The sequence below is a fragment of the Rattus norvegicus genome, chromosome 5 (genome assembly GCF_021556685.1).
Source record: "Rattus norvegicus strain SHRSP/BbbUtx chromosome 5, alternate assembly SHRSP_T2T, whole genome shotgun sequence".
NCBI lineage: Eukaryota > Metazoa > Chordata > Mammalia > Rodentia > Muridae > Rattus > Rattus norvegicus.
This window is the reverse complement of record NC_141538.1, coordinates 63,634,833-63,779,011: the sequence shown is the minus strand read 5'-3', so window position 1 is coordinate 63,779,011 and position 144,179 is coordinate 63,634,833. Positions and strand designations below refer to the sequence as shown.

At 42.9% G+C, this 144,179-nt stretch overlaps 1 protein-coding gene and 1 long non-coding RNA gene across 31 annotated transcripts; one reads left to right on the top strand and one right to left on the bottom strand.

Annotated features, from left to right (window-relative positions):
• Positions 1–33,286: 33,286 nt before the first annotated feature.
• On the top strand, positions 33,287–142,014 carry Rnf38 (ring finger protein 38). Of its 30 annotated transcripts, none has more exon segments than NM_134467.2 (13): positions 33,287–33,665; positions 80,449–80,519; positions 108,300–108,449; positions 114,138–114,331; positions 116,177–116,390; positions 122,347–122,514; positions 123,516–123,686; positions 125,485–125,646; positions 126,762–126,868; positions 129,146–129,230; positions 132,358–132,479; positions 136,518–136,617; positions 138,576–142,014. In NM_134467.2, coding segments are annotated over 13 exon segments (1,872 nt in total). In that variant the 5' UTR covers positions 33,287–33,400; the 3' UTR covers positions 138,639–142,014.
• On the bottom strand, positions 132,892–135,230 carry LOC148005768 (uncharacterized). The gene is made up of 2 exons (XR_015620853.1): positions 135,035–135,230; positions 132,892–133,555 (listed from the first exon to the last, which is right to left on the bottom strand). It is a non-coding gene; the product is annotated as an uncharacterized LOC148005768 (long non-coding RNA).
• Positions 142,015–144,179: the final 2,165 nt, after the last annotated feature.

Below are 144,179 nucleotides of genomic sequence, written 5' to 3'. Positions count from 1 at the left end.
CTTCCCAGTTAGCTGCTTTCGTTGTAGTGAACGTGATTTTGAGGCTTTCCCGTTTTTTTGTGGTCAGAGAACGACAGCCTTATATGGTTTGCCAGCTCCCGCACGTTCGGATCCACAGAGTGAGAAAGGAGGAGTTTCTTCGGTTTTGTTTGTTTTTTGCTTCTGGGTTTAGAAAACAAGATCAAGCAAGCTTTCTAACATAAAGTACATGAGGGTAAGAAGGCAAAGTCGTGGGCCTGAGAGCGCTGAAGAAAGCTGTTCCTGATCACGGTAGTTCTAGGGTCATGACCTTTCCTTTCTGACTGGAGCACAGGAAGGAAAGTATCAGGAAAGAAATAACACTTAAAACGAACTTGCTGCCTGGCTGAGTGTGGAGAGGTTGGAATGTTGCAGGTCCGGAGCCCACTTAAAATTTATTTAAGGGTACCTCTAAATTCTCTCCCATCCTGAGACAGGGTCCCTATGTAGCTCTGGCCATTTTGGAATTTACTTTGTAAACAAAGCTGGTCTCAGACCTACAGACGTCTCTGCCTGTCACTATCTCCCAGGGCTGGGAGTAAAGGTGTCACCACACTCGGCTCTAGCCCAGTTAATTGGCATTCCTTGCCCACCTCTGGCTGATCTAACATCTTTGTGACTAGCAGGTGAAACATTTTGGAATGTATTGACTCAACAGACCAGGAGCTGCCAATAATCAAAATGCTAAAAAATGTCGTTAGATAGACTCCTAGCCCTTAGCAGAGACCCCCTGGCCTTGCTGTAACCCCTTGCAGCTGTCCCCAACAGTGTACTGAAAAATGCCTTTGGGACTTTCTCTGCTCTGTTGCTATAAAATGTCACAGACCTGTTAGCATGCTGAAACATGAAATTTGGGGTAACCTGAATCGGTGTGCTCAGGCCGTGGTCGATATTGGCTCTAAAATAAAGTCTTTTGCATCCCCTTTGAGGTGAGACTTGAGTTTTTTGCCTCAATAAGAATAAATTCTGTGAAAGCCAAGTCTGAAACTTTCATGGTCTATAGACACGGAGAATCCCCACAAGGACCTGGGGATGGGGGGTGGGGGAAAGAAGGGACAGGAGGAAGATAGATTGGAAACCCCTCCCCCCACTTTGCTCCTCAGCAAATGACTTTTGGTTTATGTAAGGGGGTTTACCTCACTGTTTTTGTTCCCTGTCTTAATTGAGAACTAAAATGCATTTCGTAGGGCTATACAGCAGCCTCCTGTAATCCCAGGACTGAGGTCAGAAGAATGAGGATGGTCCCAAGCTGGAAGCCAGCCTGCTCTATGCAAGGAACAATTTCTCATTCGTGGACATTGTGTGTAGACCTTTTTTCTAACCTTTTCACTACAGCTAAGACCACTTTACAATTTCCCTCAGGTACCTTTGCCCTGTAATGTATAAACGTAGCTCTTTAAATTATTCAAATATGATGCTAATGATTGCACATTTCCATCAATTGAGATGCACTGGTTCAAAAATACTTCTGCACCCCTACTATGTGTTAGGAACCATACTAGGTGATGCTGGGGGTTCACTGATGAGTAAGGTAAGCCTTCCGACTTCCAAAGACACACAGGCTCTTCTGGGAGACAGACAGGTGAGTAGGAGCAGACCCCTGACTTCTCTTAATCACAGCTCATTGTCCCAGCTGCATCCACAAGCAGCCTCCAAGATCCATGTTGTGAATTTAATTGTAACGAAAACAATTACAGTGATGTTGCGGGCTGCTTGGAGGATTAACTGAGATAATGCATTTCTAAGCACCCAGCATGAATTTGAAACAAGATCTAGGTAAGAATCTTTTGCAGGAGGGAACCACTGGCTTGCAGAATCAAATGGAGGGGAGTTATGAGAAAAACACTCCCCCCTCCAAATTTCAGAGAGAGAGTGGGAAGAACTTCTTGTACCCAGTACAGATGTGGAAATAATTTTTAAATATGTGAAGTTACCTGAATGAACTCTAAAACAGAAGTCACTGTACAAATGCTTCAATGGAACAATTTTTTTTTTTTTTTTTTTTTTGGAGCTGAGGATCGAAACCAGGGCCTTGCGCTTGCTAGGCAAGCGCTCTACCACTGAGCTAAATCCCCTACACTTAAATTTTTTAATTAATTTTTATTTACATGAGTGCACTGTCGCTGTCTTCAGACACACCAGAAGGGAGCATTGGACCCCATTACAGATAGTTGTGATTCACCATGTGGTTGCTGGGAATTGAACTCGGGACCTCTGGAAGAGCAGTGCTCTTAACCACTGAGTTATCTGTCCAGCCCCCAGGAACAATTTTTTACATTACTTTGTGTGTGTGTGTGTGTGTGTGTGTGTGTGTGTGTATGCTACTGGTAAATGAAACCAGTGTTTGCGCATGCTAGGCAGATCCCACACGACTGAACTACAACCCTGGCTCCTGAAGCACTTGTTTAATTAATTATTTAATTTGGACTAAAATCAAGCGTTTGTGTGTATTTTTTATTGGTTGAGATAAGGTCTTGTGTATTCCTGGCTGATTGTCAGTGTGCTATGTAGTCAATGAGGACCTTGAACTTCTGCTCATCTTGCCTCAATTTCCAGTGTGCTGGGATCACAGGCACGTGCCACACACAATTTAACGTAGTACAACATAACAATTTAACAGGGCTCTGTGCTTGCTGGGTAAGCACCTCCCTCCCAAGCTGCACTGTAGCTCCAGTCCCCCCATACACTTGTTTTAAAACTCATCAAATGCAATCAAGATTGAAAAGCAAACACTTGAACGCTGGCATGAGTGAGAACGAGTCTCCTTCCATCCACAGGACAAGTTGCTTCTCTGTCTGCACAAACATAGCTTCTCACACCAATACATGCACAGCTTTGTGTGCCTTAGAACACAAGCTTACGACACATCTTTTAAGTAGCTGTTGGCACAAAACACAGCTCTCACCTCCAAAGAAAATAGGAGATAGCTTATTCTGGAACCTAATGTGAGTTTGCATGACCTGAGGAACGTAGATTCAGGTTGCCTCAAATCACATGTGCCAACACGGAAAGAATCGTATGTGTTTATACCTAGAGAACAAGAGACATAAATTTTATGTCAAGGCATTTTTAAAACACAACGGCAGAGGGCTAATGAGATGGTTCAGTGGGCAAAGGCATTTGCTTGCCAACCCTGACAACCTGAGTTTCATTCCCCAGGTCCTCTGACCTCCATATAGATAGCCACATACATAAACACATGTGCAGATAAAATAAATAAGTACAACACAATAAAAACACACTGGTGAAAAGATCAGGTTGTCAGGTAACAGCTAAGAGGGGAATCTCTGTAGGAGGATTCAGATACTGTCTGACGACATTTTTGCTCTTCCGTTGGTAGAAACTGGTGGTCTGTAACCATTTTTGGACATTCGGTCACTTGGCCTCTTGATCTCCTAGGTTGCTCCTGACCTCTCACACCCCCTTCTATTACTCTCCCCGTTCCCCATCATGGTCTCGTTCAGTCTGCTGGCCATGTTCAGTCTGCACCCTTCCAGATGCCTCTGGCTAAATTCCCCCTCATATCTACAGTAAACCTTCTCAGTCATACTGAGGACCATGTCAGTCCCATCAAGCACACCGAGGGTCATGACCTCGCTTTTTCATGAATTCAGAGTCACAAAGTTCCAATCGGTCAGCCTAGTAAAATCTCTAACCCAGTCGTTGCTTTCTTCTGAGAACTCGACTTCACATATTTACTTTTATTATTTAGTTTTTGTTGCTATACACAATTATTTGCTTCAATGTAAATATTTCAGGGGTTGGGGGATTTAGCTCAGTGGTAGAGCACTTGCCTAGCAAGCACAAGGCCCTGGGTTCGGTCCTCAGCTCCAAAAATAAATAAATAAATAAATAAATAAATAAATATTTCATATTTCTCCTTCTTCCCAAATAGACTCCTGTCTTTTTGATGCTCTCTCTCTCTCTCTCTCTCTCTCTCTCTCTCTCTCTCTCTCTCTCTGTTTATCTGTGTGTGTGCTTGTGTGTCTGTGTGTACTAAGGAGGTTATTAGGGTTACCTACAGGAACCGGTACAACTTGACAGCTACGTCACTGAAGAAAATATCTTTCCCTCACCTAAAACCATCTTCTGCCTGAAGAACATCAAGGGGGTGTGGGGCTTTGTGAACCAACTTCTCCTCCCCCTTTCTCTTCTTCCTCCTCCCTCTCCTCCCCCTCCTCCTCTTCCTTCTCTTCCTCCTCTTCCTCCTCTTTCCCTTCTCCCTTTTTCTTTTTTCTTTTTTTCTTTTTTTGGAGCTGGGGACCGAACCCAGGGCCTTGCGCTTGCTAGGCAAGTGCTCTACCGCTGAGCTAAATCCCCAACCCCCCTTCTCCCTCTTTCTACTCCTCTCTCCCTTCCTTCCTTCCTCCTCTCCTTCCTCCCCCTTTTTATTTAAAGACTTATTTATTTATTTATTTATTTATTTATTTATTTATGTATAGGAGTATGCTGTAGCTGTCTTTAGACACACCAGAAGAGAGCATCAGATCTCATTACAGATGGTTGTGAGCCACCATGTGGTTGTTGGGAATTGAACTCAGGACCTCTGGAAGAGCAGTCTGTTCTCTTAATCACTGAGCCATCTCTCCAGCACCCCACCCCCATCCCCCCGGTTTTTTGGGGTTTTTTTTTGTTCTTTTTTTTTTCGGAGCTGGGGAGCAAGCGCCCCCCCCCCCCGGTTTTTTAAAACACAGTTCCCTATAGGCCAATCTGGCCTCAAATTCACAATGTAGCTAAGGATGACTTTGAATTTGCAAACCCCTCCTTCCATCTCCCAAATGCTGGAATTACAGACATAGCTGTCCATCTTCCTTCTTCCTTGACTCTGATACCATTCTTGGAAAAACATTTTTCATTTGTTGTTTTGCTTCTCTGGCTCTCTCTCTCTCTCTCTCTCTCTCTCTCTCTCTCTCTCTCTCTCTCTCTCTGATCCCGCATTTTTTTTCCACGTTTACCTTTCCCTTGCCTGCTCAGAATTCCTTAGTGAGGTTAGTCAAGTGTAATTGGTGTCTCTGTGAAAAGAAAACATCTATGTCACGGAACGCATTGAAAGTTCAGGACCGCGGACAGCAACGGGGCCGCCCTCCTCTTTCAACGCTCTCTTGGCCCATGCTGCAAATAGTGCCCTGGAATTGTAAACGTGGGTGGGAGACCTGGCACAAACTTAGTGTGATACACGTTATCCTAGAAGAATAAACTGCTATGGGAGAACCAAAGAACTCCAGAGAGACTGGGTCCTCCTAACAGTCTGGGGGAAGTTGCCATGCAGAAGATGACATCACCCAGGAGATAACCAGATACTCTCCAGGTATTTGCAACAAAAATACCAAATCTCATTTTACATCATTAATTTTTTTCTTAATAACAAACAATATTTCTCTTAGTGTAGCATATTTGGATTGGTTGCAAAAAATTAAATAAATAACAAAAATAAAGTTGAATATTTTTTTCATGTTTAAGAAAAAGGTCTAGGGGCTGGAGAGATGGCTCAGAGGTTAAGAGCACCCGACTACTCTTCCAGAGGTCCTGAGTTCAATTCCCAGCAACCACATGGTGGCTCACAGCCATCTGTAAGGAGATCCGATGCCCTCTTCTGGTGTATCTGAAGACAGCTATAGTGTTCTTATATATAATAAATGAATAAATCTTTAAAAAAAAAAAAGAAAGAAAAAGGTCTAGAGGTGACTTCGAGTGTGGTTCAGTGATAGAGCACTTGCCTAGCACAGAGAAAGCCTTGGTTTGATTCCAAGAACCACACAAAAAGTGAGAGAGTCCCTGGGAGGTGGAGACGCACAACTTTAATCCCAGCACTCAGGAGGCACAGGCAGGCAGCAGCAGATCTCTGTGAGTTAGAGAGTGAGGGTAGTGTGGGTCAGATATAGTAATCCAGGAGCCGATGTAATGATGTGGGGCCACCAGAGTTAATAGAAACCCAAGGCCCTCGGGTCAATCATGGCCTTCATTTCGAAAGGAATTTCATTGTTCAAACTGGTAACTAAAACTTCAGCCATTGTGGGTGGGGAGATAGCTCAGTAGGTCATAGAGCTTGCTACGTAAGCCTGAGAACTTGACCTCTAATCCCCTGCACCTGCATTTAAAAAGCCATACATGAAGCTGGAAAAGTGGTTCAGGGCTAAGTGTGCACTTCTGGTTCAGAGGACCCAGACTCAGTTCCAAGAACCCACATTCAATAGCTCACAACTACCTGTAATTCCAACTCCAGGGGACCCAGGGGATCCAATATCTTCTTGTAGTCTCTGAGAACAACTGCACACATATGTCAGTCAGTCAGTCAGTCAGTAACACATACAGAGAGAGAGAGAGAGAGAGAGAGAGAGAGAGAGAGAGACTGTTTAAATGTTCAGCCAATGCTTTTCTGAGTAGTGATATTAACACTTTGGTAACTGGGACCTGTCCAGGGAATTAGTAATAACTGGATGCACAAGTCCTGATGTGCTAGGAAAGCCATAAGGTCTCTGATGCTTTGGGAAAGATTTTCTTCATGTGCTAGTTCCCCAAATTTCAAATTTCCACTCAGCCACCATTGTCCCACCTGGAGTCCCATCTTGAGCAATTTAGGAATTTTTCAGTACATGCCAAGCAAGTCCCCTACTACCAATCTACAACCCAGGCCTGAGTCTGCCTTTTCCTCAAAATCCCAGCTGGGTAGAGACTCCTCTCACCCTCTGTTCTCGGCCATAGATGTTTGCTTCTTCAGGAAAATGGCCTCCTATCTTTTCAACCATTCCTTGTCAGAGATGAACTCATGAGCGTCTCCGTTTATTGATTTTGCTCACTTACATATTAAGTCATGGTCTGACGATCATAGCCCAGGTTGACCTCACACTCACAGACTCACAGCAGTCCTCTTGCTTTGCCATGCAAAGCTCTGGGATTACAGGCATATGCAGCACAAGGCCTGCCATTCTGTCTTCCTTCCTTCCTTCCTTCCTTCTTTCCTTCCTTCTTCCTTCCTTCCTTTCTTTCTTTTTCTGAGACAGGGTCTTGTGTAGTCCACATTGTCCTCAAATTAACTACATAATCAGTCATGAAATTGAACTTTTGACTCTCCTGCCACCACCTCTAAGTGCTGTGAGTATGTGTTTGCTCTGTGCTTAAATTTTTGGTGCCAGGAGATCAAACCCAGGGTGGGGTACACGTTATATAAAGCACTCTATAAACAGAGCTCTATCCCAGTCTGTTCCGGTCTGTTATTCGGTCTTAGGAAAGTTGTTTTTGGGGCTGGAGAAACAGTTCAGTGGTTAAGAATACTTGATGCTCTAACAGAAGACTCGAGTTCAGTTCTTGGTACTTACAACAAATGTTTGGCAAACGTTAGTAACGCCTGCTCCTGGGGATCTTCTGGACTCCAGAGGCACTGCACTCTTGTATGCACAAGTCCACACGCAGACACACAGATAATCAAAATAAAATATAAAAGTAAATCTTTTATAAAAGTTGTTTTTGTCTAGCATGAACATTCCAACAAGAGCAAGACTCAATCCTAGGTGTGTTTTGGGCTGCAAACTGATGAAAACAAGATGCCTCACGCTGTTTTCTTCAGTCGCTCTGCCTATTCTTGAGGTAGGGTCTTGCTACGCTGCACTGACTGACCCAAAACTTCCTATCCTCCTGCTTTGACTTAGTGTTGAGATTCCCAGCATGGATCACTGTGCATGATTTCCTGCACCTAAACTTTATACTGGGGCCAGGTAGATGGCTCAGTGGATAGAATGCTTACTGCACAAGTATGAGGATTAGAGTTCAAACCCCCCAGATCCACATCAAACTGCGCAGGCAGGGGACTACCTCCAATGACAGCACTTAGGCAGTAGAGACCAGGGATTCCTAGTGCTAGTTTGCTGTCTTGCTTACTTTCCTGTTGCCGCACCAAACCACCAGAGCCAAGGCAACTTATAAAAGAAAGGATTTATTTGGCTTAGGGTCCCAAAAGAATAAGAGCCCACAATGGCAGAACAGAGGCAGCAAACTGAAACAGCAGTTGGGTGTTCAAGTCTCAAAATGCAGGCAAGAAGCAGAGAAAGCCCACCGGAAACAGTTTGAAATCTCAAAGCCCACCCTCTGTGGCTTGCTTCCACTGGAAGGCCAAGCCTCTTAAACCTACCCAAACAGCACCACCAGCTGTGGACCAAGTATTCAGATGCATGAGAATATGGGGGCATCTCATTCAACCACCATATTGGCTGTGCAGACTAACAGGAATAGGCTCTCACTCTATTCTGCAGGCCAGTATGAGCTTTCCATAAAAGTATGGTCTGGGGGCTGGGGATTTAGCTCAGTGGTAGAGCGCTTACCTAGGAAGCCCAAGGCCCTGGGTTCGGTCCCCAGCTCCGGAAAAAAGAACCAAAAAAAAAAAAAAAAAGTATGGTCTGTAGTTCAAGACCTCAACTAAAAACCTTAACTGTCTTCATTGTGTGTATAGACTGCCAGCATGAGGTTGCCTTTAGATAGCTTTTAAAATATATATATCCTTCTATGTAACCATAGGTCAAAATATAGACTTTTTTTGTTCCCCGCCTTTTTTTTTTTCTTTTCTTTTCTTTTTTTTTTTGGATAGGGTCACTAGCTCAGGCTGGCCTCAAACTTACTACATAGCCAAGGAGGAGACTTCAACTTGAGATCTTTCCTTGCCGTTGTCGTCGTCGTCTTCTTCTTCTTCTTCTTCTTCTTCTTCTTCTTCTTCTTCTTCTTCTTCTTCTTCTTCTTCTTCTCCTCCTCCTCCTCATCCTCCTTCTCTTCCTCCTCCTCCTCTTTGTGTTCTTGTTTCTTTTTGTTTTTTTGAGTCAGGGTCTGTCTATATAACCCTGGAACTCCCTATGTAAACCAGGTTGGCCTCAAATTCACAAAGGTCCTCCTCCCTCTAGCTCCCAAGTGCTAAGGTTAAAGGTGGGTACCACCATGCCAGGCCAAACTTCTGCTCCTCCAGAATCTACTTCCAGAGTGCTAGGACTATGCCTCATGCCACCATACCCATTTTGTGTGGTGCAAGGAATCTTTAAATCCAGCTCTTTATACATAGAAGCCAAGTGCCCTACCATCTAAGGTGTGTCCTCAACCTAACATGTGGAAGATTTATAGCCAATACCCTTCTTCTTTTCTGCCAATACCATTCAGGATAGCCACTATTTGGGTCAGTTTTGATTGTGCTCGAACCTTGGATAAGTGGAATTATCCAGTGTGTATTCTTTTGTGTCTGGCTTCTCTCCTTCACTACTATCTGAGAGACTCGTGTATGTTGTACGTAGTAGTCATTCTGTTTCATTGCTGTGTCACAAATGATTTAATATCATTTCAATGTGAGACCAATATAGGGCCAGCATGGAGAAGCATGGCTCTAGGGTTAGACGCAAAGGGTTGGATCCCATCCTCAAAACCACTTGACCAGAATTGCCACTGGATGTCTGTTGTTGTAAAAATATAAAAAATAAAAGGCTGTCTTTTTCCCCACTCTAAGTCCAGCACCTCAGTGCCCCAAGATATCTGCTGGATATCTTAATTCTCAGTCAGCAAAGCCTCTCACCCGCTCTGCTCCATCCCGTATCACACTGCCGAAGGCCTTTCTCTGAGCCTGGCAGCAGTCTCCCTACCTATCTAGTTCCCAAGGCAGGTTTCCATGCCAGAAACACACATCCCAACTCTGTGGCAGCCCAGACCAGTCGCCGCACACTTTCTTACACTTAAATCGCTACATGAAAGAACACACAACACAATAACCTTTGATCCAGTTGATAAGATATAATTGCCCACCTAAACATACAAAGCCCAATACACATCCATCCCTTAAAAACATTTGTAACGGGGTTGGGGATTTAGCTCAGTGGTAGAGTGCTTGCCTAGGAAGCGCAAGGCCCTGGGTTCGGTCCCCAGCTCCGAAAAAAAGAACCAAAAAAAAAACAAAAAAACAAAAAAACATTTGTAACAACCTGTAAAGGCACAGCGTGGAATCTTAACATCACCCGCCATATTGTCCTGCCACGGCTTCTCTCCCTCTCCCTCCTGTCTCTTCCTCCTTTCCTTTCCAGTCTCCTCTTCTTCCTTCAAACTTTTCCCCTGCCCATCCTTCTTCCTCCTCCAATGACAGGCCTCCTCCTATCTTGTACCTGCCTCACTTCTGACATCATCCAACAGATGTCCACTATCAGCTTGTCTTTAAATTTGACTAGACATTCAACCCCACTCAAATATCCTCAGCCTTGGTTGACATCATATTAATTCAGAAAGGAGAATCACTGTACTGAGGAGCCATCGCCTGGAGGTTGGGCTTTGAGACACTCTTGTAGCGACCCAGTAACAAGGCTTCTTCTTTTTTTTTCCAGAGCTGGGGACTGAACCCAGGGCCTTGCACTTGCTAGGCAAGCGCTCTACCACTGAACTAAATCCCCAACCCGGTAACTAGGCTTCTTGAAGCTCCCAATCGACCATGAATAGGTTAGGAGGTATGATCTGCAGGTGTGGAAGTAATGTTAATTTGGAGATTCCCAAACAGGAATTTAAATCTTGTGTCTTGTGGTGGTCATACCTTTCAGGAGGCTCAGAGCAGATCAACTGTGTTCTGCGAATCACTTTAGAGGTAGGGATGTGGCTCAGAGGCAGAACACCCTGTGTTACTCAGGGTTCTTAGAGCTGACAGAATGGACTATATACTAAAAGGGGATTTACTAGAGAGGCCACAGGCTGTGGTCCAGCTAGTCCAAAATGCCTGTCATCTTTCTAAGGAAAAGCCAAGAATCTGGTAGTTGTTCAACCCTCAAGGCCAAATGTCTCATCCAGTCTTCAATCTACGTTGGAATTGCAAAGAAGTTAAGTTATAATTCCATCGGTAGGACATATGAACATAGTGGAGACTGAGAGCAAGCTCAGAAGAAAAGGGCAACAGAATCCTTGCTTCAAGTCCTTTGATGAGCTGCCGCCAGAAGCAGCGACCCAGATATGGAGTGGGTCTTCCCACCCCAGATGACCCAATCAAGAAAATCCCTCACATGCCTACCCAGACAACTCCAGACAACCAAGATTAGCCTTCACAGTTGCTTAGCAACCTCAAAGCCCTGGGTTCAACATCCAGTATCATAAACCAAAGAAGGAACAAGTAAGAGTCGTTGCAGTTAGGGAAGCCTAAAGCCACACCTATACCCCGTCCTGGGGCGCCTGAGCAGTCAGGAGTTATCTTTAGCATGAGTAACATGGTTATAGGAATCTGAAGCACAACCCCACGGGCTCATGTTTTGAACCCTTATTCTTCACCTGGTGCACTGTTACAGGAGGCGGGGCTTTGCTGGCAGAAGTCGGTCATTAGGGGAAGACTTTTGAAAATGGTCTTTCTGGTCCTCTGTGGGATGAGCAGCATCAGTCACAGACACCTGAGCCGTCCCACCAGGTTCTCCTAGTCGTGATGGACTGAAGCACTCTGAACTTGTGAGCCAAAGTCAGTCTCTCTTCTCTTCATTGATTCTGCCAGGTCAGGTATTATGATTTCAGTGAGACAAAAAGCTACCGTGCCTCCATCTAGGTTTGTACTTGACACCGCTAGGCTGCCAGGAGAGAGCTAGGATGTTAACCCAGGTTTGTCCTAAGACAAGAAGAGAGGGCAGGACTGGCTAGATGGCTCAGTGGTTGGAGGTAACTGCTGCTGTGCCTGGTGGCTTAGGTTTGACCATAGTGGAGAGAGAGAACCAACTTCCGAAACTTGTCCTCTGACCTCCACACGCATGTCTTTTTTTTTAATATTTAATTATTTATTATGTATACATCATACAGCTTTCTGTCTGCATGTGTGCCTGCAGGCCAGAAGATGACCCCAGATCTCATTATAGATGATTGTGAGCCACCATGTGGTTGCTGGGAATTGAACTCAGGACCTCTGGAAGAGCAGTCAGTGCTCTTAAACCGCTGAGCCATCTCCCGCAGCCTCCACACGCATGTCTTAACACTCCAGTGCCCACCTCACCCCCAAATAAATATAATTAAAAACAGAGAGAGAGAGAGAGAGAGAGAGAGAGAGTATTTGGTACCTAAAGACAGACATAAACATGCAAAACAAATGGTAATATGCAAATCAGTGACGAACAACAACATGAAAAGGTTATATTCAAATTAAAACCAAACTAAACAAACAGAGCGTTGTTTGCCCTTCCATAGGTCATGAGTTCAAATCCTAGCAACCACATGGTGGCTCACAATGATCTGATGCTCTCTTCTGATGTGTCAGTGACGGGATGCTCATAAACATTTAATAAATAAATCTTTTTTAAAGAAAAGACAGAGTCTTACTATGTAGCACTGACTAGTCTGATCTGGAACTTCCTACGTAGTCCAGGCTGGCCTTGAACTCACAGAGATCCACCTGCCACTGCCTCTGCCTCAGGAGGACTGGATTTAAAGGCATGCACCGCCATGCCTGGCACCTTTGACGAAGTCTAATCTCTCTAAATCTCTGCCAGCTGTTCTGTAAATTTGGGATAATAGGGGGCTGGAGAGATGGTTCAGCGGTTAAGAGCACCGACTGCTCTTCCAGAGGTCCTGAGTTCAATTCCCAGCAACCACATGGTGGCTCACAACCATCTGTAAAGAGATCCGATGCCCTCTTCTGGTGTGTCTGAAGTCAGCTACAGTGTACTCATATATAATAAATGAATAAATCTTTAAAAAAAATGGGATAATAAAAGCTCCCGGCTCATTGGAATCGTTAAAAAGATTAAATAAGATACTGTCCGTAAAAAGACCCGGTCATATAGTGCACTGTATGGCTATCCCTAAAGACCTGGAGGAGATGTAGAGACAAAAGGGCATTTGTACAGGCCACAGCCAGTGGCAGAACTGTCCTGGTCTCCTGGCCTTTCCATGGTGACATGACCTCCTCCTGCAAGTTGTCTCACCCAGTTAATGTTTAGGAATTTGGAAATCTCAGTCTTACACTAACTAACCTGGACTGTTGTTCCAGAGAGAGAGAGAGAGAGAGAGAGAGAGAGAGAGAGAGAGAGAGAGAGAGAGAGGAATTTCTTCATTTCTGTGAAGGCTTGTTTGTCCCCAGAGTTCTCTCAGCCAACCATCAGAAGACAGGGTACTTACTGGTCACTCCTCCCAGTGTTAAAGAGGAAAGCACATTTTTCTCAAGGACAAGCAGCAGAGCGAAGATGACATTCTCAGCTTGCTGCTGATTAGGCGACAGGGCAAACCACCCAACTCGTTCTTCCTCTTCCCAGACTCTGAATCCCCCAGGGGGAGGGGATGGTGCTGATGGGGGTGGGGGTGGGGATGGTGGGGGTGTAAACACTACTATGATCAGAATTTAATGAAGGAACAAATCTCACCAGGAGTCAAATGCCATTGTTTAAAAAAATTAAAAAAAAAAAAAAAGACACGGACAAAGGCTCCCCAATCAGAGGCTTCCCTCTGTGTTCTCTAAATCCATTTTTCAAACTGTTAGAAACACCGTTAAAATAAACCTGCCGTCTTGTGAGGACGGGGAGGAAGGTTACTTTCCTTCTTCCACCATCTGCAGGACTAGCTCAGCTCGAGGCTTTCTTAAGATGCACACCCCCACTCCCACCCCCAGCCTGTTCCTCAATACACATCAGAGTGGGGTTGATCATAGTTTCTTTCTCTAACTTAGGAAGATTTGGTGGTCGCTATGAGCATCTGAAGTACATCAAGGAGACACTTTTTAGAAGACCTCATGGTGCATTTTATTGCAATTTTACATTTCCTAATAATTTTGGACAGTGTGCTTGGTCCTTTTGTGTCTTCTGTACGGAGTTCAGATTAGGTCAGTTCAGATTAGGTCAACTTAAATCACCATCTAAGAGAGGGGAGTTCAGTCTTGCGGGAATCGATGGCTGGAATTGGGGGCGGGGTCACCCTGTAGCTGTGATTAAGACTCAGTGTGTGGTGGGCTAAGAGGATAGTCAGTGATTCACATCAGGGCGTAGTCTCTGCTGGAAACAGGTCTCTCTCAGCCTGAGGCAGACTCTGAATTTGTTTGTGTTGCATTCTGGGATTTGTTTGGTCAGGGGTTGGGGTCAGGGAAGGATAGGTCCCAGAAAGGAAAGTGCAGAAAGAGTGGCTGGGCATTCAGATGCACTGTGGTGTGTGTGTGTGTGTGTGTGTGTGTGTGTGTGTGTGTGTGTGTGTGTGTGTTTTGTCAGGGCATATGGAGGGGGGAGTGCTTTCAGAACAGAAGACTGAGCAGATGGGGACCACAGAACCAAGGGGTCACAGCGGATCCACGAGCCCCAGAGGGTTTGTGGCTGGGAAACAAGTGGACCTTTCTTAGCAGTGGACAGCTGCCTGACAGGATAAATATATGTATACCCTGTGACTCAGCACTTCCAGTCTGGTAAAGACCAAACAACTGCTACACCCCACAACATGGGTTGGCTAGGGAAACAGACTGTGGAGGGACACTGTGTGTCTCACTTGTATGTTACCCCAAAGAGGTGACCCCGTCTGTATCTGGTGATAGGAATTGGCTTCAGAGAGTAGTAAGGGCTAGAGAGGCTTGGGAAGAACTATATCCAGAGAGATGGCACAGATATATTTTGATCTGGGTGTCTGTTACACAAGTAGGACTTATATAAAAATTCACTGGAGTGAGAGCTGGCAGTGGTGGCTCACACCTATAATCTTAGCACTTGAAGGGCTGAGACAGGAGGATTGCTTTAAGTTTGAGGTCAGCCTGAGATACATTTGGGTTCCAGGCAAATCTGGGCTGTACAAAGTGACCCCTTGCCTCAAAATAACAGTAACAAGGGGCACCGAGATAGTTGGATGTCAAAGCTCACAACCTGAGTTCAGTCCCTTGGGTCCACATGGCAGAGTTCATAACCAATCCCCGAAGGTTGTCTCCTGATCTCCATACAAGTGCTGTGTCACATGCTTATACGTACGTACACACACACACACACACACACACACACACACACACACACACACACACACAGATTCACCAAGCAAATACATGTAAAAATAAAAACAATAATAACACAATTCATTGAGCCAAATTTCATTACTGTGCACTTTTTTCTGAGTCGAGGTTATGCTCATTTTTTTCTTTAAGAAAGTTATATTCCAAGGAAAAAAACAGCAGAGTATGGTAAAAAAAAAAATGCAGAACGTGTGCTAACTAGATACAGGGATAGAACATTATCATAAAAAGTAAATTTTTGACCTTTTTTTTTTTTCGGTTCAGTTAAAGATAGGTTGGTAAGTTCATTCCAGTCTTGTTGATCCTGGAGCTGGGTCTAGGGGACAGAGGGTTTGGGAAGGTGTGTCCCTTGGAGTAACACATTGGGGACACAATATAATAAGCCACAGACTCAGAGAAGCCCTGAGCTTGAATGTAAGCACTCTGTGTTAGTAGCCAATCCAGTAGGAATAACTGGTGTGTAATATCAGTCAGAAGGTGGGGTCCAAATTATTCACTGGTAATTATAAACCACTGAAGCTTTTAATAATATTCTTTCAACTTATTTGAATTTATAATGCATGCACTTGGCTGAAAACAAATTAAATCTTATAAAGGAGGATACAGCAAGATGTCCATTTTCTCCCTCATCCTTCCCTGGGACAAACAACAGTCCCCCAGACTTCCTCTCTAGAGGCGAACACTGCCATCAGCTTCTTAAATATCTTTCCAGAGGTAGTCTATACATATTCATGAATGATTTCCTTGAAGAAAATCAGAGCAGACTCAAGGTCTGCCTATAATGTTGCTTGAATACCAAATGCTTTCATGATAAAAATAATACACACTCTTTGGGGGAAAAAAATGGTATAATAGCGCTTGTCGGCCACCATCCACCCTCGATTTCAGAGTTTACCACTGTGAATGGTTTCATAGGCAGCCTCTCCTGACAACTGCATGCACACGTAAATATACATGTGCTAAACAAACATAGTAATACAGGATTACTATGAATAGTAAATTTGCAATTGGAATTTTTTTCCGCCCACAATATATCAGAGCTATTTTCCCCCCATCAATTATACATAGCTTCTCTTACCCTCCTTAACAGCTACATAGCATTCATTAACTGCTTCCAGCGGGAGGGATTGGATAAAGACCTGTCAGGGCTGCACTTGGGAGTGTTCCACCCGAAAGCATCATCAGTCCTGTGTCCCAGAAGGAAAGTTGGGAGCCGCTGATGGAACCCACCTGGGTCTCAGTTTCTTCTCTGCAAAATGGAGACAATGACAGCCCTCCCTGTCTCATGAGATTGTCATGACGATGGCATTGAGACAGGGGACCGGATGAGTACTTGGAAACCTGGCAACTGCTATGCCAGTGTGAGCAATTGCTGTTCCGGGAGGAAGGGGTGGGAGTCCCAGGGTTTGCAGTCTGACAGGCTGCTCTGGTGAGGGCTTCTCCTGCTCTCCTTTGCCCAGTGAGCCATTCGCTTTGCGTAATGATTGCAACCCTTTACTGAGGCGTTGGCCAGGCATTTGTGTTTCATTTCTGTTTTGTTTGTTTGTGTGGAACTTCGGTTTTACCTCTTAGACAGCCCAGGTTGGCCTGGAACTCTTGATTCTCCTGTCTCTGATTTCTGAGTGCTTGCACTCCAATTTCTTTGTTTAATCTCTCTCTGTCTGTCTCTCTCCTCCCCCTCCCTCTCCATGCATGTATGTACGCATGAACACAAGCGTGCGCATGCACACACACAAACACACACATGAATACACACATATACACAAATACACACACAAACACACACACAAATACACACACAAACACACATAAATACACACACAAACACACACACAAATACACACATACACACAAATACACACACACAAACACACACACACAAATACACACACACACACACACACACACACACACTCCTCTGACAACTCTACAAAAAAAGACACTCATGGTAACCTTATTCAATCGAGGAGGTTGACATAGTTGATTAAGTCTCACTTTTGGATCATCCCAAAATCTGTGCCAGGGTTGTTCGTTTGTTTGCCATGATTCATTATGTGACTGTGCTCCGACTTAGAGGGACAGCCGAGGAGTACGCACTGGAGAAAGAGTGCTCACTCCACCAGCACTAAGCCCTACAAAGCATCGGATGACAAACTGAGCCATGTCATCTGACACACTGCTGTCTGTGCTCTCCAGTCCTAAATAAGGCCATAGGGGTGATGGTGCAGGCCTGAAATCCCAGCACTTGGGAGGAAGAGGTCGGAAAACCACAAACTCAGGGCTAGCCTGGGTTATACAACACATATTTCAATAAGTAAGTAAGTAAGTAAATGATCATCGAAATCCTCATCCTTATGCTCACCCAGGAGATTTCTATGCAATTTATTTTTATTTTATGTTCATTGGTGTTCTGCCCGCCTGTATGCCCGTGTGAGGTGGTCAGAAGCTGCGTGTGGGTGTTGGGAATCGAATTTCAGTCTTCTGGAAGACTCTCTCTCCATTTCCTCATGCAAAAGTTTCTTATGGGTTATAGCATGCCCCCACTCAAAGCCCGGCATCTCAGGATGTGACCTTGTTTAAAGTCCCAGTCACTGAGGTTGTGACCAGCCACGGTGAAGTCAGAGGTGGGCATTCAACTCAGTTGGTACAGTTGCTTGCTGTGGTTTGGGACCTTGGATTCAATTCACAGTAGAAAAACAAGAAAGGAGAAAGAAAAGAAGAAACAGATGGGGGTGGAGGGGAAGAGTGAAGAAAAACAAGTGATACTAAGAGGCTGAGCTTGGTAGCACTTGCCTATAAACCCAGCAATCAGGAGGTGGGGTCAAAAAGATCAGGAGCTCAAAAAAAAAAAAAAAAAAAAAAAGTCCTCCCCCAAAGAAAATAAACAAATAGTACCATCTTACTGGAGCAAGGTAGGCTGGACCTGAATAGCGTCCTTAGCAGGAAGCCTTGTGGAATCAAACGGAGAATGCCACAGATTTCCAGAGTAGTAACTACAGTTCCGTAGCCATAAGCAAAGGAATGCAGAAGCTGCCAGCATACCACGGGAACTGGTAAAAAAGCCAAGGAGAATCCCAGTATAGGTTTCAGAGATTTCGGACTTCTGGACCTTGGGACTTAGGCAATACATTTCTGTTGTTTTAAGCACCCAGTCTGTGGTATTTGTTGTAACAGCCCTAGAAACGAACACTAAGGCTTAACCATTAAACCCAGGCCTATAGATCTTAGCCCAAGATGCACAAGAGGTCTTTTTCCTTTGTCCCGTCTCTATTTCTTTAATAGGTTGCTGGTATCCTTGGCCATTTGCTTGTTCAACACACAATCACACCCATGACATTCCCCCCACCCCCCTCATGGCAGGCAGCACACCGACAGTCTGTTTATTTCCCAACATGCTCTGCTCAGGGCCAGTCAGGTCCCCTGCCCCCTGCCTCTTCCTGGCTCTGGGCCAGCCCAGCTCCTCTAGGGAGACAGTAGATTGAAGCCCCCTTCTGGGTTGCCAAGGCGACAGTGCCGACTGAGTGCCCTCGAGCCAAGCAGCTGTGGCTGCAGGGAAGCAAGGGGCCAGGGGAAGCTAAGTTCAGGGAGGAGGATGGGGAGGACCCTAGAAGAACCCCCGAAAGTGTCCAAGTGTCGCTGATAGAAGCCCAAAAGGCTAAGGCTCAGACTCACGAGTGCTAATAAACAATGAGCAGAGGCCGACCAAGTACTGCCTTGGGAGATGCTTTAAGGAACACAGCTCTCAGGGTCTTTGCATCCAAACCCTGGTGGAGCCTATGCTTTGATGCACAAAAAGATCAAAAGATGACAAGAATCAGGCAAATGAAGACTGATGTCCTGCGCTCAGTGAAAGTCTTTCCCATAAAATTCGCTGAGGTGCACAGTAGCCAGAGAGAAAAATGCAAATTTCTCGTTTATTCTAAGCCTGAGCGATGCCTGCTCTGCCCAGGAAAATATGCAGGGACTGGGTTACGGAGAGAAGGGGACCGAGAAGAACCTCGGTAGAATTGCCCCCAGGCAGCAGATGGCTCTGCCTTCCCCATCAACCATTACCTCAGGAGTGGACTTCCATTGGAGGCAGCAATGCCTCAAGGGAATTCTTTTCAGTCCACTAGGTTAGGCAGGGCCTCAGGGAGGGATGGAACTCATTCCTAAATCAATCAGTTTGTCCCTGTTGTCCTGGCTGCAGGGCAGCACAAGGGTGGTATACACTCAATGTTAGTCAACAGAGAGTAGTGCTAGACTACTCGGGTCACTAGGAAGGATTCACGTCCTCTCTCCTGGGCCAGCAGCCGCAGCCACAGTCTTGTCATAATATGGAGTCTAACGTGATGTGAACATACGGTAGAGGAAGACTAGAAATGGACAGCATTCACCCCTCAACTAGTCAATTGTACTAGCCAATAAGCTCTGGGTTTCAAGAAGTGGTTTATGCTACTTCTCACCAAGAGGTCAATAAAAGACACAACAGACAGCTGGCAAGATGGCTCAGAGGGTAAAGGTCATTGCTGCCGTGGCTTACCATTGAAGTTAGACCCTTTGAAATTATGTGGTGGAGAGAACAGATTCTGACAAGTTGCCCTGTGTGTACACACACACACATACAGCATGCCTGTACACACACACACACACACACACACACACACACACGCACCGGCACACAGGCACACACAGGCACACAAATACACACAGGCATACACACAGGCACACAGACACATACACACAGGCACACGGACACACATACACAGGCACACATACACACACACACAGGCACACATACACATACACAGGCACACAGACACATACATGCAGGCACAGAGACACACAGGCACACAGACACACAGACACACAAACAAATACACACACATACATGCTCATTGATTTAAAAAAATTTTAATATTTATTTATTTATTTATTTATTTATTTATTTATTTATTTATTTTTTGGAGCTGAGGACCGAACCCAGGGCCTTGCGCTTGCTAGGTAAGCGCTCTACCACTGAGCTAAATCCCCAACCCCTTAAAATATTTATTATGTATACATCATACAGCTTTCTGTCTGCATGTGTGCCTGCAGGCCAGAAGATGACCCCAGATCTTATTACAGATGGTTGTGAGCCACCATGTGGTTGCTGGGAATTGAACTCAGGACCTTTGGAAGAGCAGTCAGTGATCTTAACCACTGAGCCATCTCTCCAGCCCTAAAAAATGTTTTTAGGAGCTATAGAGATGGCTCAGTGACCTATGGCTACTTCCTAGCAACCATGTTGGGCAGCTCCAAACTGTCTTAATACTAGCTGGAGATATTCTGCCCTCTTTTCTGACCTTCTCTCATACATGTATCATCTGCTCACACACACACACACACACACACACACACACACACACACACACACACACACGTGTGTGTGTACACACACATGTATACACAGGTACACACACACATGCAGAAACAGTATTTTTAAGGCTACTAAGAAACCTAAAGGAAAAAGCAATAGAAAATCTATATCCCAGAATTTCAAACTCAAGACAAGCTTGGACTGTAGAAGAAGATCCTATCTCAAAATATCAAAAAAAAAAAAAAAAAAAAGACATAGAACCTTCTAACTGTGCAACTCTCTACTGAGATTAACCAATTCTCCATGCTTTTTTAAAATGTGCTAAGCATACCCATATATACATTCATACACACTAGACTGACTAGTACTTACTGATCCTATCAGTTGAGAGAAAATTTTAGTCGCAAACTTGCTTATAATGATCATATTTACTACTGAAATTCTGTGATTTAAATAAATATTAATTAAACTTCAAAATTACGAACACAAGAAGAACCAATTTCTGGGCCTATGAAAACTAAACTGGTTTTTGAAAAGCTTAGTAAAAATCTTCACATTTTCTTTCGCATTAGATATGGTTAACTACATTATTGGAAATTACACAGGAATCACTGTTTAAACAGCAAAAACTGAAACAAAAAGTTGGCCTGGTAATGCAGGAGTGTAATTTCAACTTCTTGGGAAGCTGAAGTGAGGTGATTTAAAGTCCAAGGGCAGCCTGGGCTACAGAGTGAGTTCAAAGCCAGTCCAGGAAATTTAGTGAAACCTGTTATCAAAACAGAAAGAAGACTGGAAAAGCAGCTATGAGGTAGAGTTCTTGTATGTGTGAGGCCCTGGATTTAATCCCCAGGACAAAGAAAGAAAGAGCTAGCTAGATAGACGGACAGACAGCTGGATACATAGATAAGAGATGGGGGAAGGAAGAAAGAGAAAGGAAGAAAAAGAAAGAGAATCAAAGTGAAACAAGAAAACCAAGTCATGGGCCTGTCTGTAGTCCCTGCCACTCTAGATGCTGAGGCAGGAGGATCAGTTGAGAGTAGGTGTTGAAGACCAGTCTGGTCAACATAGTGAGATCCTGCCTGAAAACATGGCTGGGTTTTATATTTAGTGTTGGGAGTTTAGAGTCCTCTATCTTCTAAAGGAACCAACGTTGGTCAGGAACAGTGGTATATGGCTGTCATCCCAGCATTGGGGAAGTAGAGATAGGAAGGTCAGGAGTTCAAGGGCAGCCTTGTCACTGGGTGAGTTTGGGATCTGCCTGGAGTATATAAGAACCTGTCTCAAAACAAACAAACAAAAACATATAAAACAAGAAACAAAGCACAAGAACGCTGGAACTAACTAGTCAATGATGCACATTTGTATACTGAGTGAGAGACAAGATGAATAACATAGCATCGGTTGTCTCATAAGAAGACAGAGTTTGCTCAGTGGTTAGGAGCGCTTGCTGCTCTTTCAGAGGACCTACGTTCAATCCCAGTGCTCACATGGCAGGCAGCTCATAACGATCTGTAATGCCAGTCCCAGGGGATCTGACCTTCTTCTGACCTCTGTGGTCACTAGGTATGCGTGTGGTGCACACACATACATCTAGGTAAATATTAACACACATAAAATAAGAAGTCTACTTACCCCGGATTCACATTGCTGTAAGATAGAATCCAACCATAAGGGTGATACATTGCTAATTCCCAGCTGTTTCAGCCATTCTAGGGAAGAACGCTTGGAAGAAAAAAATTTTTTTCCAGGGCTGGAGAGATGGCTCAGTGGTTAAGAGCACTGACTGCCCTTCCAGAGGTCCTGAGTTCAAATCCCAGCAACCAATTGGTGGCTCACAACTATCTCTAACAGGGACCTGATGCCCTCTTCTGGTGTGTCTGAAGACAGCTACAGTGTACTCACATACATAAAATAATAAATAAAATCTTTAAAGAAAAAAATTTTTTTTTCTGAGAGACAGTCTCATAGACCAGGCTGGCCTGGGACTCACGGTGAGCTGCCCACCTCATGCTGGGATGTGCCACCATGCCCAGGTTGAAGCGGCCATCTTGAGCCCACCCAAGCTTTCAGATAAAGTCAGCCCCAGCTACTCTTCAGGGTTTTGTCCACAGCGAGAGTCCTGAGAAATGAAAATTTGTTTAAGCCTCTAAATGTTAGAGGGGTTTGCTATGCAACTGGTAACCCATCTTTTCTGCATGAAAGAAGGCAGTTACCAGAGAAGGAAGTGCCCTCTCCTGTCAAAGAATATAAAGAGATCATGGGAGATGAGACCAGAGAAAGGACCATTGTACTTAGCAATTGAGAAATCATCACCGTGGTTCACTAGGGCAGAGAAGAAACTGGAAATGTTTGTAGAGAAAGCAAATGGTGGCAAATTCATACAAAACGCGATTGGTCATTTTTTCTCTCTTTTGAAACAGATTAACATTTCCAGATGATCCTTCCGTGAGTCAATTATCTTGCTGGAGATGGCAAAAGGGTGATTTTTCTAATTCTATCAATCCTACCACACAAGTTAGCTGACGTTCTTTTGTAAAGAAGGATTTCCCCTCATCCACAGGGAAGAATCTAATTAATTCCTCAATGGTAGGTTAAATGCTTCATTCTTTCTCTTTAATGACCCAGTTCCTGACAAAGGAGTTGATATCAGAGTATTTTATTTAAAAAAAAAGTTTTAAGACACTCTCATTATGTAACCTTGGTTATCCTAGAACTTGCTATTTAGACCAGGCTAGCCTCATACAGATAGCCACTTCTCTCTGTCTCCTGAGTGCTGGGATTAAAGACTAAGATGTCACGTTCAATGGTATCATAGTATTTTTTGGTTCTGGTAAAAAACAAATTTTTTCCTTTCTAAGTCTCTGTCTTTCTCTCTGAGTCTCCTTTTTATTTTATTTATTTTATTTTATTTTGAAGAATTATTTTATTTTTTATGTGAGTACACTGCCACTGTCTTCATACACACCAGAAGAGGGCATCAGATCTCATTACAGATGTTGTGAGCCACCAATTGGTTGCTGGGAATTGAGCTCAGGACCTCTGGAAGAGCAGTCAGTGCCCCTAACCACTGAGCCACCTCTCCAGCCCTCTCTATGAGTCTCATGATGATTCATGTAGCAAGCACATCTAATCAATGTATTACAATCAATTTTAGACCAAACTGCTCTTTAAAAGAAGCAAGGAGGATAGGATTAAGGATGTGATAAAAACAAATTCCTAGAAGAAGGCGGTGGTTAAGGAGACACCCATCCACGGCTGGGGCTTCGGCTCGGTTGGAAGGGGCTCATCCAGTACGTCTGCAGTCCCGCGTTTGATCTCCAACTCTTGGGAGGTAGAGGAAGAGGAGTTTGAGGTTATCTTTGCTTACATATTGATAGTCTGAGTCCAGGTTGAGCTATCTGCGACCCTTTCTTCAAACAAACAAACAAACAAACAAACAAACAAACAAACAAACAGACTAAATGAAAACACAAGCCCACACCTACCAGAAGGGAGGAAATAAAAGTTAAACCCCTACGGTGACTCCTACCTGTAACCCTGGGGTCGGGGGAAGGAGGACATAGTCCCCTACTGTATTCATGATCCAAAGAACTCTCATCACAGCTCCTGTGATAGGGTGTGAAGACAGTCATGACAATGCTTTGGGGATCTCTTGCTCTCTCTCTCTCTCTCTCTTTCATTTTTTTTTTTTTTTCGGAGCTGGGGACCGAACCCAGGGCCTTGCGCTTGCTAGGCAAGCGCTCTACCACTGAGCTAAATCCCCAGCCCCTCTCTCTCTCTCTCTCTTGACGGGGTTTTGCTATGTATCCCTGGCCTGTATGAGACTCACTATGTAGAGCAAGCTGGTCTTGAACTTGGGGTGATCTTCCTGCTTCTGAGTACTGGAATTATGGGCCTGTGTTATTCTGTCTCTTTTGCAGCCCTGCTTTGGGTTGTGGAGAGTGGGAGGCAGTGTGGGCCTGCATTATGGAATAAGTCAGAGTGTTCCACAGTGACTGCTAGCAGCACAACAGAGCTTACTTATTTGTCTATTCTTTCCATAAGGTCTCCTAGAACGCTAGTTGACCTTGAAGCATCTTCTGCAGCAAAGGCTGGCCTTGAACTCCTGATCTTCCTGCCTTTACCTCTCAAGGATTAGAATTATAGATGTGTGCCACCTTGACTGGCTAACCAAGCACAACTTAAAAACATGTTACTACCTGTGTGCCACAGTAACTCTTCCTCCCTTCACATGTGGAGGGCTGGAGAGCTGACTCAGCAGTTAAGAGCGCTGGCTGCTCTGTCAGAGGTCCTAATCAGGTTCAATCTCCAGCACCTACAGGGTGACTCATAAGTGTCTATCATTGTAGGATCCAATGCCCTCCTCTGATGTGCAGATGCGCATGTAGATAAAACATTTATATACATAGAATAAAATTTAAAAAGAAAGAGAAAACATGTGGGGCCATCCAGATAGCTCATTGTACAAGCGTGCTTGACACCAAGCCGGAGGACCCGAGTTCATTTTTGGGGACTGATACGGTGGAAGGAGCCAGCTGACTCTCACAAAGCGTCCTCTGGTCCTCAGGCACATACCACAGCACGGGAAGCACGCATGCACACACACACTAAGATAGATAGATAGATAGATAGATAGATAGATAGATAGATAGATAGATAGATAGCGTACTTTAGTGAGGAAGAAGAAAGAAGAAGGAAAATGGTATGATTCTGTTGAGGTTTGGTCTTTTGCTGTGTATTGTGATGCCCCACAAGGCTTGGTTGCCCCAGGAACAAAAGGATCCACACATACAATATGACATTGTTCCTTAATTTAAAATATTAAATAAAGATGCTAACAGCTAACAGCTGGCCAGAAGAGACATAGGTAGAGTTTAGGGTTTCTGGACTTGGGGTCTGAGGAGAACCAGGAGGAGGGGAGAGAGAAGATGGAGAGAACAGAAGATGCCATGAGTTAAAAATTTTCAGAACATGGCCACGAGGGCTGGCCAACTGGAGTTAAGAACAGCCCAGATGGAACATAGCAAATTATAACTCAGGGTTATCAATAGGAAAGAAGACATAATAGCATAGAGGGTAGATACCTGCCCAACTCTAGTGCTGATTAAGGCTTATTTTAATAATCAAGGTTGCGTGTCTTTTATCTGGGATTGAATGATCACAGTCATGGTAGAAGCCCTAGATTGAGATTAAATAATTTCTACAGCACAATTCCATGTATCTAAGTAGAAGATACATGTACCTACAACAACAATATATAATATTATATAAACTTCTACAAGCCAGAATACACTGGAATGTTGGCCATCAGGGAAGAAAAGGAGCAAGACTGGAGAAGGCCTGTGTGTGCGTGCGTGTGTGTGTGTGTGTGTGCACGTGTGTGCGTGCGTGTGGTGGTGAGACTGAGACTGGAGACACCAGGTGTGGTGTGCATGACAGTAATCGTAGCACATGGAGGTGCAGGCAGGAAGACCATGGTTTTCTTTAGCTACTTAATAAGTTTGAGCTTGACGTCAGTCTGGACTACAGGAGACCATCAAGAAAAAAAAAAGGCACCATGCTAAGTGACAAGGAAAAGAGAACAGCAACAAACAAACAAGCCAAGGAGAAATAGGAGAAGTAAGTATCCTGTATTTAAATAACAATAAGTAAATAACTAGATAAATATATGGCCACAGTCTTTCCGGAAAGTAAAACCATTAACTGAGGCAAGCCAGGTGTGGTAGTTCCCATCATTAACCCATCACTAGGGAAGTGGAGGTAGGGGAACCATGAGTTTGACAGGCATGGACTGGACTACATGACTCCTTGTTGTAAAAAAATCAAAACAAAGCAAAAAAATTAGGGGTAGCAGTCATAGTTAAGGAGAGAGTCTAATCTAAGGAAATCAGACTGGAGATATGGCTCAGTGGGAAAACACTCGTCTAATATCAAAAAGGCTGGGATTTCACCTCAGATACCATTCAGAAAGGGAAAGAATATAAAACAAGAGGCTCCCATGCATCAGTTTCACAATGGTAAGAAAAATGGTCACCATCTCCAGTCACTCAGAGAAGTCTCTGTTGAGTCCCGCATGTGTTTGTGATGTGTGGATGACCAAGAGTGGCCAAGCAGTATTGATGGTCAAACTTTGTCATCTCCTTTTGGGACATGGTGGCATATTGTATCTGTAATTCTCAAACTTGGAGGTAGAGGCAGAAGCATCAAGCATTCAAGGCCAGTCTGGTATAAGAGACCCCTGCTTTAAAGGAAACAAAAACAAAACAAAACAACCAACTAGTGAAAATCCTAAGCCTCTACATTAAAACCACAACCACCAACTACAACTACAACAACAACAGCAACAACTACAACAACTATAACAACTACAACAACAGTACTAACTACAACTACAACAACTACAACAACAGTACTAACTACAACTACAATAGTACTAACTACAACTACAACAATAACAGCAACAACTACAACAACTATAACAACTACAACAACAGTACTAACTACAACTACAACAACAGCAACAACTACAACAACTATAACAACTACAACAACAGTACTAACTACAACTACAACAACAGCAACAACTACAACAACTATAACAACTACAACAACAGTACTAACTACAACTACAACAACTACAACAACAGTACTAACTACAACTACAACAACTACAACAGTACTACTACAGCAACAACAACAACAACTATAACAACTACAACAACAGTACTAACTACAACTACAACAACAGCAACAACTACAACAACTATAACAACTACAACAACAGTACTAACTACAACTACAACAACTACAACAACAGTACTAACTACAACTACAACAACTACAACAGTACTACTACAGCAACAACAACAACTATAACAACTACAACAACAGTACTAACTACAACTACAACAACTACAACAACAGTACTAACTACAACTACAACAACTACAACAGTACTACTACAGCAACAACAACAACTATAACAACTACAACAACAGTACTAACTACAACTACAACTACACAACAACAGTACTAACTACAACTACAGCAACAACAACAACAACAACAACAACAACAACAACAACAGCAGCAGCAATGACTACAAGAGCAGCAACAATAAACTCCATCTTCTGCTTCAGCCTCTCCATTCTATTCATTAGGCTTGGCTGTTTACCGCGTTGCCAGGTACACTGATAATTTCCATTGAGCTCCGTTTATCCTGAGTTCTTCTTTAGTTAGTAATGATAAAAAGTGCCGTCCTGTGATACTTGTGTGACTATTTTGCCCCCTTTTCTTAACTTTACATATGCCTACAGGTCTGTTGTTCTATAGTTTTACCTGAAATAGTTCCTTCAGGTTTTGGGGTAAGCACATAGTGGAACCTTCTGTGAGCATAATGGGCTTTCCCTCTGGAACCTCAAGCCAAAGTAAACCCTTTCTCCTATAAGTTGCCTTTGCTAATGGTTTAGCACAGAAACAGAAAAGTAACTAATACACCCTGTCTCAGAAAAGAAAAAGAGGGGGCTGGAGGGATGGCTCAGTGGCTAAAAGCACTAGATGTTCTTTCCAGAGGACCTGGGTTCAATTCCCAGCACTGACCTGGCAGCTCACAATTGTCTGTAACTCCTGTTCCAGAGGATCCGACACCCTCACACAGACATACATGCAGTCAAAACACCAATGTACATAAAAGAAAAATAAGTCAATTTTAAAAAGAAAAAAAAAACAGAAATTCTATATTTCCAAGTGATGCAATTCCATTCCCTGCATATTCAGAATAATTGAAAGGAGGGATTCAAACAAGCACTCAAAAGGTGGAAGCAGCCTAAGTGTCCATGGACAGATGACTAAATGACCAAATGACCAAATGTGGTGAGTACATATAAGAGAATATGATTCAGCTTTAAAAAGGAAAAAGATTCCGATGTGTGCTACCTCTCGGATGAACCTTGAAAACATGCACTTAAATAAAATGATCTAGACCAAAAAAAAAAAAAAAAAAAAAAAGACAAATATTTGGGATTCAGCTTGTATTGCTTAGCACAAGCCCGATCCTAGGTTCTATTTCTAAGACCACATTAAAAGAAAGTAGCAAAGCAGTATGATCTCACAGAGACAGAGACAGATCGGTCAAGGCTGGGAGAAGTACTTATCTGGCTTCTTAGTGAGTCGACAGCTTTTATTTGGGATGAAGGAGTTGGGAGGGATCACAGCAAAGGTTGCATACCTCACTTAGCTAGTTGGTGCCACTTGAAATTATCTCTGGTTCCCAATCTAAGAACAGTAGCAGATTTTTTGTTTTTTTAAAGATTTATTTAGTATATATGAGTACACTGTCGCTGTCTTCAGACACACCAGTAGAGGGCATCAGATCCCATTACAGATGGTTGTGAGCCACCATGTGGTTGCTGGGACTTGAACTCAGGACCTCTGGAAGAGCAGTTAGTGCTCTTAACCGCTGAGCCATCTCTCCAGCCCCACTAGCAGTTTTATAGTCGTAACTCTAAGCCAACCACCCTAGTCCTTGTGCCTTAGGGGGTATCAGATAAACGAACTGACTTAAATAGAGTCACCATTCACTGCTCCTCCTTCTTTCTGCACTGCATGCCCCAACTATTGGGATGCTCTGACCATCACTTTGTTGATCAAGTCAAAAATATTTATTATTTTCACCCAGGCAGTGATGGTACACATTTTAATCCCAGCGCTGTAGAGGCAGAGGCAGAGGCAGAGGCAGAGGCAGACAGAGCCTTGACAGTTTGAGGGCAGCCTGGTCTGCAAAGTAAGTTCTGGAACAGCCGGAGCTTCACAGTGAGACCCTGTCTCAAAGGTGAACAAACAAAAAAATATTCATTATTCTTGACTTTCTTCTACTTACTTCAACATTATGCTCTGTTTTTTAAAAAAATATTTTTAGTTTACTTTATCCCTATGGGTGTTTGCCTGCATGTATGTCCGTGTGACACACATGTGCCTGGTGCCTGTGCAGGTGACTGGGGCTAAAGTTGATGTTGGCTGTGAGCTGCCATGTAAGTGTTGCAATTTGAACTCAGATCTTCTGAGCAGACAGTGCCAAGTGAGATGGCTTAGCAGATAAAGACACCTGCCACCAACCATAACCACTTGAGACTCCACATGATAGGAGAAAAATGACCTCAGCTAGTCATCCCCTGGCCTACACAAGCATGTGCACGCGCACACACACACACGCACACATACGCACACACACACCACTTATACACCACTCACACTCACACACACATACACACACACTCATACCACTTGCATACAAACACATGCACACACACATGCACAAGCTTGTGTACACACACAGAGGAAGGAAAGAGAAAAAGGAAGGAAGGAAGGAAGGAAGGAAAGAAGGAAGGAAGGCAGGAAGAAAGGGGGGAAGGAAGGAAGGAGGGAAGGAAGAAAGGAAGGGAGGAAGAAAAGACAGTGCTGGCAACCTCGGTGCCACCTCTCTGGCCCCAACTGCCATCGACTCTACTCCTTCATGCCTCTCCATTCCTATCACTGTGCCTTGGTTTGGATCTTTCTCATGCTTTGCTTAAGACCTTTTAGCCTGTTTTCTTGAGTTATGCTTTCTTCTGACCCACCTTCTACGTAGCAGCCAGAGTGTTTCCAAAGTCTGTATGTCCTCAGTGACTCCAACAAGCCCCTTCACTTACTTCATAAGGAGCTCCAATGCCCCCTCAACATGGCATTCAAGACTGTATAATCTAGCCTTATCTTTTAAACACATACTGATTACGCATATTAATCAGGTTCAGTATGATACTGATACATATGTATACAATTTGGCACCAGTAAAACCCAACCACCTATTTCCCACCCTTCCCAATGTCCAGTAATTACTATTATATTTCCTTGTTCATTTTTTAACATAAATTTATATTTATAGATTTACAAACTTTAATTTCTCTATTTGTGCATGAAGTACAGGTTCACATCTGCACTCTCCTTGCCTCTGCGTTCCAGTGCTGGGATTATAGGCATGTGTGACCGTGTGTAGTTCTTGTCTTTTAATTAAAAAATTATCACAATCACATTTATGTGTTTGTGTGTGTGGGTGCTTGCACACCATGAAGGTTGTGTGGAAGTCAGAGGATAACTTGCAGGAGTCAATTCTCTTCTTCCCTGAGGGTTCTCAGGATGGAATTTTGGTTGTGGCCTTGGCCACAAGTGCCTTTACCTGCTGAACCACATCCATGGCCCATTGGGTCCATGTTGTGAGACTTCGAATGAGAGAGGAACATACAGTACTTGTCTCAAGTGCTTTTTTTTTTTTAGATTTATTTATTATATATAAGTAATATACTTATATATTATATTTTATTTATATATTATATTTATTATATATAAGTACACTGTAGCTGTCTTCAGACACCAGAAGAGGGCATCAGATCCCATTACAGATGGTTGTGAATCACCATGTGGTTGCTAGGATTTGAACTCAGGACCTCTGGAAGAGCAGTCAGTGCTCTTTTTTTTTTTTAAATATATTATTTATTTATTATATATATGAGTACACTGTAGCTATCTTCAGATGCACCAGAAGAGGGCGTCAGATCTCTTTACAGATGGTTGTGAGCCACCATGTGGTTGCTGGGATTTGAACTCAGGACCTCGGGAAGAGCAGTCGGTGCTCTTAACCTCTGAGCCATCTCTCCAGCCCGCAGTCAGTGCTCTTAACCACTGAGCCATCTCTCCAGTCCCAACAGGATGCCTTTCAGTTGCACTTATTTAGCTGCAGATGATGAGCTTTCCTTGTTCTGTACAGATGAGTATGCTGCACTGTGTACATACTGGGCATTTCAGCTCCCCAGTGTGATCTCTTCACAATCTTTTCTTCCTGCCTCACTTCCATAACGATCCACTCTATTACACCTGGGGCTTCCCTACACCCACAGGTTTAGTCTCTCTCACTAATCACCAATGAAGAATGGAAAGATGTGAGTGGTGAGGGCCACTGCAGACAGGACTTGGCCCATGCTTTCATTGTGTCTTAGGGGACGTGGTGATGACTCAGGGCTTGGATAGCCCTCCCTTATTTCTTCCGGGTCTCAAGGCATCCTTTGATGGGTTCTTTGGACTGACTAGACTAAACTGCTAGTCTGTTCTTTCTTTCTCTTAAGGGTTGTCTCTTGAGGCATTTGCTCTAATTTGAAGTTGTAAGAGATGAATCTGGGTTGTTGACTGTGGGGATAAAAAGACTAAACTGGCTGGGCGGTGGTGACACATGCCCTTAAGCCACAGCACTCAGGATACAGTGGCAAGCAGATCTCTGAGTTTGAACCAGCTTGAGGCCAGCTTGATCTGCAGCCTGAGTTCCAGGACAGCCAGGGCTATATAGAGAAAACCTGACTTGAAAACAACAAAACAACACAAAGAGACTAAACTATGCTCAAGATTGCTGGGATTCATGAAAGGAAAGATGCCTCTGAACAGTGGTTTACAGATGATCTTCAGTGGGCCTTACGATGGAGGCCCCAGCCTGAAAATAATTAACTGACTCTCCGTGACAAGAAACTCAGGGATTGAAATGCAGGGAAATCTAGGCTCTCTGGTCAGTGTGTTGCAATACAACGTCCCTTCTTGGTGAAATACTCATCAAGATCTTTAAGAGTTTTGTTTTCTTTTTTTTGAGACAGGTTCTGTGAAGCTTAGACATTTGGCTACAAATATCTTAAGTGACCAAGAATGACCTCCTCTGATGCAGCTATCATCCACAACTTCTAAGACTCTCTGACCTCTAAGGAGATTGCAAGCTCTTTGGAGGCCTGGACAATATCTTTATTATCATGGTCTCTCCATTTCTGAGCACCGCTAATGACCGGAAAGACAATGCATCATCTGGTGTCGACTGCGGATTTGGAAATGTCCGTCGCCAAAGGTCGCCTGCTTTACCCTCCCATCTTTTCTTAGCGTGGTGCAGGGAAAGGCTGAAGCGAATTTTTAGGAAAACAACCTAGCCAGCAGCTTAGCTGCACCCTTACCCACATGCCTGTACTTAGATACTCAGCACATGGTTGAGTTTATTTTGCTCTTCCATGGATAACGAGAGCCAGAGAAAGATGGGAAGATAATGGGTTCAGCCGCCAGCATCACATTTGAGAAAAAGAGGGCAGGCGGGGGAAGGGAGGGAGTCTTGAATCCTCAGAAATCTTCCCCAAATAATAGGAAAGCCTTCAGTACAGCCCCAAGTGTTTCCTCACTTCACAGCCTCTTCCTCTTCTGAGATTAGGCCCAGTTGCCTGGACGGCTTCCTGTCAGGGTTTTACCAACAAGGGTATTTAAAGTGAGAAAGAGGAAGAGAAAGTCGGAGACCGGGGGCGAGGACCAGGGCTGAGTCTTTCTGGCTTCTGCTGGGAATTCAAGATGGGTCTCCAGGATCCAGAAAAGGGCTCTCATCTTCAACTCCTCCGTCTCCGCCTCTGCGGTTCTTTAGGGCTCCGCGGAGACTGATCTATCACCAATCAGCCTCAGAAGCGAAGGGAGAGTTTCTTTCCAAAGTGTCTCAAAGGCACAAACTTTAAGAAGACAGCCGGGAGGGAGGACCAACGTGCAGGGGGCAGCAGCAGGAAGCAGGCAGGCGCAGCGAACGTCGTGGAACGCCCGGAAGGCTGAGGCTAACCCGGGCGGACCCGGGCTCACTCCCCGGCGCAGACACCGCCTGAGGCAGCGGAGCGGCAGGGCCTGCGCAGCGGTCTGCCTGGCCCCTGAGGCCCGCGGCCGCGCCCCGGGGGCGGGCCGGGGGCGGGGCAGCACGGGTTGGGGGCGCGGATGCGGAGAGGTTTGGCTCAGGCCTCCCCGCCTGGGCGGGCCGCGGCTGCCGAGGATCCCCTAGACGCCGCCCGGGAGCCACGGCCCGGAGCCCGGCGCTCATTGGCGGCGCGGCGCGGCCTCCCCGCCCCCCGGCGTCCCCGCCCCCTCCGCCGCCGCCGCCGCGGCTCGGCTCCGCCTCCTGGCCCGCCGGGAGCCGCCTCCGTCGCCGCCACAGCCTCCTTCGCCGCCGGTCCGGGCCCAGGCAGCGCCCGCCGCGCCGGAGTCGAGTCGCAGTCCGAGCCACTGCCCGCGGCCCCGCCATGAGCGGAAGCGCCGCCGCCGCGGTCGCGGTCGCCGCCGCCACCTCAGCCGCCGCCGCCGCCGCCGCGCACTTCCAGCCTCGGCCGTCGTCTCCCAGGCCGGGGCCCGCCGAGATCGGGCCCCCGCGCCGCCCGCGCCCCCCGCCGCCGCCGCCGCCGCCCCGGCCCGAGCCCATCACCGCCGGCCGCCTTAGCCCTCCGGGCCACGGGTCTCTTCGGAGCGGGGCGCAGGGTGTCGGTGCCTGCGGCAGAGCGCCCGGAGCAGGTACGGGGTCCTCCGGCGAGGCGGGGCGGGGCGGGCTGTGCGGGGAGGGGTGAGGGTCAGTCCGGGGCAAGGGGTCCCGCGGAGAGGGAGGAGCCTTGCCCGCCACAGCTTTGTCCAGCCCGGGAGACCCGGGAGCCCTGCTCCTCCGCCGGGCAGAGCGCCTCACAAAGCGTTTTCGCACCCGCTGGGCAGCCCCTTCCTGCGGGGTGGGCAGGGCAGGACCTCGTGAGGAATCGACTCAGCCGGGGAGGAAACTGAGGCTTACCGGGGGAAGTGACTTGCCCAAGGTCACAAAGCCAGCTAGAGTCGTGTCTTGGCTGAGAACCAGGGCCACCCTGGAGCTGGTGCGGGCCGCCAGCCGAGGGGGCTGGGAGGAGGTAGAGTTCCTAGTCCCTTAATCTGGAGTGGTAGGAAGAAGGGGGCTGGGGCCTGCGTCCTGGCACACCCACCAGGGTAGCTAACCTATTCTGGGCTGACCCGGACAGGTAGGAAGGAGAAACAGGAGCTGCCTCGGGAGCTTAGTGCCCTGGGGAACCGATTTGGGGAGCTGAAGCGAGCAGGACTCCTGCCGGGGGCGGGGAGGGGGATGTGCTCCGAGAGGGTTTTATTGAGGTAGTGGAGTAGAGCTTTGGAAACTTGACTCAGGGACCATTTGGTCTTCTCCAGGCCATCCTTCTCACCACTGCATAGGCTAAGCCAGCCCAGCGGGAATGAAAGGGAAGGAGGCCTGTTTCATACAGTGTCTTTTCCAGGAAATTGCCCGAGTTTTGTTAATGCCCGAAACAGAAATATATAACTGGTCCTGGTTAAAAAGCATGCATGCTACAGAAGGCCATCCGAGCTTTTTCTAGATGGTTTGGACTTACCACACTTGGAGAATTCTCAGAGGAAGAGCAGCTGTCCTAGAAGGGGGAAGGAAGTTGGAAGGGTTAGGACAAGTCACCCTCCTGCTTGCTTTACAATCCGGGAGAAATCCATTCTTACTTGGGGTGATTAGGTGAGTTGCTTTCACTCTGCGTGCATCTTAGAAAAGGAGAGAGGGTATTAATTCTTCCAGAAGAGGTAGAGAAAGCGATGGATGGATAGCAGGCAATGAAGAAAGACCAGTAGAAGCTATGGAATGGGGAAAGAGAGAGGGTATGTAGTTATTGTGGGGGAGGGGAGATAAAGGGATTGCTGAAGGGGGGGGAGGACAGCAGCTAATTTAGTTTAGAGAAAAAGACTGGATGCTTCAAAAAAAAAAAAAAAAAAAAAAAGGGAACCAAATAGGATAAGTTTGAAGCAAGTCTTCAAGCTGAATGCTGCCTACAATGTAGAGTTTTCCTATGGGTCTGACATAATTTCGTGTGGTTTTTTTTTTTTTTTTTTTTGAGTAAGGAGTAATATTTTATAGACACATGCTGGCTTTAAGATCACCTGCTTAGCTTCATTCTTACCCTTAAGGATACGGCCCCTGAGTGCCTAAGGTATTGTCTTGGAAGTAGGCTTGACAAAAGAAGGAGGAGAAAGACTAATTAGCAAATGAATTAATTAAGGCCTTTTGTCCAGATTGATTCCTCAAAGTCGGCTGTTTCTTTACTGTCCTGCACTGTACCGGAGCTCTCCATCTTGGCTCTGTTGGATGCTTTGGGGTTGTGATCCCAGCACTAGGGAGACCGAGGTAAAGGGATCAAGAGTTCCAGGCCAGGTGGTCACCACAGCGAGTGAAAAGTCTGGTCAACTTAGAAAAATCCTGGGATTTTGTTAGAGCTCTGTGTGTGTGTGTGTGTGTGTGTGTGTGTGTGTGTGTGTGTGTGTGTGTGTGTTTAAAGATTGATTTATTTATCTACTTATTTGCATGTTTGAAAAATAGGGTTTCTCTGTAACAGAGCCTTCCCTAGCTTTCCTGGACTTGCCTTGTAGACCAGGCAGGCACCAAACTCACAGATCCACCTGCCTCTGCCTCCCGAGTTTGGGACTAAAAAGGCCTGTGCTACCACACCTGGTTTAAAGATTTATCTTACATATGTAAGCGTTTTGTCTGCAGGTATTTATGTATTTGCATTGTATGGAAGCCTGAACAGAGTGTCAGATCCTCTGGAAGTTCAGATCCGGGCTGCTTGTGAGCCTTCATGTGGGTGCTGGGTCTGAGCCTGGGCCCTATGCAAGCGTAGCCAGTGATCTTAACTGCTGAGCCATTTCTCCAGCCTCAAAATCTTGTTTTGAAATGTAATAAAAGGGAGAGAGCTTGACTAGCATGGTTCAGGCCCTGGGTTCAGTTCCTAGTAGTACAAACCAACCGTGACTTTAAGAGATACACTTAGCAGATATGCCCACATATGTACTCATATGTATAAGAAAATTTATTTGTCAAAGACTTGTAATCAGACAAATGCAATCGAACACCAGTATATGCTATTTTATACCTGTGAGCGGGGCAGAACTTTAGTGTTCTGATGAGCACTAGGAAGGTTGTAGAGAAGTAATGAAACTTCTGTTGCTTGTTGTTCTGCTGAGGGTAGGACCTAGCTATGTGCTAAGCAAGTACTCTGTCACAGAACTATATCTCTATCCCTATGGGGACGGAAAATATTTTTAAAAACAGGACCTTGCTGTGTAGTCTTGGCTGGCCTGGAACTTGCTCTATAGACAAAGTTGGCCTTGAACTCACAGAGATGCACCTTCCCAGATTCCTGACTGCTGGGATTAATAAACCATACTTTTTTTTTTTTCTTTTTCCTTTTTTTTTCGGAGCTGGGGACCGAACCCAGGGCCTTGCGCTTGCTAGGCAAGCGCTCTACCACTGAGCTAAATCCCCAACCCCAATAAACTGTACTTTTATATACTGTTAGTGGGAACAGAAATGGGTGCAACATTGGGGAGTAGTAGTGTAACAAGTATCTGGTTGACAATACCCATCTATCTAAAATATGTAAAGACAATAAATACAAGTACAAGAATCCTATTCCAGAGGCTGGAGAGGTGGCTCAGTGGTTAAGAACACTGTCTGCTCTTCCAGAGGCCCCAGGTTCAATTCCCAGCACTTGTATGGCAGCTCATAACTGTCTGTAACTCACACAGACAAATGTACAGACAAAACACCAATGCATATAAAATAAAAAATAAATAAAATTCTCTCTATATATATGAGAATGAATCCATGTATGGCACCAGGAGGGCCATATAAACTTTTAGAAAGACCCTTGCACAGTCTGAAGAGATGACTTATTAGGTGAAGTGCTTTCTATGAAAGCATGAGGGCCCAAGTTTGGATTGTAAAAGGCAGCTATGGCAGTCTTTGCCTTCAACCCTCATCTTGTGGTGTGAGTAGTGTGGAGGCAGCTGCACCCTGTAGGTTTAATAGCTAGAGTCAGCGAGAGACACGGCTTCAAAAAAATAAGGTGCACAGTGGCAGAGAAAGATGCCCGTGCTGCCTCTAGCACCCACATGAACACGCATGTGCAGGAATACCAGTAAACACCGCCTTCATTTGTGCAATGAACACACACACCCAGGGCCCCCACACAGCTGAATGAACATTGCAGCCCTGTGAGAAAATAAATAAAAGCAGCCATGGTGTCTCATACCTGTAATTCTAATACTTTGGAGGTGGAGCAAGTTCAAGGCCAGCATAGGCTACTAAGAAACTTACCCTAAGCCTCCACCCCAGTAAATTATAGCTAATGTATTAGAAGTGGATGTATATTAGAAACCTGATATGTTTTGGGGGAGCAGATCCCAGAATTGTTACAGAGATTTTCCACTTGTATATTTTGAAAACTCAGAATTATTTGTGGTTATTTACATACATAGTAGTGTAAATGCATGTGTGGGAACTACAAAAATTCACAAGTAGTACTTATCTCTGGGCAGGGAAGGTAGAGCCTGGGAGAAGTCTTGATGCAAAGAGCTCTAATTGTACTTAATATTACCTAAATTCAGATCAGGAAATTGCAAATTAAGATTTGTTAGTGTTGGATGTGAGGTACAGAGATTAAGTGTATTATTCTAAATATTTCTCAGATGTCTGAAATATTTCTCCTATGTGTCTCATTTTTTTGTTTATAGAACATAAAGTTTTGTCCTCTAATACTGGATCTGTAACTACAGCGTCTAGTCCAGCATAGTCTGTTAGGTACCCGGTCTGGTGCTCCTGTTTTACCCTTTCTGACCTGTAACCTAGTTGTGCTGTGCGTTAAGAAAAAAGTTTGTTATTTTTAATTTAAAAATTTTAACTATGGGTGTTTTGCTTGCATGTTTGACTATATAGCATATATGACCACGTAGCAGAGTATACTGTGCCTGAGGCTGGAATTGTAGTTACAGTTGTAAGCAACTCTGAGTTCTGGGAAGCATGGCTAGTGCTCAACTGCAGAGCCATTTTCCTAGCCATGGGTGATTTTTATTTTGGAGTTGGTGGAGAACATGAAGGATTTCTAGTTTTCTAGTGGACCTAGGTCGGCAGTTTGAGTTTTGTCAAAGATGAAACTGCTCCTGCACGTTCTGATTTACCAGGTAGAAGGACCCAGCCGCGAGCCTTCAGCTCACTCACTAGAGTTTGAGGACTTGTTCCACATTTGCCCGAGCCCAGCCTCCAGGCTCTCCCCCAGGCTGTGCCTTGCTCTTGCTCCATGACTGGGTAGGATGTGAACCCGGTGATATTTAGACTGGGCCCTTTCAGCTCAGGCCAGCCTTCCTCTCCATGTTCATGCCTCAATCTTCTGAGTGCAGGCATAGGCCATCAAATGCATCCTTGGTGGAGCATAAAGGAAGACAAGGGAGCAGTTTGCAGAAATGGCTTATGGGTAAAGTGCTTGCTGAGCAAGCCTGGAGACCACAGTTCAGATCCTTTGCACCAGGTAAATGACAGGCAGCTGCCTATAATCCCAGAGCTTGGGAGTTAAGAGATGGAGAGAGGATGCCCCAAATAAGCTGGCTAGCTAAGATAGACTAGTTAAATTGTCAAGCTTTAGGGTCAATGAGACCGAAGGTGGAGAGTGAACTAAGACACACAGTGGCAACCTCTGTCAGCCATATGAGTGCATTTGCACTTGGACACACCTGTGTTCCCGCCTTGGAAACATGCATATGTGGGCATGCACACCACACACCCATACTTATTACAGTGGTGGCTCACACCTTTAATTTCACCCCTTAGGAGGCAGAGGCAGGGATCTTTGTGAGTTTAAAGCCAGCCTGGTCTACAGAGTGGGTTCCAGATCAGCCAGAGCTCCAGGTTTTCCAGAGAAACCCTGTCTCTGGAAAAAAAAAAAGAAAAGAAAAAAATGCTAAGGGTAGGATCGTATGCCTGTTTTTAACCCACTTCCTTCTAGAGGTAGTCTCGTGTGGTTCAGGCTAGCACCAAACTTGTTTTGCAGCTGAGGATGACCTTGAACTTCTAGTCTTTTTGCTTACACCTGAATGGTGGGAATGCTGGGATTATAGGCCTGCAACAAACCGTCTTATGCTGTGTTGGGGTTTGGGGCATGCCTAGGCAGACACTTTACCAAGTAAGTTATGGCCCCAGTATTCTTGGACCTCATGTAGCTCAGGTTGGCCTCCAGTTTTCTGTGTAGCTGAGGCTGGTCATGGACTACAGATTTTCTTGCTTCAATTCTCCAGGGCTAGGATTTTAGGTATGCACACCTGATTGGCCATGCCTATCTTAATCCAGGTTGCCAGTTCCTCTTCAGGGCAGGTGGATAAGGGGCTCACAAGAGGACTACATCAGAATTTACAGGCTTCTACTTCATTGAGAACTCTGTCTTTTTATAGTTGGGAGAAGAGTAGCAAGACGTCTAACAGAAAGCAAAGCCCGATTGGCAAATGTGTGTGGCTTAGGAGGGCCAAGGGCATTGGTCTCAGCCCTGCCTGTTTGATAAGCCTGCACTCTTCATTGGGATGCACTCCAGTCCTCATGCTCCCTTTCTTTTCACACTTACTACTTTGTGTGAGGTGGATGCAGCTGCAGGGGTTGCAGGACAACATATAGGAGTCCATTTTCTGTGATGCAGGTTCCAGGGGCTCCACAGAGGAGGTCATCAGACCTGGTCACAAGCACCTTTACCTGATGAGCCAGTGTCTCTCAGGTCTCCCTCAACCCCTTCTTAAGAGAAAATTGGTTTAGCCCTCTGCAGTTTATGGAGATTCTTGTAGTGTTTTGGCTTATTATCTCTCTACCTTTGAGCTTCAGCTTTTGGAACCATGAAAGGTTTTAGATATTAGGAAATGATTGCTTGTCCCTTGACTTGGAAGTGTCCTCGCCCGAATTTACTAGTTTCCCTTAGATGTTAGACTTTTAGTCTTGATTCACTTAAGAGTTTTATATCAAGGTGAGAGTTTCTGATGATGGAACTTGTGAAATGCCTGTTTTTATTGAGGTGCTTTCTGATGGGTTCATTTTAGAAGTACAGCATGGCTCCGGGGGTTTTAATTTTTTTAAATAATTAATTTTAAGCAAGACTGCTAAAAAGGACTATATACATGACCTCCAGAACAGACCATCTATTTCAGGTAGCAACTGAGGGTGAGACCTTTTGTCAGGATGAGCAACTAAGGGCTGGCAGAATGGTTTAGTGGATGATTTGTTTGCCATCATGGATGATGGCCTGAGTTTGATCCCTGAGACCCATATGGTAGAAGGAGAGGACTAACGCCTGCAAGCTCTTCTCTGGCTCCCACATGCAGAAACAACAAACAAACAAAGGCATTCCATTCTTGAGAAGGGGCCATGTTCTCAGCCTCACACTGAAGTATTAACTAGCACAGTCTGCCAGCTCTGGGCCTCTGAGTCCAGCAGTGACTGTGTCCTCCATGCTTACTCTGATTCTAGATTGAAGGCTGACTTGGTGCTGGGTTTGAGGCTCTAAAAGAATCTGTTGTTTGCTGTTTTGAGCCAGGGTTCCACGGTTCTCAGATCTGTCTCAGACTTGGTATTTGGTCTTGTCTGGCCTTGAACTTCTGACCCTCCTTTGCTACCGGAGGGCTGGGGTTGCAGTTCTAGTTTGCCTCCATGCTGGGCATCAAGTACAGGGCTTGGTGTATGCTTGACAGATGTTCTGTCAATTTAGTTATATCCCCAATCCTTTTTGGGGGAGGGGCTAGTTCTGAGACTTGAACCTAGAGTCTCAATAAACTGTAAGTGAGCAAACACTACCACTGACATACATTCCTAGCTCTCCACCTGAACTTGTCCTGGAAGGATTTCAGTCCTGCCCTTTTAACACTACATTAACTGAATCAAAGAATTCAGCTTTATGTGATAAACTGTATTGAGACTGGAGAAATAATACAGAATAAGCAGGAAATGGTTTGTGGGAAAACATGAGAGAAATGTGTTAGAAGACAGCAGCATTGGTAACGCAGGTGAGAAGTAGCTGTATCCCACGCTTGCTCTTGCAGCGGCCACTTTGGGAGGTAGGATGTTATTTTTCAATCTGTTTTTCATTCATACTAGTGTAGTGTTCCTGAATTTCTGAGACCTGAGGCTTTTTAGCCAATTTAAAAAGTATTTACCCGTTTATTTTCTTTTAAGTTTTTGTTTATGCTTCCTGCTGTTTTGGTTTTTCCTTGGGAAGAGAGGAAGGAGTAATGTGTACCAAGGACAGACTGGCTGCGTTTGCAAATGATGGCCGAGTGTTTTCCAGAACAGTTGTCATGGTCAAGTGACACTCCTGGTGGCTCTAGGGAGAGCTGCATGTGAAGTGGGTTCTATTGTCCTTTTATTATTTTAAAGCATGATTGAGGTGGCGGCTAGAGAAGTCCATTGTGTATTTGTTGATGTCTACCAGGAAATTTTGAAGAAATTATATGTAAATAGAAATGTTTAATGAAAATAAAATGGCCTTATGCCCACACAAGGAGGATCTACAGACCTTAATTGTAGACCTCCAAAGTGATGGAGCTGTTTCCTTTCACTGTTTCCTTAACTGGATATGAGTGCTGTCGGGCAGAATGGAGACTGAGGTGATGAGGGCAGCTGTGGGGTAGTGGGGCTTCCCTGTGTTCTGTTTAGGGCAAGTCATAATTCAGAGGACTGTTTCTGCATTTTCTGCTTTTGTAGTGTAGAAATAAAGTGCATTTCCCTGAATATAATAATTGGATTTTGTTGAGGCAAGTGGAGAAAGTGGTAAGAGAAAGAGATGTCTGTGTGTCCGAAAGAAAGCACAGCCAGGTGGTGGGGTGTGTTCTGCGTGGGCTTTGTGTGTTCCTAGAGTTGGAGAAGAGAAGGTTCCTGTCTCTGCTTCCGTGCGTTTTAGCGGTAAGGGTGGGTGGGCTGAAAGTAAAACAAGTTTCATTTCAGCACTGCCTTCACCAATTTGAGATGCTCGTGATTAACAAAAAACTATTTTTGTTTGTCCCTTTGTTTGGCTTTTCGGTTATCTTGCTTAAAATAACTAAGTTTGTGTCCTTCCTAAATTTTTATTCTGCCCAAATAAGTCATGGGAATCTCCCAGTAGTGATAGTAACGCACAGGCAGAGCTCTGACTCCCTGGAGTGAGGCCTTCACTGCCGCTGCTGCCACCACTGCTACTGCTGCTGTTGCTGCTCCCGCTGCTGCGGCTGTAGAGGGGCCAGGGGGTGCACTTCAGGACAGTGTTGCTTGCCTTCCCCTTTATCTAGTCTTTCTGCTCCCTGGCCACTCTGGGCTTAGTGATTGTGCCTGTCTGTCAGGATGGGCTCTGCCCCTCCTATATTCCCATTCTGGGAGCACAGAGGCTGACCAGGATTCTTGATGGTCACCCACAAGGAAAACCCCAAAGGTGGAATATGGCTGAGACAGGATTGCTGGGAATTTGAGGCCAGTCTATACTGCATAGTGAGTGTTATCAGGCCAGCCAGAGCTACCTAGCAAGAGTTTGTCTCAAGAAGAAAAAGAGAAAGGGGTGTGGGGACAGAGGAAAGAAAACCACTCTGCGTAGTGTCCAGGCAGAGCCCAGCCCAGCCCAGCTGACCCGCCTCTCCTCCTTCCTCACGCTGCGCTCACCCTCTGCTGAGAGCCTGGAAAGGCACCCTTCCCCAAATCACACAAGGAGGCTTTGTGCTGCGCGGAGGTTCTGAGAGGCGGGCGGGGTCACTGTAATTATAATTCCCTAAGCACAAGCAAGTGATGGGCAGGCAGGGTAAAGATGGTGTCCGTTCTTGTTGGTAGGGAAGGTCAGACGGGATTAAAAATTACCTGGAGACAGCATCCAAGAGTGGATAATGGGGCATTGTTGTAATGCCGACAAGAGTGTGTTTAAGTGAATATATTTCAGAGTTTTAAATCTACTACTGGCAAGGCACTTGAAGCTTTAAAAAGCACAGAACTATGTCTGGGACATTTTTTTCTAATCTGAAATTATAATTGAAAATTACTTTAGAAGAAGGTGTGTAGGTATCTGTTTGTTTATGTTTGTATTGCTAGATGACTGACTGTTCTAGAAGGCCAAGTACATATTTTGCTTGTTCTGTAGAGATGCCCCCACTAATTTACTTTTAAAAATATTTATTTTTGGGGTTGGGGATTTAGCTCAGTGGTACAGCCCTTGCCTAGCAAGTGCAAGGCCCTGGGTTCGGTCCCCAGCTCTGAAAAAAAGGAAAAGAAAAGAAAAATATTTATTTTTATGTATGTGTGTATGGATGTATGCATGTGTGTATGGATGTATGTATGTGTGTATGTATGTATGTGTGTATGTATGTATGTGTATATGTATGTATGTGTATATGGATGGATATATGTGTACATGGATATATGCATGTGTGTATGGATGTATGGATGTGTGTATGTGGATGTATGTGTGTATGGATGTATGGATGTGTGTATGTATGTATGTGTATATGGATGTGTGTATGGATGTGTGTATGGATGAATGGATGTGTGTATGGATGTGTGTATGTATGTATGTATGTATGTATGTATGTGTGTATGGATGTGTGTGTGGATGTGTGTATGTATGGGTATGGATGTGTGTCTGTATGGATGTATGTGTGAATGGATGTATGCGTGTATGGATGTATCACACTTGAGTTGTCCATGCTGGGTCTTTTTGACTTGGAGTTATGGGTTGGTCAGGTTGTTGTGAGCTGCCTGGGGACAGAGCTTGGGTCCTCTTCACCACAGAGCCATGTCTCCAGCTCCTCTAGTGGGGTTTTGTGTGCTTTGTTGGAAACAGTCTCTTAATATCACTCAGACAGGCTTTGAACTTGTGGTCATCCTGCCTCAGCTCCTTGACTTTAAGGATTATAGACTTGTGTCAACCAACCTGGCTTTCAGGACTTTTTCTTTGGAAGCAGAGAGGTTAATTTGTACCAGTAGGAAAAACCTCCTCTGGGGTATGTGGTAATAAGTTGTTTTAATTAATCAAGTATTTTATTTTAACATTTTTTTTTTTAAATAGAGACGTGTGTAGCCCAGGTTTGCCTCAAACTTGCTATGTAGCTGAGAATGACTTTGAACTTCTAATCTTTCTGCCTCCATATTCTCCGTGCTGAGATTATATATAAGCATGTTACAGTGCTTTGTTGGGGCCTCATATATACTAGGCAAACACTTTACTAACAGAGCTAGCTACATCCCTTAGCCTATGTTTTGTTTGTTCTCAACATTTTTTAATTTTGTGTATGTGTGTGCATACAAATGTGGACATCCATTGACAACTCAGGAGTTGGTTCTTTTTACCATACGGATTTCAGGGGTTGAACTCTGATCGTCAGGCTTGGTGGCAAATGCCTTTTTACCCATAGAGCTTTGTCACCTGCCTCCAGGTATAAACTCCTTTTTTTCCCCCCCCAGAGCTGGGGACCGAACCCAGGGCCTTTCGGTTGCTAGGCAAGCGCTCTACCACTGAGCTAAATCCCCAACCCCCAGGTATAAACTCTTTTTTTTTTTTTTTTTTTTTTTTTTGGTTTTTTTTTTTTTTTTTTTTTTTTCGGAGCTGGGGACCGAACCCAGGGCCTTGCGCTTCCTAGGCAAGCGCTCTACCACTGAGCTAAATCCCCAACCACTTTTTTTTTTTTTTTGGTTCTTTTTTTTCGGAGCTGGGGACCGAACCCAGGGCCTTGCGCTTCCTAGGTAAGCGCTCTACCACTGAGCTAAATCCCCAGCCCCAGGTATAAACTCTTAATGTCCACTACTCAATTTTATGATGTGCTTCTAAGCTTTGTTGTTAGCCTTTTAGTGAAAATGGTTTCCTTCCTTCCTTCCTAACTTCCTTCCTTTGTTCTTTTTTTCTTTCTTGCCTATTTGCTTTTCCTTTTTGTGTGTTTGAGACAAGGTTTCTGTATAGTCCTGGCTGTCCTGGACTCATGTAGATCAGCTGGTCTTGAAATCACAGAGATGTACCCACCCCAGTCTCCCAAGTCCTGGGATTAAAAGTGTGTGCTACCATTGCCTGGCTAAAAAGTTGTAAAAAAAATTTCTTTGTGTGTGTGTGTATGCTTTTTCTGTAAATATATATGTGCTATACATGTGTGCAGTGCCCAAGAATTCCAAAAGAGAGCGCTGGATCACCTTGGAACTGTTTTTCTCAGTATGTAAGTGACCACTGTATTACTTATTACTAGTATTTCAAACAAATTGGTTTTAAGAAGAGACAGAAAGGGGGCTGGAGATGGCTCAGTGGTTAAAAGCGCTCTGCTTTTCTAGAGGTCCTACCAGACTGCGGCTCACAACCATCTATAATGGAATCTGATGCCCTCTTCTGGCACACAGATGTACATGGAGATACAGCACTAATACATAAAATAAATAAATCCAAAAAACAAAAGAGAGACAGACGGACAGAGAGGCAGAGACAGAGACAGAGACAGAATAAAATACACCAAACAATTATTTGTAGGGGTGAGCTCAGTCGGTGGCGTGCCTGCCTAACACGTATGAGCCTTAGGTTCTAGCCTTAGCACCCTGTAAACTTGGGAGAGGAGGAGTTCAGGGTCATCCTTGAATACAGAGTTCAGGCTAGCTTGGACTATAAGGAATTCTACTATTCAAAACAAAACAAACTAACCAAACAACCTCAAAACAAACAGCAGTAGTGGACTGCAGTCTTTTTAGGGTGTGGATAAAGGACTTGCCTTGTGCTCTGTGTAGCTTGATAGCCAGTACCTAATGTAAATGTACAGCTATGAGCTGGCCCATCTTCCTGGGAGTCAAAGTCACAATTTGATTTTGAGTCTTGCTTTTTTCCACGATTTTATCCTTGTTTAAGGAAATCTGGAAAACTTACCTCTACATAAACACTGCTGGAAACCCCATCATAAAGAGCCTGTCCAGATTTGGTGGTAGCAGTGCATGCCTTTAATTCTGGAGCCCTGAGTGTTAGAGGCAGATGACTCTCTGAGTTAAATGCCAGCCTGGTCTACAGATTGAATTCCAGGACAGCCAGGGCTACAAAGAGAAGCCCTATCTAGAAAAACCAAAACAAGCAAGCAAGCAAACAGACAAACAAAACGCTCCAGGAACAACAACAACAACAACAACAAAATCCAAGAGCCTGTCCAGGGCCTAGGTCTGTAGTTCAGTTGGCAAAGGACTTCCTCAATATAGATGAGGCTATAGGTTCAATTCCCAGTAAGACCTTGTCCAAATACTCATTAAGAACACACATCAGAAGAGGACATTGGATCCCATTGCAGATGGTTGTGAGCCACCATGTGGTTACTGGGACCTCTCGAAGAGCATCTAGTGCTCTTAACCGATGAGCCATTTCTCCAACCCTTTTAAGGTTTTTTAAATAAAGATACTCTGATTTGATATCTAAATTTTATGAGACTAAAAATTACATTAATTAGGAGGGGCTAGAGAGATGGCACAGCACTACTTCCCTCTTGCAGGGAGAACCCAGGTTCAGTTCTAGAGGATCTGGTGTTTTCTTCTGACCTCCACGGGCACCAGACACACATGGTCCACATCCATATGTGCAGGTAAAACATTTACACATAAATTAAAAACAATTACACAAGTATCTAGGTTTTTTTAAAAATAGGAACTGCGTGCGCGCACGCGCGTGTGTGCGTATGTGTGTATGTGTGTGTATATGTATGTATGTGTGTGTGTACACCTGTGCTGTAGCATGTAGTGCAAGTCAGAAGAAAATGTATGGCAATTGATTCTCTTTGAACCATGAGCATTTTAGGAATCAAACTCAGATTGCCAGGCTGGGTTTCAGGCTCCTTAATCAACAGTCAGTTTTACTAGCTCTGTTTTTATTAGTTTTTAGTGGAAGATGTAAGTTTTTCCCTCCTTCCCTCCCCCTCTTCCTTCCTTCCTTCTTTCTTTTTTTTTTTCAGAGCTGGGGACCGAACCCAGGGCCTTGTGCTTGTTAGGCAAGCGCTCTACCACTGAGCTAAATCCCCAGCCCCTCCTTCCTTCTTTCTTTCCCTCCCCTCTTCCTCCCCCGACCCGCCCCTGGACTGGAACTCACAGAGACCTACCTGACTCCCTCCCAAGTGAGCCACCACTGCCTGTCAGTAATGCTTTCTAGAGTGGTAGTGCATGCTTGTAATTCTAACCCATGGGTGGTGAGGTAGGAGCAGTTCAAGACTAGCCTGGGCTACATACACGGTCTCCTAAAACCAAAATAATAGTTCCTCTTTTTAATCAATATGTTCATCAGGAGTTACTCTTATTTTAACTTAAATTGTCCACTATTATCTGGACTGTTTCATTTGTAAATATATGCTTCTTCTGGAAAAATAGCTCTTGACTATTTCCCTGCAGTCTGGTGGCCACTAAAAGTGGTGACTGGAAAAAAATGTCTGCGGTGCACTAGGCCGACTTAGGGTTTCAGAGATGGTGCAGACATGCAGTAGCACTTCACTGATGGAGTCAGACAATGGGCTAGCATGAGACAAAGGTGTAGGGATTCTTGGCCCTTAACGAGAGGACAGAGAGCGAAGTGCGACGGATAGCAATGATACGACCGACCGGCTCTCATCCCTGTAATGCCAACACTTGAGGAGGGGTGGAGGCAGGGAAGCCGCTGCCTTATACATGGACTTTCAGGCCATCCTTACTACAGGAGTCCCTGTTTAAAAAAACAAACATAAATGGGTACAATATGAAAACTCTGATAATTAATCCTTTAAAGCACAGAATCAAACCATTAGAGATGGTTCAGTAGTTAAAGAACTACCCACACAAGCACTAGGAACTCTGACTTCTACACATGCAATTAGGTACCCCCATCCCCAATAAGTAAAAATAAAAGTTTTTGAAAAGGCTTACTTTTTTATTTAATATTTAAGATCAGTGTAATTGGTCTTCATTGTTCTAATCTACTATCCATGCTTCAGCTTGACATGCCTATTTCCTTTCAGCTGATTCCCATCTTCCCCTTCCCCACCCCTGCTGACACATGTAAACCAGACTCGAACCTTAGGTGTCATTCCATAGGCCCCATCCATGTTGCTAGTTGAGGCAAGATGTCTCATTGGTCTTGGGCTTCCCAGTTGGCTAGGCTGCTGCATCTGCCTTTCACACTCGGATTATAAAGCAGCCTTGCCTCTGCCCTGAGGGCTGGAATCACAGTCCCAGTCATCATGCCCATGTAGGCTTTTGGGTAACATTGGCCTGTCACAGTGTGCTTATTTTGTGAGGTTCCATTGTAAGTCACTTGCGTGGATTAATAAATTAATCCTCACTGTAGTTCTCTAAGGTATCGCTGTCACTCTTACTGTACAGATGAAGAAACTGGAGCTTGGAGAGGTTAAATAACTTAGTAGATACACACAGCTTTTAGTGATGTGGTCTGTGGGACTGGGGATATAGCTGAGTGGAAGGGAGTGTTGGCCTAGTACACAAAGGCCCTGGGTCAAATCCGCAGCACTGCCCCTACAGAAGCGTCACTTGGGATAGGACTGAGGCAGCCATACTTCTAGGATCTGCTTCAGTGCCTCTCACTCTTAGATGGAGAGCCTTTCTTAACTCAGCAATTCCTTTTGATAACAAAGTACTGAAGATGAATATAAGTAAGGTATTTTATATTTTGAGTCATGGAACCTTCAGTTTCTGACTCCCAAGTGAGATTATAGGTTTACACTACTAGACCCTAGCAAGAATATGAAGTCTTTGTCCCTCCTGAGAAATACATGTGTTTTTAAAGTTCAAAATTATACATGTTGAGATTTATGATTATTCGTTTCCTCTCCTCCCTTCTCTCCCCAGCCCCCTTTTCCTTCACCTCCTCCTTTCAGATAGGGTCTTGTGTAACACTTGTTTTCTGGTTCATTATTTACTTTTTCATTTTAGAACTGGGAATTGTGTATGTGTCCTGGAGAAAAGTCAAATTGAATTAAGCTTATTAAAATTGCTTTTTAAAAAAGCTCTAGGAATTGAACTCAGAGCTTTGGACATGCTATATCATAAGTCCTAGAATCTTTTTATAGACCCTCTCATATTCTATAGTTCTAAAATCTTTTTGTTTTGTTATTTTGTTATTTTTGAGACAAGGTTTCTCTGTGTAGCCCTAGCTGTCCTCAAACTCACTGAGATCTGCCTGCCTCTGCCTCCTGAGTGCTGAAATTAAAGGTGTGGCTACCCATGCGTTTTCTAGACTCTTAATCAAATGCTTGTTTGGCTGCTTGTGCAAATTTGTCAAAGAAAAATGTGACTGTGCTTGTAGGACTTCCTGAATCGTGTGTGTGTGTGTGTGTGTGTGTGTGTGTGTGTGTGTGTGTGTGAGACAGAGAGACAGATTACAGTACTCTAGTCCCCTACCCCCCCCCCCCCCATCAGTGTAAGAATAGATCTATGAGTGTGGGGATTTTAGCCTTAATTTCTTTCCAGTCCTGTGAAGTGGCTCAATGGGTAAAAGTGCTTGGCATGCGAGATTCCTGTAGCTCACATAAAAACCTGGACCTATAGTGTGTCCCTGTGACCCCAGCACTTCTGTGGCAGGACAGAAGGTGGAGACAGAATTGTCTTGGGGCGTGCAGGTTGCCCAGCCTAGATTGTACTGATGGGTGACAGGAAAGGAAAATAGGAAAAAAGAGACCTTACTTCTGAACAGGGTGGTGGGTGAGACCTTCGACCTCTCTTCCTTGATTGGTGTATATACACGGTGACGACTAAATTTCTGTCAGTCTAGAGAACCCTGACTGATTCATACGCCACTGCATTTCTGGTGGATTTGGTTTTGCTGTGTGCTGAAGTACAAGCATACTCCTTAATTCAGCAGGATGGACTGTGAACACCCGAGCATTAGACAGCCTGGAGCGGTGTTGATGTCTGAGAAATTAACCTGGCACAGTGATCCCCAAGTGAACTGCCCATACACTGACTGCTTTTAGTGTTGGCTGTTTCTGTCAGTCAGCTCATAAGCGGCCTCAAGTAGGAATCTCAGTAACAATCCCCTCCTAAGTAGTTACTGTCGTGTAAGCTCCTGGGCTGGGTTGTTCCAGGGAACTATTTAGAAAATGTTGTGGAAAGTGGAGGTTTGAAGTCCAATGTAGGTGTCATAGCTATTGCCTTTTAGAAAAATGGCTTACTTTTGAGTTATGAATTACCAACTTAATCTCTTTGCCATAGTTAACCTGTGGATACTTATTAAAAATGAATTCTGTCTTTTAAAATTGCTGAACAATGTAGAATTTTTATTGAAAGATTTATTTATTTTATGTATGTGAGTACACTGTTGCTGTCTTCAGACACACCAGAAGAGAGCGTCAGATCCCACTAAAGATGGTTGTGAGCCACCATGCGGTTGCTGGGAATTGAGCTCAGGTCCTTTAGAAGAGCAGTCAGTGCTCTTAACCACTGAGTCATCTCTCCAGCTTCAACCTAGAATTGATTCATAGAAGGAAGGTCTTTCTCTGGATAGCTGGAGTGAGGACAGATTAATGCAGACAGCTGAGAAGAATCATTTGAGAATGCAGACTCACACTGTTGAGTTTGTTAACAAATCTAGCCTCAGAATGGATCTGTAGCAGTGGTTTTCAACTTGTGTGTGGGTCAAGACCCCTTTAGGGTTGAGGGTCAAATGACCCTCTCACAGCGATCTCCTAAGATCATTAGAAAATGCAGGTATTTACATTAGGGTCACAACAGTAGAAAAATTAAAGTCATGAAGTAGCATATGGGGGTTACCACAACATGAGGAACTGTATTAATGGTTGTGAGCCACCATTGGGAAGGTTGAGAACCACTGAGCTAGATAGAGTGTGCTGTTTAGGTTCTTAGGGAAGAAGCTGTTAACTGTGGACATGAGCTAAGAACTTACCTTCTCTAAAACTGCATGTGCTGTCAGGAGCAGTTAGGAGTGGCTGCTGTCAGTAATGATGTCTTTAAGACTTAGCTAAAAGCTGCTGTTAACAAAGAAAGAGAACCCTAAGTCCAAGACAGATAGAACAGATCAAAATATCAACTTATTTTTTTAAAATATTTTATTTATTTATTATATCTGAGTACACTGTAGCTGTCTTCAGACACAGCAGAAGACGGCATCAGATCTCATTACAGATGGTTGTGAGCCACCATGTGGTTGCTGGGATTTGAACTCAGGACCTCAGGAAGAGCATTTGGTGCTCTTAACCACTGAGCCATCTCTCCAGCCCAACTTATTTTTTTTAAGATTTATTTATTTTATGTATATGAGTATACTGTTGCTATCTTCAGACACACCAGAAGAGGGCATGAGATCCAATTACATATGAGCAGCCATATGTCAGCCACCATGTGGTTGCTGGGAATTGAACTCAGGACCTTTGGGAGAGCAATCCAGCCCAAAATGTCAACTTCTTAAAACAGTTTCTGTAGCCCCGAAGTTGCTGTTGAGATAAAAACTGAGGTGAACTTGGACCAGAGTGGGGAGCATTTGGCAAGCGTGTGCGAGTCCTCGCCCCAAATAACAGCTTCTGAAGTCAGAATTTGGCCTGGAGTGTTCAGGGAATGCTGTATGTATTTTGAGTGTAAGTTTTGGTAAAACAGAATTTAAAAGTGAGTTCTGCGCCAGCGTGGTGGCACATTTCTGTGGTCTCAGCTTCTGGGAGACAGAAGCAGGATGACTTCAAGGACAGCTTTGGTCACAGACCAGACGACATGAGGCTGTTCCCTTATAGTCACCCTCTGGGCTACCCCCAACAACGACAAAAGAATTCTGGTTTTATCATAATGGACAGGGCTGGTAGCACATACGTTCACGAGTGTGGCGGCAGAGGCTGATGCTGGGTGTCTTCCTTTGCTACTCCTTGTTTTGAGACAGGTTTGTAGCTGTCCTTGCATCTGGCTATTTGTGTGGGTGCTGGGGATCCAAATGCTGGTCCTTACGCTTGCACAGCGAGCTCTTTACCACTTAGCTATTTATTTCTTCAACCCTGATTTTTTGATATAAAGTCTTGGTAGGTAGCCCAGGCCCTCTTCGAACTCGCTTTTACCTGGGATTTAAGGTGTCTATCACTTATTCCTGCTAATAGATACTATTTTTAATGTTTTTTTTTTTTGTTACTTTTGTTTTTAGATTAGGGCCAGCAAGATACTGGTAGGTACAGGCACTGGACACTAAACCTGATGATAGGAGTTTGATCCCAGAACCCACATGGTAGAAGGACAGAATCAACTCTTGCAACCCTACACAAGAGCCTACACACATGCAGAAATAAGTAAAAAAAAGTAAGGTGCAATAGTAATTTTTAGAAGCTATTATTATTATTAATTTGTGTGTATGTGTTTACGTGTGTGTGAGTGACTCTGAGTGAATGGGCCACAGTGAGTGTGTGTTCAGAAGACAGCTGTGTGGCTGTTCTCTCCTTCCACTTTTACATGGGTTCTGGGACTAGAACTCAGGTTACCCGCTGAGCTATTTTATCTGTCCGAGAAGTAATCCTAACAGTGGAACTGTTTGAAAAGTTTAAAGTGGAAAGACATGGGTACAAATGAATAAACTACCATACCAGAATATTTTTATTTTTAATCAGTCTGTCTGTCTGTCTATGTGTATATGTGCATCTGAGTTAGAAGACAGCCTATATCGTGTAGGTCCCAAAGATCAAAAACTCAGGTTGCTAGGCTTGGTGGCAGCCTCATACCAAAATCATTTAAAAGCACATTTGAGATATAAAGATGTTTCCTTTTGAGATAAAGTTATTTGGTAGATTGCTATTATTTTTCCTATTATTATATAATTAAAAACCCAAGGCCCAAATTGATTTTAAGGCTATTAAACTCCCTTGTTTTATAAGAAAGAAAGATTTAGAGATTTTAATTTCTAAGAGTGCTTTAAAAAAGGAGAGGCAAATCAAATTGGGCCTGGGCCCCACACATTTACCACTTCCTGTGCTCTGGAAGCAGAGATGGGACTGTCCTGCACTGTGCAGGGGTAGGGCAGGAGCCTGCTGGGAAACCTCAAGGGCCTCAAAAAGCAGGCTGTTAGGAGGGAAGCTGGATGGCATGTAGCGGTGGTACGTACAGCATTTCTTTCGTTCCTTTTTTTTTTTTTAAAGATTTAAATTTTATTTATTTAATGTATAAGTGCCCTACTGTATATATATCTGCCTGCCTGAAAAGGGCACCAGATCCCCCTATAGGTGATTGTGAGCCACCATGTGGTTGCTGGGAATTGAACTCAGGACCTCTGGAGGAGCGGCCAGTGCTCTTAACCATAAAGCCATCTCTCCAGCCCCACATACATTATTTCTTAATCACAAATGTGGATACAGGCCACCTACAGTCTCCTCAGAAAGTGTTTTGCATAGAGCATACCTGAGATTCCAAGGAGGAAAATGTGGTAGGCACAGGGAAAGATGGGGGGGGGTATGTGTGTATGTATGTATGTATGTATATGTATATATGCGTGTGTGTGTATGTATGTATGTATGTATGTATGTATGTATGTATGTGGTGAGGGGGGCGGTGGCTAAGGATCCAGGTTTTGAGATGGCAAGAAATTTAAGGTAGGATGTGGTAAATATTTCTCCCTACCCCTAAGAGGGTGGGTAGTGTTTGTGTGTTTGTGTATTTTGGAAAAGTATGCTTCCAGCAAGGAGGTTCTATCGCCATTGGTTTTTTTTAATTATTTTATTTTATAGGCATTGTGTTTTGCCTGTTTCACTTATGTATGTCTGTGTGAGGGTATCAGATGTTGGAGTTACAGTGGTGAGCTGCCATATGGGTGCAGGGATTGAACCCAGGCCCTCTGAAGAACATTCAGTGCTCTTAACCTCTGAGCCATTTCTCCAGCCCCTTCACTCCATTGCTTAAGATGATAGATTCCTAATACAAATGAGCTACTCGTGTTAGTTTTGTTATATTTGGAGAGAAAGTCAAATTCTCTTATTTTAAAAGAAAAATTACTTCTGATAGGATGTTGACAACCAAGAGGAGTAAGTACATTCCATGTCTCATTTAGCACGGCTGGTGCTCTAACTAGGGCATGTGGTACAGCTGCCTTCCCACAGGTCTGCTCAGTGACAGGCTCGTACAGAGATGACGGACAGCTGCCTCACCATTGCTCATCCAGAGAAGCCTCTCTCATAAGCCTGTGTGGAGGGTGGAGGTAACAGGGATGGTTTTAGAGTTTATGACTCTGAGTGAGGCAGTCCTCTCACCTTTACTTCCTCAAAGTGTGAAGAGCTTGTGAACAATTCAGGACTCCTTGCTCACTGGTTAAGATCACTTCCTGCTCTTTCAAAAGACCAAATTTGATTTCCAGAACCCACATGTCAGCTCACAACTGTCTGTAGCTCTATCCCAGGAAATAGACATGCTTTTCTGGCCTCCTCAGGCACTGCATACAAGTGGTACAAGATATACATGCATGCAAAACATACACATAAAATAAAAAGGAAAAGTAAATGCAGAGACCCGAGTGATGATGGAGTGAGGGTGTTTGCGTAGGCAGAGGTAAAGCGGTGGTTCTTTAACCTAGTATGTTTCACATCGTCTGGGGGTGGGACAGGGCAGGGCAGGGCGGGGCACCTTAGCTTTGCATTTACCTTTTTTAGATGAGGCCTGACAATTTGCCAGTTGTTTTGTTTTTGACACTAGGTTCTTCTGTATCCCAGGTTAGCCTCAGACTTACTGTTTAGGGGATAGCTTTAAACTTCCGATCCTCTTGTGTCTGCCTCTTAAGTGTGTTAGTTTGCCTGGGGTTGTGCCATGCTGAATAGAGCCCAGGGTTTTTTGCAGGCTAAGCAGTTATTCTTCTAGTTAGGCCTTACACTCAGTCCTGATAATTTGCCTTTTAAGCCAATTCCTAGATGATGTTAAAACTGAGGGTGTGTGTGTGTGTGTGTGTGTTGTGTGTGTGTGTGTGTTGTGTGTGTGTGTGTGTGTGTGTGTGTGTGTGTGTGGTGGAAATGCCTAGAGCCATTGAGGTTGGGAGTAAATGACCCTGAGAAGAATCACACTCTCCATCTTGGCCCCTCTCTCCCTACTTCCCTCCCTCCCTCTCCCATTTTTTTCTTTAATCACCTCTCCCTTCAGAGTAGAGAATCTCTTGAATTCAGTCCCAGCTTCTTTTAAATTTGAGGTAGGATTTGATTGACTAAGATACACAGATTGGCTGTTATGGTTTGCATATGCTCAGTCCAGGGAGTGGCACTATTAGCAGGCGTGGCCCTGCTGGAGTAGGTGTGTCACGGTGGGTGTGGGCTTTAAGACCCTTATCCTAGCTGCCTGGAAGTGAGTATTCTGCTAGCAGCTTTCAGATGGAGATGGAGCTCTCAAATGTACATGCTCACCTGCACATTGCCATGCTCCCACCTTGATGATAATGGACTGAATCTCTGAACCTGTAAGCCTGCCCCAATTAAATGTGGTCCTTACAAGAGTTGCCTTGGTCATAGTGACTGCTCACATCAGTAAAACCCTAACCAAGACACTGGCCTAGGCTTACTCTACAGCCCAACCAAGCTGCTTTGAGTTCAAAGTCTCAGCTTCAGCCTCTCTAGTACAGGCTTGTGTCACCTGCCTTTTTTTAAAAATTGGAGCCTATTCCTACACTTGAGTACTGTTTTACTTTCTGTGGCCTTTTCTTTGAGAAGTCTGCAGCCATATTTGCTAGTGTGCCTTACTTTCTTAAGGTATCTTTAATGAATCAACAAATTTGCTTCATTAAAACAAGAAAAAGTGAAAACTGGGCATGGTCTCAGACACCTAAAGGTCAGGAGTTCAAGATTGGCTCAAGCTATACGTGAGTTAGAGGCCAGCATGGGCTCCTGAGACCTTATCTCAAAGCTGTAAAGAAATAACAGAGACATGTGATTCAGCTAGGTCTTTCACCTTGAAGGTACAAGGCCTTGGAGCACAAAACAAAAATAGATGTAAATAAGAATAACACCTACACTTGTTTGTATTTCATCATGGGATATTATAGCTCTCTACCTTGGAAAGGGTCAGTAACACTCTATCAAATGGTCAAGAACAAAGATGAGTTCTTATTTTGGGGAGAGGGTTCAGACCAGGTCTTATACTGTAGTCCAGGCTGGACTGCTCTCACTGTGTAGCCTAGGCTAGACTTGAACTCATGTCAGTTTTTCTGCCTCTGACTTTTCAGTGCTGGGATTACAGGTGTGAGCCATTGTCCCTGGCTCAAAGGTGATAACTTCTGCAGAAGAGCCACAGGGTGGGACTCTGTCTGGCTCTTCGTCCATCCGTATGTCCATCCATCCATCCATCCATCCATCCATCCATCCATCCATCCATCCGGGACAGGGTCCTATGTATCCCAGGCTGCCTTAAACTCCATAAACAGCTGAAGGTGACCTTGAGATTCTGACACTATTGCCTTCACCTTCCAAGTGCTGAAGTTACATGTTTTGCCACGTTGGTTTTGTTGGTACTGGGTATCAAGCCCAGTTTCATGCATGCTACACAAGCACTGTACTAGCGCATCCGCTTCTCTACCCCAAGCCTCCTGTGCAACACTTTCCTTTTGTTTGCTTACTTGTTCTTGCTTTTTATCCCCACCTTTCAGTCAGTTCAGAGCCAGTGTGACAAGCAAGCAGTCCACTCCATCATGGACTCTCCCAGCCCTGTGTACTGGTTTATTATTGTCTTTATTTATTTGTCTGCATGGTGTGTGCATGTGTACAAACACTCCACACAATGTGTGGAGCTCAGAGGACAACTAGTAGGATTTCTGTGGATCCTGGGGATTGAACTTGGGTTCTTGTAGGTGTGTGGGCAAAACTTTACCCACTGTCAAATGTGTGTTGTAGCATGTACTTTCCCACCCCAAAGCAAGGTACTCAGGCTCACTTGAGCTCACATAAGTCAGTTTGTCTTTAAAGAATTTATTCTTAACTGGCTGTGGTGGTGCGCCCCTTTAATCCCCACACTTGGGAGGCAGAGGCAAGTGAGTTTGAGGGTAGGCAGGTCTACAGAGTGAGTTTTAGTGTGGTTAGGGCTATGTAGAGAAATCCTGTCTCAAAATAGATAGGCAACAGGCAAAAGGAATGCACTCATTGCCTTTGGTTACAAAAATAAATATTATGAAAAATGTATACATTTGTAACTGGGAAAACAAAAGGCATTGTATTTGAGTTCTGTGGAGATCAGTGAGAACGGCTGTGTGACTTATTCCTGTAGTACTGCTTTGTAAATTCTATGCATATGCAAGTTCACAGAAAGTGGGCTGGGATTGTATTTGTTTGTGCTGAGGATTTGTTCAGAGATTTTTGTATGCTAAATATGAACCATGCCACTGAGTCTAGGCCTACATATATACATTAACTTTTCTCATTAGTCTAGTTATCTGTCTGGTTCTTAAATGTTCCATTTGGTCGCATGGGTAATACACACTTAGAAACATTGACATTTTGCAAGTTTGCAGCTCAGTAGTCACCACAATGTGTAACCGAGCAAGTAAGCAAGTGGAGGATTACAAGTACCTCAGGAGCTGCCATAGTGCCCACCCTCTCACTCCCTTCAAACAAACATCTAACACCTTGGCTGGATCTTGGGTTCTGGGTATGCAGAGCAAGGCTCTGCCTCACAAAAACAAAAACAAAACAAAACACCAAAACTACAAACAGTACTCTTTACATTGAGCTCCATATTCCCACACGACACAGTTCACTCTCATAGAGTATCTCTCACTCCTATCTAAATTAGAACACATTTTCACTCCCAAAGACAGCCCTTACCCAGCAGCGGTCACTTATGTGCAGTCCTAGGCTGTCCTTAGATTTGCCTGTTCTAGACTTTATGTAAAGGAGTTAGAAAAAAATATGCACCTTTATGAACAATGACAGTGCTTTATTCCTTTTATTTATGGCCAAACAATATTCATTGTATGAATAGATCACATTTTATCCAGACAGCATTAAGGAATGGATGTAAATGTCTCAACCACTGGACTCTCCTGAATAAGGGAAGGTTTATATGAGTGTATGTCTCATTTTCTACTGTGCCTATAAATCTGCCTTGGAGCAAAGTTACTGGGTCAAAGGTAATTATGTTTAACCCCGAGGGGCTCCCACACTCTTCCAACATATCTGTATCTTTATGTACTTCCTGCAGCAGCACATGAATCTCCTATTTCCTCATCTGTGTTAACATGTGTTGCTCTGTTTCAGTGAGTACACGTGGTAGGTCTTGTTTTCTTTTGTATTTAGTGACTGATGGTGGTGAGGGTCCTGCCTGCATTATTGGTTCACTTAGATGGAGGCTTCCTCATTGTCAGGAACAGAGTTAAAAGTAGTATCTTTATTCCTTAAAACTTCAAGACAAGTGTTTTAGTGCCTCTGTATTTCTCTACTGTCTTTATTTTTGTAAATATCATTTGGAATTTTTATTTATCTTGTTTTTTTATGTTCCGTGTTTTTTTGAAGATGACTTTTTTAAATGCCTCATGCCATTATGTAGCCAGACTTACAAGTGGTTGGATTTAAATGTATTTTAACTTGTTTTGATATTTCCTGTCTCTGTCTGTTTATGCGCCCGCCTCCTCCCCCTCCTCCCCTCTTATTTTCGGTGACAGGGTTTCTCTAACTGCCCTGTAGCCCTAACTGCCCTGGAACTGGTTCTTTAGACCAGGCTAGCCTTAGAGTCAGAGATGCGCCTGCCTCTGCCTTCCAGTGCTGGGATTAAAGGTGCACCTCCCCCCACCCCGACTTTCTTAAGATACAGTCAGTGCAAATTAGTCCATTTGGTAGGTTGCCTGGATCTAGTTCCCACAGAGTCTGTACTATAGGTTACTTGAAGAGATGATCTGTATGGCACATAATCCAATGCAAACAAGATCTCTAAGCCATGACTGAGATTTCTATTTCAGCCAGGTCTGTGGTGCTTTACTTGAATCTTAGCATTCAGGAATCAGGCAGGTGAATGCCTGAATTTGAGGCCAGCCTGGTCTTCATATTGAGTTCCAGAATAGCCATGGGTGCATAGCGAGACCCTGTCTAAACAAACAAAAAGATTTTATTTCAGTGACATAATCGAGAGCGTTATTTTCTCATAACTTGTTGGTATTACAAGATACCATTTTTGTATGGTTACCTTCTGAAGAACAGAGAAAGGCCTCTTGCAGAGTCTGAGTCTTCATGTGTTTCTTGGTGATTCGAAGGGGAGCGTGGTTATGTGGTTGGAAGAGCTACCCAGGCCCAGAGCATTAGCACATTGCCTGGTTCTGATGGGCTGGGATAGTGCTGCTGGGGGTGGGGGTGTGGAGCGTGGTTCTTGCCTAGCTAGCTGGATTGGAGTGCAGGGTCTGGAGCACGAGGAGGATTGGAAGAGCGGATCGAGGTGGAATTGTTTACCCGCTTCCTGACTAATGTTGGGGAAAAACTTGGCTGCTGGGGAAGTTAGCCGCCTTCAGCCCCTTCAGCTCGATCCTTTCTCTCCTTCTGAAGTTGTTCTGTCATCAGCGAGTGACGTACCAACTGAGGGGCACCAGGCCACTTCTCACTGGGTCTCTGGACAGATTTTACCTTCCCAGGGATTCCAGTCTCTTAGCTTCTGTAACTGACACTCTTTTGTTCTTGGAGACAGTATCTTGCTCTGTAACCTAGACTGGCATTGAACTCAAGATCCTCTTGTCTCAGTCTCTCCAGTGTTAGAACTATGTTTGTTGTACCATCGAAATGCAGTTTTGAGACAGGCTTTTGTGTACCCAAACTGATCTGAAACTTACTATGTACCCAAGACTTTAAGTTCTTCTGTTTTTCTTTTTTGTATTTACTTGTGAGCTTATCTATTAATGTATATATTATATGTCTATCTAACTATCATTTATCTGTTTTTGGTTTTGTTTTTGAGATAGGGTTTCTCTGTGTAGTCCTGGCTGACTTGGCACTCTTTCTGTAGACCAGGCTGGCCTTGAACTCACAGAGATCTAATCTTCCCCCTTCCCCCCAGAGTGCTGAAACTAAAACTGTGCACCACCACTGCCCAGCTTGTATGAACTTTTTAGTGGGTCTCTTCACCGTCTCCTCTTCATCCTTAGGACTTGAGCCTGTGCCCTCATCTCTTCTATGTTCTTTTTCTAGATGACAGCATTTGTTGCCAGGGAATATAAATACCACTTACATGATGAGAATTCTCAGATTTGTTCTTTACAAGAAGTTCATACTTTATATGCCCCACACTATCATTATCCAGGCAGACTACCTACTTCCTAGTGTTTTTCATCAGTGACACTCAGTTGCTTAAGCTGGGAAATCTGGGAATCATGTGGCAACTGCAGTTTTCTTGTATATCTCTCTACCACATCATTCTCCAAGTCCTTCTTTCCCCTCCCCCCTCTCTCTCCCTCCCCCATTCCCCTCCCCACCCCCACCCCCATCTCCGTGTGTGTGTGTGTGTGTGTGTGTGTGTGTGTGTGTGTGTGTGTGTGTGTGTAGGTAGCCCTGCTGTTCTGAAACTAGCTCTGTAGACCAGGCTGGCTTCAAACTCACAGAGATCCTCCTGCCTCTGCCTCCGGAGTGCTGAGATTAAAGACATGCACCACCTTCTGGTTTAAGTCCTTTTCATTCCACCTCCAAACCTTGTAAACCAACAAGTGGGTAATTGTTCTTGTCCCTAAACCTGATGGCTTGTTTGATATGTGGGACCCACATGGTAAAAGGAGAGAACTGACTGCCAGCAAATTGTCTTCAGACGTCCCCACATGGCACACCGAGAACATAAAACCACAGCTTTGCTGCCGTACACCTGGGAGTGCAGCTCTGAAAACGAGGAAGGATGATAGGACCCAGGTCAGCCAGGACCCTAGAGAGACACAAAGCTGGCTTGCGTTTTTCTATTTCTTCCTGTTGAAGCCACCCCCCACCCATTATGTTTGAACTTGTCCAGTGTTTTTTCAGTTTCTTTCTTTCTCTGATTTGAGACTTTAGCTCTTGCTCATCTTTGAGCTCTTACCCACCTTCCCACGCCTCCCCTTCTTACTGCCCTCCTCCTTTCCCCACTTCCCCCTTTCCTCCCTCCTTGTGGTTCTGAGTGTTGAGCCCAGTGCTTTTGCTTACTAGGCTGTGCTCTACCACTGGTCTGTACCCCTAGACTTCATGTTTCCTCTTTCTCTTTTTGGAGGAGCAGTACCTGGGAAAGCAATATATACTCTTAAACACAGAGCCATTTCTCCAGCGCCTGACTTTGTTCACATTTGTAGCTGTCCAATGACAATAACACACTTTGCTTACCAACTTAAATACAAATCCTAGTGTCCTTTCCTGTTTCCATGATTTAAAAAAACAAAACAAAACAAAGAAAAAACAAAATGGAGAGATGGCTCAGCGGTTAAGAGCACTCACTGCTGCTCTTCCAGAGGTCCTGAGTTCAAATTCCAGCAACCACAGTGATGGGATCCAGTGTTTTCTTCTAGTGATTCTGAAGACGGCTACAGTGTATCATGTACATAAAATAAATAAATAAATCTTTAAACCAACAAACAATTTTGATAATGCAATCTAAGTTTGTCAGACTCACAATTCCAGGTTAGAGGCCATCCCTGTAGAAGTAGAGGCGGCAGGAAGTTAAGAAGCTGGTCACATCACATCCACTGTCAAAAGCGAGCAGAATGCACGCATCTTCATTATCCTCTTACTTTCCTCACAGCTTCAAGATTCTCTGCTCTAGGGAATAGTGCTATCTATAGTAGGCACATATTTCCACTTCAGTGAACTTAGTCTAGAGAATCCCCACAGACATTTTCTCACAGATCAGTCTGTTTACCCAGTCCCTTATTGAGATTCTCTTCCCAAGTTGTTTCAAGTTGACAAAAATCATGATATGCAGCCTTGACCATCTCATGTGTAGCTGAGTGGTGGTGGTGCACACCTTTAATCCCAACCGTCAGGAGGCAGAGGCAGGTGGATCTCTGGTTTTTAGTCCAACCTTGTCTACATCCAGTCTGCTGCTGTGGACTATCAGAAGCGGCCCCATATCTCACACCAGGGATTAAAACAAAAGCATGTCCTTATGACACTTCTGTGTTTTTTAAAGAAACCAAAACCCCAAAACTGACAGAAGTTCCAGGATAGCCAGGCTACTCAGAAAAGAAACCATGTCTTGGAAAACAAGACAAAAAGAAAGAAAATCCGATGTGTAGTTACAGGACTTAAGATAGCATGTCTGTAATTGTACAGATGGTAGATTAGAAAAAGTGCCCAAGGAGAATGGCTCAAAGGGTAAAGATACCTGCTGCCGAGCTTGAAGACCGAAGTTCAACCCCAGGTCTCAAGTCGACCTCTAACCTGCACTTACATGCCATGGCGTGCATATCTATACACAACCACACACATACACAAACTAAGTCAAATGTACTAAAATGTAAAAATACTTGCTGGCTGGTGAGATGGCTCCATAAAGGCTCGCACTGCCTCCTGATGAGGTAGACCTGAGTTTGACACCCGGAATTCACGTAAAGTTGGAAGGAGAGAACTAAGTCTGCAGAGTTCTCCTCTGACTTCTGTTCTGTCAGTTTAGGAATTTCTTTAAAAAAACACAGAAGTGTCATAAGGACATGCTTTTGTTTTAATCCCTGGTGTGAGATAGCCCAGCTTCTGATAGTCCACAGCAGCAGACTGTGATTTGCCTCGTGCTCTAGTATGATTTTCCAGCTGGAGACAGTGTCAGTTCCTGTGTGACTTTGGGAGTTAGGGTGTATAAATGCTAGGCCCAGTGAGGCAGTGTGGGTTGTAGGTTGTGGGTTGCTGTTTGTCGCTGTTTGTCACAATGTGTCGCAGTTTGTTGAGTAGTCATGTGCAAAGAAGAAACAACAAGAAATTCGATATCCTGATGGTGAAGCTCAAATTTTGCTCCAAGGAACTCGATGCTCCTAATCAGCAGGAAGTTGTCTAATGATGATGTCCCATTCCCCTACCCAGGAATTCCTCTTCTGGGTGTGGACACAAGAAAACTAAAAGTATAATTTTTGTAAAAACAGATGTTTGCAGATCATTCATTATTCAAATAGCCTAGATGTGCGGATATCCCAAATGCCTATTAACTATGACTGGGCACATAAGGTATGGTATGTCTATGCCATGGAGTCTTACTTAGAAAACAAAATGAAGTTCTTGGTGCATGTCACAGCATGGATGAATTTCAAAACTTGGAAAGAAACTAGGTAAAAATCCCCCTTCCTCTCTCCTATGTTTTCCTTATATAAGATATCTTACATAGGCAAATCCACTGTGGCAGAAATGATCTGCTGCTTCATCCAGAGCTGCTGGAGAAGATGAAGAGGTTGGATGACTGCTAATGGGGTGTGGGATTTCTTCTTGGGGTAAATACTCTTAGGAAAGAGCTGCGAGCAGTGTATTACTATGAGTGTTCTCAACAGGGTGAATTTTATGATGTGCCACTTACACCTCAGTAAGATTTTAAGTATTAATAATGCTTAGGGTCAGGCATGGTCACTTACACCTGTAATCTCGGCTCTTGCTTGGTAAATCGAGGCAGAAGGATTATGGAGAAGTTCATGCCAGCTTGTAGGCCAGTGTAGGTAGGCCCTGCCTTGCTGTAGGACTGCTGGGATTACAGACACGCACTGCTGTCCTGACTCTATGTTGGTTCTGGAGTTTAGATTCAGGCCTTTGTGCTTGAGCAGTGAACCATCTTCCCAGCCCAGTTTTTAGGTTTATAAGTTTATAGGTATGTTAATTTTTATAGTACTAGGGATTGAATCTAAGGCCTTACACGTTAGGCAGGTATTGTACCACTAAGCTACATCTCCAGGCTTTTTTTTTTATTATTCTACAAGGTGTTTTCATATACTTTGAGCCTATCTACCCTCTAGTTCATCTCCTTTTCCAGTTCCAGGTAGTTCCTACTTTCATGTCCTTTATATCTCTCTCTCTCTCTCTCTCTCTCTCTCTCTCTCTCTCTCTCTCTCTCTCATACACACACACTCTTTGTTTCACATATGAGAGAGAATGTTTCTCTGGTGTTGTCTTATGTCTTATCTTGCTAATATAATCTTCAATTCCCTCCATTCCCAAACTGTATGATTAGGACTGTGTGTGTGGTGTGTATCTGTGTGTGTCTGTGTGGCTGGCTGGCTAGCTAACTCTACTGCTGGCACGGAACTCTCCTTAATCACTTCTGCCACAATTTGCCAAGTGCCGAGATTACAGGTGTAAGTTACCATGCCTGACCCTAAGCATGATCTGCTTTTCTTTGCCTCCCCAGTATTAATTAGGACAAGTGTTAGCCATCATATCTCAGTTTTTACATGGGGTCTGGGAATCAAACTTGGTCTTTATACTTTTACAGCAAGCACTTTACAAACTGGCTATCTCTTCACCCATATGGCTTTTAGGGATGGTCTTAACTCTGTAGTCCATGATATCCTTGAACTTGAAGCAGTCTTTAGTTTCCCAGTTGCAAAGATTATAGGCATAAATCAGCATATAACACTTCATAACCCAGGCTAGTCTTGAACTTGTGGAGTAATTATGCCCCGTCTTCCAAATGCTGGGTTTATAGGCGGGAGCTACCAATTTGGCTCGTCTTACATTCTTTAGACTAGCCATTGTGATTAGAATGAGTTGGAATTATCCCCAGCGCCGAGTGTCATTGTTTTGAGGTTGTTTGTTTGTTAGATGAAGCAGGATCTAGTGATAGTCTAGGTTGGCTTTGAACTTTTAATCTTCCAGTTTCCCCAGGGTTGAATTCTAGATTTGTGCTACCATGTCCTGCTTTCAATGAAGGTTTTGAGACAGGATCTCATCTATATCTGTCTGTCCTTATCCTCTTGCCTCTACTGTCATAGTGCTGCTATTACAAGCATTTATCACTGTGCCCTAGTTTATATGCTGGGGTTCAAACACAGGGCTTTGTACAACTAGGCAAGTGCACTACCGATTTAGCTATGTCTCCAACTTTCAGCATAGTTTTAGTTTGAAATTTCCCCATGACTAAAGATGTTGAACATTTTTCTTGCTTTTATGAACTGATTGTTTGTCTGTCTACCTACCTATCTACCTACCAACCTACCTACTTATATACCTACCTACCCACCCACCTACCCACCAACCTAGCTACCTACATACCTAACCTCCCTACCTATGTCAAGACACAGGGTTTCTCTGTGTAGCCTTGGCTGTCCTGGAACTCACTTTGTAGACCAGGCTAGTCTAGAACTCACAGATATACACTTGCCTGCCTCTACTTCCTGAGTGCTGGGATTTTTTAAGCTGTGCCCAGCTAAGGACTATTTATTTGTGTTTCTTTTGAGAAGTTTCTGTTTTATTTATTTCTTATATTATTTGTTCTTTTGAACCAGAGTTTTTGAGTTCCTCGTGTATTTTGTGTTAATGACCTTATGGATGAATGGTAGTTGGTGAGTGTTTTCTCTCAGGCTGCAGTCTGTCTGCTCACTCTTGTTTCCTTTTTTTCTTTTTTAAAAAATTTGTTTATTTGCTTTATAAATATGAATACACTGTCACTGTCTTCAGACACCCCAGAAGAGAACATCTGATCCCATTACAGATCGTTGTGAGCCACCATGTGGTTGCTGGGATTTGAACTCGGGACCTCTGGAAGAGCAGTCAGTGCTCTTAACCACTGAGTCATCTCTCCAGCCTTCTTGATTGTTGGCTTTGTTGCATTGAGCTGCTTAATTTGTTGCAGTCCTCATTTGTCAATTCCTGTTAATATTTCCTGAGCCATTGAAGTTGTATCCAGAAAATCATTGTCTGTGCCTCCATTCTGAAATGTTTTCCTGCCTTTGATCATTTTGATCGATTTTTATGTAGAGTGAGAGATAGGAATCTGATTTCAGTTTTCTTCGCATCTAGTTTTTCCAGAACTGTTTGTGGAAAAGACTGTCTTTTCTGCAGTGTATGTTTTTGTCCCTTTTGTTGAGAATCCAGATAGCTTTCATTGTGTGGTTTGTCTGTGTGTCGCATGCATGCTGTGTTTGTTACTACAGTTCTGGGGTAGAATTCTACGAAAGGCACTGTCTCCTCCAGCATTGCTCTTTCTGTCACAGCTCTTAGGTTGTTTGGACTCAGGTGTGCTAATGTATGAATTTAAACCCAAAGATCTTTGTCATGAAATGGATCTAGATAAGTAATTTTCTTGCTAAAAAATAATTTGGAATTGGACATATTTGTTATTTCAGCTTTCAGGAGGCTGAGTCAGGAGGATCTTGAATTTGAGGCAAGTGTGGGCTACATAGCGATAACCTGTCTTAAACAAAACAAAACATAGGAATGGTGGTGTGTACCTATAACCTCAGCGTTTGGGAAAGAAGAAGCAGGAAGTTCAAGTTCAAGGCCAGCCACCCAGCATCTTTACCCTAAAGCAAACAAACAAATAAAAAGCAAAGATGAAAGGCCTCGGTGGTAGGTGATTTGCTAAGTAAACATAAGTTCTAAACTCAGTCCCCAGTTACTGTCCCCCAAAAATTGAGGGTTATTTGGTATCAGATTTAAACTTTTAATTTTGAAACTGCAAGGTAAAGTGATGATTATTAAGTCAGTGACATGATCACTAGTTTAGAGTCCTTATCTTTTCCTAGTTTATTTTGACAGGATTTCTTTGTGTACTCCTGGTTGTTTCTAGAACTCTGTTTTTGTAGACTAGACTCAGATAAACCTGCCTCTTTCTCCTGAGTGCTCAAACTAAAGGTATGTGTTACCACCACCAGATTTCTTTACTTTAAACATTTTCCCTAACTTTATTTACTTAAAGTTTGTATGAGTTTAGTTATTAGTCTTTTTTTTTTTTTCGGAGCTGGGGATCGAACCCAGGGCCTTGCGGTTGCGAGGCAAGTGCTCTACCACTGAGCCAAATCCCCAACCCCTAGTTATGTCTTTAAATGTCTATTTTCTATGATACTCCTTGGGACTGAACCACATAGTAAATAGTAACTCTACTGCTGATCCATTCTTCAACTTGTCAGTATGCTCCTTAAGTTGAGGGGAACTAAAAGTTTCCTTATCTGTGCTGGAAAGATTGTTGAGAGCACCGGCTGCTCCTCCAGAGGACCAGGGTTCAATTCCCACACCCACATGGCAGCTCACAACTCTTAGTAACTCCTGCTCCAGGGGATCTCACATCCTCACATAAATAAGTATAAAAATAATGGCCTTAAAAAAGTTTCATGGGGCTGGGGATTTAACTCAGTGGTAGAGCGCTTGCCTAGCAAGCTCGAGGCCCTGGGTTCGGTCCCCAGCTCCGAAAAAGAGAAAAGAAAAAAAAAGTTTCATTATGGGCTCAGCGGTTAAGAGCACCAACTGCTCTCCCAGAGGTCCTGAGTTCAATTCCCAGCAACCACATGGTGGCTCACAACCATCTGTAATGGGATCTGATGCCCTCTTCTGGTGTGTCTGAAGACAGCTACAGTGTACTCATACATTAAATGAATAAATAAAACTTTTAAAAACGTTTCATCATATAGATGCTGCTACTTTTCTAATTTTTAGCAATGGTAAGTTAGTTTTTTGCCTTCCTTCCATACCAGCTGTGGGCAGCCATGACACTCTCTTGCCACCCGGTGGCAGCATATCATAACTTGAAAGTTAAAAAAGTCATTCGAAGCTTTATGATTTTCTAAAAAGTTCATGGTGAGAAGTTATTGACTGATACAGATTTTTTTTTTTTGGTCTGGGATAATGAAAATGCTTTGGAAAAAGCAGCTGTTCACACACATGAACATGACAATCCCGTATTATCACTTTCAGTGGTTAAATGGTAAAGTTGATGTTATAGGGTATCACAGTTTAAAATCAGGGACATGTATGACAGCGTATAAACACATGAACAGATTGCACAGTGTAAATAGTCCTTAGTAACAACAGTTCTTAGCAGTACCCTGTCTGTCACACCTACTGTCCAGGGAAGAAAACAGACCAACTTTAAGTTACACTTTCACAATTATACCTAACAGAACTACCGTAAATACAGCATGGCGGTGTTAGAACCCCTAGGACAGTGGTAAGTCTGGAGAACTTCATTAGCTGAGAAACCTCGGATCCTTTGTAAACATTTTCTTTTTCTTTTTAAAGATTTATTTATTATATGTAAGTACACTGTAGCTGTCTTCAGACACCAGAAGAGGACATCGGATCCCATTACAGATGCCTGTGAGCCACCATGTGGTTGCTGGGACTTGAACTCAGGACCTCTGGAAGAGCAGTCGGTGCTCTTAACCGCTGAGCCATCTCTCCAGTCCTGTAAACATTTTCTAAAGTTTTCAGTCATGTGTAGTTTTAGCAGCAGCAGCAGCCATTCCTCTGTGTTGCCTTTTTCTTCTCTTCCATATTACTTAAAACATATATTCCATTTCATTATTTTCTGTGTATAGGTATTTTGCCTGCACATATGCCTATGCAACTAAATATTCTTGGCATGTCAATGCTAAATTCATCAAAGAAAATTTCCAATAACATAAAGTACTCATTCAGACTACCTACACCAAAGGGAATGCTCTTTGCATCCTTGAGTGTTTGGTCGTGTTTCTGACCAGGAGCAAGTAGCCTTGACAACCACACATGTTCCTAAGCTGTAGCGCAGTGTATGCCAATGGAATATATTATTATTCCACATCTAACAGATGCTTAAAAATCATTTTCAAGGGCTTGAAGCAGCTCATTGGGTCAGGGCACCTGCCACTGAGTGAGAAGACTGACTTCAATTCCCAGGACCATGTGGTGGATAGAGAAAACTGACTCCAGGTTACCCTCTGACCAACACGTTCACAATGCAGTGTGTGTGTGTGTGTGTGTGTGTGTGTGTGTGTGTGTGTGTGTACATTTGTGCAAATGCATGCATGCACATACACATAATTTCCAGTGCTTCATTAATATTTCTATTTGAAAATTAACACACAAATCATACATTTTTCTTCACTAAAAATTAGTGGCATAAAAAGTCAAATTTCTGGGAGATTTTAACACATTAGTAAACTTTTTCTTAACTTGCCTTACTCTGTGTTCAGTGAAATATCTTTGTCTGTTGGCATTCCTAATCTGCACTAGCTTCTCTCATGACAAGTTTGCTTATTAATGGTGCTGTGGAAAAAAACATTTCCCTCCCAATATCCATTATTAACTAGTTACAAGTGCTTGTAGACTGATTCAGTTATGGAGGTTTTTTGTTTTTTGTTTTGTTTTTTTTTTTGTCATTGTTTGTTTGTTTGTTTTGTTTTGCTTTTTTGAGACAGGATTTCTCTGTGTAGTGTTGGCTATCCGGAAACTCACTCTGTAGACCAGGCTGGCCTTGAACTCAGAGATCTGCTTGCCTCTGCTGGGATTAAAGGTTGTGCCATCATATTTAGCCCTGAGTTCAAGGTCTCCCTGGGCTACAAGAGAGCTTCAGGATAGCCAGGGCTGAATAGAGAGATGCTGTCTCAAAAACAAACAAGTAAGCAAAAAAAAGAGTTAACCAATAGGTTTGGGGTTATTTTTTATTTTTTTATTTGGATTTAGTTTTGTATTTATGATATCCATTTTCAAGATAAAATCTAATGATTTTCTGAATTTTGTTGGTATCTTTGTAGAGGCTCTCCTTTTATCTTTAATTATATTAATCTTTGCCTTTCGATTAGACTGGCTAAGGGTTTGTCAATCATAATTTCTGAAGAACCAACTTCATTTCATTGATTCTTTGTGTTATCTTTGTTCCCATTTAATTTCTGCCCTGATCTTGATTTCTTTTTATCTATTGACTTGGGATTTGACTTAATTTTCTGTTTTGAGGGCTCTAAGCTGTAATCATTATTTACTTGAGCTTTCTCTGACTCTTTCTGTCTGTTTGTTTGTTTGTTTGTTTATTTGCTTGTTGCTATTGTTGTTTTGAGACAGGGTTTCTCTGTGTAGCCCTGGCTGTCCTGAGCTCACTTTGTAGACCAGGCTGGCCTTGAACTCACAGAGATCTGACTCTGTTGGTATTAAAGGCACATGCTTACTTCGCTGGCTTCTTAAAGTTAGCTTTTAGAGATTGCACTATGAACTTTCCTCTTAGGACTACTCTCATCACTATATCCTGTAGGTTTTGGTATTCTGTTGTTTTTATTTCTATTTGATTGAAGGAGATTTTTTTCATTTCCTTTTTTTTATTTATTCAAGGATCCATTTGCTATTCAGGAATGGGTTTAATCTTCATGAGGTTGTGTGTTTTCTAGGGGTTCTCTTGCTGCGTTGTGATTAGATAGGCTGCAAGGAATTGTTCTTATATTTGTTGAGGCTTGCTTTGTCTCGAAATACGCGGTCTATTTTGGGGAAAATGGGCTGCTGTGTATTCTGCAGAGTTTGTATGGAATGGCCTATAGATGTCTGTTAAATCTACAGTTCATTTAATTTGGATATGTTTTCTATTTTTGATATAATCTGCTAGTCTTTGCCCCCTTTTTCCCCCTCAAAGATTTACTTTTATTTTGAACCGTGTCTGCCTATGCCTATGTGTAGCTTTGTGCATGTGATTGCAGGTACCGGAGAGCCCAGTGATGTGGGACCCCTGTCTCTTGGTTGGGTTATTGTTGAAAAGTGAGCATCATGTCTGGGATTTGTTGACTTGGTAGTGGTTTTTTTTTCTTCTTTTTCTTGCTTAACTGTCATCCTAGTGTGGTTTATTCTTTTTTCTTTTTTTATTGGATATTTTTAATCTATATTTCAAATGTTATTCCCTTTCCCGGTTTCCCGTCCATAAGCCCTGTGTGGTTTATTCTTTCCTGTGGACTTGTGGATGGATTTGTTTTTGTGTTCAGTCCGAAAAGATTGCTGTAAGTATTTTCTGTGGCTGGCTTGGTGTCATGCATTCCTTTAGCCTATTTTTATCATGGAAAGTTTTTATTTCTCTTTTAGCTACAGCAGACAGACAGCTTTGCTGGATATAATGGTCTGGACTGGCAGCCCAGTCAGAACCCCCTGTGGCCTTTAATATTTCAGTTGAATAATCTGCTGTTAGCATGCCGGGTCTGCCTTATAAGGTACATGTGTTTCTTGTTGCTGTCCACTGTCTTTGTTCTGAGTGTTTAGCATTCTAACTGTAACAAGGGACAATGCTTTTCAGCTATGTTTCTTGGTGTCCTAAAACAAATCATACCTGAATTGGCACCTCTCTTTTCAATGTTGAGAAATATTCTGTTATAATTTTTTTAAAGATTTATTTATTTTATGTATATGAGTGCACTGTAGCTGTCTTCAGACACACCAGAAGAGGGCATCAGATTCCATTATAGATGGTTGTGAGCCACCATCTGGGAATTGCTGGGAATTGAACTCAGGACCTCTGGAAGAGCAGTCAGTGCTCTAAACCGATGAGCCGTCTCTCCAGCCTTTGTTTTGTTTTTTGAGACTTGGTTTCTCTGTGTAGCCCTAGCTGTCATGCTCTGTAGATCAGGCTGGCCTCAGACTCAGATCCACCTGCCTCTGCATTCCAGGTGCTGGGATTAAAGGAATGTGCCATCATTGACCAGCTGTTAATAATTAAAAAACAAAACAAAACAAAAAAACCACCCTACATGTTTAGTACTTGATTCTTCATACTTTTATTTTCAGCATCTGGAAGCAGAGGTGAACAGGTCTCTGTGATCAGTTCAAGGTCAGTCAGGTCTATAAATCAAGTTCCTTCCTACACAGAGAAACCTACCCCCCCCCCCCAAACAAAACAAAACAAAAACTTGATTCTTCTCCTCTGCTATCTACTCACAGAGTGGATGTGTCCTAGAGTCCTGCTAACACCATCTTTTTCTGGTTTTGATTGTGTTAGCTACTTAACTGTATTCAGTTTCTCAACCATGTTTACGTTTTCCCCGCAAAGCATTTTATGATTAACTTTATTCTGTATGTCTTTTCCTCCCTTTCTTTGCTTCTGATTTGCACGATTTATTGCTGATTTAAGTTTGCATCTTCTGACATTTTAGAATGGAAACATCATGATGTAACATGCTGTTTACTATAGTGATCTGGTCTGTCCTGGTGCTAGGAGCCACACCCGGGCCCTTGTACATGCTGGGCACATGCTCTGCCACTGCCAGATCCCAGCCCCAGCCTGTGGATTGTGAGCCCTAGTGAGGCCCTGCGTGTTCTGCCCGGAGTGTCTCATTCTTTGCTTTTTTCTTCTGTAAGTGTTTGGAATTGACCCATGACCTTATGTATGATGCACACAGACTTTATAACCGAGCTATATTCCCACCTGAGTGTAGGAAATCTTTTTTTTTTTTTTCTTTTTCCAGAGCTGAGGACCGAACCCAGGGCCTTGCGCTTGCTAGGCAAGTGCCCTACCACTGAGCTAAATCCCCAACCCGAGTGTAGGAAATCTTAAGCGATTGTTTTTATAAAGGGATTTTTGGGGTCCTGGGATGATAATGGCTGAATCAGTAACCTCCAGAAATGGCTATGAAGAGAAAGAAAACTGGTTCTTTTAAAGACATTTTTATTTATGAGTGTGTGCATGTCTGTATGAGTGTGTGCCTTGTGTGTGCACATACCCACAGAGACCACAGAACATAAGACTCGCCGGAGCACAGGCGCGTGTGCTGGGAACTGAACTGGCATCTTTTGGAAGAACAGCGAATGTTAACTTCTCACCCATCTCCAGTCCTCATTATTTAAAATTGATTGTGATTTTGCATTCGTTGTTTTGGTGGGGACACCACAGTGCTTGTCTAGAGGTGAGAGGACAGTTTGCAGTTTGTTTTTCTACCGTGGGTTCTGGGGCTGGACCTTCGGTTGTCAGCTTGGTGGCTAGTGTCTGAATCCACCCACTAAGCCATCTCACCAGACACAAGTAGTTTTTAGGGTCACAGTATGAAATGATACTAAGTTTCAGGTTAGGGTCACAGTCTCCTTTTGTTGTTTTGTTTTGATTTTTTTTCTTTTTCTTTTTAGATAGGATCTTGCTATGTAGCTGACTGGTTAGAACTTGGTATGTAAATCAGGGCAGCCTCAAACTCCTTCCTCTAGGTAGATCTCTATGTATTTTGGTCTGTATAGCAAGTTCCAGCCCAGCTAGGGCTACATAGCGATATCCTGTCTCAAAACAGTATTTTAAATAGAAAAATGGCTCAGTAGTTAGGAATGCTTGCTGTTCTTCCAGAGGACCAGAGTTCTGTTCTAGCACCCTCATCAGGTCTCATCTAGCTACTTGTATCTACAGGGGATGGAACACCTTCTTCTGGACTTAGAGGGTGCCCACACATATGGCATACATACACATAGACAAACATGCATACACGTAACTTTAAAAAATTTCCCCTACCTCCTGTGCCTCCTACGGGCTGTGATCAAAGCCTGTGCCACCACACCTGGGCCTTTGGTCAAGTCTCTAGTTCTAGAGCTGTGTAGTTGTGTGACTGAGGAAGTATCTAATGAAATAGCATGAGATGAGGCTGAGAGGTTGGCAATTAATTTGAGGTGAGGTAATCAATACTGAAAAAAAGAATACTTGAACAGGTAAAATGCCCGAGATGTACCCGCTGATTCTCATAAGAAGACTGGCTATGCTGTACTTAGTTGAGGTCACAATAGGTATCTTCCGGGTTGAACAGAGATCATTGTATAACCACAGTCATGTCTGACAACACAGAGAAGGGCATACTTTCCCACCCAGCCTTGCCCACATCCCTGTGCAGTCAGGTCCCTGCATAGAGGCGAGTATCGTCAGAGCGCCATGCCTTTCTTCACTCTTCTCTTCTGCTACTTTCGCCCTCTGGGAGCTGTGCTCCCTTCTTTTTTTTTTTGGTTCTTTTTTTAACCCAGGGCCTTGCGCTTCCTAAGTAAGCGCTCTACCACTGAGCTAAATCCCCAGCCCCGCTGTGCTCCCTTCTTATCTAGTCACTATGGCTGCCAGAATCAAAATGACCTGCCGTGGGCTTCTCAAGGCTGTCAGAGGTATTTACCGGAAGGTTAAATCAGTATCTAAGGTTACATAAATGTAATTATGTAATTAGTACTTAGGGTTATATAATTTCACTTTAATTATGTGAGTAATAATCTTTTGTTATCTCTCTGTCTCTGTCTCTCTGTTCCTCTGGTTTTGGTTGTGGTTGTGCCATGGCGTGGGTGTGGAGGACAACCCTGAGCATCTGTCCTCACCTTTTGGTTGTTTTACTGTTGCCTATGCCAAGCCAGCTGGCCCCAACTTCCAGGACAGTTCCCTGTCACCAAGCTTGCCCCTCTAAGAAAGCCCCTCATCCTTTGGTAATTCCACGAGTCGAGCTTAGCCTTACGGAAGAGGAAAGTAATGCAAAGACATGTCGCTGTCCCATCATCCCTTTCAAGGATGCTGTGGATAGTTTGTGTCTATTTTTAATTTTTATGATTTTTTTCCCCCTGAGACAGGGTCTCACTATGTAGTCTTGGCTATCCTGGAGCAAACTCATAGAGATCCTCCTGCCTCTGCCTCCCAGGTACTAAGATTAAAAGCAAACCCAGTTTGATCGTTTTTATAAATAAGAAGTTAGTATACTGATTCTTTTGAAGTTTGCATTTTTGTTTTTTTAAGTAACTAGTATATTTTGGTGTTTTTCCACATGAGTAGTTTTCAGAAGAGCTCTAAATAGTCCATAGGGAGACATAGAATTCTGTTCAACCATTTCTTCTGTTGATACCAGTGTTTCCCTGCAACAACTGTGACAGTTTTGGGAGATGTAGAGAAAGGAGGTTGGTACTGTTAACTTTTCTGTTGATTCGGGGGTAACAACTTGGGGCTGGGAGATGATTTAGTGAGTAGGAACACTTGCTATGTAAACATGAAGGTCCAATTTCAAATCCTTGGGGAAAAAAATCTCCCATTAAAAAGCTTCATGTGTGCTGGCTCCAAGTTTAATGACAGTCCCTGTCTCATTGGGAAGAGGCGGAATGGGATAATAGGCCACATACATGGTTTACATGTACACGGGTATGAGCACTGGCACCCCAGACCCCAGAGGAACAGTTTGACCATCTGTGCTAGACAGTGCTAAATTCTTACCTCATGCAAACTTGGTTAACAACCTGTGTTACAGGCAACATACCTTTTGTAGGTATGTTGTATTATATGTACCATGCATGTGTTACTACCCTTTTCATTTGTTTAATCTGAACTCTCTGGAGTGCTCTATGACTTCCATATAAGCTGACGATATTACTGTAGTTTTCCAGTGAGAGAGGCATAGGATGTATAGAGTTTTCCTATGATTACACAGCACTCCCTAGCCTGCAGTTCGGTAGGACTCCCAAGAGTGGGCTTTACTCCAAGAACAACTGAAAATACTTCTGTGTTTTGCTGGGATTGTAACATGATACAGTGATTTTGAAAAAAGTTAGATAGTTCCTCATAAGGTTGGCGAGAGGTGCCATATGACCTTTTTTTACTGTGACGACATGAAGAAAAACATTTTGATGAGGAGAGCTGTATCAACTGGACACTACCAGTAGGTCAAGAAAGATCAGTGTTCAGAATTAACTGACCATTAGGTTTTACACTCAGCAGTCTCTAGGAACATGACGGATAATGTCTTTTGATCGCTAAATGGGATTTTGTGCCCTTGACTCCTTTGATAATTATGTGAAACATGTAGACTCCTCTGTAGAATATTCTTTTTAAAATTAGTGTTTAGGGACTTGGAAGATTGCTGAGAGGGTTAAGAATGCTTGCCCTATAGGTATGAGTGCCTATGTTTGAATCCTTAGCACCTATATAAAGAATCAGGTATGGCTTCATGGGTCTGTAACCCCAGCATGGTGCGGCAGAGGTAAATGGCTCCTGAGATTTTTGTGGCAGCCAGAGTAGCAGAAATTGACTTCTGGTTCAACAACAGACCCAGATTTAAGGCAATAATGTGGGGGGTGATAGAGGAAGATGCCTGGAATCCTGCTGTGGCCTCCACATGGTGCATGCTTTCGCCAAATAGTAGAGTGTGTGTGTGTGTGTGTGTGTGTGTATGTGTGTATGTGTGTGTGTGTGTGTGTGTGTGTGTTTCGTTGCCCATACCAGTGTTTGGAGGCCAGAGAGCGATGTTGGGTATCTTCTTAATTATTCTCTACCCACTTCATTTTTTGAGACAGAGTCTTTGCCCAGGAGCTCAGCATTTCTGCTACCCAGACTCCCAGAGTCCATCAGTTTCTGTTACTCAGTGCTAGGGTCGTGGATGTGTGTTACTTTGCATGCTTTTATGTGGATGCTGGATCTGAACTCGGATCTTTGTTTGTGTACCGAGATCTTTACCCAGATATTTACCCACTGAGCCTTCTCCCGGCCCTCATGGACTATTCATCCATCAGCAATGAGTTAGTATTTTTTTTAAAGATTTATTCATTTATTATATATAAGTACACTGTAACTGTCTTCAGACACACCAGAAGAGGGCATCGGAGCTCTTTACAGATGGTTGTGAGCCACCATGTGGTTGCCGGGAATTGAACTCAGGACCTCTGGAAGAGTAGTCGGGTGCTCTTAACCGCTGAGCCATCTCTCTAGCCCTAGTATTTTTGACATGTCCAGATTTGTTTTTACTTATTTTGCATGTAAATGTCTATTTGCTTGCTCGTTTTTTTTCAGTGCTGTGGATCCAAAACATGGCCTCACACATGCTAGGCAAATACTTTAACACTTAGCTATAGCCTCAGCCCTAATTTCATTTCATTTTACAGAGATAGGGTCTTACTAACTTGGCCAGGGTGGCCACAAGCTTCTGGGCTCGAGTGATCCTCTTCCTCAACATTTGGAGTAGTTAGGACCATAGGCATGTATGTATTCCCATATCCGACTTGTTTGTTCATTCTTGTTTATATTAATATTGTAAGCTATGTAGCCCAGGCTGGCCTTTAACTTTGTGTCAGTGTGTATGTTTATGATTGTAGGCATGGATGTCTATGGAGTTCATAGTACAATCTCAGGTTCAGTCCTTGCCTGCCACCTTTAAATAGGCTCTTTCTTTTTCCTCCTGATACATCAGGCCAGCTAGCCTAGGAGCTTCTGGGAGTGCTGGGATTACAGATGCTAGTGTTCCATATCTGGTTTTATGTGGGTGCTGGGGATTTTAATTCAGCTCCTCATGCCTGAGTGACTTTTGCCTACAGTCCCACCTGCCCAGCCCCACCTCTAACTTCCATACTCCTGTCTTACCCTCCTGACTACTACAGTTCAGATGCTGCCTGGGCCTGGTTCCATATACCTTACTATTCTCCTTTAGAGGAGATGTCTTAGGTCACTGGTACGGGGTTTTCATTTTCTCCAGGACTGGTGGAGCCAGGGTTGCATTATGGCCCCAACCACAGTCAATACACAGTGCTCCACAAGGAGCTTCCAGCCACATTCGATCTTTCTGCTGGGTGACTAATGGGAACAAATAGGTCAAGTACATGAGCTTCATGTGAGAGTGAACTGTTGTCTGTTTGATTTTCTTTTGAAAAGACTTGGCGTGTATTCCTGTCAGTTCTTACAGTTCCCTTTGCCAGCCCAACAGTCTCCAACATGCTGTGTTAATACGAAGCTAGTTATAGGAATATGACTTAATAGCATCTATCTACATTTATTTATCTGGTGTGTGGGGGTGTGTGAGGGTGTTGGTGCATGTGGGGTCAGAGGATAGCTTGCTGGAGTCCTTCCTCTCCTTCCATTGTGTGGGTGCCTGACTCAAGATTTTCAGACAGCAAGTATCTTTACTACTGAACTACCTCACCAGCCCAATTTTACTTATTTTTATTCTTACAAGTAAGATTGTTTTCTTATTTTATTTTACTTTTGAGGTAGCATCTCACTGTGTAGTCTGGCTGCCCTGGAGCTTAATGTATAGACCATGTTGGTCTTGAAGTCAAGGAGCTCTGTCTGATTCTGTCTCAGAAGTACTGGGATTAAAGGTGTAAGCCACCACACCCAACTGTTTTATACAATGCTGTCTTCTAAATGTATAACCAATAGCATATAAAACAAGTGGAGTGATTGCTGCACTGTGTAGATTAGGAAGCTCTTGTGCATCTGAAAAGTTAGCGGGTAAATCTGTTAAGGTATTTTTGCTTTTTGTAGTTTAAAAGTACTTTTTAAAAATAATTTTGTCGGGGCTGGGGATTTAGCTCAGTGGTAGAGCGCTTACCTAGGAAGCGCAAGGCCCTGGGTTCGGTCCCCAGCTCCGAAAAAAAGAACCAAAAAAAAAAAATAATAATTTTGTCTCGGGGTTGGGGATTTAGCTCAGTGGCCCTGGGTTCGGTCCCCAGCTCCGAAAAAAAAAGAAAAAAAAATTGTCTCTCATGTTAATTCGTGTGTGTATGGGGGTGATGTTGGGCATGTGTCTGAAAGCAAGAGAAGAGCGCCTGGGTGTCTGTCTTTACCTTTCCTCCTGGTTTGAGACAGCGTCTCTCTACCTTTATAAGCCAGGCTAGCTGACCCACAAGCTTCTGGAGATTCTTCTCTCTGCCCCTCTCCTCGAAGTGCCACAGTGGAATGAATCCCAGATACCTGTGCTGCTACTCTGCCCAGCTTCTACGTATGTTCTGGGAATTCAGGCTTGTACAACAAGCATGCTACCTACTGAGCATTCTTGCCTCTCACAGTTTGAGTTTGTAGAAATTATTTTTTAATAAATGAACAAGATGACTATATAACGAAGAAATGTAGTTTTCAAAAGTCTAGGGACAGTCTAGCTAGGATACAGCTCGGTGACAGAAGACTTGCCTGTATGCGTTAGGCCCTTGGTTCAGTCCCCAGCACTGGGACGAATACCAAAGCAGGATCTTCCACCAGGAGGATTAGGGGAGGCAAGCTCAGAGTTGTGGCTGCCTAGTATTTACTGTATTTCTCTCCTAATACAATTTATTACTTAGGTAAATTTCTGTCAGAAAAATAGTTGGCAAGTATAGTTGGCATGCCTTCTGGGTCTGCTTAATGGTTTTTCCGAAAGTCATATTCCTAAAGTTAAGGAAAATGGCTTTTGTTATTCTTTAGTCAATGAGAGAATATGTGCCAACCCCTCCTTTTGAGGCAGGGTCCTCATATAGCGTAATCTGGCCTTGAACTCCTAATCTTGCCCCTACTTCCTAAGTGCTAGGGCTATAGGCATGTACTACCATAGTCACTTTATATAAGCCTATTTTTTATTTATGGCTTTGTGTTTATACCAGCTATAGTGGAGCACACCCCCACACCCATGCACATGTATGCATGTGCGATGTGCGTGCACACACCCACACCCACACACCCACACACACTATACCCCCCAACTCCCAGAATTCCATGTTTAGACAAGATTGAACTCATACTTGTGGTAATCTTCTTGCCTTTACATTTTTTTTCTTCTTTGGGATTATATATTAAAACCAACAACAAAAACTCTACAGTTTCTCCCTAAAATTTGTTTCTTTTTTCCTCTTTCCTTTTCCCTTCCCCCTCCTCCCCCCTTAGATAGAGTCTCACCAGGAGCTATTAATGCTGGGATTAAAGGCTGTGCCACCACATCTGGCTTTATTTTTATTTTAATTATATGGAACTTTTAATTATCATTTTGTGTGTGGTGTGAAATAGGAACCAAACACTGTAGGAAAACTCAGGTGATTAGAACTTGCATAATGGTACACGCCTATAGTCAGCTCAGTCTGGAGGCAGAGAGGGTGAGCTTTGGAATCACACAGAGAAAGACTGTCCCAAATAAACCCCACAGCAATGATTTGTTCCATTTATGTTGTGTTTAAAGTAATAAAAATATTTGATGTCTTTATGGTTTGGTTTGGTTTTGAGACAGGACCTGATGAGATAACTCAGCTGGTCTGGAACCCACTCTGTAGACCAAACTGGCCTCAAATGCACAGAGCTGTCTGCCTCTGCCTCTGTTGCTGGGATTAAAGGTGTCTGCCACCATGCCTAACAATACTTGCAGTCTTATTCGATGTAGATTTTTAAAAGGAACTTACTGTCTCAAAGACAGTCCTTTGTCTTTGAACTCTTGATCTTCCTGCTTCAGCCTCCAAAGTGCATGCACCATCAAACCCGGGTGAACTGTATTTTATGTTGAATTTATAGGGTCAGCCTCAGAGTATGTGTACCCTGAGCAGGAATGGAATTATTCTTTGTTAGTGAGACCTTGCCTTCCTGGAGGATGTGTTTACTTAGGGGGTCTTACTTGGAAAGTAGGCTATTTGCTGTGCCTCAGAGAGGTGAGTCAGGTCTGAATAACCAGCCTTCAGTTTCAAATGTGCCCTTGCACTGTTTGCTGCTGGCTGTGAATCTGTCTGTTTTTCGTGTGTGGAGAGGTCCGATTAGGACCCACAGATTGCCTGACAGCCTGAGCTGTCCCTAGGTGTCACACGTTAGAAGGAGAACCAGTTCCTGTAGATTGTTTTCTGACCCCCATGCATGCGTGTGCGTGCACATGTAACTTTTGAAAATCCACAAATAATCTTGCTACTGCTTCAGGAGCGTGTCTGAGGATTAGATGGGAGAATGGACGTTACGTGAGTCTCTTTAATTGTGGAAGCGGTTTGCTGCAAGGGATTACTGCTGCTTAACTCTCCTTCCTTTTTCTCGTAGGTAGTGTTGGTGCTTCTTTTCAGTGCCAGTCCATCCATCACGACCACATTTGTCATGATGACAGTGACAAGGTGAGGTCCTTGTTGATGTCTGCCACCGTGAAAATGCATGCCACCCTTACTGTACTGCTGGAATCACCTGTGTAACTCTGGACCAAGCCACTGGGTGACTTGAGGGTATAATGTTGATGTGCATAATACAAGGCAGGGTGTCTTAACTGGTTTCTGTTGGACTGCTCCAGAAACCTGCAGCTCAGGCTCAGAAGAGGTGACCTAGGCTTCTGCCTAAGTCCCCGTTTGTATCTCTGTCCTTCCTCTTTCTCTGCACAGTCTGGACGTAAGACTTATCTTTACATATGAACATGTGTTCTCTCAGCAGTCAAGCAATTCATGTGTTTCTAGTTGGGAATAACCCCGACGCTCCATATATTTGTTTCACTCTTACGGTTTGGTTATTGTACTGTCATCATTTTCTTTTTATAAATGTGATGGAGTGTGTGTGTGTGTATACACGTGTGTACATGTGTACATGTACATGTACTTTGGGCCTGAGTTGTTTCTATTTTTTTAAGATTTATTATATATATATATGTATATGTGTGTGTGTGTGTGTGTGTGTGTGTGTGTGTGTGTGTGTGTGTGTGTGTGTATAGTAGCTGTCCTCAGACACACCAGAAGAGGGCATCAGATTCCATTACAGATGGTTGTGAGCCACCATATGGTTGCTGGGATTTGAACTCAGGACCTCTGGAAGAGCAGTCAGTGTTCTTAATCCACTGAGCCCTCTCTCCAGTCCAGTTGTTTCATTCTTAAATCGTGTCCAAATTAATGGTGGATTTGTTTCGTTGTGGGTTGGTTTTTGTTTTCGTTTTAGGCACCGTCTCACTATGCAGCCATAGCATGGAACTTGCTGTATAAGACCAGGCGTGGCCTTGAACTCAGACACCAGCCGGCCCCTGCTTCCCAAATTCTAAGGTTAAAAGAGTGAGCCACCATGCCTGGCCATTGTGTTGTTTTTGCTTGTGTTCTTTTCATCTCTAACAAAACCTGCTTTTAGCTTGGCATGGTAGTTCTCTGTAATCCTAGTGTTTAGGAGGTAGCAACAGGAGGACTCAAGGGCTTCTCTACTACTTCATAGCAAGTTTTAATCAATCTGGGCTGTGTAAGACCTTTTTAATATCAAAAATAAAGGGGGAAAACCTGAGAAACTTGCCTTGGGGTTCTTTCTAGTGTTCCCTTCCAGTAGATTCCCTAGGTCTGGATGTGTTTTGAATATGTGGCTCTGATCTGGATGAAATTAAACTTAGTTTTTCACTCCTTCCATGAATGACAGCTGTCAGATCAACCCATGCCTTCTTTTTCCTTACTTTGATCAAGAACCTCTCTTCTGTTGGAGATGAGAAGTTAGTTCATCGCTGAGACTTTCCAAACGTTGCATTGTAATTGTTCTGTCTGTTGGCCTTGTAGCTTTCCAGAGTCTTTTCATGTTAGAGTCACCCAGAGGCATGGGCTTCATTTTTAATTTTCATAGGGAGAACATGGAAAGCGACTTCCTAAGATCTAATATGCCACAGTTTAGAAACAAGCGTGTGAAAATGAGGCAGATGGATGCCGAAGATGCAACATCACATTGTCAGCAATCGCAGGGAGCTGCTTGAGGTTCCGTTTCTGCTCCTGCCTCGCCTGGTTTACAGAAACCAGGATGAGTTGCCTGGCCATAGAGTCTGGGGATGAGATTCTTTCTCACTTATTTTCCATCTCCCTCAAAGGAGTTCTCATTTTTCAATTCTTAATGACTTTTTTTTTTTGTGCTTTAAACAATTAGAACACCCCCTACCATATAGGGAGGGGAGGATAGAATTATGTTTCGTCAGCATACCAAAGGGCATCTGGACTGTTATCCCATATTCCCTGCCTGCTGTGTGTACACTGTTTCTCAGAGCAGAATGAGAGGATTTTCTTTCTTTCTTTTTTTATTAGATTTTTTTTATTTACATTTCACAAGTTATTCCCTTTCCCGGTTTCCCGTCCATAAGCCCCCATTCCCTTCCCCTCCCCTTCTTCTATAAGGGTGTTCCAATCCTACCCCCGCAAAAGAATTTTCTTGACTATGCACTTGTAACTTATTCTATTGAGTTGAACCAGCAAATAGTATTTGATTGTAGCTATGTGTCTACCAATAGGGAATATATCAGGATGCAAGATGGATACAATTTCCTGTTTTTTCATGATTTTACAGTATAACTAGGCAAAACAGGTAAACAAATATAAATGTCAATTATATAGTGTGTTAGAGTAAGATATAGTAATAACTAGATAAGAGAAAAGGCAGGACTAAATGTCATGACACAGCCTTTAATCCCAGCATTAGGAGGTATAGACAGGCAGGTTCCAGGCCAGCCTGGTTAACATAGCAAGTTTCAGGCCAGCCAGGGCTACATAGTGGGATCCTGTTTCAATTAAAAAACATTGATTATGGTGAGTGGAGTGGGGTCCATCAGAGGTGGAGGATACAGATGGTAGCTTTTACTATTTTATTTTGGTATTGCATTATTCTCATCTTTCAATTCACTTTTATTGGGGGAAGTGTGTGGAGGTCAGGACAGCTCTGGGGAGTTGGTGCTCTTCTACCTTTCATGAGGTGCAGGGCTCAGGCTTGGCTGGCAAGTGCCCTTAGCTCCTGCCATCTGCTGGCCTTGTTTGGCCTCATCTTTTCTCATTCCATCTCATCCAGCTGCTCTCACCTTACATGTTTGAGGAGACAGGGACTCAGACCCCACTGTTATATGACAAAACTGCCTGGGGAGATGAAACACACATCTGCGTACTCACCCCAGATGGGGAACCCACGGCAGACAGAAGCAATAGCAATGGTTTGTAATGTTTGGAGAGTCTCTGGGACAACCTTGCCCAGAACTCAAGAGGGCTTCTCATGCCTCAGGGTTGGGGTTTTATTAAGTGGTTTTTGCTCTTAGAGGGAGCATCGTCAGCCTAGATGAGAACATTTCACTTAAATTACATATGTATATTTATACAAACTGTATATTATAGCTTTTTAAGGTTAATAGTATGAGTCTTTATGACTTTTTAAAACATCCTTACTGCTATTTTATCCCCCCCCCCCCATCTTCCTTTGCCCTCTCTCATTAGGCCCCCTTTATTTTTCCATTTCCCTGATCAGATAGATTACTTGTACCTTGCTATGCCCCTGTCTGTTGCTCCACTCACACCTTCCTGGGCAGTGGTCTCCTCTCACTTCCCGGGTTTCTGCAGTTGTCCCGGATGTGTTCTCACAGCTGATGATGTGGAGCTAGGAGTCTCAGATGAAAGACCATTCAGTGTTCATTGTTCTGGGTCTGGCTCGCCTCCCTCAGTGTCAGCTTTTCCAGTCCTGTCCATTTCCCTGCAGAGTCAGAGGAATGGCCCCAGTGTGTGTGCACATTTTCTTACCTGTCTGTGGACTGAAGAACTTCGGGTGGTTCCCATTTCCGAGCTGTTGTGAGCAGAGCAGCAGTGGCATGGCTGAGCAGTGTCTCACAGTTGAATGTTGAGTCCCTGACGTTGTCAAGGAGTGGTTAGCTGGTATAGTCTGTCACGCAGCACATTTATTTTGACTCTATGAGAGCTCTCCACCCTGACTTCCAGGGCAGCTGAGGAGTTTGTGCATGGGGTCCCTCCTTCTCCCACACTCCCTCTCAGTGTCACTTGTTGTCTTTGCCATTCAGAGTCTGGTGAGATGAAGTCTTAGAGTTGTTCCCACTTACTTGCATTTTCCTAATTGCAAATTGGGAAATTTTTGAGATATTTCTTAGCTATTTTTTTCTTACTTTGTGAACACCTTGTTCTCAAAAGTACTTAAATGTAGCTATTCTTATGTTTATTCAAAACAGTATGATGTGTGAACTCATTAAATGAACTGGTTTATATATTCCATTTTAGCTACCAATAGCTTGAATTTTTCCCATTTTCTTCTCTCCCCTTGTCACTCTCCACCCCCTTTGAAAGACAGATAGACTAAGTGAACTTAGTGCGTGGTGGACAGCTGTGAGCCTGTCTCCCATGCAGCTCAGTTTTCTCATTGCTGTGTGTTCAGTTCCTTACTGGGCTTTGTCAGCTTCTGCCACTTCCATTTTTCAAAAAGCTTTATTTGTCTAACACATTAGAAAACAGGTCTGTGGAACCAATTGTTCCGGTGCCAGGTTCGTTCTGGTGCCAGGTTTGCAGTGGTTTGGCAGAAGAGTGTGTGTGTGTGTGTGTGTGTGTGTGTGTGTGTGTGTGTGTGTGTCTGTCTGTCTGTCTGTATGTATGTATGTATGTATGTATGTATGTATGTGTCTGTCTGTCTAATCTGTCTATCTGCCTGTCTGTCTGTCTGTAATAAGGACTCTTGAGCTAGGACAGTAATAGATTTGTAGGGTTTAGTATTTCCTTAGTCATCAGGATCCATACTTACCATCCCTTCTGGGAGCCAAGGGCTTGTGTCCTGCTGTGCTGTCATTTCCCCCTCCACAGGTCTTCAATCTTCCCATGAGGCACCAACATAGAACTGCCTTAAAGACTGCCCATATTTTGTACCCAAAGCTTAGAGTTGCACCCACTTCCCTTCACTCTCACCTGTGGTACTTCACCTTATTCTCCAGGGAGATTCCTTGGTCTGACCAGTGCAAATCCCACACACTCCAGAGTCCACTCTGAGCACCACTCACTGAGTCCTGACTGGGGTGGCCAAAAAATGACGAAGGGACACACACACACACACACACACACACACACACACACACACACACACACAGAGAGAGAGAGAGAGACAGAGACAGAGACAGAGACAGAGACAGAGACAGAGACAGAGACAGATCTGGTTGGCACTGCGTGAGCATGTAAGACACCAGTTAATGCTCTAACAACCAGGGACTTTAGTACAACATGGGAGGGTTAGCTAACCTCAGTTGGAGGCCACTGCAGTCTCAGGTTTCGGTCATCGGTCATCGATGGGGAGGAGGCTGCAGCTGATGCTTTCCACTCACTGGTGGGTCATTCCTAAATACACGCACTTGGACCAGAGGAAGCCTTTGCCATCCCCTGAGCCTCAGCTGGGGAGACTGCCATTCCCATGGTTCTGAGGCTTTGGAGTCCTCGATGTGGCACACACACTAGCATTCCATCTGGATTCACTCAGAATGTCATCATTCCTCCTTACACACTCACCCAGGACTCTCTCCTCTCTCTGCATCATCTTGGCAGGTAGCAGTTTTGTTGCTAATTAATACAGCTTAGGAATGCCTTTATTAAGGCAGTCACAGGTTGGTAGTGAGAAAAACTACCTGTGTTGGATAGTATCTGAGGTTCTCGCTAGGTGTAGCAGTTCTAAATGGAGGGCAGGCAGGAGCTGAGGGTACCTGGGCTGTCAACCCACTAACAGTCAGGAGAGTGCTAGCTAAGGAACCATTTCAACAACCCCCAAAATTGTATGAAGGCAGCCTCTTAGGGACATGTGTGTTGTTCATGAATCTTGAAGTCCCTTGATTATATAAAGTTTCATTAGCTTAAAAATCAATTTGAAAAATTGAAGCAGTGTTTATCCATTTTAAAAAGCAGTTAGGAGTAGGGTAGATACCTTGTCTGAAGTGATTAGACTGGAAATGATTCAGATTTTAGAATATTTCACAGACTTCCTTCTCGGACATAGTTAATCTACATGTTGTTTACCTTGTATTTAGAGTGTGTACGTCTGCATGTGTGGGTGTGCACCAGGCATCTTTACCAATTAAGCAAGTTTGTTGCCAGCCCCTCTGAAATTTTTGAGTACGTCAATGGCTCGATAGGGGAAAGTAAGTACTTCTGAGAAACTGAGCTGGAATTCCAAGAACTGGTATAAAATGGCTACTATGGTGGTGCATATCTGTATCCCTGCCACAGCTGAATCCAGCATCCCCATGGGAGGATCCATACCACATGAGATGACGTGGCAGGAAAGAGAACCCCCCACCCCCTCAGAGCAAAGTAAACTGAGACCCAAATCCCCAGGGTTCTCAGGGTTCTGCATGTGTTCCTCAACCCTAGCCCCTCATATGCACCCACTTACACACATACACACACTCACTCATACACAGAGCCCAATCACTCAGACCCACACACAGTGACTCACACACACTCATGCACACACGCATCCAAGTCACTCACATACTCACCTACTTACACACGCACGCACACACACAGCCCAATCACTCACACTGACCCAGACACACTCATCCCTAAAGTTTTGGTTCTTTTTTTTTTTTTTTTTTTTTCTCGGAGCTGGGGACTGAACCCAGGGCCTTGTGCTTCCTAGGTAAGCGCTCTACCACTGAGCTAAATCCCCAGCCCCACCCAAAGTTTTTTAAAAGTGATTTATTTAGATTTTTAGTATAGAGCTGCTAAATAAAAATTGTAGAAATAAAATGTGTAATTTTAAGTCAAAAGAGGAAAGCAGACGGTGCCAGAAAGCCTCACTCATCCGTGAGACTTTAAGTAACGTCTAAAGTGTGGGATATGAATGAAGGCAAACAAGTAGAATGACAGTGCAGAGCTGGCTGTTATAGAAGATGTGAGCCCAGGGTGGTTTATTAGGTAGTAGACTTTGTTAAAGAGCAGATTCTCAGCCCTGTGTTTTCTACAAGAAATAGACATACAACAAAATGGCACAAAAATTGATCATTCCAGATAAGCAAGGAGAAGGCATGTGTGCCGGGTGTGATGCCCTGCACTCGGGAAGCTAAGGCAGGGGACTGGGGACTGCGAGGACAGCCTGTGCTGCATGAGCCTGTGGCTCGGGACGATAAGCTAAGATAGCATGTGGGTGTGAGCACAAAGAACGTGAAAGGCCCCTTTTTTGGACAGAATCTCATGTGACTTCGGTTGGTGGTCAATTTCTTAGAATTCTCCCTCAGCCTCTCAAGTGTAAGAATTAAAGAGTGTCTCATGCTACCCAAATAAAGGCGACATTTTTAGTAGGATTAATATAAATTATTAATCTGTACAAAAGCATAGTTAATGTAGGACCATGAACCAAAATATATTTGATATTAGGGCACATATTTTCTGTTAATGGTTAGTGGCTCATAACTAACCCCCCAAGGCATGTCATAGAAAATTCTAATTTTGTTTCTGCCTTCGAGCTGGCCATAAAGGAAATTTTTGACCTACTTTATGTGATACAAGGGCCTTCATTCTCCAAAACCACGAGGAAGGGCATGCGTAAGAATTTGGAGAAAGTTTTCAACCAGCAGTAGCTCTTCAGTATACCTCACTGACTACGGCATTGCTGCTGTACAAGTTAAGACTACCCGAGATCTGAGCAACCAGGCCGAGACTTAATAACGTTAGGGAATGGTCGCCCATGCTTTTGTCATTCTCCCACAGTGATATCCCTGAGAGAAACCAGTGGCCAGGCTTGGAGTACTTCCAAATAGAACACTTTTGTAGAGCATTCACCCAGAGGGTAGGGAAGCTCTGTGTCCCTTTCCTCAGTCTCAGCCTGTCATCTCTTTGTCTCTATTCTTTTTGATTCGAAGCTAAGCATGTGTTTCTCTGAGTTCTGTAATCCAGTTAAGTAAATTTATCAAACCAGGGAGTGGATCGTGGGCAACCTAGTGTATAGCTGGGTGTTCAGAAGCACAGGTCACAAATTGAGACTTGTGCCAGCATCTAATATGTGAAGTGTGCACATCATTTCTCTCAGCTTGTGACTGAGTATCTGACCTCTTACATCAAACCAGCAATAGGTTCTAGGGGGCTACCCACATGCTGTCATGTGATCACAGCATGCCTCTCTGCTAAGAAAGACCCGAAGACCTCCTCTAGACAGCTCAGATGGAGTGTTGTGTAATTTAACATGATTGCAGGAATGACATCACCTCATTTTTGCCATGTTCTTCTAGCTAGACATCAGCCACAGGTTTCCAGTGTGCTCCAGTGAGAGGGGATTCCACAAGAGCAGTGGCTCATTAGTGACCACCTCAGGAGATGCCCGTAGTTGAAGGGGGGAAATTGAGATAAAGAATTTGAGTAATACAACTCGCAAGCTGATATATTAGTACCTATAATGTTTATTTAACATGTTAAAATTTTAGCCACAACTTTATTGAGAGGTAATTCATCTGGCATAAAACATAGCGCTTTACAGTGTGTGTGTGTGTGTGTGTGTGTGTGTGTGTGTGTGTGTGTGTGTGTGTGTGTGTGTGTGTATACACATACCATGATGAAGGTCAGATGACAGCTTTCAGGTCTAAGCTATCTCCTTTTACCATGTGGGCCCAAGAATCAAACTGAAGTTGTCAGGCTTGGTGGTGAGTCCTTTATCCATGTAGTCATCCAGCTGGCCTGTTTTTTAGGATTTTCAAAAACATGTACAACTAGATCCTCACCATCTGATTTTAGAACATCCTCAAAATCTACCCCACACCTCTCACCCCCATCCATCAACAGACAAACTTGTCTTAGTTAGGGTTTTACTGCTGTGAAAAGAAACCATGACCAAGGCAACTCTTACAAAGAACAACATTTAATTGGGGCTGGCTTACAGGTTCAGAGGTTCAGTCTGCCATCATCAAGGCTGAAGCATGGCAGTATCCAGGAAGGCATTGTTCAGGAGAAGCTGAGAGTTCTGCATCTCCATCTGAAGGCTGCTAGCAGAATACTCACTTCCAGGCAGCTAGGATGAGGGTCTTATAACCCACACCCACAGTGACACACCTACTCCAGCAGAGCCATACCGTCTAATAGTGCCATTACCTGGGCCAGGCATAGACAAACCATCACAGAACCCAAATCCATGATCTGTAGCAGTCACCTATCCTTCATTTCCTTAGTTACTAACAACTGCAAGGAGATGTTTTATCTTCTGAGGTCCTATGGGTAGAACCCAGGTTTTTGTGAATACTAGGCTAATAGTCTACCTGACCCTCTTTCAGTAATACATAGATTTTATATAGTATGCAACCTTTTGTGTCTGGCTTTTCTCACTGTGCGATCCTTTCAAGGTTTACACTACAGCATAGATGAGTACTTTATGTCGTTTAATGGGTGAATAATATTTTCTTGCACAGCTAGAACACTTTATTTGCTCATCAGTTGGTAGACATTAGGATTGTTTCAATATTGTAATATGATAATGATACTGTGAACATTTGCATGTATTTGTTTCTTGGTCACATGATAGATTTTTTTTTTTTCGGAGCTGGGGACCGAACCCAGGGCCTTGCGCTTCCTAGGTAAGCGCTCTACCACTGAGCTAAATCCCCAGCCCCCACATGATAGATTTTTAATATTTTCAGGAACTAACACTTTTCCAAAGGGCTATCTATACCCTTTATATTCCCATCATGAGTGTATGAGCAGTCACATTTTCCTACTTCCATGCCACATGTTTAGAGTATCGTTTTGTTTTTTTTGCCTGTTTTTGAGACAAGGTTTTTCTGTGTAGCCTTGGCTGACCTGAAATTCATGTTTAAAACCAGGTTGTATATGTATACAAAAGAATTGTTTTAAAATAAATTTCTTTATGGTTTATTTTCACACACACACACACACACACACACACACACACACACACACCCAAGCTGACCTGAACTAAGAGATATTCTGCCACTGCCTCCCAAGTGGTGGCATTAAAGGTACATGCTACCACTGCCCAACTCAGATTATGTTTTAAGTTCTAGTCATTCTAGTGATTGAGAAGTAGCATAATTAACTTTATTGTATTGCCAGTAATGAACAATGCTGAACGTTTTCCTGCTCTTTCTGTCACTGTGGCAGAATCCCTTGACAAGACAACTCAAGGGAAAAAGGATACTTTGTTCCACAGTGGGAGTAGATCATGGTGGAGAGGTCACAGCTGCAGGAACATAACAGCTGGTCATATTGTATTCATAGTCAAGAAACAATGACAGATGAATGACTTGCTCAACTAATTTTTTACTTTTATGCAACCAAGGGAATAGTGCCACCCACAGTGGGTTGATCTTTTACCTCCATTATTCTAATAAGATAATTCCCTACAGGTATGTCCAGAAACTCATCTCTCAAGTGATTCTAAATCTTACCAAGTTGATTATTTTTCCAATAGAGATATATGTGCTTTGGTGCACATGTGGAGATCAGAGATCAGTTTTCAGGAGTTAGTTCTCTCCTTCTACAATGTGAATCCTTAGACTCAAACCCCGCTTGTCAGATTTGGCAACTTAATGTTCTGTTGGTTTTACATAATCTTTTTTGGCCTACATGGAATTTATATGAAATTTATTTGATATTTGACATCATGCAAGTGGGTTTTTATTTTTTTTAAACATGGATTCTCACCTAGTTTTACTGTAAAATAGCTGAGGTATTGGAAGTAAGATATCGATAGATATCTTAAGATTGTTGTTGGCATTTTTGTCAGTCTTTAAACTATTGTTTGTTACATGACATTTATAAGGATGTCGGGACAAGAAATTGGAAGAAATAGTCATTTAGGATTTCTCTTGCTATGATAAAACATCATAAACAAAAACAATTTGGGGAGGAAAGGATTTTGTTTTGTTATAGAGGATCTTTTTGTGTATCTAACAAGCCTCGGGAACTGAGAATTATTTCTCAGTCTGTTCTATAAATTTCTCTCTTTTAAAATTTATTCTTCTCTCATATAATCCGTCCCAGCTGTGTCCTTCTCTCCTCCTAGAAAGGATTTACCTTACAGTCTGCAGTCCACCATCCAAGTCAGAGCAAGGGACTCAAGACAGAATTGGAGACAGGAACTGAATGTTTTGTTTTATTTTGTTTTGTTTTGTTTTTTTCCCTGGAGCTGGGGACCGAACCCAGGGCCTTGCTCTTGCTAGGCAAGCGCTCTACCACTGAGCTAAATCCCCAACCCCCTGGAGACAGGAACTGAAGCAGAACCCAGAGAGTAAATGCCTACTGGCTTGCTTCTCCTGGCTTGTTCAGTCTGCTTTCTTATAGCACCCAAGACCACCAGCCCAGGGCTGTTATAGTCCACAAGGAGCTGGGCCTCTCACATCCTTAAAAAAGCAAGGGGAATGTACAACAGGCTTGCCTAGAGGTCAGTCTGGTGGTGCATTTTGTCAACTGAGGTTCCTTCTTCCAAAATGATTCTAGCTCGTGCTATAAAACTAGCCAGAACACATGAGTCTTTTCATCAAAATAAAAATTGTTGAGAAAAACAAAAACATTAGCTAAAACAGGGGGACAGATTTTAAAAATATTTTTATTTACCCTATTAAAAATTGTACTCTTTTAAGCATTTTTATTTAAGGTTTCGATTTGTGTGTAATTAGAATTCTGCTTAGGCAACATTTCTTGAGATGAAACCTGGAAAGGTCTGTAGAGTGTGGCATAGACAGGAGGCAGCAGGCTTTGTGACTGTGTACTGAACATCACAGATGTCTATACAGTCACTCAGGGTTGGCTGCATTATAAAAATGTATCAGTAGCAGGAGCCACTGTCAGTTGATGAGCGAGTTAAGTTACATTTCCTGTGTGTATGATACTAGGATTCTCTGTCGCAGTGTGTGTCAGCTGGACTAGTTGTGATTATGCAGATACATGAGGTGCACTAAGATTCCCTAGGGAAAGCTTGTTTCTTCTCAGACACAGTGCAGTAACAAGGTGTTGCTGTGGGCCAGTCGACCAAGAGCATGCAATAGTCTTGTATCCAGAACCTTCCAAGGAGCTCATTTCCATGCACTTCATTCAGTGATTACTTTTTTCCATGGTCATCCCTAAAACCGAGGAGCTACTGTCCATGCTGCTCTCTGCTCCTTGATTTTTTTTAAAAAAGATTTTATTTATTTTATGTGAGTACACTGTTGCTGTTTTCATGCACACCAGAAGAGAACATCAGATCCCATCACAGATGGTTGTGAGCCACCATGTATGTCGTTGCTGGGAATTGAACTCAGGACCTCCAGGAAGAGCTGTCAGTGCTCTTAACCACTGAGCTATCTTTCCAGCCCCTTGATTTTTACTTAGACAAGCATGCTTGTAAGTAAATTCATTTCACTCCCTATTTTACTGACTTTGATTACATTTTTCCTTAATGTCTGGCTGCTTCTGGCTAGTTTCATCAGTGTCTCCTCCTCAGGTATTTCTGGATCTCTGTCCTGAGTGTCTGGATTATCTTTCCAGCAGGTCCTGTAACCTGGGGTCTTTTGCTTACTAGCTTTTACAGCAAGTTGCTGTTTACATTGGTTCCCTGAGTCCTTTTAGCTTAAGTGTGGACCCAGTCCCTAGGTTACTGCAGTTCATATAAACCACAGTAAAGCCACTGGGATTTAACAGATGGACATTATAACGAAGAGAACTTATAATTTGGGTATGAAATTTGACTGTTTGAAAAGTAAACTGGGCTGAATTCAGCTTCAGGGCTTTTCTCCTTGACCTCAGGCTCAGGCTTGGCTTGCTGCAGTCCCTGGGGTTATCCTTTCTTTGCATAAGAGTACCCTTAAATGAACACTGCCATTTTCTACTACAGAATACACACTAAATGCTGTGCATTTACTCTTGGTTGCAGTAAAAAAAAAATAAAAATGTGCAGTCTTTTAGGAGGCAATACAGAGTATATCTAGAAAAACTGTGAAACACATATTCTTTGAACAGCAACTCCATCGCTACAAATTTGCTTTTATGGATATATTTTCAAATGTATGCCAAACTACACATTATACAAGACTTCTCACGCTGTCTTTATGGATGTATTTGTTTGTGCTACTTTATTGGGTTCTTACGTATATTACCCTTCCAACCCTTCCTCCACCCTAATCCCTTCCAACACCATACTAGGTAGGGGAGAAAGATTACAGGGGTTGGGGGTGTAGACCTCTTTAGTCTGCTTACTGCTGTCCAAGGTCCTTGCAGAAGCTCCAGTCATAGTCTCTTACTGCAGCGGTGGGAACCAGCAGCCTCCTCCTCAGAGTAGCCAGGGCCCCTCTTGGGGTTCTGGCACTTATACCCTCTGAAAAGTTCCCAGAATTCCAAAGGTAAACTGTCTGCAGCTGGGCAAAAATCACACCCCTCCTAGTACATGAGACAAATCATAGATACCTGGGATTAAAACAAAAACATATTCATAGTGAATTTTAAAGAAATCAACTTTTCATGTTTACAATAGTGGAACACTAAAATTAAAATTTAACACATCTGTCGTTAGTTTCTTCCTGTGTATATAGTTGTATATCTGTAACCTCTGTGCTCTAATGGGGAAAGGAAAGGAGACAAGAGAACCCCTAGAAGCTTTTGGACCCATCTTCCTGACATAGGCAACCGCAAAAACAAAAGACCACATTACCCAACATGGGTGCTGTGCTCTCATATATAGTGAATGCACACAGATACACACAAAAAGACATTTTAAAAGGACAGGCAGATCATGTAAGGTCTGCTTCAGGGTCAATTCCTGCCCACACATACTGTCCCTGAGAGGATTATGCTGCACCATTCGTGCTTGTGCTCTTGGCTCTTTGTGTCTCATATGCTGTCAGTCTCTGTTTTTCTGTCCTGTTGGTCCAGGATATGCAGATTTGGTCTTTTTTCCCCCAGGCTAATACAGCTTCTCAGTCAAGGTTTTCTTTCACCCCTGTCTCAGCTCCACTGCCATATTTTTTTTCATTATACCACCTCTGTAGTCTCTCAGTGCACAATTGGAACAGCCAAAGCATAGTAGGTCCCTGACTGCTAAGACTTTGAGTGGGCCTGGATTTGGATGGGTCTTTGCTGCCCCCTTCTGGTTTTTAGAAGCTCTAATTGAAAGTTGCTGCTAATTACACTTTTCTGTGCACATTTCTGGGTGAAACTGTATATATGGATTGTTTTGTAGTTGATCCAATCTTGGCCTGCTTGTAGATGCTCCAGGCTGTTTTATTCAGCCATTACATTTCTTTCACTTAATTTTAGTGGAAAAAATATTTGTAGGGAAGAGAGTGAGCAAAACAAGTTTTTATAAGATTTATTTATTATTTACAAGTACACTGTAGCTGTCTTCAGACACACCAGAAGAGGGCATCAGATCCCATTACAGATGGTTGCGAGCCACATGTGGTTGCTGGGATTTGAACTTAGGATCTCTGGAAGAGCAGTCAGTGCTCTTAACAGCTAAGCCATCTCTCCAGCCCGTAAAACAATCTTTATAAAAAGTTTTGAAGTATTTTGTTGTTGGTGGGTTTATTTTCCTGTCTCCCCTCCCCCTTCCCTTAGTTTTTATGCCCTATTTCTCTTTAGGAGCTTGCCTGCTGAAAAAATGGAATTACTTCAGTGAGATATTTACTTATCAATTAGAATATTGACTACATGTGGCGTGTAGTCTTGCAATCTCTTGCCAGATTCCATTAAGACTCAGCATTGGCTTTAGGAAGTTTACTTTGTGGGCAGATACATAACTGCAAGGCAGAGTAGTTAATACATTAGAGCACAAGAAAGGCCACTAGCTCAGGAATCACTGGGCTAGTTGGATTGGCCTTAACATCAGGGCATCTGCAGTGGATGTGAAGACAGCAGTTTAATTGCTGACAATGTTAATTGTCAGAAATCAGAGGTTTCCAATAATGATGCCTGATCCCATGTCTCCTTAGGTAGGTTTCTCCATATGAATGTTTCTTCAGTGTTAGGACTTTTTTTTTTTTCTTTTAAGTTTTGAGACAGGCTCTTGGTATGCAACCTTGGCTGGCCTAGAACTCACTCTGTAGACCAGACTCAACTTGATTTCACGGAGATCTACTTATCTTTGCTTCCCAAGTGCTGGCATGAGAAAGAAGTGTGGCATTATGCCTGGTTAGACAAGTGGTTCAAAAGCATTTTAAAATCATGTGTTTAATGTCTTAAAACAGGAAATGACCTTTGAATTTTTTGCCATCCAGCATAGACACCTGTGACGAGTAGAAATAACTGTCTTCAAGGAGCTCACAGTTCCATGGAGGAAATAAATATTTCATAAAATTGCATTTTTATTATAGAAGTATTTAAACAGATAAGAACTTCTGTAGCCATAGTCTTTTTTTATAGAACAGGTCTTCAGATAACCATTATTGTGATATCCTTTAGCATAAAGTAAAGCAAATTGACCTGAACAACAAACAAATTTTACATTTACCATTCATAGAAGTAAGAGCACTTCTCCAAGCTTGTAGTTGTTATGTATGTACTTGGAAATATATTTATAATGCTTTCCAATTCACATGATTGGAATGTAGTTTTTCTAAAAGCAGCTTGTGAGATCTTCATGTCTTTGGGTCTGTATGTCAGTCTGCCCTAATATTACAGTTTTCTTCTTAGTTAGAAAAAAAGGCTAACATTCTTGCTCTTCCTCTCTTCCCTTTTTGTCCCTTCCCTCCCTATTCCCCTCCCAGCTCTCTCTCCCTATGTGCTCATGGCCTCTACTTTTTTCTCTCTCTCTGTCTCTACTACTCTTCAACTCTTCTGCTCCATGCCCTAAACAAACTCTATTCTATATATAAAAAAAAAGAGCTAAGAATCTAAAAAATTTTAATTCCACATATAGATTGATAGTGAATTTTCCAAATGTTTAAAGAAGGTATAACAGTGGTCCTACAGTTCTTCCTTCATTTCTAGAGCACAGGAAAGTGGGGGAGAGACTGACTCTGATATTTTCTAAGGCTAACAAAATATTTGTAATAAAACCTGATGTAGGCATTAAAAATGGAAAATTATATTTGTGGACAAGGACGAAGAAGAAATGTCCTAAGGAATAGAAACAGTCCGGGTTGGGGATTTAGCTCATGGGTAGAGCACTTCCCTAGCATGCAAGGCCCTGGGTTTGATCCTTAGCTCCGAAAAAAAAGAATAGAAACAGTCCAAACCCATCAGTATTTTAAAGGGACAATAAGAAGACCAAAATGGATATACTAGCAATATAAATTTAGTTTAATAGACAAAATCCAACTAATGCAACTTAATATTAACCAAAAAATATAGGCAATGAATATTTTGGTGAAATTAAACCACCATTTTAATGCACTTTCAGCAAATTAGAAATAGAAGACACTACTTTATTTCCCTGAAATACCCTGAAAATACCCTGAAAACGCTAGGCCCAAATGACCACAGTTGTCTAGTGGAGATTTGATAGGAAAAAACAAGGTCGTTCCATGGCTGTTCCCTCTGACTGGGTGTGCTTACCAGCTGGTACAGAAAGGCAGTTAGGTGGCATGAATATGTTTGGAAGGAAAAAAAGTTTTATTTTTAGCTGAATATACAGGATTTAAACAGCATTGTTTATTTTAAAAAGCCTCAAGGGTTGCTATTAACTAATTAATAACTGAATTAGAAAAGTCAGCTAAGAACTGAAATGCAAGATAATTACAGAGTGTTTTGAAGCATGAGTGAGATCACTTCTGAGCAGATAGGCAGCTTCCTCTTGCTCAGCTCAGGTGCTGGAAGACTTGCCATTGTCAAACCAACCTTGCCTCTTCATTCATCTCCAGAGTCAGTGAAATCCTAATTAAAATTCCATTTGCCCCTTTTCTTTAGAATTATTAAATTTTTTATTGAAATTCAAAAGACAACTGTGGACACAATTTCTCAACCCAGAAGTACAATCCATGAGGGTGATAAAGAACGTTGTTCTTTTTGAGACTGTCTTGTACATAGCCCAGGCTGGACCACAGTTTTTAATCTGCCTGCCCCTAGCTTCTCAAATTTGAGGTCAGAGGCATGGGTTACTACATTATGTGTATATCTAAACATTAGTGTATGCCTAAATGAAAAAGGAAGTTCATAGCTCTTAGAAAAAATTCCTTAATCATCTCCATAAAGGAAAAGATAGATAGGCATGTGTGTGTATTGTTGGGGAGGAGGTTTGGATGGCTGCTCTTACTTCTTCCTGTTAGAAGAGTGGGCCCTGGGCCAAGAGTGCAGTAATAGCCACCAGATACATTTGGAGTCCACTGCAGTAGTCCCCATTCATAGGCAGTGACCTGATGAAGGAACCGCGTCTTCTTGACATCTTAGAGTTGTCAGGAAGACAGTCACAATCTTCACTTGATAAGACAACCACTTTTAAAGGGCAGCCTTAAAGCTCTTGCCACAGCAACAACTCTTCCTTATGCTGGATATGCAGCTTTAAATTGTTAGTTCACTGTATGTTCTGATTACATACATTTCAAGTGCAGTACCACAAGGATACCTTCTGGGCCGTGCAGATGGAGAAAATTCCCATTACAGAAAGGGTTTTTTGTTTTTTGTTTTTTGTTTGTTTGTTTAAGCTCTCCAACAGGGCTTTTTGCCATTGTGGAAAAAGACAGCAAACAGAGCTTTTTAGCTGAACTACTGTTGAATAACTACTCAGACATAATTTCAGCCCCACCATGTCTGCTGTCTCATGAAAAGCATGCCCCCTTCCTGTGTTTTTATCAGTATCAGACTTGGGGGTTAAGAAAGCATTTAGAAGCTGGGTGTAGTGTTGCACACCTTTAATCCCAGCAGTCTAGAGGCAGAGGCAAATTCGACTCTGAGTTCAAGGCCAGTCTGGTCTAAGAGTGAGTTGGGGGTGGGGGGCAAAGACAAGAGGAAGCTCCATAGTGGGAGTGTAGAACTGAGGCGAGGGAACATTGCATAGGGATCTACTGTCTTTTTCCAGCTTCCCTTAGGGTTAGAATTGTAGGAGAATTGCTAGAACTTTGCTTCAGCAGTTGCTAGGCACCTTTAAGAGTGAACCTTGAAATTAGTCACAATAGAGCAGTGGCGCTCAGTCTGATACTGGTTGACAAATGTACATGATTACCATATGGGTCTTTCATAAACAGAATGTATATGATCCAAAAAGATTCTGAAACATTTTGTGTTGCTTTTCTTACCCGAGGCCACTGACCCAGAGAAGGAGGGAAGGGTTAAGCCCTCTGAAGGTAGAGTCTGGGCTCCATTGCTTTACCTTCTGTCCTCTTAACCCCTCCCCCTTCCTGTTTATTCTTACCCTCCTCCTACCCCCACCTTCTTTCTACGACCCAAGGTTTTTAGACCGGGTTTTAATACAGTAGCCTAGGAGGACCTCAAGCTCCCAGAAGTCCTTTTTCTCAGCCTTCCCAGGCTTTGAGCCTACCATGCTCTGCTCAGCCTGGGTTTTCTGCTCATCGATCCTTTAACATTTAATAAACTTTAAAAGAAACTTCTAATTTCTATCCACTCAAAAAGCCTATCCTTCCATAATTCCTAATGGTATTGAACAACTCCTTTCCTTGTATTTATTGATCTAGTATAGGGTTTGTATTCTCTATTGGATCTCGAACTCAGTAGTGAGCCAAGGCTTTATTTACTATTTAAACTTCAACTTATCTCAGAAAAGTCAGAGAATTTGTCACAATCGTCCTGGGGGTTGGACAAATTAGATACAAGCCTGCTTGCCCTGTTTTGAGACCCAAGTGTGTGCGTCAGTAAAAATTCCTACTTCTTCGGTCATATAAATGCATACATACTATATTGTGAGGTTTACTGCTTTACCGCTGAGTTTTTGAGTTGCTGGCGGGAGCAGAAGCTGCCGCAGCGTTAGGCACTCCCTGCGTTGGAAGACGCTGCCCCACCTCCCCACTTCCCCACCTTTGCTGCCTGCGCTAGCCAAGCGAGTGAGCTGGGCGGGGCTGCGCAGGGGCGCTGCGCACCGGCTCTGTTGCCGGAACTGGCCCGAGCGGCCTGGACGTGCGCGGCCCCGCCCCCGCGGGTGGAAACAAAGGGGGCTCAGCGCGGGGGAAAGAGGCGGAGCTCTCCGGCGATCCTGCGCTTGGCTGGCTAGGTTTGTTCAGGCAAGGGGAGGGGCGGGTGTCCGGAACTCAGATGAGGAAGTCTCTCGGGTTTTATCGGAAGCCTAGCGCTCTGGGTTTCGCCTGCGCGCGCAGCGCAATCTACTGCGCCGGCGCGGCCCGCGCTAGTCTTCGAGCGCTGAGAAGGGGTGCAGTGGGGTGGACTGGGGCGGGGCCCCCTCGTGCGGCTGGCGGGCGGGCCTCCGGAGGCCGGGGCGGTTGGGACGGCAGGCGCAAAAGATGGGGCCTCCGAGAAGCTAGCCGGCTCCTTTAGCGCCGGGCGTGGAGCCGTGGTTTTCTGGATAGGCCCGTGTGATGGTGCCAAGAGGAAGGAAGCGCCTTGACAGCGCCTCAGTCGGAACCCGAGTTCCGAGGGCAAGGACGATCGGGGACGGCGGCCCTGGCGAGCTGGCCGCCGGCAGGGCGAGCAGTCACAATAGGAGGCGGCGGCCCGGCCCGGAGCGGTGGGAGCAGCCCCGCAGGGCGGAGCCTCCCCTCGCAGGTACTGGCGGCGACGGCCGTTGGCTCCCGCGCGAGGGCGGTACTGGCCGCGGGAGGTTGGGAGCCGGCGGGCAGCGCACGGCGGACGTTTCCCGGCAGCCTGGCGCTCTTTGTTCCCGCGGCAGCGGGGAGCCGGCCCGCCCCTGCCTGGACGAGACGCAGGTGAAATGATGATGTCACTTGGGAGAACTCAGAACCCGGTTGGAGGGGTCCCCTCTCGCGGCCTCCTACCTCCGCGGGTTTCTGGACAGGCTCCGTTTTGTTCTCAGTGGATGGAAGTTCTTCCTTTCAGGGCTGAAGAATGAGAGAGGTTGGTTTTTAAAACGGGAGTTTTTCGGGTTACCGAAAGCCAAAGAGAACTAAGTTGGTTTTTTTTCTTTCTGTATTACCCAATGTAGACAACGCATTTGTTTTCCAGGCCATTCAGTAAAAGTTAACGTGCTAATTCTTTTACTATAGAGTTGAATACTTAAGTATAGTCGTTGCTAGCATCGTATGAGTTGAGATTTCTTTATACGAGGTGGACATTGAAATGTATTCAGCGCTCATACACAATACTTGGAATTCCTAAGTCTGCCACATACTGCCAGTTTTGCAATACTATTGTAGTAACATTTACTCATCGAAGTTTAAGTAGCATACATCTTTGTAACCAGAACTTAAAGAATTCCAATCACATTTGAATCAGAGTCGAAAAAGCAAACGTTTGTTGATTATGGGGAACACACCAGTCTAATGGAGAAACTCAACTTGTGAGAAAAATGACACAAGATCAAACGTGTTGGATCTGGTGCGGAAATATGGAACACTCAAAGATGACAATTTTGAGTGGGAATTGTATCACTGAATTGTGCTCTTGAGATAGTTCCTTTTAGTTTATAAACATACTAGTATAATGTATTTTGCTTAGAAAACCTGCTCATCCTAAACCGCTCATTATAAGGTTCTACTTTAAAGTCAGTTCTGTAATTTTCTGTAGGAGTGAGTACTACTTATTCTACCAGAACTGGAGGACTTGGAGGATAGTGTTAGGTTCTGCTCCCAAGAGGTCTTGGCCTCACATTCTCTGTAAGTTATGAAAGAATTGTATTTAAGTACTCTGATTGCTCGCTAGTGGTGTCTTACTTTATCCCAAAAGGCAGTTTGTATTTCTTGATTTTTTTCTTTTTAACAGTAAGTGTGTGTGGAAAGCTTGCCCTGTTGGTTGGGTGCCTCTGCCTCGTGGGCTCTGGAGGTTGACAAGTAAATCCCCAGCTTCGCCTCCACTGCCCTCACCTGCTGAGCATTTTGTCAGGCCCCGTCCTAAACTAAGTTGGTAAATAGATCTGGGTGTGTGAGGACTTTTCTTTACTAGAGCAATCTGATCTTTGACAAAGATGGAAACAAACCGGCGTTTAGGAAGTCTGTCAGCGACCTAACGGAGAATACAGATCTCTTGTCCCTCTGCCCCAGCCTTGGATAAGTCTCTTAGTTAACATTACCAGGCTCTGTGATTATATTTTTACTTAGGTTAATGTGGGTGAGAAGTCTTCAAAATAAAAATCTCCAAAATGGTTAGATACTTGAGCAGTGTGGAAAGAAAGACTGTTGAAGGTGCTTGTTGTCTGGACTTCTGTTTCGTATCTTGTGCTGCCGTTGGTTTGGAGCACTGTTTTGTAATCTCTCTTAATGGGAAGGTAGTTCTTGATTAGTCTTGATTGTTACATGGTGTCTCTGGGGCTGCTTACAAATTTTCTGCTTGTTTTTGAGTTAGGTGCATATAGGAATATGGCTTTGCTCCAGTCATAGATTGTTTTCAGGTTCTTTCCAGGGAACACAAGCATTGCAGTGTTCACTTGCACATAGAGTTCTGGTTCTATTCCATCTATTAGTAGACATTAAATACATATTATGACATTGACTAAAGGAACTAAATGAATTCTTTGTAGTAAATGTAAACAAATGAAGTACAGGGCTGATGTACACAGCCTCGCTTCTTCCCGGTTTGTCTGTCCATACTACCTAGTTGTGTGTGTCTCACCTCTCTCTTCCCTGCCTTTGTGTTGTGGAACTCTGGACTGGGGAAAGGAGAGGGGCAAGTAGTAGTCTTTAGTTGTTTTTACCAACCTTGGTTTCGAATGCTTCCCAAAAAACATAACTACCCGGTTTGTCTTAACTCAAAAATGGAAATAAATTTTACTTAACACACGAGTCCCAGTGTTAAACAATAGTGATCACCTCTTCTGAACTACCCCAATTTTTACCTCAATTAGTGCCTAGTGGCTTTTCAAAACTGGCATACACATAAACAAGTTCTGAGAGGTTAGCGGCTAACCTTAGGTGTTTGTTCTTAGCTACCGTCTTGAGATAGGGTCTTGCACACTGCTGCATACACTAGGCTAACTGACTGGTCAGTGTCATGTGTCTGTCTGTTGCTCGTTCACCACAGGAGCGTGGGATTACAGTTGCATACTGACTGTTCTTTCTGACTTTTGTGGGCTCTGGGGCTTGTAACTCAAGTTCTCAGGTTTGTGAGCCAAGCAAATTGTTCTGCGCCATCTCTCCAGCACCCTAAGTTTTTATTAGCCTGTTTAATTGTAATCAGATTCATAATGAACTTGTGACTTAATCTGGAAAAGCTGACAGTTGTATCATTGGATTAGTTTGGGAAATGGTTCTCTCAATGAGTAGAGTATACCCTGTGGCATACACTGCTCGGTAATAGTAACAGCGCTAAACACAGATTATGGTTTCTGAACTAAAAGTTATCTCAGATTTATGATGTAGCATGTTTAACCATATTTGTTCTAAACTTTTGTGTTGAGACGAGCTCTTACAGACCAGATTGGCCTCATTTCCTGTGTAGCTGAGGTTAACTGTGAACTTCTGGCTCTCCAGAATTCTAGAATTACAATTTTGTGCTACTGTTCTACAACTGTGACAGAACATTTACAGAATTACAGGATTTTGACCTCTTTTGCTTCAGAGCACATACTTTAGATTCAGTATTTTTGTGATTTTGCTTTTTGTTCCACAATTTATTATATTTGTTTATTTCCAGGAAAGTTGGTGGAACTGAGGGGACCATTGTGATAACCAAATTAAGTCAGACAAATGTGGCATGCTTTCTCTGAAGAAAGACAATTAAGGAACAGAAAGAGTGGGGGCATGAAAGACAGGAAGGCAGGCATAATTTATAAATGTATAGAAATGTCACAAACCTAATTTAACTACATCAACAATTTATAATAGATTTGTTGAAAGGATTTCAGAAAAAAAAAAGTCCACCAAAAAATAAAAAGTAATTGAGGAAAGAAAGTACTGATAAAAATTATAAATTTAAAATTTTAATTTACTTTATGTGCGTTCCTCACCTGTACCAGGTGTATTTGTGGATCCTAGGGATTGAAGTCGGTTTCAAGTAACATAATTTGTAAAATGTACATTATTTGGTACTGTCCTGGAAGTTGTGGTGCACATCCTTAATCCTAATACCAAGGAATCTGAAGCAGGATGCTTGTGAGTTTAAGGCCATTCTATGTCTTAAAATCAGACAAAAAAGCTAGTACAGAAGACTGTTAAATCTCTCTGCTTCATTCATTTTTATGGAAAAAAAAACCTAACTGAATATAGTTGAAAGCTAACATTAGAAACAATTTTAGAAGGAACAGTATTTCCTTAAATCCTATTGGCACAATAGTGCAATTGTGCTAATCTCTAAGACAAGGATTAAATTGTTATTGATGTATTAGCCGCCCAGAGAAGGGCCAAATGAATCAAAGTATAATGTACTAATGCACTGATGCTTAAAAGGTCTGTGTAAACATTAGTCTTCCTTTCCAGCCACACTGGGTGAATTTCATATAGTTACATGTAAACAGACTTTAAAAAGCAAGTTCTGAGATTACAGATTTTTACTCTCCTTTCCAGTGTGATTCTGTGTCATGTAGAAGCCTAAGCTTAACCAAATATCCCTAATGCTCAACATTTGTAGGTTAGAGACTAACAATTGTATCAGTTTAGAAGTGTGGTAAAACCTTAGTTCTAATCAAGGAAGAAACAGTGAAATTATGTCTAACAGTTTTTATAAGGTAACAAGTTTATTTTTAAGTAAGTGGAAGTATGCTTAAATTGATTTACAGACTAATGGTGGTCAAACTAAATGGTAAAGAACAGTGTTACTTTTGAAGCTGTTTAAAACTACAAAATGGATTAGGGAATTAGTAGAGTCTAAGAGTTAAGGTCCTGTTTGGTTTTTCTGAGGTGCATTACTTTTTAGTCAGTTCAGTTAACCTGTACAGTGTGTAAAGATCTGAGAGCCTGTCTTGGTTTGCTTCCTGTTGGTTTGATAAACAGTAACCAAAAACAACCTTGGGAAAAAGTTTATTTCACTTATATATAGCTTATAATCCATCATGAAGGGAAGCTAGGGCAGGAACAGAAGTAGAGGTCATGGGAAAATGCTGTTTATACTGTTTTGCTCAATGTGCTTTCTAACACAATCCAGGTCCACTTGTCCAGGGATGGTACTGCTTGTTCATAATGGGCCTGGCCCTCCATGTCAGACATTAATCAAGAAAATGCTTTATAGGCCTTTTAAAGATATATATATGCTTGTCTTATTTATTTGAGATAGGGTCTCACTGTGTAGCTCTGACTAGCCCAGAACTCACAATGTAGAGCATGCTAGTCTTGAACACTAGGAGATCTCCCTACTGGGATTAAAAGCCCTGCCTATAAGCCAGTTTGAGGATACATTTTCTCTCTTGAAGTTCCTTCTCTAGATGAGACTGTAGCTTGTGTCAGGTTGACAAAACTAATCAACACAGGGCCCAGTTCATCTCCTGGCATGAAGTTAGCCATGAACAGGTTGAGATTTTGTTTCAATTAAAAAAATGGCATGGGAGGGGGTTCTGAGAAATGAAACACAAGGTTTGTGCATGCTAGGTAAGTGCCCTACCGTTGAATAATATCCTAGCCCTACAAAATGTCTTAGTTTATGCTTCTGTAAAGGAAGTTTGAGTTCTGAACATTTCATTTTAGTAAATTCAGATGTATAGTATGTTAAGTTAGCTTTCTCTTGTATTTATCTGATTACTTGGAATTTAACAAAAACCTGTTCTTAAAATTTACTTGTAGTGCAGGGCTTTAATCCCAGCTTTTGGGAGGCAGAGACAAACAGATCTCTTGTTCAAGGCCAGTTTGAGTTACATAGTGAGACACTTCTCAAGAAAACCAACCAACGAGAAGCCTTGTATGAGAAGTCCTGGTCTAAGTGAGTGGGTCTTCTGCTCAGTATCTGTCTTAACCTGGCTGGAGCTCAAACTCTTTACTTGGTTGTTCTCTTTTGAAATTAGTGGTTGATAGATTATGGTAACTGCCCCAGTGCCTAGGGCTGCTATCCCCAGTTCCCTGCTCTATGCTCCCTTAGTTTGAAAGGCTCATAGAGATCTTTTCAAGAATGGCTCCGTCCTGTTTTTTAGGAACTTCCTCAGATTAAGTCGAGCCCTCTTAGGATGATCTCTCTTTCCTGATTAACTTAAAATCAACTGTTGGAATCTTGATTACCCTGAGATGCACTCCTACTTTGTCACACCCCCACCTCAAATCAATGGAATCTGCTGGAAGTATAGTGGGGGAGGATTATACATAAGTGATGAGAATTTATGGTGACATCTTAAATAGGAAGTCCGCTTATCATATACTCCATACAAGTAAAACTATGAATTTACCGTAAGGATCAGTTCTGGTTCTGATCAAGCCCAGCACTGGTTTATTATGGATACTATAGGACTTGAATATAATTTCTTCCACCATATTATTTGCCTTTAGAGATAAATGGAGTTTCTGACAGAAGAAAACTATTGTGGATAGAAAAGATACTTGAAAGCTCTTAGTATGACAAGAGCCAAGGGTGCCAGGGTTTTTTGTTGTTTGTTTGTTTGTTTGTTGTTTGTTTTTACTCATAATGATGGAACTCTTAATTTTTGAAAGGATCTAAGAGTGAAGAATAAGGCAACTGATTTCTGGTTTGCTAGCCAGGTGCTTGTGCTTTTGATTTGTAAAACTGACCATGATTGTTTACGGTAAATGGCCTGCTTAAAACACAGTACAGGGCCAGAGACAGAGCTCAGCAGTTAGAACACTGACTGCTCTTTCAGAGGACTTGGAGTTTGGTTCCCAGCACCCACAGGCATCTCACAACTGTATATAATTCCAGTTCAGGGTATACAGTGCCCTCTTCTGGCCTCCAAGGGCACCTGGCACACATGTGGTGAACAGATAAAGACAAAACATCCATTTACTTTTAAAAGGGTAAAAAGCACTACAGATTTTATTTACTGTGAACATTAAAAAAGCCCTAAGATTGCCAGTAGAGTACTAACTAGAAGAAGAAATAGCTCTTTTGGGGGAGAATCTGTGACATTCCTTGCTGAATGAAGATCAAGAATGGCAAATATATCTCTAATCTATTTTTGATTTGTTTTATTATTTTGAGAAAGGACTTACTATGTAAGGCTGGCCTAGAATTTATAACAGTCCTATCTTAGCTTCTGGAATTTTATGATTAGAGGCTCAAACTGCTTGCAAGGCTGAGTGAACTTTTTTACTTTTGATACGCTGGGAATCAAATCTTCCTTTTATTTTATTATCAATTCAATTATGTCCCAGTATTTTTCTGCGTGATGGTACTTAAATATCATACTATCTTTGGTTGCTTGTATCGTTTTGTCCTGCCCTTTTTCGCGTTTATTTAATTAGGGTGGCACACATTTAATCCATGACACGTGGAGGTCAGAAACTTTTGGGAGTAAGTTCTCTTTCTCTATCCACTATGTGGGTTCCAGGGATCTAATCCAGGTCATCAAACTTGATGGCAAGACCTTTTACCTAAGCCATTGTGTTGGCCTTTGCTTTTTAGTTAAAATAAGTTCATTGAGATTTTTATTTTTCAATCTTTATAGCTTAGTTCTTTAACATATATGTATGTAACTCTTAGCTTTTGGAAAGCAGTAAATATCCCTTCAGCTGTGCATACTCATAAATGTAAAGAACATTAGCACATTATGCTTGTAATACAGAGATAAACTATAGTTTATATCCAGAATACACTGTGTAGTAGACTAACCAGTGTTCCTCTTTACTCACTTCTGAGGGATGGCAGTAGAACTTTGGCAGTGTTTTTGTTCTTACCACGTTTATGAGATTTATCCCACACTGACAGCAAAGTTATGATGGGCCAGAGATGATCAAAGCATAGCTGTATTACAGCATTCAATTTTATGATGTCTTTTAATTTCCTCTCTAGCATCTTCTTTCCTATCTGCCATCCTGAAAGTTGTCTGTTCCTTACTATACTGCCAGTTATCAGAGCATAGCACTCAATGTCGACTTCATCAAAACCTTGCTAAGCAGTGATTTACTTGGTTATTGTTCTTCCCTTTTCCCCTCTCCCTCCTTCTTTGATAGCATATTCTTGTTGAAGGTAGGAAACCATGCCTTTTTCTAGTTTAGAGCTTGTAACTAAGGAGACTCTTAAATCTAAGACTGAGGGAAGGAATGCGGCGGCAAACACTGTCAAGGCATAGTGTTAAGCACATTTTATTTTATTTTGTTTTGTTTTTTTGTATGTGTGAGCACAGCAAATCTTTATGGAGTCCCCAAGGAAAACTTCACTGTCACAGCATAGTGAAGAGTGTTGTTCATGGTTTTAAATTGCTACAGAGTCACACAAATTTAAGGAGATTTAACCCACAGTCTAGAGTTTTTTGGTTCTTTTTTTCGGACCTGGGGACCGAACCCAGGGCCTTGTGCTTCCTAGGTAAGCGCTCTACCACTGAGCTAAATCCCCAGCCCCCACAGTCTAGAGTTTTAAGCTACAGTAGTTTACTTTCAGGCTTATGAGAATTATCTTCATTTCCTTAGCAGAGCCTCTAGTTTTGTGTTGTTTCAGTTATTTGGCCTTTTGTTACTGTTTGAGGGTTTTCGATTGCTTTCTAAGATAAATCTTAGAAAGAATCATGCTTTCTAGCCCAGGTTTGTTTAAACTTGGGATGTTCTTGCTTCAGTCTCCTTGGTACTGAATGAATGTAGCTAAAGTTTACTAAATAGAGTGGAGAGGCCATTCCCAGACAAACAGAACATTTGTATATGTTGTCCTTCGGCTGATAGTATAGAACTTTTAACATAAGTATTGTCAAGTCTTTTTTCACCATGCTCGCTAAAAGTTGTAAAAGTGCATTGAGGAAAAAATCCAGTGTAGGCAGACATTCACCACAAGTATAGTGATTTTAACCTCGGGTCTTAACCTGAGGTCTGACCTTTAGGGGTCATCAACAAAAGAGGTTAATACTAGGTATTTGGGAAACAAGAACTTAAATTCCCAAGCTGTGATGTTTTTTATTTCAAACCTTTTTGTGTGAGAAGCTCTACTGCTAGAGGCCTCCTGTATATTTTGATGTTTAAAGTTACTCCCCACTCCCTCTGCTGACAGAATCATCAGGCACTAGAAAAACCCAAACTGTCCTTCATAGGCTTGACTCTCCATATCTGTATGGCTAGCCATGAACTATCCTTTTCTTCTCCCTCTTTTTCCCAGATATCTCCCGGGGCAAATTCAGCACCTCTACCTGGCCATCCTAACAAGGTGATTTGTGAAAGGGTGAGACTTCCGAGCCTGTTCCCTCTCCTCCCAAGTGATCAGGACACTACCATTCAAGAGGATGCTCACTTCAAAGCTTTCTTCCAGGTTCTTATATGTTTACCCTTTCCCTACACAGGGCTGACAGCCACAGAGTCTAGCTTGTTTCTAGGAAGGTTTAAACAGGCTTGTGAGTGTCCTCTCACTTTTCTGTCGTCTGGGATAAATGCTTCTCAGAGACTTCTGGAAGGTAACTGAGCTTTTCTGAAGAGTCTCTTCTCTTGTACTACTGTTGACTATTTTACCACTCAATACTCTGTTTTTAAAAATCTTTCTTGTCATAATCATTTGTTCTAACCATTCAGTTTCTGTAGGAAAATAGAAAATACTAAGACACCTGAGCGGTGTAGGAAAGCATTTATTTTAAGCCATCGCTACTTGCTTAGGGCCCAGAACATAATGTGTTTGCTTTCCGTACCTCTTAGTACCGATACATACAAGTTTGATTTAAAGAAATTTAATAAGATGAAAATGAGTACAGATATATTAAATTCACCGTGGGTTATTAATGAGATCCCTTGGGTTTGCTCATTTTGGCTACTGAACTTTGATTAAAGAGAAATACTTAGGATACATTAAGTTTGGCATGTGCTGTGGGTACCTATAGGTGATTCAGGGCTCTTTAGTCTGGTACTCCTTTTACGATTTGTGCTGGATTTTCTGTTACGTGTATATTATGTCTTACTGTTTTTAAATCTCAGAATAAACTAGACATCTTGTTCTAAGTAAGGAAAGAGGCTTTAAAATGTTCAAGGTGCACACTTGCATTCAATTGTGGAGCGAGGGCCTCATCTGATTTTAGCTGTGTTGTGTTTACTGTATCACTCTACCGATAGATACTCACATTTCTGTAAATATTTGTAAGAATTTAGCATGTAGTAGTTTTAGGAAGCATAGCTGTCTGAATTGTGTGGCATATTGATATTTGATTACAGAATTGTCTGCATATAGAAGCTCAATATAATTAGGTGACTTGACACTTAAGAAATTTAAAGCCAGAGTTGGTGGCAAGTGCCTTTAATTCCAGCACTCTTGAGGCTGAAGGAGGCAGATTTCTGCAAGTTCAAGATCAAACTGGTCGACATATTGTTCTGGGACTGCCCAGTCTGGGGGGTGGGGGGGAGAGAGAGAATCAGAGAGACAGAGAGAGACAGAGACAGAGAGATAGATAGAGACAGAGACACACCTTACCTCAAAAACCAAACAAAACTGGAAGGAAAGAAAGGAAGGGCAGAGAGGAACTTTAAGGCTGGATGTCATGCACCTTTAATCCCAGTTTGGGAGGCAGAGACAAGTAGATTTATTGAGTTTAAGGCCAGCCTAGTCTACATAGTTAGTTTCAGGCCAGCCAGGGCTATCCTGTATCCAAAAATAAAAGAATTCTTAAAATTGCTAAGCAATACACTTAACTACAGATATTAATAAATACTTCTCATTTTCTGTGTTCTCCATATTCTGTTGAAGGTTTCAGGAATGAATATTAACTTTAAACTTAGTAATTACAAATGCAATAGATTAAAGTTAAAAGTTAGAGCTAACTATGCTTGGTGTTTTTCCTGTTTTGCTTTTTTTTTCTCCAAAGCTGTTGACAGTTGCACAGAGACCTTTGCCCATGTTAGCCGTATGCTACACCCTCTAACTAGTAATGTTACACCCTCTAACTAGTCATACGGGTTACTCTAATCCCTCAGGTTCATTGAGAAGTAAGAAGTATTTTAATTTTGTTTATAGTACTAATTTAATCTTTCCTCTACCTTTAGCACAAGGCTTTCCACCGTATTCTCTAGTGGAGAGCCAGAGATTTCTCTCTATTCAATTTCTGCCCTGGATAAGAAAGTAGGTGGGTCTTCAGAAGTCCTGAGAAATACTGACACACTGGCTAAATCTCATGTCAAAATGTGTCCCTTGTTTCAGCTGTGCCTTTCCCCTTAAAAACCTGACATGCTGTAGACACTACTCAGTATTGCTCAGTGGTAAAAAGTACTTTCTGTTCTTAACCATGAAGACTGGAGTTTGGATCCCAGTTTCCATTACAACAGCTCACACATGCTTGTGATCCTAGCTGAAGGGATCTGAAATCTTCCTCTGGCTTCCTAGGGTACCTACATACACTCACACAGACATGCCATAAGTAATAGAACCTTGTTACCCCATGAGAAGGGGATTGATTCTCAGATAAATGATTTGTGTGTGTGTGTGTGTGTGTGTGTGTGCGCGCGCGCGCATGGGCACACACCTGGAGCTATAACATGAGCCACTATATGAATATGGGCTCCAAGAACAATACCAAGCCATCTCTCCGGCCATTTATTTATTTATTTTGCTTATATGCTTACTGATTTTTTTTTTTAACTTTGAGTCAGGGACTTGCTTTGTTCAGCTAGTATTAACAGGTCTCTGCTGCCAGGCTCAACCTTTTTGTATTCCCATTTTCTCTCTCTCTCTCTCTCTCTCTCTCTCTCTCTCTCTCTCCCTCCCTCCCTCCCTCCCTCCCTCCTTCCCTCTGTCCCTCCCTCTCTCTCTCTCCCTCTCTCTGTGTGTGTGTCTGTCTGTCTGTCTGTCTGTCTCTCTCTCTCTCTCTCTCTCTCTCTCTCTCTCTCTCTCAAAACACCCTCTCTGTTTCCTAGGTGAGGCTTCCATTTTCCAAGAACTCAACTCTTCTGTAGTTAGCTTTCTTTGGGCATAAAATAATCATTTTTATTATAAACATGGAGTTAGACATATGGCTCATTATTAGGACAGTCGTAGCAGAGAAGGTATTGTTCTTGAGCCTTACTGTTGTGTCTGATAGTTTTCACTAGCCTAGAGACAAGGTGGCTAGGTTGTCAGGGGCCCCCATAGATCCATCCGCCTCCCTAGCACTGCCATGCCTCCCTGCCTGAAGTGATTCTGGGCTCAAACCCTGCTCCTAGCCCAGTGGCTCTTAACCTCCCCTAGTGCTGCAACCCTTTAATGCAGTCCCTCATGTCGTGGTGACCCCCAACCATAAAATTGTTTTCATTGTTACTTCCTAACTAGTTTTGCTGTTATGAATCATAATGTGACTATCTGATAGCCAGTCCCTGTGAAAGGGTAGATCAACTCCCACAGGTTGAGAACCACTGCCCTAGCCTATCACCAGTGTTAGTGGACAAAAAGCTTTTGCCATTTGTGACTTTTGGTGACCAATCGCGTCAGTCTTTGTTAACATTTCTGTGCTTTGTCTTGTTTTCCTCATGTTGGTGCAGAGGTCAGCCTTCTTGTACAAGGTTGTCTTTTGAGGTAGGGTCTCAGTGGCCTGGATCTCATCATAGTAGGTTACACTGCCTGACCAAGGACTCTGCTGTCTCTGTCTGTCCCAAATGCTGGGGTTAGCTTTGCTTTTTATGTGCTTTTTGTGGATAGAGCTCAGGTCTGTAGACTTCACATTTTAAGTATGGTTCCTTGTGGCAGTGAGAATGGGAGGCAGTGGGGTCTCATTGTGCCACCTCCCCCGACCCACTTCCAAGAAGCAGAGTTGCTCGACTTCCTTCCTCGGCTCAGTCCAAAACCCCAGCCATTGTATTTAGAATTGATCTTCTTGCCTCAGTTAACTCTTAATCTAGAAACTTCTCAGACATGCTCATGAGCTTGATTCTCTATCCCATCATGTTAGTCAAGATGAACCTTTACACCTCTTTTAACATAAGCCTGCCTCCCTTCTTTGGGAATGAAATTCTCAAAAAGTAGAATGATAGTTAAAGTCGTCAGATAGAAGCTGGAACCTGCTTCTGCTTCTGTTTGATACTCATCTTGAGACCTCCATACCCTGCTGCTCCCTTCCCTCCCTTGGTTCCCAGTCTATACCAGTGCTCAGTACAGTAGATAGTAGTTGTATGACTTAACGTTTTACACATGTAAACTGTTGACAACTCGAGAATTCAAAACTTTTTCTTTTTTTCAAAAAGACAGCCCCATCTGGTAATTCAGTGGTTTTTGGAGTTTGATTCTATCTAGCAGCACCGAGTGTCACTGGGAATCTCAGATCACAAGTAGCAATTCTTACTGGGTAGGTGGCGCACACCTTCTTAGTTCCAGCATTTATTTAGGAGGTAGAAGTGGATAGATCTGTGAGTTCAAAGCCAGTGTGGGCTACTTTGACACACTGCCTTCAAAAACAAGAAAATATAAAGTGGAATATGACATAAGCTGCCTGTAACCCCAGCGCTCAGGACAAGGAGGGTGGCGTCCGTAGAAGTTCAGTCTTTCTTAGCTATGGACAAGTTAGAGGTCTGTCTGCGCTACTAGGCAGTAATCTTCTACCTTCCTGTACATATGTGACATACATAGAAATGTGTGCGTGTATGCCTGTGTGCTCTTAAAGTTTGGGGAGTCTCATTATAAAACCTGGCTTTCTATTAAAATAATTAAACAAGTATATTTAAATAATACCATTAAGAGTATATAGGTTAGGTGATATTTTAGTGATACATTTGCTAAACAGTTTTGAAAGATCAAATGTACCCATTGAGCTATTTTTTTTATTTTATTTATTTTTTTTTATTTAAGAGAGGGTCTCATACAGCCTAACCCAGCCTTGAACTCTCTCTGTGTAACCAAGGATGGCCTTAGACTACCAGTCCTCTGGGTACCTTCTCCCAAGTTCTGGGGTCACACTCTAGGCCCGGCTCCATTGATCAGTTTGCTTTGTTCCTAAAATCAGTTGTTTTCTTTGCTTGTCTCTGTTGGCTAGACAGGTGGCTTACCTGGTCAAAGCACTTGTTGGACTTGCATTGGACTGGGGTCCAGTTTCTAGCCCCCCACCTCTCCCATATGGCTGAAAACCATTTGTAACTCTAATTCCAGAGGCTCCGATATCCTCCTGGTCTTCACAGGTGTTGGATACACATGGTGCACAGACATGCACGCATAACACCTGCATGCATAAAATAAAAATAAATATAAACTTATAGTATATGTTCACAAATATCAAAAGTATTTCAATGACTAATAATTAAAACTTGGGGGTATAGATTAGGTAGCGCAGAAATGGAACAGTCTTTCTAACAAAATGTAGTTGTAGCCTGCCATACTTTCAGCTAATTTGGAATTTTGGCAGTTGGTGAGATGCAATTGGGAAATTGAATTGGTTGGGGAATCCTGGAGTTAATAGCAATTACATGGTCATATAAATTTTATAGCTCCAAAGCTTATACTATGACCTTTGAATATTGGATGATACTCGCAAAGTACTATGACATTCTAAAAAGAATTGTTGATCTTAGTCAGTTGGCTCTCTTTTATGTAAAGTTTATCCATGTAACCATCACTGAAGAAATAACTTCCTAGATAACAAGAATGGTAGAGGTGTGTGCTTAGCACCCGAGATCAGGCCTGCTCAGGAAAAGGGGGCGGGGGGGTCTCTTCCTAACCAAACTTGCCATCACTGTCTAAAGGATGAGCGGATGGCTGATAGCACAGTGGCATTCCTCAGTGGGCTAGCATTTCCAGAAGGTCAGGCTTCTTAGCTGTCTCTCACTTGTTGTTATCCAGTGTGGTGATTTTCAAAGTTCAATTTTTACATGGATATTTACTTTGCAACCCCCCTTTCTCTACCTCTGCCCCTACATTTCCTAACTTAGAAGTTTAAATATGGATTGTTAGTGCAGTGCCTATCCTTTATGGTTTTTGTGAGAAATGCAGGTTTTACCTATTGCATATGAAGTAATGTAAATTCCATATGGCTTATTCAGTCGATCCTTTTGGTTGTGTTGGCAGAGTGAAGATAGTCCAAGTCCTAAGAGACAGCGCCTCTCTCATTCAGTCTTTGATTATACATCAGCATCACCAGCTCCCTCACCACCAATGCGACCATGGGAGATGACATCAAATAGGCAGCCCCCTTCAGTTCGACCAAATCAGCATCACTTCTCAGGGGAACGATGTAACACACCTGCACGCAACAGGAGAAGGTTAGTGATCACTGTTTGTTCTTTTCTTTACTTCCACTGGTGGGTTTGTGACTAGTTTTTAGTGTCAGAGAGCATATTTCTTTAGATATAAATGTCTGTACCTGCACATATGTATATTCATGCATAAAAGTTGAAAGTTGTTTAGGTTTCTATCTTAGGTTGTAAAGAATTCATTAAGCTCCTCATTAATAACTGAAGAAAAGGAAAGAGACTAAAGGGATCTACCTAACGTGGATCTTGGCCATTATATATAAATTCCACTGCCTTGATTTAGAACGGATTGTGAAGCTAGACTATAACTTAAAGGTAGATTATTTGCCTACTGTCCATAAAGTCCTGTGTGGGCATAATGTTATTATACGCTATGTAAAGATTACCCTTGCATTGTTCAAATGCTGATTTCTCTGCAACCATGTTTGGCTGCAATCTAGACATGGTGTTGTAATGCTTATTCTAAGACTCTCCTGGCTCACTGTTGTATAAATACTGCTCCCCATTTATTCTCTGATTTGTCAATAAAAGCTGATCAGCCAATGTCTGAGCAGGGGAGAGAATAGAGCTGGACTTCTGATGTGGGGGGAGGGTTGGGGAGACACCATTAAAATGCATCTGGACCAGTATGGTAGCCAGATTGGCTAGAGGATTAGAATAGATTAATAACTGTTCCCATATTATGCTGTAAAGCTTGATTAAATAAATCTTATAGTCTTTGTCTTATTTGGGAACTAGCTGAGGTAAAGAAAAAAAATCACATTTTAAATTTTTATAACAGCCCTATGTTTAGTACCCCTCAACACACACCCCTTCTTCTGGGCTAGTGTACAGTCCTGGTAATTGAAAAATGTGTTCTAAACCTTATCACTGTTAGAACATATTAGAGCTTAGAGATGGCCTACATCTGCCCTACCAGTGTCTGCATCCCTTAAGAGCTGTCTTTAACAAAACTGGAGTAAATTTAGTTCATCTTTTCAATGGAGTGTGGACCTTGCCTTTCCTTCTCAGAAGACTTAATTTCTTCCTCAGTTCCTTGTCCTTTAGTTGCCAGAGATCACTTTCTTATTCCAAGAAAATCAGTTTGAGTTGAGGTACCTGTTTCCATATACACAATAATAGTAATCAGAGGAAATTTATGGACTAAATGATTTTGTGCCTCTATACAAGAACTCGTGCGGTGAAGCTTTAACCTCCATTATGATTATCATTGGATATGGGACTTCTAAGGAAGTCACTGAGGTTGAGTAAGGGTATATGGAAGGAGTCCTTGTCTAATGGGTTGTGTTTCTATGATTGGGGACATCAGAGAGCTCACTCTGCCATATACAGACACGAGGGTAAGGCAGAGTGTCTGAAAGCCAGGAATAGAGCTCTCATCAGAATTCTTAGGTCAGTTACACCTCAATCAGAGACTGGGAGCCCTAGAACTTGAAGAGAACAAGATCCTATTTAAGACATCCAGGTTATAATGTTTTGTTACAGCATTCTGAGAAGATTGGATATGATTTTAAAAATCACCATTGATATCTCAAATTAGCCAAAATAAATCTGTCAGAGTTAAACTTTGTTTAGATACTTAACTTTTTTAAATGCCCAGTACTATATACTACATGGAAATGTTTGAGTTATATGTGACTACTAGTATGTGGATTTTTCTTTAAGTTACAGCTTAAATACCTGTTTATAGTCTTTTCCTATTGTATGGTGAACTGTTGTACATTCAGAACAGAGGAGACAAATATATAATCAAAAGATAACATGCATACACATGTAATAGATAATTGGAATCCTGATGGATCATACCAGTAAGCATTATAGTAATGACCTTTTCTGTCATTTACCCTATTACAGTCCTCCTGTTAGGCGTCAGCGAGGAAGAAGGGAACGTCTGTCTCGACATAATTCCATTAGTCAAGATGAAAACTATCACCATCTCCCTTATGCACAACAGCAAGCAATAGAGGAACCTCGAGCCTTCCACCCTCCGAATGTATCTCCCCGTCTGTTACATCCAGCTGCTCATCCACCCCAGCAGAATGCAGTCATGGTTGACATACATGACCAGGTACAGTAGCAGAGTATCCTGGAGATACAAATGGCCAAAGTTAATGGTGGTTTGTTAGGACCCATTGATTGATTGATTGATTGTTGTTGTTGCAGGTTTCTCTAATTCCTGAAGTGTGGCTTATTTAAGTTCTTGATCCCTTTTAATAATGGAAATTTAGCAAGGTGATATGGCACACACCTTGGATCTCAGCTAATCTCTTGAGTTTGAGGTCCTCTATTTAGGGCTTCAGTTAGACCTTGTCTGAATGAATGAATGAATGAATGAATGAATTGAATGAATGAATTGAATGAATGAATTGAATGAATGAGAGAGAGAGAGAAAATAAAGGAACATGAAATGAGTCACTGTTATTTTGAAGACTACTTCAAAGAATTGTATAAAGAAAATTATAAAATATTGTTGAGGAAATATAAGAAAATGTTTGTAAAAGATAAGCCATTGACTTGAAAGATCCAGTTTTGTAGTTCTGTCAGTTCTTAAGTAAAGAACTAGTGTAGAATTAATACACTATGCAAAATTAGTGTAGTCCCAAATAATATTACAGTATATTTGAAAAGTTGATTCTGATTTCTATGACATCATATTTTCCAGACTCACAGAGTCTGGCCTATAGACCTAAAGGACTACTTGTTACCTTGCTTTTAAAGAAAAAAATCATGGACTTGGTGTAAAGCCTCAAGCAAATGGTTCTCTCATGATTTGCTTTTCTCTTTAATGTATGGTGCTTGGCCTACATGTATTTCTGTGTACTATGCATATGTCTGGTGCTCACTGGAGGGCAGAAAAAGGTGTCAGATCTCCTGAAACTGAAGTTACAGCTAGATAGATATGAGTCACCTGTGGGTGGTGCCATCAAACCTGGGTCCTCTGCAGTAATTCTTGACCACTGAGCCATTCCTCCACCCCCTGCAAATAGTTTTTATTGGTGGCAGCACCATTTTTAAAATGCCAATTCAGAGCCACTGGAGATGGATCAATAGGGAAAAATCTTTGCTGAGTTCAGTCCCCAGGACCTACATAGTGGTAGGAAAGAACTCCCACAGGTTGTCTTTTTAATCACACACAAATATATGCAAGCTGTTTATTTCTAAATGCTAATTCACAGCGTATATAGTAGACTTACTGAATCAGACCCAGCAATAGAGGTTAATAGGCTTTCTAGGTAGTTGAAGTGTATACTTCAATTAGCCACTGTTGCATAATCCTGAGGAAAAAACAACATAAGCAGAAATAGCAATTTAACTTTTCCCCCAGGATTGAATAAAACCAGGGTTTTTTGCATCTCAGCCACACAGCTAAGCACCGAGCTAAGCAGCATTTCTAGTTTTAATTCCAGTTTTGGGACTAATTTTTTTGTTCTTTTTTTTTTTTCCCCCGGAGCTGGGGACCGAACCCAGGGTCTTGCGCTTCCTAGGCAAGTGCTCTACCACTGAGCTGAATCCCCAACCCCAGTTTTAGGACTAATTAAGGCATCTATGCCATAGTCAATTAGGCTAATGAAACATTATATAGCTTAGAAATAGGAAGACACATCTGTGGATATTTGGTATTTGATTATGGTGATGGTCGAATTTGGTCTTCAGTGAATGAATGATGGTCAAACAATTAGGTAGTTTATGAATAGCTCCATTCCCTTCAGGAGGAAGGACTTTCTTAAATAAGAACACATAAAAAGTAAGCAAAGCTAGTGGTATATGTGTATAATTAAAACTGTACTTTCATTGCTCAGATATATGCTATTTAATTGCTTGGCCAATTGCCAAAATAATTCATGAAAAAGGACTGACGGTCTTTAGCACTGATGCAGTAATGACTCAGTATCCATGAGAATGAGTTCAAACTCATATTTTATCTCTTCCACAGAAGTTCGTTCAAGTAGAGTTGGGTTGTACCTTAGTGGTAGAGGGTTGCCAAGCCTACAAGGTGTGGTCTCCAGCACTCAACCAGGTGTGATGGTGCTCCTGGGATTTCATTACCCAGGAAGTGGAGGCTGGTGTATCAACAGTTCAAGGTCATTTTCTGCTTCATAGAGTTCAGGGCTAGCCTGAGCTAGAGACTTAAAAAAAAAAAGTTCAAGTTAGAGTTTAGATATGTATTCGAAAGATAGTATTATTAGTGAAAGGGGTTGTTTTTTATGAAGTAGGAAATATTTCTTTTTAGTTTTTTTTTTCTTTTTTAAGATTTATTGATTTTTGTATAAGTACACTGTAGCCGTCTTCAGACCCATCAGAAGAGGGCATCAGATCTCATTGCAGATGGTTGTGAGCCACCATGTGGTTGCTGGGATTTGAACTCAGGACCTCTGGAAGAATAGTCAGTGCTCTTAACCACTGAACCATCTCTCCAGCCCCTTCTTTTTAGCTTTAATTTAAAAAATTTTTAGACTTTATTTTTTTGTGTATGAGTGGTTTTGCCTTTGTGTATATGTGTACAGCACATGTATACCTAGTGCCCGCCAAGGTCAGAGGAAGGTGAAGGAGCTTCTAGAACTGGAGTTACAGATGGTTGTGAACCAGGTGGGTGGTGGGAATTGAACCTAGGTCTTCTGCTAGAGCAGCAAGTGCTATAAACTAGCTTTCTCTCCGGTCCCAGCAAAGATTTCTTTTTTTTTTTTTTTTTTTTCGGAGCTGGGGACCGAACCCAGGGCCTTGCGCTTCCTAGGTAAGCGCTCTACCACTGAGCTAAATCCCCAGCCCCGCTCCAGCAAAGATTTCTAAATCTATGTGTATAAGGATGTAGCCACACTTGAAAAAAGTAGACTTCATTAAGATAAAAATGGATGGCTTCCAAGGTGGCTCAGCAGTAACGGCACACGATGTGAAGCCTGACCTACGTTTAGTCCCCAGAGCCTTCATGGTGCAAGGAAAAACCAAGTCTTGCAAGTTGTCCTCTTGGTTGAGCATGCATGTTTCCAAATATAGACACATGGAAACGTGATGGTGTGATAAAGGGGTATAAAGAGTTGGCTCAGTAGATTCTGGGCCTGCCCCCACAACCTTGAGGAATGGGATTAGTTGTGTAAGATGTCCATAAAAATCAGTTGATCAGAGTGGACAGCCTTTAACCCTTGAGGAGGAGATAGCAGATGGTTGGGACAAGCTAAATCAAACTGAGACAGAGAGCCCCCAAGTCAGCAAACCTGGTTTTGACAAAGTAGAAGATGGGCCATGAGCAGATAGTGGAGGCTATGAGAAGGAAAGTCTGAATGGTTAGTAACCTATACCAAAATTCTCTACTTAGAGAAATGCACATGGAAATCAAGCTACATTCCATTTCTCACTGACAGGCAAGCATGTTAGCAACACAAATCTTTGAGGAGAGATGCTAGGAATTGGCTGCTTTTACATCACTTTTAGAGTTTGATTTACTTTCTTTTTTTTTTTTAAATATTTAATTATTTTATTTATATGTGAATACACTGTGGGTGTTTTCAGACACTTCAGAAGAGAGCATCCCATTACAGATGGTTGTGAGCCACCATGTGGTTGCTGGGACTCAAACTCAGGACCTCTGGAAGAGCAGTCAGTCCCCTTAACTGCTGAGCCATCTCTCCAGCCCTTGATCTACTTTTTTTTTCTTTTTTTTTTTTTTTCGGAGCTGGGGACCGAACCCAGGGCCTTGCGCTTGCTAGGCAAGCGCTCTACCCCTGAGCTAAATCCCCAACCCTGATCTACTTTTAATAGAGCCTTTTTGAGTGATTTAGATGGTACCCTTAAAATTTTAAACATGGGAATGGAGAGATGGCAGAAGCATTCTTGCAGAGACTGGAGTTTGACTCTTAAGCACCTGCTTTGAAAGGTTCAAAACTGCCAAAAACCCCAATTGCAAGAGTTCTGACAAGGTCTGGCCATCACAGGCATCTGCATATAAACTCACACAGACACACATATTACTATACATTCAAATGATAAATAAATCTTCTTTCTTTGTTTTGTTTTTGTTTTTAAGATTTATTTATGTATATGACTACGCTGTAGCTGTCTTCAGACACATCAGAGAGGGCATCGGATCCCATTAGAGATGGTTGTGAGCCACCATGTGTGTGCTGGGGACTGAACTCAGGACCCTGCTAATATAAAACAGCAAGTTGTGTTTGTATTTGCAAAAGAGTAATTCTAGTGACAATTAACAAGTATGCTTGAGGTTAACCTCAACCGAGGGGAAGGCATAGCTGCAATAAATATGAGGTGGAAAAAGAAGGTTTGATCTTACTTACGTTTTTATGCTGGGTGCTGATAATAGAATCCAGGGCTCACTTGCACTGAGCTCTATATCACTAACCCAGATCTAACAGTAAATGCCACTTCCTTGTTTCTGCCTGTTGCAACTGAACAGACAAACACATGCTTTGGGCTAGAGAAAGGGCTCAGCAGCTGAGAGCACTATCTGTTATGAAGAGGACTCAGGTTCAATTCTCACAATAAAAATGACAGCTTACAATTATCTGTAACTAGTTCCAGCTTCTACACTAATCCCCCTAAAGAGAACAAAACAACAACAAAGTAACATCTCATGGAAGTTTCAGTGTGTCAGTTTGTCACACTGTATATCCTTTTGCCCAAACAGCTTCACTTGCAAATGAGTCATTGCTGGTTAGAAGCATCTGACTTCTGCCATACTTTCAAAACTGGCCTTCTCTGGGACTCCTCTTAGATATTCTGTATTACCCAGTGTCATGGAGATCCAGCAGCTTTGGGTCTGTAGAACTGGCCCCTTTCAAAAGGTTATAAATGGGACAGGTGTTTGGTTCTGGATCTGGGCCTGGGTAATAAGTTGGTTTGCCTGCCAGCTCTCCTGCACCAGCACCACCAGGGTGAGCTCTCCTTTGCCCAGGTGAGGGGCAGAATTGGCTCTTCAGTGCTCATACCATCAGGGCCAGCTTACTGTGCTGCCCAGGTGAGTTGTGGCACCAGCTCTACTCAGCCTTTGGACAGCCCAGACAAGGGACATACACATGGCCTTTGGTGGTAACATGGGCCATAGACATCATCACAGAACCCTGCTGCTGCCGGTCCACAGACTCAGACATGGCCCTTGGCACAGCATAAGCCAGGACATCACCATGACCTCAGGTGGCAGTGCAAGCTCTTCCTCACCACCTTGGCATCTTCTGTTCTGCCCTTCTTTATAGCACACAAACCACTTGGCTTCTCTTCCTTTCCTATCTCTTCGCCATCTATTTCCTCACTTTCTCTTCCATCAGTTCACTACCTATTTGCTCGCTTCTGTCTGCAGTGTTGTCAGGGCCCATGCCTGGACCCTAAAATAGTTTTATTTATTTTCTACATATGAGTGTTTTACATACATACACATAGACAGACCCACACACATGCATACCACATGCATGCCTGGTACCTGCAGAAGTCAGAAGAGGATGTTGCATCCCTTGGAGTTATGAATGATTGTGAGCCACCATGTGGGTGCTTAGCCTAAACCCAAGTCCTCTGCAACAGCGACGGTGCTCTTTCCCAGTTAGCCGTCTCTAGCCCCTCTTCTTCAGTCCTTTAGCTCTAGTTCTAGTGCAATCTTCATAGTTATCTTTCCTGTGCAAAGACTGAAAATACTCTTGTTGAGACTACTAGAGGAAGCAAGGAGTGGTGTCACAGACCTCTAACTCTAGCACTTGGGAGAAAGCAGAGGATCAGGAATTCAAGGCCATTTTCGACTACATTGTAAGTTAGAGGCTAACTTGAACTAGGTAAGACTCTGTTTTAAAATACAGTGTGAGTCTGAATAGCAAATAGGGGAGTCAGTCACTCTGTGTGGGTGGGGTCTCATTTAGCCCAGGCTTTTCAGACACTGTAAATAAACCAATGACCTGGAATTTCTGATGCTTTTGCTTCCACCTCCCAGTGCCAAGCCTACATGTTTGCACCACCATGCCTGGCCCTCAAATGTTAACTTTAAAAATGGGAAACATTTTCTCAAAAGCTGTGCTTTCCTTCCCTAAAAGCTCCATCAAGGAACAGTTCCTGTCTCCTACACTGTAACCACAGTGGCGCCCCATGGGATTCCTCTCTGCACAGGCCAGCACATCCCTGCTTGCAGTACACAACAGGTCCCAGGATGCTCTGTTGTTTTCAGTGGACAGCACCTCCCTGTCTGTAGTGTGCCTCCTCCAGTAAGTCTGTGTCTTCATTCTCATTTGATTTTAACTATTTAAAATAGTATGCCAACCTGGATTTGTTTGACTTAAGGTTCTTCTATCCCCAGTTAGGAGAGCTAACAAAGTTTAAAAACTGTCTTTGTAGCTTCATTTCCAACTAAAAGATTAGTTTTACGCAGCATAATTGTAGTGACCACTAGATAAAGTTAGCTTTAAAGTATATTTTATTTACAGTGATTAAAATAAACCATATTTCTTCCTATAAAAACAGTTTACCTTGGGGCTGGGGATTTAGCTCAGTGGTAGAGCGCTTGCCTAGGAAGCGCAAGGCCCTCGGTTCGGTCCCCAGCTCCGAAAAAAAGAAAAAAAAAAACAAACCAGTTTACCTTAATAAGGATTTGCATTAGACTGAGTAATGTAGCATTCAGCAGATAGCCACCTTAGCCCTTACTGAGGCTTCACTGGGCTCTCCTGAGCTGGAAGGTAAAATTACTGTTCACTGCTATAGAAAACGTGAGACTCATACTACACATTTTCCCTCTAAAGCTCATGCTTTAGTTTGTAATATTCTGACCCATTGTCTAACTTAACAGTGAAGGTGGTTAAGATCCGGAGAGTCTCCGTAACATCCTCAGAGGAAAGCACTTGGAAAAATCTTAAGTATAAGTTTAACCCCCTGGTCTACATGTGAGGTTAAAGTAAACATCTGTATCAGTGTACTAAGTCAGTGACCCAAGCGGGCCTCTCAGAGCAGAGTGAAGCATTCTGTGGAACTGACCCACTGACACGGTGGGAGGACAGTGAGGACAAGCCTCTTCTGCATAGTGCTCCCTCTCCCTAAAGTACAGACTAAACTGCAGATTCTGACTTACAGATACAAAATATTCTAGTACTTAATATAAGTTAGATATTTTGTCTGAATTGGGGGAGGTGTGGCAATTTGATTTCATGACTTTTTCAAGAAAATTGTATGTTCTGGCATATTTAACCTAAAAGTAATGAATTTTTTCTTACAGATGCTTCAGGCATGTTCAGTTCAGCACTTGCCAGTACCATATGCTGCGTTCCCACCCCTCATTTCTAGTGATCCGTTTCTTCTACATCCTCCTCATCTTTCTCCCCATCATCCTCCTCACTTGCCACCACCAGGCCAGTTTGTCCCTTTCCAAACACAGCAGTCACGATCGGTAGGTACTCCTTTTCATGTTTCTAGTTTTCCCAGAATGTCAGGATTAGGCTCATTTCATTTAGTGAATGTAAATTCCATTTAAGCATGTAACGTTGGTGTTCTTACAGCTCTTGAGAGAATTAAGGGAACTTATAGTTAAATAAGTTAGTTTAAACATACTTTAGAGTTAACTTATTTTAAATATTTTTTCCTTGTTTAGTATTAAGTGAATTTTTATTATCTCATATCTGCAGTTTTTTAGGCGGTTAGAAGCAAAGAAACTTCCCTAATTGGTACTAGGGGTTTGTTGTGGTTGTTGTTGTTGTTGTTGTGGTGGTGGTGGTGGTTGCTGTTGTTGTTGTTGTTGCTGTTGTTGTTGTGGTTGTGGTTGTTGTTGTGGTTGTTGTTGTTGTTGTTGTGGTGGTGGTGGTGGTTGCTGTTGTTGTTGTTGTTGTGGTTGTTGTTGTGGTTGTTGTTGCTGTTGTTGTTGTGGTTGTTGTTGTGGTTGTGGTTGTTGTTGTGGTTGTTGTTGTTGTGGTTGTTGTTGTTGTGGTTGTTGTTGTTGTGGTTGTTGTTGTTGCTGTTGTTGTTGTTGTATTCTAATGAGTTTTAAGTCTATTCTTAATGTGTGTGCATTCTGTAGTTGGAGGGGGAAGGGGTGAGGTACATGGCATATGGAAGTCAGAGCACGATTTCATGGAGTTGGCTTTCCACCTTCTGCGTGCATTCAAGAACTTGAACTCAGGTTGCCAGGACAACTCAGCAAGCACCATCTGAGCCATTTCAGACACTCATTCATGCATTTCTAAGTTTGAAAAGTAGAAACCTTTTAACTGTTGGTACTTAATCTTCTAAAGATGGAGAGTTGGGGGAGAGAGTGAATGTCATGTATCAGCGCCTCCTGGAGCTGGAGTTTCTGTCTGTTGTGAGCCACCCTATACGGGTGCTGGGAACTGAATTCTGCCTGGCAGAGCAACGATCTCTTAGTGATCTCTGCAGTTAGCCCTCCTCCTCCTTTTCTCATTTCTTTTCTCCTCTTCCTCCTTTTATTGGTTAGCAAAGTTTTAACCCAGTTTCATGCGACATTATGTTATACAAAAGAAACTTAGAGTGAGGCCACCCATTACACAATTTATTTTAAGAAATCACACTACATGCTGTGAACTACAATGTGCTCTATAATCATTGCTTACTTGGTGCCCACAGTGCATTAGTGGGAGTCTCCCTGTGTGTCTCAACTGTCTGCAAACAGTCCTCCCGCCTTCACCCCAAGTATTAAAATTATAAGCATATTATAGATATATGCTAGCATGCCCAGCCATAGTACACTTCTGAAGTAAGCTAAAAATATGTCAGTTTTGTAAGTAAAAATGCTGATACAGAATGTCTAAAGTCAGGTACTAATTGACACCAAAGCCCATGACTTTTGTACTAGAGTGAAGCTTCTACTGTACCATGCCCCATTGTTCCTACTTCTGACTTACATGCACCATATTGCTAGCTCTTCAGGGGAGGCTCAGTGAAATTCTCTGTCAATCAGGGTAGTATTACAATATTACAACTCAAACTTTAACTTCCATGTAATTGGCTTGCTGTGATTGTTTTTCCCTCCCATCTTGAGAGTGTGAGTATTAAAGGACATGTATAATGTATACTGTACCAGAGGATGCAGATGCTTATGTGTAAAGAAGACAAAGTACAATTAAACTAAAAAGTTTGATGTATCAACAATGGCCTTGAAAATACTGTTTATCGTTTAAGAAAAACAATTTTTTTAAAGCATTGGAAGTATGCTGATTTCTTCTTCCCCTCCACAGCCTCTGCAGAGGATAGAAAATGAAGTGGAGCTCTTAGGAGAACATCTTCAAGTAGGCAGTTTCACTTATCCCCCTTCGGCCCACCCCCCAACATTACCTCCGTCAGCTCCTTTGCAGTTCCTGACACATGACCCTTTGCATCAGGAGGTGTCCTTTGGAGTAGTAAGTCCTCATGCATTGTTAATACTCATTTAGTTGTTTGACACCTTATTTTGAGTTGTTTAAGGTATAACTCTGGAAATGTTCAGAATTCATGATTTTTTTTTTGGATTTATTCATTTATTTATTTTTCTTTTTTCTTTTTTTTCGGAGCTGGGGACCGAACCCAGGGCCTTGTGCCTGCTAGGCAAGCGCTCTACCGCTGAGCTAAATCCCCAACCCCACCAGATCTCTTTACAGGTGGTTGTGAGCCACCATGTGGTTGCTGGGAATTGAACTCATGACCTCTGGAAGAGCAGTCAGATACTCTTAACCGCTGAGCCATCTCTCCAGCCCCTCATGTATTCTTAAAATCACTTGCATGTGTGTTTTATCCTGGTTGTTGTATCAACATTTAAGAACTAGTTAATGCCACTTGAACAGTAAGATTTTTAAAAACAGGTGTTAGCTGAGCATGGTAGCACAGGCCTTTAACCCCAGCACTGAGGAGGTAGAAGCACGAAGGATTGCTGTAAGTTATGATGGCCAGGTTGGTCTACAAAGCAAGGTCCTGGCTGGGCTGGAGAGATGGCTCAACAGTTAAAAGCACTGCTCTTCCAGAGGTCTTGAGTTCAGTTCCCAGCAACGATATTGTAACCATCTATAAATGGGATCTGATGCCCTCTTTTGGTGTGTCTAAAGAGAGTGACAGTGTACTACTCATATACAGTAAATACATCTTTGTGGGGGGGATCAAGTTGGATTTTATTCTAGCACTTGGGAGGCAGAAGCAGAGCAGGTAGAGGTAGGTGGATCTCTGAGTCAGAGACCAGCCTGGTCTACAGAGTGAGTTCCAGGACAGCCAGGGCTGGGTCAGGGCCAGCAAGAGTGACTCAGAGGGTAAGGGTGCTTGTCATGTAAGCCTAACAACTTGAGTTCCATACCAGAGCTCACAAGATGCTAGGAGGAGAGAACCAACCTCATAGCCTGTCTTCTGATCCTGCGTGCATGCTGTAACATGCACCTACCTATACACGTGATACACACACAAATTTTTTTTTTAAGTTTAAAACAAAGTAGGTTATTTGACTACTGATTATGAACACAAAATGATCATTTTCAACCTTTCCCTCCTACAGCCTTATCCACCATTTATGCCTCGGAGACTCACAGGACGTAGCAGATACCGATCCCAGCAGCCAGTGCCCCCTCCTACCTACCATCCCAGCTTACTGCCATATGTGTTGTAAGTTACTGACTTCTTTATGAATGCCTTCTGTGGTCTGTGACTTAGTATTACTGTGTTAAGATACCGCTTTTGCTTGATGTTAAATAGGACTTGAGAGCCTTTCATTTAAGGAAGAAAGTGGGAGGGTATAAACTGAGATTATCAAAATTATCAAATTGCATGTAGAAAAATTTAGCTACTTACACAGTTGAATCCGGTTTTTTTGTTTTGTTTTGTTTTTTTAGGTTTTATTCTGTGTGAGTCTTTTACCTGAAAGTATATGTGTGTATATTATGTGCATACAGTGCCTATAGAGGCCAGAAGAGGGCATTGGATCTCTGGAACTAGAATTACAGATGGTCGTGATGGTGGGAACCTGGGTCCTTTGCACAAACAGCAAGTGCTCTTAACCGCTGAGCCATCTTTTCAGCTCTTAGAGTCATAAACAACATTTTCTTTTTACACTTAGTGGAATGTGTGGGGTGGGGGAGCACATGCATGCCATAACTTGTATGGGAAGGTCAGAGGACACCTTGGGATGTCTGTTCTCTTTACTGTATAAATTACAGGGATCAGACGCAGATTGTTAGGCTTGCAGGGGGCAACCTTACTGAGCCGTCTCTTAGGCCCTAGAATTACTTTGATGGTCTTTTTCTTGGTAAAGACAAGAAGTCATTTTTACAACTTAGAACTATCTAGCCCTGTCAGGATTTAAGTTTATCTGTAATAAACATCGGGGGTTAGACATGGTAGTTTTTTATTTCTTACATAATGGAGTGTAAAAGTAGGCCAAATCCAGGGTGGTCTGTCACCCTTGTGTCCTCCAGCTTGGGCGATGACAGTAGAGTGGCTAGTAGAGTGGAGTGGGCAGCTGGGTGTGGTGGCATACTGTAATCAAGAAGCTAGGGCACAAAAATCATCTCTAAATTCAAGGCCAGCCTGCTTCTCAGAAAAAAGTACCAAACCAGGTGTGGCCACACAGCAAGACCCTATCTCGTAGAAAAGAGGGGTTAAAGAGAAAGACCATAGAGCAGGTGCCTCTGCTTACTTGCCTCTTTCCCAGGATGGAACATATTACTGTTGTTGGGACTTAGTCACGAGTCTATAATTAACTTTCAAAGATAGGTATGAAATGTAATCTTTAAACCATACAAGTTATTTTTCTGATAATTTTTGTACCTCTTTTTTCCCCTTACCACATACCTCCCTTTCCTATTTGTCTTAAAATAAGGTAATATACCCAACTTAGAGCTCAAAAATGCTTCTGTTTAATCTTCTGTATCTCCGTGTAAACTTTAAAATTAGCATTCATTTTGTAGTAAAAACTATAAAGTAACTTTTATTCTCCCATAGAGAATACTGCACTTTGGAGGCTTACTGCCTACATCTATTAACCTAGGCTTAGTCTGGAAGCTTCTAGCCTTTATACAGCCTAATCTAGGCCTAGAATGATTTCAGCCTCTGAGACTTACTGCTGAAGAACTCCTCCTTTGTAGCTCTTTCTGAGCTCTGGCTGGCTGGTCACCTCAGCTGATGTGGTTCAGACTCCTCTCCCAGCTGACTGACTCAGTCTGGCTTCTCTCTCAGCCTCTGAATTGCTCTGCTTGGCCTCACACTCTCACACTAACTTTGGAAAACTGTTCTGATCTTCTGGCTCCTACTCTCTCTGGCTTACTCTGTGTTCACCTGTCCAGCTTGTTCTCTCTCTACAACCTGTCTCTGGACAGCTGTCCTGGTAAAACTGCTCTACCTTTCTCCTCAGGTAGCTTCCCTTTCCTCTCTGTTCTCCTGAGAATTGAGCATAGCCTAGTCAATCAAATCTTTCTCTGAGTCATCACTTTGTCTGCCACTCAATTAGACTTAATCACTTTCAAACATGGGTCTTTCTCTACAAACTTTTTTACTACCGTCCTTGTTTGAGATGAAAGATGAGTACTAAGAGCATGCCTGTGTGCATGCAATGGCCTGTGTGCATGGACATACCTTGCTCCACTTATGGAAGAGACAGCTTGTGAGAACTGGGGTCTCTGCTTTCATCATGTGGGTTCTAGGGGTCAAGTTTAGACTATTAGGCTTGACAGAGCTCCTTCACCTGCTGACCTGCCTCTGGCCTTGATGTTTATCTTGTTATGCTCTTGTTTTTACTCTGAATGTGTCTGTGTAGCAAAGTCGGTGCCTTTAATGCCACAGTCAGCACTAACCATTCTTCATGCATGTGATCTGCCCTTGTCCCTCTGCCTCCATCCGTGTTGCTGTGCATCCACACTAATGCTTCCTTGGTGGTTTTCGTTGTAGATCAATGCTTCCAGTGCCACCTACAGTCGGCCCAACCTTCAGCTTTGAATTGGATGTGGAAGATGGAGAAGTTGAAAATTACGAAGTTAGTAGATGAACTATTTATTAATTTGGGGAGTGTTATATGTACTGTCCTGTACTTTCACATAAATATTTATGAGATTAACTTTGCATTTTAAGATACAAATAATTCTTTTTTTTTAAAGAATTATTTATTTATTTTATATATGCGAGAACACTGCTGCTGTCTTCAGACACACCAGAAGAGGGCATCAGATCCCACTACAGATGGTTGTGAGCCACCATGTGGTTGCTGGGAATTGAACTCAGGACTTCTGGGAAAGCAGTTGGTGCCCTTAACCACTGAGCCATCTCTCCAGCCCCAAATAATTCTTAAAATTATTTGGCATCCCTGATATATTTGAACAGTTGCCGTATAGACGTGTTTTGTTCACACTTAAAACTCCAGGGAGAGGATGCAAACATTGAGGACTATTAAGTTTGGATTAGGTATTTACAAAAGGTTTGTGGAAGCAAGACATTTGAGCTGAATCTTGAAAAGGGGGGCTTTTATTTATTTTTATTTTATTTTTTTCATAAGGTTGAGGGAGGACGTGTTAGCACACTGTGGAAAATAGCATATGTTCTGTGACCTGTGTAGCGACACGTGCCTGTGGTGCCAACATTTAAGAGCTGGAAGCAGAAGATAACACATTTGAAGCCAGCTTGGGCTATATAGTAAGACCTTGTCTTCAAAAAGGGAGAAAATGGAGATTTGAGGTGTTACATGGGGACTGACGCAGATCAGCTTGACACTTCAAGACACTTCATCTTTATAAAAATGGCAACCTAATTATCAGTTGATGCACATAAATAATGAACCATTAAAAATTATGGAAGAATGAGACATAACAATTGTAACATACTAAAGTATACATCGTGTTTTACACTTTGTAAACACTTGGTATACACTTTAAAAAATCCAATTTATTTGTCTTTTTTACAATTTGGTGTGGGTAAATTGCTCCTTATAAGAATATATCTTTAATAATGATGACATTAGTGTTGTTCTCCCAGCCTTGATGAATTAGTGGCACAGCAGGTTCCTTTGTGTCTGGTGACTGAACAGCAGGACACAAGGAGCCTGACAGCAGTCAGATCTCTCCTTGTACAAGAGTGTGCTGCACCCGTCAGTCAGAATGGGAGTCACTAGAGTCAGTCCCATTGGAGTGCCTGTGGGCTTTGTTTTAATTTTAAGACAGGTTCCTCAAGCTGACCCTTAACTTGTGATGTAGCTTTGACCGTCTGATTACTCCTGCCTCCATCTTTGAAGTACTGTTAATAACTAACAGTTCCACCACATCTGGTTCGATGTTGTCCCGGGGGGAACCCAGGGCTTTGTGTATGCACTCCATCAAGCGAGGTACATCCACAGCCACCTACCGGGAAGTTCTACAGGTCTTCCACCTGGTTTTTTTCAACAAATATAAAGGATAAAGAAACTTGGGTGGCTGGAGAGATGCTACAACTATTAAAAGAACTTAAAGCTCTATCAAAAGACCAGAGTAAAGATCCCAGCACCCACATCAGGGACTCATAAGCATCGGAATTCCATCTCAAGGGATCCAGCATCTTTCTTCTAACCTCCACCAACACCCATGCATACACCGGTGTTATGGGTACATAAAGTAAAATAAAATTTTAAGAGGTTTTACATATGGTAACTTGTATCTCTATTTAAATAAAATACTTGTTTTAAAAATAATCAGGCAGGGCTGGAGAGATGGCTCAGCGGCTAAGAGCACCCGACTGCTCTTCCAGAGATCCTGAGTTCAATTCCCAGCAACCACATGGTGGCTCACAACCATCTGTAAAGAGATCCGATGCCCTCTTCTGGTGTATCTGAAGACAGCTACAGTGTACTTATATATAATAAATGAATAAAAAAAAAAAAAAAAAAAAAAAGAAAGAAAAATAATCAGTATTTGAACATATATTAGATATTTGACTTTAAATTAATTTCAATATGATGCCATTGTTATGTTTTTAATTTTTTTATGTTTATAGATGTTTTGTCTATGTGTGTGCTTATACACCATGTGTGTGTCTGATGCCCTTGGAGGTCAGAAGAGGGTGTCACATGGTTGTGAACCTCATGTGGGTGCTAGGAATAGAACAGAGATCCTCTGGGGGAGTGGCCAGTGCTCTTAACTGATGAGCCATCTCTCTAGCCCTGTTGTTGTTATTGTTTGAAAAGTCTTATCTTTTTTTTTTTTTCTTTTGGTTCTTTTTTTCGGAGCTGGGGACCGAACCCAGGGCCTTGCGCTTCCTAGGCAAGCGCTCTGCCGTTGAGCTAAATCCCCAACCCCTGAAAAGTCTTATCTTTAATAAATTGATTATGTAGTAGATGTGCTCCACCCCCTCAAGGCTCGTTTTGCAGGTGTTAGTCCATACAATTGGTCATATCTGTACTAACAGTCTTTAAAGGTGTGCATGCGTGTGTGTGCATGTGTGTGTGTGTGTCTGTCTGTCTGTCTTATGTCTATGTGCATGTGGTGTCTTTGCCTTGTCATGGGACTATTTGTGGGAATTGGTTCTCTCCTACTATTTGGGTCTGAAGATTAATTAAGCTGAGGTGTCAGGCCCATGGCAAGTGCCTTTACTTTGTTGAGCCAAAGTCATTCTGATAAGAGTAGCTGGCCTTGTTGTATATTTACCTCTACTGTTTATTGAAATGGATTTGTCTTTGATAAAATTATCCTGAAATTCTTGTGTAATTGTTTTTCACTTCTCAATGGCTGTCCTGATTCCTGTCCTAATGACTTACTATTGTGAGCATATGTGAAAAGTCTTAAGAAGCTTACAGCTTAGTTAAATAAAGAGTTGTAAGTCCTAGCATTAGAGAAACTGAAGCAACAGCCTAGTCTACAAAGTGACACTTATCTTAAAAAATAATAATAATAATTAAGGGTTCCTCAAGCAGATGAGGATGAGCAGAAGGCTCTTGCCGCTGTGATGGCCCATGTTCAATCTCTGGGATTCATATGTGCAAAGAAGAGTACTGCCCCCCACATATTGTCTTCTGACCTTTGCGTGTGCCCCATGGTGCCGTGTGTGTGTGCAGGTGCACATACACAAGTACTTAAACTGTTACGACAGTACTCCAGTAGAAATTGTAAAGAGATGAAAATCTGTCTCCTCCTCCTCTGTAGGCCCTGTTAAACCTGGCAGAGAGACTGGGAGAGGCGAAACCTCGGGGACTGACTAAAGCGGATATTGAACAGCTCCCTTCTTACAGGTTCAACCCTAGCAACCACCAGTCAGAGCAGACTTTGTAAGTATGTCTGGGGCACTCCTGCTGCCTTTAGGAAGTAAAAGTTTGAGTGTCTGAGAGAATGGGATAAAGATGAGTGCTTAGTGTAGACACCCTGTCCAGGTCCACGCTTACCCGTAAGGGAGCTGTTAGCTGTTAGTCATATGGACTGGCTTTTTATATTCGTTTCTATGTCTACAATGTTATGCTTACATATATGCCTGCAGGCCAGAAGAGGGCACCAGATCTCATTACAGATGGTTATGAGCCACCATGTGGTTTACTGAAAATTGAACTCTGGAAGAGCAGCCAGTGTTCTTATCTTTGAGCCACCTCTCCAGCCCCATATGGACTATTTTAAGTTTCCCTAAGTCACAATAGCAAGTGAGTGGTATGAATACAGAATGAGCTGAAATTCATCTCTCTCTCTCTCTTTTTTTTTTTTAGATTTATTTATTATGTATACAGCGTTGCACCTGCATGTACACGTGCAGGCCAGAAGAGGGCACCAGATCTCATTACAGATGGTTATGAGCCACCATGTGGTTGCTGGGAATTGAACTCATGACCTCTAGATGAGCAGACAGTGCTCTTAACCTCTGAGCCATCTCTCCAGCCTTGAAATTCATATCTCATAAATGTTTTTTTTAGGGTGTTCATAAAGTTGTGCAGCATCACCACAGGTCTAGACCGTTTGTCACTCAAAAATGGTTTCCTCTTAACCTATTTGCAGCCATTCCCCCAGGTCTTCAGCCTTGTTCATTTTCTCTCCCCCAACCCTGTCCCTCTCTTCCTCCCTCCCTCCTCTCCTTCTCCCTCTGTCTTTCTCTTTTTCTGAGATTGTTTCTCTGTGTAGCCCACCTGTAATGGAACTTTTTCTGTAGAACTCAGCAGAAATCCACTTGCATTTGCCTCCTGAATGCTGAGATTAAAAGCGTAGGCCACCATTACACTGCCTTCCTGCTTGCCTCTCAGCCTCTTAATTCCTCTATCTCTAGATAGCGCATCTCAAACTTTTTTTTTTTTCTTTTTCTTCTTTTTTTCGGAGCCGAGGACTGAACCCAGGGCCTTGCGCTTGCTAGGCAAACGCTCTACCACTGAGCTAAATCCCCAACCCCGCATCTCAAACTTTCTAATGCTCACTGACCCTTTCGTATAGTTTATGTTGTAGTGATCACCAGCATAAAATTACTTCATTGTTATTTGATCGCTGTAAATTTGCTATGTAATTTTGTTATGAATCATAATGTAAATACCCAATAAGCAACCCCTGGGAAGAGTTGTTCGATCTCCAAAGGGTTTGTAGCACACAGGCTGAGAAGTGCTGCTGTGATGCCTCGGTTTTCAAGTGTGCAGCATGACTCTTCCCAGACCTAGGCATAGCAGCTAGTGCTGCTCAGGCACTCATGTTCGTGACCAGGTCAAGCTCAAGTCAGCGCCTGTCCTTTCTCTCCCTGATGGATATGTAGGTGGTTTACACTGTTCGGCTGTTATGAATAATGCTACTTGGAGCATTTGTGGAAACACTTTTCTGTAGGTTTATGTTTTCATTTCTCTTGGATGAAAGTGAAGTACCTGGAAGTGAGTTGCTAAATTAAATTCACAATTTACATCACAATTTTTCCATTTAGTATTCCTGAGAGCAATGCACTGAGATTTCAGTTTCCATTTTTCTACCACATATATTGTCTCTCTGTCTCTGTTGCAGCCTCCCTGCTGGTTTAAAGTGTTAGCCCACTAAGGTTTGACTTTCTTTTCCTTGGTAGCTGCTAATGTTAAATTTCTTTATATGTGTTCTTTGGCCTTCATATATAAAAGTGAAAAAAGAGGCCATGAATTTGAAATAGCAAAGAGGGCTGGGTATATTTAAGGGTTTAGAGGAAGAGGGGCTGGGGATTTAGCTCAGTGGTAGAGCGCTTACCTAGGAAGTGCAAGGCCCTGGGTTCAGTCCCCAGCTCCGAACCCCCCACCCCCCCCCAAAAAAAAAGGGTTTAGAGGAAGAAAGGGAAGGGAGAAATGTTGTGATGGTACTCTCAAAAAGCAAAAAAGAAGGTTTAGCTGAGAGATGGCTCCAGGGGTCAAGTGCTTGGTGAGGACCTGAGTTCAAGCCCCCAGAGCAGTTCATTAGGGTGGGGGCGTAGCTACACACTCCTGGTCCCATTGCTGAGGAAGGAATGAGCTCAGGTCTCAGTGAGAGCCCCTGTCAGAGGTAAAGGTGCACTGCAGGCCAGCAGCCTGAGTCCTCCCAGGACCCGTATAAGGAGGAAGGACTGAAGGGGATGCAGGAGAGGTGGGGGTGACTGGGGAAGAACACAATGTGGGCCCCTGTCCTCCTCAGCACATGTGCACACACATGAACACATGTGTAAACATCCCGTTGTCCCCAGACTTCTTCCATTCTTTAGGTTGTCTTTGTTGATTTTGGTTTTGTGGTCCAGGAACCAAAACCATAACTTGGCACATGCTAGTGAAGTGCTCTGAACTATGTCCCTGTGCAGTTCCTAGATGGCTTTTTTTTTTTCGGAGCTGAGGACCGAACCCAGGGCCTTGCGACTGCTAGGCAAGCGCTCTACCACTGAGCTAAATCCCCAGCCCCTCATAAAATTTTTTATGAGATTTGTTTTCTTTTGTGATGTTGAGGATCCAAGGTGGTTCTTAGCACATGCCAGTCAAGTACTCTGCCCCAAGCTATGTCCCTACCTAGTTTTGATTTTGTTTTAGTTCTTTTTTATTGTTTGCTTTTCTGTTGATGACTGAGATTTTCTTCTTGTCAAAAAAAAAAAAAAAAAAAAAAAACCTCCCAGATCATAGAACTTTACTCTTCCCCCTCCCCCTTCTTTTTTTTTTTCTTCCGGAGCTGGGGACCAAACCCAGAGCCTTTCGCTTGCTAGGCAAACGCTCTACCACTGAGCTAAATCCCCAGCCCCTGCCCCCCCCCCCTAACTAGAATTTAAATTTTTTATTTGATAAATTACTTTTACATGTGTTTGCTGTGTTTGTGCAGGTAGGTGCACATGCATGTGTGTGCACATAGAGATGAGAAGGTGATATTAGGTGTCTTTCCAATCATTCTTCAGTTCTAAAGTCAGGGACTCTCACTGAAGTTCACTGATTCTCTAGCCAGCCTGTCTCAGGAGTCCCAGCCTTTTTGTGGGAGTCAGACTGTGGTGTCTTACCTCTACTCCTACAAACTTACACAGCAGGCTTTATCCATCAAGCCACCTCCCCATAATTTGGTATATGGTATAAACTTTTTGTGTTCTTCTACATTGGCTCTTTTTCATGTGAATATTCTGCTATCCCAGTACCCTTGGGGGAAGTAGGGGCGGTGAAGGGGGGAAAACAGGGTCTCACTATGTAGCTCTGTCCTGGAACTCACTAGACCAGGCTGGCCTCAAACACACAGAGATCCTTCTGCCTCTGTGTCAAGCAGTAAGATTAAAGGTGTGCATCGTCCTGCTCAGCCTTACGTCAGTACTTCTAAGAGTAATACATCTAGAATCTCTGCTTTTTCAGACTGGCTGGGATTTTAGTTAGAATTGTCCTTTTTTATCACTTGTTTTTGTTCTTTTTGGTGAGTGTGTAACATCTTAAGTGTAACTGTGTAGTGCCTGCGTGTCAATGGCGCGTGAGCCCGCTCGTGCCCGGACATTGGGTGTTTTCCATGTTACTGTCTTGAACAGGATCCCTCATGAAGCTAGTTTGCTTTTGCCTCTAACCAGGCTGCCAGCCAGGAGCCCTCAGACTTGCCTGTCCCTCCCTCCCAATGCTGGGGTTACAAGCACACACAGCCTTGCCTGGCTTTGTACATGGATGCCAGGCTTTCAGACTTGGGTCTTCATGCTTACGAGCACTGTTAATCACTCAGCCATTTCTTTCGGTCCTAAGCCAGACATTTTTGATAATGTCTAAAGAGCACTTGGTAAATCCCTTAGCATCATCTTTAGGATAGTGGTAATTTTTTTTTTAAGTGATATTTTGATAACTGAGAATAGCTTTGCAAACATACTAGTCATAACAAAATAGAAAACCAAAAATGATCTCTCTGCTCTTTTTCAGGTGTGTAGTATGCATGTGTGATTTTGAGTCAAGGCAGCTTCTTAGAGTCTTACCCTGTAACCACGAGTTCCATGCCAAGTGTGTTGATAAATGGCTTAAGGTAAAGTGATCACAAGTGTAAAGAGAATAACCATGTTTTGCATTTTTATTGATTAAAGTTCATCTGAGTAAGTCCATGGTTTGGAGGAGGGGGTATAGGAGATAGAATGGAAGCCTAGGGTTTAGAGGAAGCACTCCACGAGAAGTCCAGTGAAGAGCTGTAGAGACTGGACCGGAAAGAGATTGGTACTGCGTGTGCTTAGCACTGCATGTGCTCAGCGTGGGTAACTTCTGGGTTTAGTGTCCAGCATTGTTTTTATTTATTTTAAGAAGAAGAAGAAGAAGATAATTGTAGCCATCAGCATGGTGGCTGTTTGATAAGGGCAGGAAGCAAGCACAGTGTTTGTCCCTGTTATCTATGTGCTCTCATTTTAACCTTGGGCCAAGACCTGGGCTCCTTAGATTTTTTTTTTTTTTTTTTTTTTGAAATTAAATCAGAGTTAGGATGGGACCTTACTGGGGCTTTTTTTGACAGAGACTTTTGTGGGAAATAAGCTTTTTATTAGAGTCTGATCAGTCCTTCTGTACATACAGAAAAACCCCAAAGATAAGAACAGCAGAGGTCTGTCAGAGTGACTGCGAGGCTTCTTGTCCTCCTTTAGAGCACTTCTTTGTGTAGTCTTAATTATGTGAATAAAATATAAATAAAATGACAAAATGCTTTAGTCAATTTTGAGTTTTTTTAGTAGACTGTGTAATTAGATAACTGTGATTAGGACGTCAGTTAAGGAAGAGCTGGTGTGCTGGTCCATACCTGTGGTCCTCACATTCGAGGGGAGGCTGAGCCAGGAAAGTCTTGCCCCGAAGGCCATTCTAGACTACTTAGTAAGACCTGTCTACTAAAGCCTGTAAATGAAGAGTGGACTTCATAGAAAAACAAAACAAGTTGGGGATTTAGCTCAGTGGTAGAGCGCTTGCCTAGGAAGCGCAAGGCCCTGGGTTCGGTCCCCAGCTCCGAAAAAACAAAACAAAAAAAAAAAAAAAGAAAAACAAAACAAAACAAAAACATGGCTCGGGAGGGCTCGGTGATGTGGCTGGTTATTGAAGTCACTCTGAAGCATGGAGGAGTTTATGCTTGATCTGGAAGGCAAGGGGGAGGGGCTACTGCAGCTGTGTTTGACAAACACACTGGCCACAGTGTAGAGAAAATGACAGGAAATCTGGTTCCTCAGAAAGGAACAGTCTAGGATGAGGGTGAGCCAGGCATGCTGGGCAATGACAAACAGCCAAGAGGACTTGGTTTCTCTTGAGCCTGCCCTCATGACGTGGGAATTAGAGTTTGCTGGGTGGTGGTTGCAGCAGCTAAGACGGTAAGTGATGCCTTTTGTTTTTCCCACCTGTGGAAATAAAGGGAAAAAACACGTTAGGAGTCAGGGAAGGAGTAAGTGGGAGCCAAGTGGTATGACCTTACTCTGTTGATTTCAGCACAGTTTAATGTCAGCACTCAGGAAGCAGGGCAGGTGGATCTCCTTGAGTTTGAGGTCAGCCTGATCTACACAAGAGAGACCTTGCAAATCTAAGAGTAGTGAAGACTGGAGCTGCAAGCAGTTGGTGTGCACTGTGAAGAGGCGGGGACAGGAGAAGTTCAGTGCTCCATCCTAAAGACTAGATTAGTGTGTATGACATCCTGGATTTTATGCCCAGCCCAATTCCTGTTGTCCCCCCTCCAGAAAACAAAAAAAAGAACAGCCAAGATCGTGATTTTAAGTTGATTTTTTTTTCCAAACTAGTGATAGCAGATCATGTTTATGAATTTAAACAAAGTCATTAAAAAGTTACTCCTTTGTTTTGTTCTTTTCTCCTGCCTCCAGAGAGCTGGATTGCAGACTTTACCACCATCCTGGTGTAGGATTTGTTCTTAAAGGAAGAGTACAGAGGCCATATGAGAATGAGAGCAGAACTGGGTACTTCACTGTACGAGACCTGACTTCACTGGGCTTCCTTCCTCTTGTCTTTCAGGGAAATCGTACTTGCCCAATTTGCCGAGCTGATGCTTCTGAAGTGCACCGGGATTCAGAGTGACCAGCCTAAGAGCACAGATTTAGTTTGGGTGTTCCTCATCACATGTATATATGGACTATCCACTGAACTTAACCTGTGTGGCTTCCAGCCCTCCCTTTACCAAAAGGGTCAATGGACCTTTCTTTGCACTGTGTGACTTAATCAACTATAAAAGCTTACAATTAGTCTTCACAATTATGGGATTGTTATACTAACTGTGTGATTGGAACTCCAAAGACCTTTTCTTTAGCTTAATTTTGTGTGTGCACTAACATTCCCTGGTTTTTGTGTGATCATTCCGAGTGTTGCTGCAAGATTACAGTGGACGTGATCTTTTAGCATGTGCTTTTATAAAAAGTGGTAGCTCCAGATGACATAGCAATCTACCTTATATAGAGCCTTCAGAAACTGTGAGTGGAACTGAGTGCAGCGGACGACTGCTGGTGATCAGTGAATCTGTGAGCGAGTGTGTGCAACTACATGTGTGGGGGCATGGTAGCTACTGTGTGTGTGTGAGATCCTATATACCAGCATGTACCAAGAATGTGTGTGTAGTTTTAATTATGCTGCAATGTATAATCTGGTGTGTTATTTAAACAGCACTAGTACTGTACACTGGTTTTCCCTTGTGTTTGCTGTTGCACACTGATTGCTAAGGGTGCATCGATTCTAAGCATTGAATACTCCATCCCCTCCCTCCCTCCCAATGAATGGAATGAGAAAAGCCTTCCTTTGCTTCAGGCAGCTGTTCCCTTCTCTTCCTTGGTGATCCTAAATGGGTCACTTAAAAAAGTGTCAGATTCTCGCTCCATGACCTGATTTTTTTTTTCAGTTCTTTTGTAAAAGAGACTTAAATCTCCAACTTGCTATTTCCAAAAAGAAGGTGCAATATCATATTCATCATCATTAGCAATATTAGCATTTCAATCAGTGATCTGATGTTACTTGGTTTTCCTTTACATTTCTAGTAGCTTCTTACAGAAAGGACCTGTGTTTTTATTAATGTGTAGATTTCTGGTCTGTTCTGAAGATGTTTGAGTAATATATTTTATAAACACCACTGGTCCTGTAAGTCTCTCCTCCTTGACTTCCACTGGAGCAAAATCTGTTTTAACAACTCAGCCTGGCTTCTAGTTTGTGTTCTTCACTCAGGCCCCCATGGGCAGCGGTGGTTTTAAGGGAACTGTTTGTTTCTGTTAGTGTTGATTGAGTTCACACACTCCAGGCCTGAGGTGTCTACTTTTTCCCTCAGTAACATTCTCACTGAAACCTTTGTTTCAGGACGGATCAGTGCTGTGACAGCTCATTTCGTAGGCCTGGTTTGCTTTGACGTCTTACTCTTTTTCTTTTAATTTATGTTAGAATGAGAAAAGCTTAATACAACAGGTGCCCAGAATACTTGCAGTGTAAATGAAGATTGGATTTTTGTTTAAAAAAATAATGCTGTCAAACAGGAACTGACCTTTATTTAATCTGAAATGATACATAGCTGTGTGTATATATTTTTAAAAATAGGTTCATTGAACATAAATCAGATTGTTTGAGGTCATCTTTCAGCAACATTGGGTTCCTTTCTCCTCAGTGTGCTCAGCCTTCTCTGCCTCTGTGAGTTGTCAGCATCTGTGCGGCCACACAGACTGCAGCCTTCCACTCGCAGCCGTGCGTGACACCTTGCTGCCGACCTCACTCAGCTCTCATGCAGGGACTGTGTTCAACCACTTGTTACTGCCGTGGTTCTTACCTCCCTTGAAGTTTCTCTAAGCTCGTCACAGCCTAGAGTTCAGGAAAGTTAATCCACACAGAAGCACAATTTTGTCCTCTTCCAGACACTGTTGCCTCTATCTAGTTAGACAAATAGGATTTAATCAACATTCTGTTGCCCCTAGATTTGTGTTAGTGTGTCAGAAATACTTAAACAGTGGTAAAATGCACATGTTACTTTTAAATCATTAGGATAACCCCTGTCTGGTTCCTAATGAATAAAAGGTGTGTTAAATACCAAAATTATTGACATATATACTAATCAGCTCCAAATCACATACAGTTTAATCTTTATTTTTTAATTTAAAGAAATCATGTTTAAGATGGTAAAAGCCCATCTTATATATAGACTTTTATATATCTTCAAAAACTTTGTACCTGTACAGCTCTAACAACACTGCTCCTCTCAGTATTCATCCTGTCGATGCACAGGCAAAGCACTTTCCTAACTACTGCAGACAGACTGACTACCAAGGCACACTGTGCTCACGACTGGAAAGTGGCCTTTCAATGTTTGCCATAAAGTCCCAGTAAATTTTTCTTGTTTTGTAAGAGGTAGTTGGCAATTTAGGGGGCATCTGGGTCTGTCCTGGTAAAACCCTACCATGCAGATGACTGCCTGTCTCCTGGGAATGTCTCGGCACAGAGCTTTTGTGACGTGCAGACCTCTTCATGGACGGGTGAGGCTGTCTTAGGTGCACACTTGGATGTGGTTCCCAGCTGGCCTCGGCGAGCATCTCTAGCTAGCAGATGAGGAAGTGCAGCTGTCCTGGGGAGATGCACCAGGCCACAGAGGATGCGGCAGCCTCATCCTCTGTGCTCTAGAACTCTGTGCTCTAGAACTCTGTGCTCTAGAACATTGTTGGCTTAGCCCAGCTGTGCAGTTTTTGTATGATTTGAATTTGAGTTTTGGTGTTTTGGTTTTTGGTTTTTTTTTGGTTTTTTTTAGTTTGGTTTTTATTTTGGTTTGGGGGTTTTGTTTTTGTCGTTGTTGGTTTTTTGGCTTTGTGTGTGTGGGGGGGGGTGGGTGGGTTTTTGTTTTGTTTTGTTTTTGTTTTCATGAATCACGATATTTTGTACTTTTAAAAGCTCCAACCTCCACAAAACAACTCAAGGCCTCCAAATATCAGGATGTCCTGAAAAAATTTTTTTAGCAGAATCTGAAATTTGATTTTATACGCTCCCTGAAATGTAATTTGCTAACATTATTAAATTTGGGCCTCTTGTGATAATCACATACAATCTGCCTGCCTGCCTGCCTGCTTCTGAGTGTTTTCCCAGCATCTCCAGGCCTCCTTAAGTCTGTCCCCCACCGTGCATCTGCTTACCTCATGCTGCTCTTTGTTTCAGATTATGAAAGCTCACAGGGGTGTTTGTTGGAATCATTTGCTGAGTCATTTCCTCAAATCATATTCCATTGTGTCAGTTAACATAGTTTTAAATGTATGTATTATAAATATCTGTAACCAAAATCATTTGAAGGCTTGATAAATTTTTAACAAAGTTTGTACATTTTTTATGAAAGTTACTAGTAATGCTTTACTAAGTAGTGCAATGAATTTTTATTTTTAATCCCTGTGCCCAATTTTGGAGTTGAGAGGGTTGTTGGTAATAAATGTATGATGTACACTTAAAACATATGTTGTGTTTCGTGGAAGGTGTTTTAAGAATCTATTTGCAAAGGAATAGAGGGGAGGGACACAGTAGGGGAATGGAGTGGAGGGTGAGGGACAGTCACAGTGTGTTCTTTGGCATTAGTGTAAACAGCCTGGACTCACAAAATGAGCACTGGAACATGGAGTACTTGTTTCCTTAAAAGGAAGACAAGCGTTCAGCAGAAAATGTAGCCACACATGGGTATATGCGTAACCAACAGTTAGAGGTGTAGGAAAGTAAATGTATCATCACTGCCCCTCCCCTACCCCATGCACCATAAAATACAGGAAATATACCAGGTAATTGGAAAAGGAAGTATACACTGGGGTCAGTTTATATCTAGTTAATGGGGTGGGGGGCCTGCTCCGTATTGTCATACATGATTGCATAATCTTCTTTGGCTCAAAAATGTAGACAGTATGTCACCCAGTTACTTGAGCAGGTAACTGAGTCTGGTAGCCAGCAAATCCATTCAGAAATCCTGATTGCGAACCATTACCTGGGAAAGAGCCATTCTAAAAAGTCATTATATCTTCAGCAAGTGTTCTTCCAGCAGGAGGCAGGTTAGAAAGCTGATGCTAGAAAAGCCTCATCCTCGCCAATCCCTTCCCCTCTGACAAGTGTTGCAGTTTTCACTAGGCTTTGATAGTATCACAAACCTCTCAAATGTGCCAGCGAAATGTCACTGGCTGTAATGCTAACATGATCAGAAGCCCCTGTTACACTAGAGTAAAATTCTCATGCGGTATGAGAAGTATAGTTTAGTGGCCACATCTCCAAGCAGAAGAATTGATCTCGTAGAGTGCTTCAACTGGAAAAACTATCCAGTATGTATCCTCTCAGTATGTAAGAAAGGTATCTTCATATGGAGGTGGCCGTCATGGTGGCTTGACGGCTCAGGTCTAGACTACTGGGTTGCATTATCTGGTTTCTAAGAAGCTGTACTTTAACTATGGATCTATACTCCTGACCCATGATAGTTTAACTGGGCTATATTTAAGGAGCTCCTCTTTAAGTGGACCTTACTCTACCCCTCAACTTTGTGTGTGCAGAGGATGATGACAGTGAGTATTACTGGGGAGTTTCTCTTGTCCTTTAAGACAGGGTCTCTCACTGTCCTGGAGCTTACCAAGCACGCTAGGCTAGCCAACCATTGAGCCCCAGAGACTCTCTGGTCTCCACCTCCCCAGCATGGGCATTACAAGTATCTGCCACCATCCTCCGCTCTTATTTGTGTTACTTTAATGTGGGTTCTGGGAGTCACCCCACTGGGTCCTTTACACCATAACAAGTTATATTAGCTATTCAGAGTAAAGTGATTTTTACTATAAAGTGATTTCTGACTATAGTTTAAGGCATAGAATGATAAAAAGTTTGAGTCTGCACAAGTCTCCCCAGGTTCAGGACCATGTGGAAGGGAGAGAGTGTAACTGTAACAAAAGAGCTGTGAAATGCTATCTTCCAGACAGGACACGCCAGAACTCACCGCAGTTACAGTTACCCGCACAAAATTCAAGCCAAGACTAGTCAGCATCCCAACAGGCAACAACTAACTGGACTCAGTGAGTGTATTGGTCACGGTTCTCTAGAGGAAAAGGACTTGTAGAATATGTAAGAAAAGATATAATGGCTGTCTACTAATGGGAGACCAAGGAATGGTCAGTACACAGGGTTGGCTGTGTCAACTGGTCTGCAGTATAAGCTGGAATCTCGAAGTAGGCTTTAATGCCGGTGAAGAGTGAGAGCAAGCTTCCTCCTTCTGTTTCCTTTATATGGACTGATAGCAAAGGTATGGTCCAGATTGAAGGTCTATCTTCCCTCCTCAACAGATTAAAAGTGGTTCTTCCCACTTCAAATGATTTAATCAAGGAAATAATCCCACAGATGCACAAGTTGCTTGGATTCGTTACTTGAAGAGGCAACCATGTCAACAACAGCCATCGCAGCTGGTTACAAAAGGGAGGGAAATGAAGACCTGCTGGAGGTGCCTGGGGAAGTGGGAGGGACAAACCAGGTATGCGTATGACCCATGTGCATGGTTTACATGTATAGAACTAAGAATATAAACTGCTCCGGTAAAAGCAAGCTAGGTCAGCGGAGATAGCCAGTCAGTTAGGCACCTACCCTTTAACCTTCGCTTACAAA

What these genes read in the sequence shown, in the direction of transcription:
- Rnf38 (XM_087660260.1), top strand. Translation starts at nt 99,536, where the DNA reads ATGGTGCCAAGAGGAAGGAAGCGCCTTGACAGCGCCTCAGTCGGAACC. An exon ending in ACTTCAAAGCTTTCTTCCAG is followed by an intron (nt 108,450 to 114,137) that starts GTTCTTATATGT and finishes TTGTGTTGGCAG; the next exon opens with AGTGAAGATAGTCCAAGTCC. An exon ending in TCTGTAGTGTGCCTCCTCCA is followed by an intron (nt 122,515 to 123,515) that starts GTAAGTCTGTGT and finishes TTTTTCTTACAG; the next exon opens with ATGCTTCAGGCATGTTCAGT.